The sequence below is a fragment of the Chelmon rostratus genome, chromosome 2 (genome assembly GCF_017976325.1).
Source record: "Chelmon rostratus isolate fCheRos1 chromosome 2, fCheRos1.pri, whole genome shotgun sequence".
Classification (NCBI taxonomy): Eukaryota; Metazoa; Chordata; class Actinopteri; order Chaetodontiformes; family Chaetodontidae; genus Chelmon; species Chelmon rostratus.
The window spans coordinates 24,495,020-24,629,995 of NC_055659.1; the positions used below are offsets into that span (position 1 = coordinate 24,495,020).

Consider the following 134,976-nt stretch of genomic DNA (forward strand, 5'->3'; position numbering starts at 1 on the left):
AAGGGAGGGACTGCTGCCAGTACAGCTCTGGGTAGAACAGAAGCTGCGTCACATGCACGGTATTATTAATGGGTACACTCCAACATCCTCAGCATATGATACCGAGGCCAGTATGTGTTGAAGTCATGTGACTTCAGTAAATAGTAGTGAGTAAATATTTTTTTTACACTGGTGCCATGTTTTTGAACAGCCTTTTGTAACTTGGGGCCATGTTGGAAATAAGTGTTTTCACTTCCCTTGGATTTTTGGTCTGCAATCCAAATCATTGCATCATATCACACCTTAACTTTATCCTCCATGTAAGATCAGAAAACCCAGTTATATTCCATTTTATTTTATTTTTAAATTAGGATTTTTTTGGCAACAGCGCTTTGTCACTGTTTTTGAAGACATTGACAAATTATGTCATCCTGCCAATAGGGGGCGTCAGTTCAGGAAATGCTTATCCTTGTATCTCCATTAATGGCAGAAGATGGACGTTTTAACTATTTATTCATTGGTTTGAGCTATCTGATTGATTTTGAAGGATATAGACAATCAAAAACAACAAACAATGTGTAGTAACACATTTTGTCCAGCAGCAGAAATGCAATGTAAAGTGTTGACTGTGCAGGGCAGCGATACCGCATAAATGTCCACTTTTGTACCTTAAAAATGTTCATTTATTCATTTCACTCTCTCCAGCTTGTCTTATCACAATGTCTTTTTGTCTAAAGAGGAAATAAAACTGATTTGCACAAGTCACTGTACATACAGTATTTTCAGCGCTGTGCGTCTCTCTTCGGTTTGTCGCCTCTATGCCGAACCACAGGCCCTCAGAGAGTTCAACTGCTTTCAATTCCTACAAAGCCTCCAGACAGGCTTTTGCTTTCCATTTTCTGTCTGTTCTCCCCAGCGCTCTCAGTTGCCCCGTCTTTCCGTGTGAGTAAATGAATTCCCCCCTGATTGTGGGAGATGTGATGTGAGAGCAGCGATCGGGGCACTTTAATCTCAGAGATCCATCCTGGAGGTTTGTGCCCCGCCTCGTCACTCTCTGTTCAAACACTGAACTTCCCTACCAAGACGACGAGGATTACAGCGCAGCCATTCGCTCTCTCTTTCTCCTCTCACTCCATTTCCCACCCTTTAATGTCTCGCACTTTCTATCTCTCTCCACCTCCTCCACATCGCTGCATTTTTAAAAAACACTGAAGCGTTAAACTTCTGTCTGTGACACGTTGTGACACAAAGGCCAATAATATAACAAATGTCCACATAGCCTGATCCGATGATGAACAATGCTGCTCACACACACGCACGCACACACACACTCATCACATCCAATCACGATGTGCACATTTCACCGAGTGTATAAAACAATACAAACAACTGGAGATCTGATTATTAGCACACCACACAAAACGCTGGTGTGATGTCATTTTGAAAAATGAAATCAGTGAGAACCATGACAAACGAGGAAACAGGAGTGCAGCACTCAAATAAAACCCCACGAGCTGTGAAATTATGTTTTCAGACATCTGCACCATCTAAATGAGACAGATAGAGAAAACCGTTTGTGAAGAAGATGCTACAATTCATGTAAAGCTCCTGTGTGCGTTGTTGAACTTTAGGCATGTGAAGTGTGAATATGAATATTCACAGATGACTTGGGATGTATACCCTGAGAGGTTGACAGGTGCAAATTGAAAGTCATGTCTGTGAACCCATGTAGAAACACTGTATAAGCAAGCACTTTCTCATGAATCCTGGTGAGCATGTTGCCGTTGGCTGTGTATTAGATTTCTCCTTTTCTCACCCAAACGAGCTCAGAGTGGAGGTTGAGCTGTGCAGCAGTTCTCCACCTGTCTCAGAGTGTAGTGTAATCTCAAACCATCTGATCAGATCTGATATCTGATTATAATGTCTGATTATAAAACTAAGCGGTTTCATATTTCTGTCCTGTTTTCGAAACAGCAATTTATAAAACAATCAGGCAGGAAAAAGTGCTGTGACATTTGAAATACAAAAATATGTGAAATTCACTAATAACCACAAGATGAATCAAATGAAATAAAAGCTGTTCCAGGCTGTTTTCTGCCCACAGCTGGAGTGAACAGCGCTGAGAGTGAACACAAACACATGGAATTACACCTTAAAGAACTCTTCAGGTGCTCAGGGTACTGGGAGTGGGTGGACTCTGTGATTAATGCTCAGGTAAGAGGGGACAGAAAGGGGAAGCTTCTATTTTCAAAACCATTTCAGCAACTCGTTGAAACCAGTCACGAGCTGTGCATCCTTCGGCTCACGCACACCTTCAGACCACTTTGTCCTCTCCTCGTCCTCCTCTGAGTTCACAGCGGCGTCCTCACTGTAGGACAGCGACACCTGATTAACGTGCAGCTGAAATTAACAGCTCTCTTAGTAAGAGAGCTAATAATAAAAATCATCACACCTACATCTGAAGTTATTATATTTTTGGCTTGGGGGAAAGTACGTTATTAACGCAGAACCCATCAGTATACTGGGTGTGTGTTGTGCTGCGAGATAACGGCTGACGCTTTCTGTTTCTGAGCACATGCAATTGTTTGTGTTGTGTTTATTTCATTCTTTTTACTACACAGTGTATTTACATAATCCCAAAATTTACATACAATTAGATAAATCAGCCATTATGAAACCAAGCGAGCAACATTTCAGCATCTTTCAGAGGGAGAGGGAGCAGCATTAATTAAGATACACTTAATTATGTTGGGCATAGCCTCACTTTAACTGCTGCCATGAGTAATGCAGACAGATAATGAATAAACCCCTCAAAGCACTCTACCTCTCAGAGCGCCTGTTATCAGGAAATGAGGCCCACATCTGTGCGAAGCAACCTGTTGACATGGTCTTGTTACAGCGCGAGATGGAGTCATTTGGTTTCACCCAGTATGCGCCATTAGAGGGTGAAACCTGTGTGAAATCAAACTGTGTGAAATGGAAGTAACAGCAGGAGTCAGACCTCCTTCCCATCAAAAGGCCCAGGATTAAACTGCACCGGGCAAACTTAGCTGCGTCTGACAAACCTGAGGAGCGAGGGCAGCGTCGGGGAAAGATGTGCGGATGTTAGAACATACAACCACTTGGCTGCAGAAGCATCTGCGGTAATCAGTGGAGGCTACAAGCAACAGTACAGTATAATGGGTCCCAATGCGAGATTTTTTTGTGGTCGGACATAAGATTGCAAACGAGCAGACGTGCGTTGGTTACAGGCCTCAGGCATGAGTTACCTGCAAGGAGATGCCGTGCCCTATTTTGTGCAGGAGACATGAGATGTTAGTTGTTTTCGTTGTTAAGCAGAATGAATCTCCCTTTCTCTTTCAGTTGAACCTTGTTTTTCTGTGTCAGCAGTGCAAATTTCACAATACACATATACACTTCACATTATCTGTTGGTTAGTTTAACAGCAACACTGATCTAATATTGCAGAAAGGCAGCTCACATTCAGCTGATGTTGCCAAAATATTCTCTTTCGGTACAGCAGTGGCTGTCTACTGCTCCTCAGGGTCGGGTTTAATGCCAAGAACAAAATTCACTCTGACAATAGAGCATCTTCTTCTATTATATAAACACTTTGGCCATTCAACCTTACAAAAATGTCACTACACTACGTTTTACAGCATCACTGTAAAGTGCTTATCAGAATGCGGGTCATAAACGTTAAAATTATTAGATGTTAATCATGACACTCACTCACTTTACCTCGTAGTATTTCACATAAACCTCAACCATCAAAGAGTTGTGTTAAGGCACGGATGCAAATAACTCAAACTGTAAACAGTCAGGGTGCCAGTTTGCCTCATCTTTTTAAAAAAGCGAGCTAGCATGTTACTAACCTGACCAAAAATGTGTTTTTTTTACACAAACTCAATTGAAAACGGCACAAAGGCAATATCTTTAATGTTTGACCTCATCAGCTTCATTGATAATTGTAAATATCTGCTTATTCTGAATTTGATGCAGCAACACGTTTCAAGTTGGGACAGCAGCAACAAAAGACTGGAAAAGTTGTGGAACGCTTCAAAAACACCTGTTTGGATCATTCCACAGGTAAACAGGTTGATTGGTAACAGGTGATAGCGTCATGATTGGGTATGAAAGGAGCATCCTGGAAGGATGGAGCGAGGTTCACCACTTTGTGAACACATGATTGCATAAAAGATGTTACTACATGGGCTCAGGAGCACTTTGTCGGTTTGTTTGCAACTGACTGTTCTATTTAGGTTTTACACAGCGTCCCAGCGTTTTTGGAATCAGTGTTGTGCAACTAACCTGTTTTACACAGGAAAACAAAGATACAAGAGATGTTAGCTCTGTTCATTCAGCAGGCTGTGAAAGAGGAAGGAAGCTCTTGAATAAGAGGCTAATAACTGATGTGAGACATGGAAATGGTGGAGAATCAGCCTGGAGGAAAGACATGGCTGTCCAGGGGTTTGACTGAGTTTCTTCATCTCATCATCAGAGCAGAGGATATCCCCTCGTTGTCCATCACATCATGATCACTGAGAAAGAGTGAATGAGAAATTGACAGAACGTGGTCCCCGATATAGAGCAAAATGGGCTCAACCTGATTAAACTGAGCATATAGATGCAAATTTTTCAGTGGATAAGGAGATAAGTGAAGCCTAAAGAGCCCCATTAGAGGGGATCTCAGTGTGAAATAGAACAGTAAAGTGTCTTATTATCCCAGTACATATGAAGTATTGAACATCTTTATCATTTGCACATTAGTTCCAAGTTAAATCCCACTCTACATGCAGGCTGGCTGAGTTACGTTATTGCAGTCATGATCGTTCTCCGCAGTGATCGCCTCACTCACAGCGTACTTAAAACTGAAATCCATTCTGTATCTTAATGACAAACATAATCTTAAGTAAATAGTTCCATATTTTGGGAAACATAATATTTATTTGCTGTCTGAGTTAAATAAGAAAATTGATACCACTCTCATGTCTGTACCCTACATCTAAGTCTCCAGGCAGCAGACAGTTATCTTAGCTTAGCATAGAGACTGGCTACAGCTAGCCTGGCTCTGTCCAAACACAACAAAATTCAGCACCCCTAAATCTAATTAATCAACATGTTACATCTTGTTTGTTTAATAAAAATGAAGTGTAAAATGGTGTCATGGCTCGTTACGTCAGACTACTTCTCGGCGCATAGGCAGATCTTATTGCCTTTGGACAGAGCCAGGCTAGTTGTTTCCCTCTGTTGTCAGTCTTTGTGCTAAGCTAAGCTAACTGGCTTCTGGCTGTAGCTTCACATCTACCGTACAGAGAGGAGACGGGTGTCAGTCTTTTCATCTAACTCTCAGCGAGGAAGCGAATAGCTGAATTTCCTGAAACGGCGACGTGTTCCTTTAAGACTGGCTCATTTACTGTGGCTGAACTTACTGTCTGTGGCTGTGTACTGCACATGAGTGTCATCACTCAGTGTAACAGCTTGCAGTTTTTCTGATTGACTGTGCCAGTAAAGTCTGTTTAGAACCGCAGTCATCCCCTAACAAGTCATGCATTTTCTACATTTTTTGTCGGCAAACTGCAGTTAGTGGATAAACATTTCAGCTTTTGCAATGGCTGGTTCAAACACATGGCAGGCTTTAAAAGCAAGCACTTGTCTGAGGCAGCAATGAAGCCAAACTGTCCAAAGGGTGAATGTCTCTTCAGAAGTCCTTTCACAATGGAGAAAAACAACACTAAAGAACAATTGAACATTATAACAGTACTGGATAATAATGATATAATGACCATTATATTGCAACGTACAGATATTCCTAATATATAGTCAGCAATAGGGAGGTTTTACCTATTCTTTTAAGTCTTTTATGATTTCTCTTTTTTTCAATAAACTGCGGCTTATTTATTAATGCTGGTCATTATGTGATTGGGGGGTTTGTTTCGCAGCTTGCCACGTAATTACTCGTGGCTTGAGTTTATGATCTTGTCATTTCTTTCATAAGCGCGGAGCTCTGCCTGGCTGTAATACTGCGGCAACAACTTTCATCCAAATTCTGAGGCAAAAGAAATATTCTTTACAAGCCTTCCACCAATTTGAGGCAGATGAAAAAAGGAATTTTTCTGTTTTTACAGAACGTCTCCTTACCCAAACTCAATTCTTCCCAATAATGACCAAGTTCATATTATCATGACAGCGGTGTGATATTCATCAAATGAACATCACTCATCCAGTTCATCGCCGCTGCTGAGTTGAACAGAGGAGGGGAGAAAAACAATAATGTTTCTGAGCTCTAAATTGTGTTTGCTGATAGCGCTACTGCTTGGCTGGCTGTTGATGGATATTACTTTCCATGCCATTCCCCAGGCCGCTGTGTGAAGCAGTGCCTTTTGAAATGAGCGATTGTGTGATGCTCCTCTTAAACTAGTTCAGCATGACATCATTCATCATCTGCGGCAGTGCCAGCGGGGAGCGGCAGCGTCCCCACGTCTGCCAGTCACAGTGGGGTTACAGGGAGAAGGGCTGTCTGCAACCTCGCAGCGCTGCGCTTTGCACTGGGCCGCTGAGGTAGCGCTACCTCCACTTTTCACAAACAGCTGAACCACAGTGGTAACTACTTTACAAGCTATTTTAAAGTACTGCCTCCCTGCATCTACCCTGTATTAACACCAAAAGATTTGCAGCAGACATTTCTCCTGAGGCCACAGAACAGTGCAAGAGCGATGCATCATCCAAGGAAAAACTGGAACATCTTTAAGAGCATCTTGCTGTTTTTGAGTATATTTACAGTTATTTCACAGTGGTATGAATATATAATGATGGCCGAGTCCATACAATCAAATTTCAGCTCGGCAAATTGGCACGTTAAAGGATTCTCCTCATTAACGCCTGCTGTTTACGGTTCCAGTCAGTTTGTTAGTGCTCCAGTTTCAGGCTGTGCTTACTTTGCAGCTCTCCTTTTCAGCAGCACTTCTAAAATTCGCACCTGTCAACTCTTCAGTCTGTGTTTCTGCGTGTGTGCGTGTGCTGGAGAGGAAACTGTTTGCATAGGGAGCAAACATACTGTTAGCAGTTAAGTTAAGGCTGACTTTGGATCTGCTGCTATTGGGAAGCTTTACCGACAGTGTAGAGGGCAAAGCTGACCTCAGCGTTTCTCTGGCACATCTGAATTCTGGTTTCCAAAAAACAGTTCCAAGTGCCTTTTCACCACATTATCATCTCTGAATTTAATGGACTCGGCTCAAAGTGCTTCTGAAGTGCAGCCGATGCACCCACCAGTTTCTGCTCGCTGTATCCGTGGAGCTACAGCTTTGTGGACAGACAGAGGGCCGTCGTTGAGAGACTGGCAAAAATCTAAAACTGGCTGCCCTTTGAATGTACCGCAGCCTGCAGAGTAGGCTATTTAAAAAGGAACATCCACGCTGTGTGTAATAGCACAAAATACTTGAGGCCTGGTCACACCAGCATTTAGATTTCATTTCAATGGAATCGCAGTGAGTAATAAAGTGTCTTCACTGTGCTGACCTTTGCAGGAACAGAGAGCCTGAGAGTCTGAACAGGACAAGCGTTCATGGCTTATTAAAGCTTCCGGACAGGAGTCGATGATACAAATCCCTAAACGTGTGAACATACTGTCTTGTTTACAGCTGACTTAGCTTACTGACTATGTACATACTACCCTGTGACTGACTAACAATAAGGTTAGGCTAGCTTGCACATTCATAGTTAGCTTCGCGCCTGCAAGTAGTCACCACACCACCAAGTTTCTTGAAGCTCGAACGTCACAGAGAGGCATTTCACTGCAACCATTTCCGGTGAGATCGAGCCTTTAAGCTGTTAATTATTTATTGTGTTGACAAAATAGGTTTAGTGTCCACTTTAAAATAGCCTGACTGGTATTTCATTTATAATGCATTTACTGGTTTTTCATTACCAGTGATAAATACACTTGTTTGAAAGTGAAACGGTTTGATCGCAGTTCGGTTTTATTCATGCAGCATAATGCTTTTGGTTTATTGTAAAAATGACAAATTGCTGGAGAGTCTTATCTGGCTTGATTACGGTACCTTCAGCTCAGCGTCTTCAGTCATTAAACACAGTAAATCATGACGCTGTAAGGTTTGTAAACGTGTAATTAATTTCTGACTCTTTGGGCTTTGTGAGGGATGAACCTCACAGGCGTAGACTCACTCACTGACTTTTAACACCATCTTGGACATGTTTTTTTCTCTTCTCTCTCTCTCTCTCTCTCTTTAAAAATATTATACTGACTTCTGAAGCTCAGTGTAACCAAGGAGCTAAGACTCATGTTGGTTTGCTGTTTTAACTTCAAGCTGAATAAAGTTAAAAAAAAAAAAAAAAGATAACTTGGAATTCCAAGTAAAACACTTGAAACTATTTCTGTAATACCATATATTATAATGCAAATGTACAGTTCAAAGACATTTATTATTTTCATATTGGTCTTTGGTTGTTAATTAAGAGCTTTATTGATAATAAATCACGCATTGTCATTCACGTTCATTCAGGGATAATAAAATGACTGGGGGCCTTGAGGCCATAGCCGGAGCAGATGTGGTGATTTGTGTTTGGAGGGGCCCCAGTGTAAGATGTTGCTTAGGGCCCCAAAATGTTCAGAAACGGCCCTGTCTCAATCACCCCCTCTGTAACTTGTTTTCCATAATGTGCACATACAGTACTGCACCAAGGTGCAGAAACTGACTTACAATTATATGCATATATTCAACACCAGGTGTAAATGTGTAAGATAGAAGCTAACAAGACTGCCTCTAAAGGTCTGCATTTAGCACAAAGCTCTGCCGCTGAATATTGTATTAGCACACACCTCTCTTCACCCTCAGCTGACACTGGTGAGCAGGAAGCATTTGATCAGAGGGCATAAGTGGTGTTCAGCATTTCTTCCCATTAAGCTCCAGAAGGAAACTGTCTCCTTTTATCAGATGTGCTGTAAAAACTGTATCTCTGAGATGAAAAAGCAGCCGGAGTGGAGCCACGCCATCAGAACCTGCCTGTAAAAACGGTTTAAAGCTCAGCCGAAATTTATGTGGCTGTCTAATGCTGAAATCATTTTTGGCTAAAACATAGAATACTGTGATTTTTTTTATTTTATTTTATTTTTTACCACATCTCAAAAAAATGTGCTCTGCATTTTAAATTTCAGTAGATGTGGTGTGAATGATGTGAAGACAGCCCAAAACAAGTGTTGCTGGCCATTTATTCTTGTGGGCAGATGCAGTATCATGTAGCTCCAACCCTCAAAGGCCATTTCCAGCCGGTCAGTGTAGTTTACCAGCTATTTTAGGTAATTGACATTGATGTTCTTTTCTCTTTTACTCTGAGTAAAAATGGCCCTTAAAAATACACACACAACACAAGTAATCAGGGGTTATATGTTTTAACATTCAGTGCAATTGACAAACAATCTCGCAGAGCCACAGATAAAACTTCTACAACATGTTTTTATGTCGTATTTCATTTAATTTCACTGCGGCTTTGAATGTGATTGCATCAAGTCTGAGGTTCAATTACTTATAAGGGCGACCATCTGATAGCTGTTCTGTAAAGAAAAGAAACACACACTCTGCATCCCCTTTAGTCACACAGCACTGAGCCTCTGAAAAGCAGATGTAAAGAAAAAGACTGAGGAAAGACTGGTCAAGTGTGATTGTAGGAGGAACAGACAGGTGACCAAAAACTCACTCACTCACTCACTCACTCGCTGCGAGGTAAAATGACCAGCTTTGCAAAGGAGAGTGAAATGACAGCTGTTTTCGGTTTTTGACAAACAGCTCTGTAGAGATCCTTTCTGCAATGTTGTCAGACCCTTGCAGAAAATCTGAGCCCGTCAACGGCAAAAACACTTTTAGTGGACGTACTTTGAGGTGTGCAGTTGGCCACAAGGATGATGTTGCGGCCACTGCAGCCCGTTTCGAGGGATGCACGAAAGCAGTTCCAAAACTTTTGGTACCTATTAGTTATTTAGATCAAAAATAGGGTTCAGGTTCAAAAATTTAAAACACTGCAATTATCCTTTCATGCAGTTACAGCATTGGTCCAACATCGGCCCAGACTGTGTGAGTCGCTGCACTAGCCAAGCAACATGCTAACACCGAGTTCAACAGACTGACCTGCAAAATAAACAGAAAAACATATTAAAACATGGCAAAGCTAACAGCGTGCAAGTTTGAGGTCACAGACAGTTATTTTGATCCATCCTTGAGTTTACCATGACCAGCTCACATTTACAGAGCAGCCTCTGAGTAAAATGCACACATTCCAACACATTAAGACACACAGGGGAAAACAAAATATTCAGTGAGTTCATGATTACCATGATTTAATGTGTGTTTTGCAAAATATGCAACCTTTAATCACTGTCAATGCAGTACGTCAGCAAAGGTCACTCATGTCGTACTTGTCATGAGCAGACATCACAAGTGTTTTGCTATTATTTGATGTGAAGTGCATATAAAGCAGCAGCAGATTAAAAAAAACCCAAACTATACATGAAAAAGCTAAAAACTGTGCAAAAGCCAGGCCAAACAGGTGAGATTTGAGCTCCTTTTTAGAAGTGTTTACAGTCCAGTGGGAGCGAGTTCCAAAGTCTGAGAGATATGACCTCAAAAGTAAGATATCCTTTGATCGTCTTAAAGACTGGAGTGTGAAACACAAAACAAGCCTGGTCAGGTGGCCTCTGTGGCCTGCTGACAAGGTACAGCACTTTAGTAAGTGAGAAATGTGAGAAGAGAGATGCGTACATTCTACAATGGGAGCCAGTGTAAGAATATTAAATGTGGGATCGCAAAGGTGTCTGCGATTCCCTGAACGGCAGCCATTTGCGAAGCGTTCACAATCTTTATTCAAGCGCCGCTTGCTTCTGTGAAACGAGCTCCTGGTACGAAACCTTGCAGTCGCCCGAACACTCGATCAAGATCAAGAGCTAAAGAGATGACCTGCGGAGTAAACAGAGCTGCAACAGTCCAAGCAGGGTGACAAATAAGCACAAGTGATCATCTTCTTCTCATCTGGAGGAATAATGAGCTTAGTGATATTCCTCAGGTGGTGGAAACACAATCAAATGTCCTGTGATTTCACCGCGCCGCCGGTAATAAACGAGGCAGTGTGAGCCGCTGTGTGGGACATGTGGCTGATAATAAGTAGAACAGTGACATCCGTATTCTGCTGGACTCCAACAGAGAGAGACCTCTGGCTCTCAGCTCTTTGTTTAATCACTTCTCCGAGGAATACACAGCTCCACTGAGCAGGTGAGCTGCAGGCGTGACACACACACACACACACACATCCACACACACACACTCCTGCCTCATAACATAAACTGGACCTAATATACCTGCAGTACCAAGAATTATTTCACATGTAGCTACAATTTATGATTTCTAAATCAGCCCTAACAGGTACACAGAACTCCATCTGAGCTCCTGAAAGAGGGCTCAGTTTCTAAAAGTCCACTTTCAGCCTACTCACAGGTTCACTGGCTGGTTTGAAGACTGTGCCATGAGCGAGCATCACATAACATTAGTGCCGTGGTAAGAGGAGATCTATAATTCTTCTCCACCAGGAGCGTCTCTTGGATCTCTCTTCTTTGGACTCTTGTTCCACTGTGAAAATGCCTCTCTGTCCGTCTCAGGTTGCTGTACGACGTGCCAGGCATCTCCTCGTGTTGCATTACTTATGTGTGATGCACGCAATGCGTTCCACATTTCTTTTGTGTCTGATTTGAAGCTGATTGCCTTGGCACTAAGGATGTAGCAGCAGTAAGCAGGATAGACTGCGACACAGGAGGGATGTGGTAAATTAAGCTGCATTCCCACCAGGCAGCCCTCTTCAGTTTGTTACACATTAGAATGGTTATTTCACATTTGGCATAAATGAATGGACGCTTGTTTCTTTCTGAGCTATATTTTGCTTGTAATTCAAGCCTGCAATAGCTGTTTTTTTTTTGTTGTTTTTTGTTTGTTTGTTTTTTGTCTTTTTTTTTTGCCTTTTCAGAGCAGTGGAAATAAGCTATGAACACAATACTGACATCTCAGCACCTTTTAATGTGATGTGGAGTATTTGTTTGCAAACGGTTGCTTATTTAAACATCAGGCAGACGGCAACAGCAACCAGCTGCCTGCTGCAGCCACAAACAATGGAGAGCGGAGAGGGTGGATGAAAACAGTAAAGGTGTGGGCTGGACTGCTAAACAATGAACCGATACCCACCTCCATAAGATTTGGATGATAATGCTCTGTGGATTTCCACCCCTGATACACCTGTGATTAAAGAAAAACACGCATGAACTAAATGAACTAAACTGGAGCTGTTTGCTATACACACCCCTCCATCATGGTCTTTTTGGGTGGGTAGCAATCTACAACAAAATTATATGCTTATTCTAAATAAACTTTGAAAACTATGAGTAAACTATAAAACAAACATTGCATTTAATGAATAATTTCTTCTTTTCTCTGGTATTTTTGTCACATACAGATATACAGTGATGGTTGCATGTTGACCTTGGGGAACACACACATTGTCTCAACAGTCCTCTGACCGTCTGCAACTAAACTGGAGAACACAGATAAAACTTCCAGCAGCCCAGTGCAGTCACTTAATATGTGCACATTTCCAACTTCACCTGATTGTCTGTGCAAAAATCAAACATCATAAGACACTTATGACACTTCCATGCTATCCTGTGACCTTTAAACTATACTTACAAGTTTAAATATTTTTAGAATGATGGGATTTTGGGACAAAATTGTGATTTTGTTACCTTTTATAGGTTCTTGAGCATTTATTGTTTAACAGGTGTCAAGTATTTCTGAGAAGAAACCAATAATCATTAATATTTATTCACGTCTGCCTATTTTGGTTTCATCTCTGTGACTCTGAAAACAAATCTGAGGCCTTGTTGCTGAGGATGTTTTGCGCTGTTTTATGCAGCACAGCAAATCAGATACCTGCAAAGAGAGCCGAGAAACAAAGAGACAAAACCAAGGTCTGCTTGCATTTCTTTAGTCACTTCTTTGTTGCTTCAAAGTGTAAAATGTTTTATCGCTTAATGACTTGCACCTGGTGAACAACTGGTGTGCTTGTGTTTTGAATAGCAATTATGTGCAGTATCAAAGGAGCTTTTATATAAGAGGGAATTTCTCATTACATTCAAGGTCTCTCTATTGTTTCCACGTGGCGCGTTAACACATTCGGGCAGTGACCCTCGCGCTCAACAACAAGACCCGATTCTTGCTCTAACTCTGACCTTCTCTTCCAGGTGACACAAGTGTTAAACTCAAATCCTATTATGCAAAACGTAAAATTAAAAAAAAATAACACAAAGTCAGCATCCTCAGACTTCATTACAAGAGCTCAACTTTTTTGCCTCGTGCGCTCGCTCATGTTCTTGTTAGAGAGAAAGCGAGTTAGAGGATCTCTGCAGGTGGCGAAGCAGTTTGGGGACGATGAGCGATGGTGTGTCTTAGGCCCATCTTTAATTCAGATGTCTCATGGTTCTGTGGTGGAGAGAAAACAAGAGACTTAAGATACAAGATTGATGCTCAAGTGGGAGGCGTGCACAGCCAGTGTGAGTCACACAGCTGAGGCATCATGCAACAAAACAAGCAGGAGATTTGCAGTTCATATGTCATGCCATATCTATCGACTGGGCTGTCTGGTTTTGTTGTTTTATTCATAAATCACATCAGATGTCGTCTCTCTGTGTGTTTTGTTGGACTGAATTATTGCTGATATATCAACAGAAAATGTGGCTGAACTGAATATGTGAGAACTTGTTATGTGAAGGACAATTTTGATATAAAATAAACATGGCTGGCCCCGGGGCAAAAATGAGCTGCGGGCCCCGGTTGGCCCCTCTTCCTTCTCTCACTCTCCGTGCACTGTGCCACCATCAAGGCCGCGTCAAGTAAACGACACTCAGCAGCTTGATTTTGAGCCCCAGAAACCAGCCCGCTCTGTGTCGGTTAGTGTGTGGTCATGCGATTGAAGAGAAGATAACTGAGGAAATATAAACCAAAGTAACAAACATCTCCAAAATATCATAATAATCCTAATCCTTTCAGTTACACTGTGTAATGTTAAAAAACAAGACTAAAGACCTAAAGCTCCACTATCAACCACTGAAGGCTGCAATGTCAGTCCCACCCTACTATATGAAAGTGTCTGACAAAATGAACAATATACTGACAGTTGTACAAAGCCTGGCTGGTCGTGGGAAGAAAAAAACGAATAATTGATGTTCTTGAATGAATAAATTAACCATTTGTGCTCTTGAATCACAGAATTCATGCCTTTGAATTAGTCATTTTTGCAGAAGAATTAACAGAACAGTACATTAAAACATATGATATAGGGATGTCGGAGATATCACGATGTTTCAGAAGGGCAAAATTCAAAGTAGATCTGTGCATCAGTGACCAAGATCAAAACCGAAGCAGCGAATGTGTAATAGACTGTCCACGGCCTGACAACCACGAAGTACTTTATGTTACATGCAGCTAGCTGATAGCACTCAAAGCTGTCGAAAGAAGCGTAATAACTGAATTAAAGAAGTGTGTCAAGGAGACAAAGACAAATGTAATGAATGCTATAACCTAGTGACATTAATATGATGAGGTGGAATCAGCATTTGTAGGCACCCTAATACTAAAGGAAAAGCCTGCCGCTAACAACCCATGCACCGACTAACCGAGTAGCCACAGCAACGTGCAACTTCTGTTCTTGCTTTTATATCAACTTCACAGTTATTTAAAAAGCACAAATTAATATTGCACACAAATAAAACGAACAGCACTCCTGATGCGTGCCTGGTTCTGTTCGATTAAATTCAGTGGCAATCTGCTCATTTGATTATGTGAGCTACAGGTGCCTGAACAGCAGCTCTCAGGTTCCCCCGGAGACGACACACCTCAGAGAATCAAAGGCAAAGGAAGCACATACAGTAAGAAGCACACATCACAATAAAAGGATATGTTTTATCACTCACCTACTAACCTGAGTGCTGTCAGCGTCAGATCCGGAATTCACTTATATTCACATCTTGGCAATCTCATTTAAATTCTTCTGTTTCTACTTAAAGATACTGCAAAAAAAAATGGACTGAAGTGATAACAAAAGCGATAGCGTACCTACTGTCATCCTCACACAGACGTCTGACAACACCATGATAGAAGGTAGAGCCATAATTGACATATTTTTCCATTTTAAAAATGAAAACTAACCCATAGTTATGTGCTATGGGCGAAGAAAGAGTGGGAGAGTTTGTGGAATCATGTCGAAACATTTATTTTAGTGCTCATTATATCACAAATGTTATAATTAGAAAAGTGTCGCCTGTACAACATAAAATACCTCATGGGAAGCACTTATATAGAGTATTTATATACGCTGTCTTCCTGCGTGAAAACAGCTGCAAGGAATAAAAACCTGCATCCACCTCAGTCGTTTACAGTAGTTAAACCGCTCAGTCCTCTGCATGCTCCCTTTTCACTTTCCATATGTTTGGATGGGCCGTGATGGACAACAATTGTTGCCCCGTATTTGGCTCTTGCCATCACAATCCAACTTCCGCTGCCAAACTAATTTACTCCCGCCGCCAGCACCCTTCATAGTTGCCTTGGAAACTAAAGTTGTGCTAGCTTTCCTGTTTAGTGAAAGTGAAGTAATTGATGCATTATATGCTAATCAGAAATAACAGTGTGGGTAGGATGATGTGGATGTTCACCCAGTTGGCATACCAAGCAGATGCAGATGAGTGTAAAGCTGTCTGTTTCCTGGGCAGACCTTTGATGATGAATGCCAGGCGCAGCTCTGCCGATGGAAACGTCTGCTTCCTGCTCAGCAGACCAGCAAAGACACGGTCAATGGAATATTAAAATCATTATATCTGTGAATGAAGAGAAAAAATAGAGCGTTGGAAGCGGGAAATGGTGGCGCGATAGATAGCGGTGATTGTTCATCTGGACTGGATTTCTCAGATGCAGCTGATCCTCACTGATCTCCTCAGAGCAGGTAAAATGTCTCTGTGCTTATGATGCACAATGAAATGTTCCATAGAAATAGATGATTGCTCTAATCGGTTGTGGGACTTAATGAGATATTAATAGAGGAACATATGCACACGCTGGAAAATCTAACACAGTAAAACGCCTCAGCTCTATGTCACCATGTGGACGATGATGACTTAAAAGCGGTTCCCTTTTTTAATGGTTTCTCTTTGTTGTTATCACTTATTCCCCAAAATCTCTGGCTAATGAGTGTTGCTCTATATGAAATAGAAATAAAGCAGTGCCTCATGATACAGTAGCAACGATTTGGGCTCCAGACAGTTGACAAGGGAGAAAAAAAGATAAAAATGGAATAAAACTGAAGTGCAGTATTGTGAATTATTTAGTGCAGGGGCCGCAGCAAAGATCTGACTACTTCCTCATTTAGGAAGATTAACAGATGTGGCAAATCACTCTGCTGTCAATCTTTTACAGTTCCGAGCTGAAGAACCATGAATAAATCGGGTTTCATATCTCCAATGGGGACTTTTCTTTATGAGGGTCCTCTTTTCCTCTCTTCCCTGCACAGCACATCTAAAAATAAAAAAGGATGCATTTGTTATCCAAGCTGACTGAAGGCCATTGTGTTGCATTTTTCTCTGTGGCCTTATCTCACTCATTCAAATTCAGCCCCGACAGCAACTTCTGAATCCGTCTTGCTTACAGAGGGAAACACGTTTGTGCAAGTTCGACGCAGAGCTGCACATAAAGAGGAAAATATGGCGCTGCTGGACAGTAGATAAGGGTGACCTGTACGTCACAGGGGGGTGTGTGCTGGCCATAGATTTTGTAGAATAGACAAATATCTTCATCCCACAATGACGTGTGTCTTCAAACTCTGCACCTATGTCGTTTTCCATAGCAGAAACTTTTGTGCTTTTTATAACTTTCATGATAAGCTTTTAACTTAGTCCCACTCACTTGACTCCTAACAGCTCGTCCTCCAACAGAGAAGCACTCAGACACAATGAAGACACTTTCGCACAGACATTAATCTGCCACTGGCCACAGCCTTGGTTCATGGCTGCGGATACACTGGCCACGCAGAATAAGAACTTGCCCACCTCCTCCTCCTTCTCCTCCTCTCTCTCTCTTGCTCCCATCTCTCACTCCATCTTCGAGCCACTGTTTAGACAGGAAGCCGTGTGCTCAGAGAGGCTGTTGTCTTGTTAAATGGTACAACTGCGGAGGAAATGGATAACAGCCAACCTTGATAATTTTACATCCTCTGCCTCAGACAGCAGACTGAATCACTGGCAATGATTTGCCTCAAAGGCTACTTCTCCTTCATGCTGCTTCATTAGTACTTTCATACCTTGCACACCTTTCACCTCAAGTCTGCAGGCCCACTGGTGGCTGCGTGAGGCTGTACTTGCAGTGCTGCTTTGAGCTAAATGCTAACATCAACATGCTCACAATGACAGTGCTAACATGCTGATGTTTAGCAGGTATCATGTTTACCATGTTCACCATCTTCGTTTGGTCTGATCCACAAATGTCAGCCTCAGAGCGGCGCTGGAAGGTGAGTCATGGATCAACAAAGTCAGCGGGTTTTTCCTTCTGGGGACAATGAACGTCAATCCAATAACTGTTTTGATATTTCAAAGTGTTGGACCGACCGACCAACTGACACTATCATCCCTGGAGTCGTGCGTCATGCAGCTGACTCACTCGGCAAACACACCAGTGAAAACACCTTGGCTTCTATTGTTTGACAGCGTCTTGTTTGACCAGGAAAAGTCAAACACTCGAGCTCTCTAATGTGGTTACTTGAAGGCTCAGGTCTACAAGCTTGGAGGTGATGTAGCATTAAGAGCAAACACAGAGAGTGGTATTATTCATTCTTCTTGATTACCAGTTCATGATTACTGTTATCAGGTTTGGATGTCATTATTGCAGAGGTGTAGGCCCGTTGATTCAAGCTCTCCTTTAAGACTTAATTTAAACTGCAATTAATCAAGCTGGGTGATCTCTTTGATACAAAATGTCAAAGAGACACAGTATGTCAAGCACAGTCTGATTGGGGAAGACAACCGCAGAGTGAAAACAGCCTTTTCAGACTGTTCAACACAAGCAGCAAATTGGCTGGAAATTAAAACTAATGAGCAATTACCCCACCAATGAACTTCTATTAATTTCTGTTTTCTCAATGCTCTCCAACTGAAACTAATTTCTACTCATTCAATCAGCCTGAATAAATATGACACTTTTTTTTAGTTCCTTAATCGTTCATTGTGTTCACTGCGAGCCACAGAGAATGTGCTTTTGCATTCTGATGCACGTCCAAGAGAATAACTCCTAATCTCCGAGCTCCTCCTGAAAGACTGTGAATACAGTGTACACAGACAAACATATTTCTCCATAATCAAAACATGGCAACCACTATTAGTTCAGTTTTATTTGTACACTCATAAATACTTGATTTGCATGCAGCTTCTATTATGAACCCCGAGCCTGTAGTTCTGCCATATTAAAGCTTTTTACCCTTCAGTAAAAAGAGAAAAAGAGAAGTAAAAAGAGAAGAGCTGCACTCTGCTTGAACCAAGGGCTCATTTCCAATCTAGCATCCCCTACCAATACAACTGCACATGAAAGACCCTTCAACAGGGGACAGTAATGACTTAACGGGGTGTGTTCACAAAGAGAAATATCTAACAATATAATCAATTATTCACCCGCTCTGTCAGCCTGGAACAACTATGATACAGCAGAGGATAAGGATGTGTGCATTGCTTTAATGATGAGATTCAACACTGTTATCAATGAACGATGAGATAAATTGAAGGTTATTGTGTTTTGTTTTTGTTTTCGTGATGAACTTAAGCATTGTTGTGTGAGTATTAACATTCTGAATTACAAGTGTATAGGTTTGCAGTCATTTTCTCTCCAACAAGAGCCGAGAGTGATGTTGAGCAACCTCAGCAGAGCTTATTGAGGAACCTGTGTGGAGATTCACCATGAAGAACAGCCCATCATACCAAAATGACAGGACTTCCCAAAGAAATGCATTTTCATAACGCTAATATGAGGGAGCACGTCTGAGTGTGCGCATGGAAACTGGACTCATGTGAAGTGTTCTACATTCAGAATGCAGGTGTTTTAAAAAGATCACTACCGCCACCTGCAGCGCACAGCCTGTAATAACACCCAACATATGAACAGAAAATTAGCTGTCTTCTCATCCTCTTAGGAATTTAAATGCCAAACTAAAATGGACTGAAATTCACTGAGCGACAGAGGAAGCTTGAAAGATGTTGAATGTGGCTGCCGCTCTTTTTCACAGTCATGCATGTGATGATATAACAGCAGAAAATCATCATACAAAAACTCTTTGTGTCAGAGAAAAGCTACTTATTCCACTTTTCCAATTCATTTTCTACAATCGCTTGCCTGTTCTGTGCCGTGGCATTAAATCTGTGGTCTGTGCAGATACTTCTCAATACTTTTATGCTCAGACAGTTGGAGCAGATATGAGGAGGCATCTGAGGCATCATAACAGAATAAAGTGAAGCACTCTCTGCAATATTAATGGGGTAATTATGCAAATTAGATCCCAGCTTTCATCACTCACAAAGCAGTGATCTTTATGCCTCACAGAAATGAAGCTCATTGTTCAGACCTCTCCTTTCTGCTGTTTCACAAATATCTGATTGATAACGCTGATAATGCTGGAAGCTGGTACACATCTGTACGCTTGACTGAGAAGCCTGTGTTCACTTATCAAACACCCGAGCACCTGTCCCCACGGAGGTAATCTGTGTCATAGTTCATGCTGTCAGATGGAAACAAATCCCTACTGTCATGCTTTAATTCCATATACAACGCTGATGGCACGCAGGAGTAAAGCTCTCCACAGACAAAGTGTTCAGACAACAGCGTTAACACACACACACACACACACACACACACACACACACACACACACACATACACACAGTATTTACATAAGTCATTCTTGAACTTCCATAAACTCAAAAATTAAACCTTACCATGCAAAGATTTCAGCAAACATGCCTTTTTCACAGATGTGACTTTTGCATAGAGCAATGCTTCCCCCTAGTGTAAGAAATGGGAACTAGGGGGAATTAAATGTCACTGATGGCTACCACTAGAGGCTCCTGCTAACAATAGGATGTAATGCAAAACTTAAGTAATCCTCAAGCTGACCCTCCACAGGGAGATCAGAGTAAATGTCAGCTACAGATTACTGAAATATTAACAGAAGGAGTATTTTTTTTTGTCATAATTTCAAATGAGGCCATCTTGGGTAGCTGGCAGTGGTCAACTTTTTCTGATTCAAAAACCATTAGAGAGACTCACTCACAGCTTCAGTGTCTTTTCTCAGTGGTGCTCATCAAAGCAGATGTTTGCACTGCATGAACATGGCCCCTGTGGTTAACAGACAGGCGTTAAACCGATGCTTCTTCTCACTGTATTACAAGCACAACATCAAATGTGAGCGTGGTCGATGATTGGACTGCTTCAGTAAAAACTGGCAGGTTTGGTGTAACTGAGCTCAAGAATTTGACGGCTGCTCTCAACACTACGTCACCCTGCTGATTTAAAGTAGAAACAGAAGAAGAAAAGATAAATATGAGGCTGCGGAAGAAGATGACAAGACAACCTGTTCAAATGTTACAGATTGGAGATGAAGCTATGAACAGCGTACTCCTCTTTATTTGCATGTTAAGGCTGAAGCAAACTGAGTTATGTGATTCTGAGCTGTATGAATGAAATTGACCTGATCTGAAATGTCTCGTGCCAGATTAAACATTAGGCTACCAGTGAAATCAGAGATTTAAAAGGTCACCGCAACAATTTAGTACTGCATTTCTATAAAGTTTGGGGACACACAAGAGACAGATTACACACCTGTCTTATAATAGTGACACAGTTCGAACGCTGATCAAGCTGCCGTATTTGATGAGTTGGGAGTGAGAACTGATGATGTAATCACCTGACGACTTCATGAGGGTTACTTTTTCAGATTTTAGCGAGCTCCCCCAAAGCCACAGAGGACATTATACAACTGTTTTCACAGGCTGAGTGGTACTCAAAAGCTGACTTTTGTGTGTAAAATCAGAGTGGCCTTTTAAGTAAAAACTTTTAGTAAATGCCTTATTTTCTACATTATACAAACAAAACATTTTTTATCTTCGATATTTAAAATGTGTAATTAAGGCACATTTGCCTCAGTATCTAATTGGAATAATATCTATGTGAGATTTAACCACGCATCTAAAAAGGCAATTAAACAGTCATTTGGACACATTTCTAATTTGCCAATTTTTAATGGAACTGCTCATCTTCTATTCTTTGTGGGGTATCACAGCTTTGACTGGATGAGACAATCACTGCACATTACACTGTAATGTAGTGTACGTGTCTGTCTCCGGTTTTCCACTGCACTAAGCACGAGGATGGAAACGTTACCTAGGGAACCAGCCAGAGCGGCAGAGTGTACATTCCTATTAGAAGACACCAATAACTACTGACTGGAAATGACTGAAGGTCGCAGGTGACAAACCGTGCAGACAGTCTGACACCTAAAATATGAATGCAGATAACCCCACCTTTCTCAGGTGCTGCATTTTCTGCTTGTCGATCACACATTTCCTGTAGAAACCTTTTCTATAACATACAGTTTATTGGCACAGTAATGGTGGAAGATATGTTTATGTGTGTGTGTGTGTGTATACTGTATGTAATGTATATATATACATCTTAGTCTTTTAGACATTTTTCTTCAGCAGTAATAATTAATGTAGAAAAATACATTACAAATTGTAAAGGATTTTTATGACATGCTACATTTCATCTGATAGCAAGTGATGCTACATTCATGACTAGGAAAGCACAGGACAATTTGTTCCACCAAGCAGAAACTCTAAGGGTTTTATCTTCTTCTGTGGTGTGTACAAACAGTCCCAAATAAAGGCCTCTTAGACGTAAGTCAAAGGTGAAGAGAAAGTTACAATGACTTCCTCCTGGTGTGAGGATTGTTCTTGCCCAGACAGAGAGCTACACTGCTGGGGGAGGCCTGTGAGGACACGGTGCAGGAGCTGCACGAGGCCCGGTCCACCCTGTAGGAGATGGAGTTGTAAAAGACGGGGTTGCTGTGGCCGCCCTCCTCGTCATGGTGAAGCGGAGAGGGGCTGCCGGAAATGTCCAGGCCACAGCACATGCAGGAGAACAAGGCCCTGAGTCTGCTGGGTTCAGGGAGATTAGCGTGCTCAGCTAAAACATGCCCGCGGTCCTCTACGGGAGAGTAGAGGAGATTCATACAGCTGGTGCCCCCCTCCATGGGAAGGGTCAGGTTGCACAGGCTGTTGTGTCCATCTTCGCCGTCATTCTGGGTAGCATCAGCACTTTCTGCTTCGGCCTCTGACACCTCCCTATCCCCCTGCGTGTCCTTAGGCTGCGTTCCCTGCTCCTCTCCCCCTGACTCAGGCCTCAAGTCAGGCTCCTCGGTGCTTACAGTGAGAAACCTCAGGACCACCAGGTTAAGAAAAGCCCCAATGACTGTCAGCCCAACCAAAATGTACATAAAGCTGAATGCCACATAGGGGGGTCGCTTCTGGAGAGCATCTTTCTTCTGCAGGGCCACAAAATCCCCAAATCCAATGGTGGTGAGCGTGATGAAGCAGTAGTAATAGGAATTGAAGAAAGTCCAGTCCTCAAAGTAGGAGAAGGCTGCAGCTCCGATACACAGGGTGCTCATGCACGACAGCAGACCCACCAGGACCATGTTCCCCATGGACACCTCTGTCTCGCGAAAGCCCAGGCCTTGCTTGGCTCTGCGCAGGAGGTAGCGAACAAAAGTGTTGATCCTCTCGCCCAGGCTCTGGAACATGACCAGGGTCAGAGGAATGCCCAAGACAGCGTAAAACATACAGAAGGTCTTGCCAGCATCAGTGCGTGGGGCAGCGTGGCCATAACCTACAAAGTCACAGTATATTGCAGGTCACATAAAGTACTACTGTTTCATGCCTATAAAGACACAGTACTCAGTTTCACTGCTGCATTACACACTGCAAGACCACAGTGCCCACTCACACAGGTGTTTTCACTTATCCTGGTTAATTACACCCCTACGCAGGTTGAACTTGAGCGGGACTGAAGTTACCAAACTACAAGAACCACTAAGAAGGACTGAAAGGTGTAACCTCTCCCACCCAAAGCGTTACACCAAATACAGTATTTACTCTGTCCCTGATTCACTTCATTTTAGGTCCTAACGAGGGATGAATTCAAGCTTTTCCTGTTTCAGTTCTCTCTCCAGCCGGCTTCAGCGGACTCACAGATGAACATCATGTCCTTTTGCATGTGGGACAATTTTGTTGAGTGGTTGCGAGACTATACAGGTACAACAAAACTAATAAGAGGGTCAGACAGATGTCAAGAGCAGTCAGTGCTCAACAAGTTCTAATCAGGCAAAATAAGTGAAAACCCCTGAGTGGGTGGACAATAGGCATGTGGACATGAACTTCTGGAGGACATAGCAGAAGCAGAGCAAAGGGAAACAAATAATGTTTCCTCTGAACTTTTCAACCCCACTTTGTTGTGGTTCATTAGCTGAGTGGTCTATCATATTCCTCTCGCTCACACGGAACAAGTTACCAATCTAAATATTACCAACAATGATGGACAACTGGCAAACCTAATTTGCACAAATGGACTGCACATTCATTCAGCAATTAGAACAAATAGTTTGACAAATTGCTCCACGTCATGTTTTATTCTGGTTCTGTAGTCAAGTGAAATTTTATTTACATAGACTAATATTACGAATAAGGGTCAGGGTTAGGGGTTAGGGTTTGGGGGTTAGGGTTGCCTCAAGGTGCTTCAAAAGTCTCACAGTCAGTGCACGGCTAAATAGTTTTTGGTTATTGCGTCAATGAATACATTCTTATAGTGTTTTCAGCCGCAAACACAGCGGTACATTAAGCAGCTAAAGAGTCAGGAGTTGGGAGAGACCAAAAACAGAGCTTTATGAGAATATTCCACTTAGATTGTCAGGGGGGCAGAAGCAATAATCACAATCAATGCTAATGTTACTAATGTTGCTTTGTAACTGCTGGATGCGTAAATAAGCGACTGTTTGATATCAGCTTAATTTCATTTGCATTATGCAAGACCTAGATAATAACATTTAAGGAGGTACTCCACCTGTGTCACCATCTGCAGAGCTCAAAGGCAGCTGCACAGAGGTAGCTGTACAAAGGTTGTGGTTTCATCCTCTACGAAGCACAAAGTCTGCGCTCAGCTTGAATTTAATGGATTCTAACAGTGACCAGTTTTCACAGCAGAAAGACAGTCCTGCCAAGTCCACAGAAATGTCTCCAAATTACTGCACTCCAACAGTATAGTGTACTTCTTGACAAAAATATCAAAATATGGCTAAACTGGCCTCCAGTAGAGAGGCCGACCATGTCAAGCCTCAGTCAGGACGCTGACATGTTTATACTGGAAAGTTCTACTGCAAAAAATACTGTCACACGTGTCTGCTCACGAGTACACTTGCACATTATTATGACAGGCCTTAGAGCAAATACAGACATGACATTGGACAATATTAACATATATATTAGCCAGCTATCATCATTGTATATCTGTATATGACAAAAATATCAAAGAGAATAAGAAATTCTGTATTTATTCATTGAATATGTTTATTCTTTATTTATGGTTTATTTTTATAGTTTATGTAAAATAAGCACATTGTTTTGTCATAGAGTGCTACTGACTATTTCACAATAGTTTTTTGCCTGTCTGCAGACACATTTATAGGATAGGATAGCATTACAACAAGTGACTCCACTCTCAGTATAGTTTGAGTTGTTTTTGCTTGAACACATGTTTTAAAGCGACAATCTGAATCATTTCCAAGAGTCAATTACATGCTGTTGTGTCTACGGTCTCTTTTCCCTAAGTTTCCACAGTGGCCCCTCCAGCTGGAGTCCCTGTGATAGAGCTTGTACTGTCAGGAGCGTCTAAGCGCACACACGCAGACATGGTTCAAGTGTTTTTTTTTTTTTCAGATGAGAAGCAGGTGTGGGGAAATCTCACGTACCAATCGTGGTGATGACAGTGATGGCGAAGTAAAAGGCGCCGGGGAACTTCCACTGCCTCCCGGCGCGGTGCGGCTCCGACTGGAGGACCACTCTCTCAATCTCCCTGTAGTCATCCTCGGTGAAGCCGTACTTCTTCTTCAGCTCGCTCAGCCTCTGCTCCAGCGCCTTCTTCTTTGAGCTCTCGCTGTCCGACTCCAGCGCGTCGAAGACGGCCGCTCCGATGAGCAGGTAGAAAACGATGGAGAGGATGAGACCGAGGGTCCTGATGTTCTGCGCCTTCATCCTCAGCTCCGGAGTGCGCGCGGAGCGGAGGGGGGGAGGGTGCCGCTGCTCACAGGGACAGACGCGCAGAGGACACGGGAGCGTCCCCCATGGACTCCATTCATCCTGATGTGTTGAGGCCCCTTTGGCCTGCTTGGGTTACAGTATATATGTTGTATATTGAAACTGTAGCCTGTTAGCGTGTCATCAGGTGAAACGGCTCTAAACCACACACAGGTTACCTGAGCCCAGCAGCTGGCGGCACCTTGACTTTCCACAGGATGTTAGTCCGACTTAAAGGAGCTCACAGTTTCAGATTCGGCCTCCCAGCGGTCTGCATGCCATCACGGCTGTCTCAGCCTCCTGTGGTTGTCCGTCTCTCTTCTGTGTGAGAATGCTGTGCTGCCTCCTCTGTGTCTGTGTGGTCTGTCCTACTTCCAGGTCTCCAGGTTTAAGAGGAGGTCCTGTGGCTCAGGTCTTGCCTACAGCATCTGGCAACACCTGAAGGGGCTCAACGTCCTCCTGCATCCATACTCTTCACTTATATTTCACAATCTACATTTATACGTATTTTTGTCACCGAAATTTCTAAATAGATCCATCCATGGATCCATCCTGAGAGAGGAATCCCTCCTCTGGTGCTCTTCCTGAGGTTTATTCCTTTTCCTTGCCATTAAATGGTTTCGGGGTCTGGGGGTCTGACAACGGAGGCTGTACATCTGATTTGTGATTCTGGGCTACATCAATAAAATCGACTCGACTTGGCCTCACTAACCTGACGAGTACCTTGTGTGTGTGTCGTCGTGTTTTTCACAGGTGCGCTCACTCTGTCTACAGAAGTCACTTCAGTCCCTCGCCACTCAAATGGTGTTTTGCTTATTGCTGCTCATTTGTGCAGTTTGATAGATTTGATTGGACTTTTTGTGTGCATGCATTAATGTGCAGCTGAAGGAACCTTGGCGTGTTTATATTATCAGCTATTCTTGGTATTCTGTCCTGTCCTTCACAACACAAGGATTGTCAGTATTTCTGGATTCATGGAGACTTTCGCAAAGTTAAATAAGGCAGAAAAATGTGACATGTGTCAGAAAGAAAAAATAAATCAGTGCAGGCTGGATATCGGAGCCTGGAGGGACTTTTACTGCAGCTTTACTCCAAACTGGATTGTTTTTTTCCTTTTCTGTAAGTTTAGACGGCTGCCACTGCAAAATAAAATGTGCTCAGTTATCATCACTGTCTTCCCATTTTAGCATTCATGCTGCAGACTTTTCTTCCACAGACTGTCCCTGCTGGTAGTCACTGACCCAGAGTTTGGAGAGGTCTGGGATGCACAAGTGTCAGAGTGTCTGTGTGTGTTGTGTCTGTGGCTGCCACAGGGAAGCACAGCAGAAACAGCAGGCCTTTCCAGACTCTACTCTTGTGATTATTTTGCCCTGTGAAGCGTTCATGTGCAGAGTATTCACAATACGCTTGGCTAAAGTATTACTCTGTGCGATGAAGCATTAGCTGGTGGCGGCGCTGACCTTTATCAAGCACACTCGGTCGCTGGGTGATCCAGCGAGCCTTCGTCATTAACTAGGTCCAACGCGCAGAGTGAGTGAGAGGGAGACAGTGGAGGTGATTTGCGGCCGGGTTCATGGAGCCTCACTGAGGTCCGCAGTGCTGGGTTTTTGCTCAGTGTCATGCTAACTGGGTTCCACAGCACAGCAGCCAGAAAATAAGCTGCCTGCCGCAGCTCCACGCTGCAAGTTATTTCAGTTTCATATCCTGCACGAAGTTCCCATCTATTTCAGGAGGGCATTCCAATTTGTGGGGCCTATTCATGCACTAAACCAGGCCATAAAGAGCCTGAGATCTGTCATTAAAATCCACATTTATTGCCTCTGTTCCATATAGAACATATGGCTATCTCTACACTATGTTTTTATCTTCCAGAGACAGCACAGGGCCTTATCCCGCTTTAGTAAGCACAAATGAATCTATTGCCAAGCAGATGTTAACAGTGTGGCGTGCAGACTCGTCTTGATTTTCTCCACTGGCAGTGAGAGCAATTATCTCCTTCTGAAAGGAGTCCCTGCAAGATAACAGCCCAGCCACTGAGTCCACTCAATGAGAGCACTCAGTGCTTACATCAGTATTATCCAGCGTCTGTTCCTTATGTAAGATTCACATCGTATGGAGGAAACAAAAACCTGTATTTTGAGCAATCACTGCAAGGGACAGGTGACCTTTTTAATAAGGATCCTGTAGTTTATCAACTCTGCTGCCATGAAGTAATGACGCTAGTATTATCTGCTGTACTCATCTCATATCTCTCTGTTCTACAGGACGGTCCGTGCATCCCTTTATCTTCCACAGGAAGACATTAAGAGCAGGATGTCCACTGAATGGAGTCGAGACGCTCATCTCTCCAAGTGCCAACCCCCGAAGAAAATGAGGAGGGGGAAATATACTGCAAACATGATGCTATCTTTACACTGATAGCAGCAGGTGGAGATAAATACGGTCGTTAAGATGATCATATAGCACAGAGACAAAGTGTGCGTCATAAAATTAAAAAATGCTTTATGTGAACTTGCGGGCTAATGTCTGTGGTGACCAGTTATCAGTGTCACGGAGGGAAACAGGCTTGAACTTTGCAGCTAACGTGAACAGTCCTTTGAGCCTTATTAGCCAAAAGGGCAGGGACATCATCTTTAATTCCTCGTCACCTTCAGGGAGCGGTGCCTCATTCCGGTTGAGGCACCTGGTGTGAGGATGACTGTGACACAACAGACGAAAAGTGATGTTTTCTATGATATGGATCACTGTTCTCAAATGACAGAAAATTGCAACCAACTGCAGTCTTTGTGTTTCGAAATTATAGTCATTGTGACGTTTTCTGGACAAGATCACAGAGTTAAAATAAAAATCTGTCTATGTTTTGGCACCAGGGTAATTTTCCTCCTGTGAATGTCCTGGTGAGTAGACTACTTCAGCTTTGATGCCCACATTTTAGACTACAAAAAAAAAAAATAAATAAGACAGACAGAAAATCAAATTGAATTTCTTTAGCAAAAACAAATCTTGTCACGGAAAACCAATTTATTGTTTTCATGTTGTTAATAATCTTGAACTGATGAGTTTCTGAATGGATGGATAATGTAACAGGACAGTTTCACACTTAAATATGAGACAGAGAGATTATTTGAATAACATGGCATGGACTCATGTGCATGATAATAAACTACAGAAGTGAAACAACAACCCTGTTTTTTAAATAATCCTTAATTTACCCTCCTTTTCTTCGTCCTTTGACCCTCATCCCAGTGTATCCTCCTTCATTACCTCTGCTCCCCTCCATCCATAATACGCATTAAACCACTAAAAATCAGTGTCTCTTTGTTAGTGAATCACATTTTGTATGTTAGCCACAGATTCCTTCAAGCCATCCATCAATCTGAAAATGTTTAAAGGAAACTTCTTTTAAGGGTGCACATTAATTTGAAATATTTGACAAATCAATTCATCATAATAAATAAAGGTGTTGTTGAGAGAGGGATGTTGCTCGGTTCTGAAATACGTTCAGTCTTCAGTTAATAGGCTTGTTCCATAATTGGGGTGATTGATGGATAAATTATGTAAAAAAATAAAATAAGACTAACATTCATCAATTAATATTCATTTGTACCTAAATATATCACTCAAATTGCAAATTCAGGAGTATATTTTCAATAGATTGTCTGCACAATCTAAAGGGTTAAAACTCCCTGAATCCCTGAAAAGTTAATTCAAGTTAAATATTGCAAATGGTTAACATATCCAATTGATTATTAAATCAAGTTTCATCCAGATACCTGGCCTACATTAAAGTTACATACTTGAATGGACTGAGAGAGGACTGAGGTCATGGCCGCTCATACTTCTCACTGCTTTTGCTGAACGTTGAGCTTTCTTTCTTTCTTTGAGTCTTGTGTTTGCAGATGTTGTCCCGCTGTGGTGAGCCAGCAGCTCCTGACGGTGTGTCACTGCAGACATCATGTTTCAGCTCAGGTCTTGAGCTTCACACAGGAACCAGCTGATCCAGCCCGTCTGAGGGCGTTGGTTGGAACTTCTTCTAAGTTTCTGTTCTCTGTAAAGTCTGTAACGACAACTTGAGGGAAAGTGAAAGTGAAACAGGCTTCGTGTACAGCACACTGACCTCAGATGCGCCCTGTGTCAGTCCTGTGTCGCCTCTGTAGACAGGTGGTGCTCCTGATGGCCTGGCTTGGATACAGCCGCCTGGCCCCTCTGGTCGACTGGTTATGGCGCAGACTCTGCCTCTTCTGGCGCGGTATTTCTGCCAGGCTTCGTCCGATAGTCGGGCCTGCGTTTGCAGGGATCGGCTGGCGAAAGGATCCAGGAAGACGCCGGCATGAGCCTGAAGGGAGCGGCGAGGGCAAACCCTGTGGAGTGGAGGTCGTGGGGTCTGACGGTGAGGGTCAACATGAGGAGAGGGCCGCACTGCCTTGTGATGAAGGTGGTGACGAGTTTGAAGGTGGGGGGTGTCGAGTTGAGCCAAGGTGTGAGGAAGAAGAAGAAGAAGAAGAAGAAGGAGGAGGAGGTGATGATGATAATGATGATGAGTTAGACAGCGAGGTGTATCGAGTGGAGACTTCAGATGAGTTGTACTGTGGCTATGACTCCACGTGGGAGACGGAGGAGAGGCAGGGGGGGCCGGTGAAGCGCACGTGGAGACCCGCAGCGTCCAGACGTGTGAGTGACCCACCCTGCACTGGAATAACGTCCTGTTTTTTACTTCCAGCTTTGCCCTTTGCTCCTCTCACAGTCACTTTATTATTTACCACACATGTGGGAGAATTACTTTCCTGCTATTTGAAGACAGCTGTTACATTTTGAAGTCAACAGGTTTTTTGGGGGGTGGCAGGGTGACAGAATTTACAACAATGTTTGCAATGTTGTTTTAACTACATGTGGTGGAAAATGTATTCACATTCTTTACTTCACTTTAAGTAAAAGCACTAATACCACGCTGTCTGCAGTCCTGCATCCAGAACCTTACACATTACTATAGTCAGACAGCTAGATATACTTTATTGATCCCGATAAGGGAAAGGTTAAGGGATAAGGTTATCCACGCAAAATCTAAGTATTATCAGCCAAATGTAAGTATTATCAGCCAAATGTACTAAAAGTATGAACAGTAAAAGTGCTCAGTGTGCAGTGAAGTGGTTCCTGTCAGTGTTTTATTATTATATCTGATGTTTCTGGATTAATATTCCTGCTGCATTAATGTGTGTGTTGCATTTTATTGCTGCAGATGTTTAAGGCTGAGCTTAGTTTAACTGCTTTATATACTGTTGGACAGTTTCATCTACAGCGATGCATCATTTTCTATGAGGTCATCATATGTTTGTAGCGTCGGCGTCCTGACAGAACCACATATCTCTAAACATTTCATGAGCTCAGAAAACAACCTGTTTTCAGCTTTGTGACGATACAGCTTCCAGCGAATCCAAGAGGGTTTTTAGATTGTTTCTTTAGTTTAAGGAGTTGCAGGATTATCTCAGCTCATAAAGGAACATTTCATCCTTCAGTTCATGAGAAATACTCACATTCAAAAACAACATGTTTGGAGATCAATGGTTTTTACTGGACAGGAAGGGAATGAAAAACTGTAATCTGAAAAGTAACTAGTAACTAAAGGTGTCAGACAAATGTAGTGGAGATAAAAGTGCAACATGTCTTTGAGGTGTGGTGGAGAAGGGGAGTTTAAACTGACCTGCACTTCTTTTCTGTGTAGCACTACAAGTTCAGCAGATTTGAAAATGCAGCAAGAGACATGCACAACTACAGGCATGACTACCCTGTAAGTTGCACACACACACACACACACACACACACACACACACTAGAGTTGCAGCTCTATACCAGCTTCACATTATACCGTGATGTGGAAATAAACGGTTATCATATCATTCACATTTGCTTATTTACACTGTTGAATTCTACCATATTAGTGTTATTAAATTATATGGAATTATAATAATGACTTTGTTCAATCAAAGGTAACCCTGCTGTTTTCATTCTTTTAAAGGTCATTGTAACTAATAATGATAATAATTATTGTGTAAAATCATACACCGTGAAACCGTGATATTTTCTGAGTCAGTTATCATACTATAAAAATCTCATAACACACATACACACACACACACGTGCATAATTCCCCAGTATACATGTTTAAATGTAAGCAAAACACACATTATTCTTTGATATCTCCCTACAGAACCAGCTCCGGCTGCAACACTGGAACAGGCCAGCATCTGTAAGTACACACATGATGTCATGGTGTGTTTATATGATTTGGATATTAATTAATATCAGAAAAACTGTTTGTCTAAGAGCATTTTTTTTTCCATTGTGCAGGATGACAAGCCTAATTTGATGTTCTACCTCGGACTGAGGCCCTCTCAACCCGACGGTAGGCCATTGTCCATGGACATAAATGAAACAAGCTCTCCATTGTGATTTAATGTGTCAAATCATAGGAACTTTAGTGTAAATCTGCATCAGAAAAAACACTTTTAACCAAGAATAAGGATTCATTCAGTGGTGTTGAACTTTTTTGGCCTGTGACCTCTCAAAACAAAGTGACATCTACACATCAGCATTCATCACAGGTTTGATGTTTGTGAGCAGCATGTCCAAAGAGTCATTTTCTTACTCACATTGTTTCATTTGAATCAATTTTACACCTGAATGAGTAAAACAGTTGAGTATTTGAGAATAGCAGCAACTATAGAAAAGTAAGAAAAAAATGATCAGCATTTTGTTCAGCGGCAACATCTGGCCAGCCACCAGGCAGGAAACCACTGGATTAATCTTAATGTGGGACTGTCCGGACATGCATTTACAAATGTCTTTACCTCCGGTGACTTGTTTCTGTTATCAGGTGTCTACATCCACAATTTCCACAATATGTGGTCTGGTGAGTATGACGCACTGGAGTATGTGCACACCTATATTCAATGGTAAGTTACTCTATAATCACAGACGTCATGTAAAATGTTCAAGTCCAGCTTATTCAGTTTGTTATGACATGTTCCTCTCAAAGGTTGTTCCCGCTGCAAGAACCGGGGGTGAACAATGAGGCCAGTCCACTGACAAAAGAAGAAATCAAGGTAAACTGCTAAAAGCTACAAAGTTAACATTTCAGACGAAAGTGCTTCATATAACAGAGGTTCTACCTTTGCTTCAGGGTTTCCTTGAGAACAGCACTGCAAAGGAAAATCTGCTGAAGTCCTACAAGCTCATGTTGGACTTCTATGGTATCGAGTTGTGTGACGAGAAAACAGGGGAAGTCCAGAGAGCGTCAAACTGGAGAGACAGATTCAACAACCTTAACACGTGAGCTCTGAATTTTAATCAAACATCTCCATCACTAAAAGTAACAGAACCCGCTGAATAATCTATTTGCCTCTTTGCTGTTTGACAGTCACACTCATAACAACCTGCGCATCACCCGCATCCTGAAGTGCCAGGGAACCCTGGGGTACCCTCAGTACCAGGCCCCGCTGGTCCGCTTCTTCCTGGAGGAGACTCTCGTCCACGGAGAACTCCCAAATGTCAAGGACAGCGTTCTCAACTACTTTGTGTTTGCTGTCCTTGATAAGAGGCAGCGCAGGCGTCTCATCAAGTTTGCCTATTTGAACTATGACCGTAAAGATGAGTTTGTGTGGTGCCCAAAGAAAATTCAGAGGATGTGGTCTGGGCTGCCTGATGATGCCTGATGCTGCCAATTACACTTCACAAATAGACATCGAAGTATTGTTCCCTAAAATGTGTTCCAGATCTTTTGGGGTTGATTCACTACCAACAACAATTTCTTTTTTTACCGCCATGTGTAGCTCCTACAGTTCCCCGGCTGCGGAGGAATAGTGTGCACCGCCACCACACTCAAAATCAACCATATTTAGTATGCATACTGTCTGATTTGAATATACTTTATGTTGTTACTTTTCTATTCTGAATACATACTAAAAGCTGCTCAGAATCAGTTTGTAGCAGGGAAGTGAGACACGCCGTGTGCCTTATATCTGGCTACAATGTTGCTTCCTCGACCCTGAAATCCTGCTGTGTGATGACTGCCGCCATAGAGCAGAGAGAACTGTTACAATAGATTTGCCTTCAGCAGCAGTTGGTGGAGGAGGTGATCACAAAGCGTAAACTGCTATAAAGAGCTCGGGTGATTCTGGCAAATTAATGCAGATATCAAGAACTGAAGAGAAGAGGCTCACAAGACAGAGAGGATGGGGCGGTGATGAAGAGGCAGATACACTCCACATACTGCACATGATCTTTGTCAGAGTTTACGTCCTGTTGCTTTATACTTAAATGCCTCACATGATCATAGATTTCTCACACTTGCATTCATTCCTATTAAAGTAAGAGTGTTATGCATATTAATCAGATTAGATTCACAGAGCATTTTTGTATATATTATTAATGTCAGTGCCCCCCCCATACACTACACTGGTAGTGTCACATTTAAGGCTTGATCATCACTGAAAAGAAGAGGGTACATTCAGTTTTGTGTTTGGCAGTTGTGTTGCAGGCAAACTACAGAAAAGAGACCTAATGATTGAATGATGAAAGGAGGAAGGAAGTACTGTTTTATTCTGAATTGTGTAGTAATCCTCATGATTGTGCATTATGAAAGGTTTTTAATGCAGGTTTTGATTCTTGAAAATTAAAAAGAATTTATTTGGTTTCCAAAAATATTTCTCCTTCCGTCTTTACCTCACATGCTTTCTCCACACTTTGTATTATCAGTCAGATGGAATGTTATGACCGATGATGCCAAAAAGCAGGTAAATGTTTTGAAGGCACTGCAACACTGGTCATGTGACTCTGTACCACCAAGAATCACTCATGTATTACTGAACCACAGTGTGAAAGCGAAGCAATCTCATATTACACAGGGACAAGGACTGAATTCAGACTTTCCACGCGCATGCACGCACACACAAATGTGTATTGACAACGGAGACAAACATGTCATCAAACAGGTTTAATTGGTTGAGCGGAAACAAAATCAAGACATTTTATTAACAACCATTGATGGGGTGTATACTAAAGACAGTTGCAGCCTTAAAGTTCAAACCTGCTGGACATATAGACACACGTTTGTGTGTAAACAGAGTTGCCTTTAACTTTCACATTATCAATCTCAGATATATGGCTTTTCATTTCTCTACTTAGAAAAGTATGATAAAAAAAAACATCAGTATATACACAAGTACATTCATATTTACATATTGCAAATGGTGTGTTTACCAGTTATGTTATTGTTTTCTTAAAAAATGCTTTGACAGGAGAAAGTTATGTGTAATAGGACTCAGTAGCCTACTTAATACATCTTGTACACAATCAACCTAGATGGCCTTTAGTTATTTGTTTTTCAAACGTGATAAAACAAACTTAGAAATCTTTAAGTGACAAAAGAATACAAACATTTTCAAACTTCTTTCTAGTAGGAACGTAACCGTGGAAATTTAACAAAATACTGTTCATCTACATTTACAGTGATGACTTCAACTGGTAAGAGATTTGAGTCTCTCAAAACCATAATGTAGTGTTCATAAAATAGACTAGGACATGCTACTGTTATTTTCTGCAGTTTTATCACTCTCCTTGGGTGTATCATGTTTACTGTCCTTTTTCTCCTCTCTCTTTTCTCTGCTCCTGCTCCTGTCCCGACGATCCCTGTCTTTGTCCCTGTCTCTCTCTCTCTCCCTATCCCTGTCTCTGTCTCTGTCTCTGTCCCTGCCCCTGTCCTTGTCCTTGTCCTTGTCCCTGTCCCTGTCCCTGTCCTTGTCCTTGTCCCTATCCCTGTCCCTGTCTTTCCCACGGTCTCTGTCCCTGTCCCGTTCCCTGCTTCGGGATCTGTCCCGTCTCCGCTCTCTCTCTCTCTCACGCTCTCGATCTCGATCTCGATCTCGGTCTCGGTCACGATCACGTTCTCGGTCACGGTTTCTCCCTCTGTCACGGTCGTGGTCTCTCCTGTCAGAATCCCTGGGTCTGTCTCTTTCCCTGTCTCTCTCCCGGTCTCTCCTCTTGTCCGTGTCTTGATCCCTGTGTCGCTCTCCCTCTGTCTCCCTGTGTCTGTCGCCCTCCCTCCCTCTGCTGCGGTCTCTTTCTCGACTACGCTCCTGATCGCGGTCCCTTTCTCTGCCTCTATCCCACTCTCTCTCTCTGCTCCACCGCTTGACCTGGCTCCTGTCCCATGATGGCCTGCCAGCGTGGGGGGCTTCCCGCTCTCTTTCCCTCCGCCGGTCCTCGGACAGCTCCCTTGGTCTCTCTTCGGAGGGTTGTGAGAGTCCAGGGGCAGGTTCCCTGTGGCCTCCTTCGAAGCGACTGAAGCGGTCTCCACTGTGGGGTTCTGAGTCCTCTCGGGTGGTGTTGCTGCTGCTTCTTCTCCTCATTTCAGGAGAGTGGCGGCGCCAGTGGTCATCCCTTTGCATTTCTGGACTGTGGGCTCCCATGCGGCTCGGAGGACCTAAGGGAGCCTCTGGAGGAGTTGGCAGTAGTGGCCCGCTGTGGCGAACAGGTCTAGCCTCATCAGAGTGCCTATCGAAGCGGTACCGCTCTGATCCTCCAAAACGCTGAGATGGATGGGGTCTATTCTCATGAGGGGGAGCACCTCTGTGCTCATCAAAAGATCCTCGATGTGGTGAGTGTGGTCTGGAGCTCCCATACTGGTTATGTGGACTGAAGTGCGGTCCACTCATCTCACAACTGGGAGGTGGGCCTCTTCTGTCCTCATATTGGTTAGGTGGAGGTCCCTGGTATGCTGGACCAGGTGGGGGACCCTGATTGTCTTTAAACATATGGAGAGGATTTGCATTCTGGTCCACATTTAGCTTAAAGTCTTTATTATACTGGTCTGCTGGGCCTCGAGGTTGGTCTGCCATCGAGGGTTGAGCCCCATGGTCACCATACTGAGATGGCGGGGGACCCCTGGGCCCTGGGAAGTGGGACGGAGGAGGGAGTCTGTTATCAAAGTGAGCAGGAGGTGGCCCTGTGAAAGGTGGAGGGGGACCTCTGTTGGCAGGGAAATTAAATGGTGGTGGAGGACCAGTGAATCTTGGTGGAGGTAAGGCGTTCTGTCCATCAAAAGAAGGAGGTGGGGGGAGGCCTGGAGGGGGTCCTTGCTGTCCAATGTGCTGAGGGGGAATGGAGGGATCAAACAATTGAGGAGCAGGGCCTCTCTGGGCCATTGGAGGGAATGGTAGTGGTGGTCCTCTGGGTGGCATGATATTCTGAGGAAGTGGTCCAGGGGGAGGCTGCTGTTGTGGTGGTGGCTGGGTGCCTGGCCACTGATTCTGATAGGGAGGGTATGCAGCTGGAGGTGGGCCAAATTGCTGACTGCTGTCACTCTGTAGGGGGGGAGGACCACATACTGGGGGAGGAACATGGATGGGTGGAGGGGGTCCCTGCAGAGGAGGGGGGCCTGACATTGGTGGAAGACCCTGTATGGGTGGCGGCATAGACATCGGCGGTGGCCTCATTATCAGGTTCTGTCCCTGCATCACATGGGGAGGGGGGAAGCTGGATGGTGGGGGAATGTCAGCTGGAGGTCTGTACTCGCTGTCAAAGCCTGACGCTGACATGTGATGAGGCACGTGATGGGACTGAGACTCAACCATTGCTGTGCTCTGCGTGAGCACTGGGATTGTTGAAGTTATTGTGGAGGTGTTTGCAGGCTCATTATAATAACTTGTGGTTGGTGTATCCTGGCTGTTCTCCTCATACTCTGAGTCCTCACCGGTTTTTAAAATACTGGCAGCATTTGGCCAAATACTGTACTTGTCCATCTCTGTTTCCACCTTGATTGGCTCAGCTTCCTCAGTTTTCACCTCTTTCTCATCCAGGTAGTTGACCTCCATATCAGGTTCCACCTCCTCTCCCAATAACGGAATTGACACCTCTGCCTTTTCCGTCTCCATAAAGGGTAGCATCTCGCTTTTCACTCCCTCTGAAGGTAGCAATGTCACTGGGCCTTGCAAAGAGTCGTTAGACAGCTGAGGCTCTTGAACCAAAGGTTGTGAAGGAGTAGAATCCAGCAACAGAGCAGATGTCTCCTCTTTCTCCTCAGGTTCATCAGTCCGTTTCCTGCCAGCAACAGCCTGGCGAGGATCCCTGCTCTGTCGGGGGTCTCTCCTCTGGTTGATCAAGGGAGCAACCGATGAAGACTTAACTAATTCCTCAACCTTCTTGCCAAGCTGCAGTAGCTGAGTATCGGCCAAAAGGGATTTGGTAGGTTGAGTTAAGAGTGTGTCTGGGAGTGTCAACGAGGCACCAGGTGTCCCTGTGGATGACATTTGGTGTTCTCCCTGTTTCTGGAATGTTTGTTCCCCAATCTGTTTAAGGCTCTCCAAGATCTTTTGTGGATCGGTTATAGATTCAGATGCAGCCTTAGCAAGACCCGGCGCTAAAGTTTTGACATCTTCAAAAATGGAGTCATCCTCTGGGTCATATGCCACATCATCACCTTCATTCGCAATCACCTCAGGCTGCTTAGAGATTTCAGGTTTGCTTACTACTTCAACAGGCTTCTTAGGCACATTGTAGCCCCTACTGGGGTCATACTCTTCTTCTGGATCATACGGTCGATCATCTTCATCCTCCTCCACCTGGTTCTCTTTAGAAATCTGTGCAAACTGCTGCACAATGGGGTCTAGCATTGTAGCAGGCGGGACGGAGAGTTCCCCACCCTGATCAGACGGAGAGTGGGAAGCCTCGGAGTCATGCTTTTTCTTCCCAAAAAGAGTTTTGAGGATGGTCTGAAGAGGAGTGGCAGATGCTGCAGAAGAAGCAACAGAGCTGGATGAAGATGGGGAGTCCTTGCCAGTGACAGTGGATGTGGCAGGAGTTTTTACAGAGGACAAGGAAAGGACTGAGGAGGTGGTCACAGTGCTGCTTGATGTCTCAGAGGAGCTGGATGGAGGTGACCCTGGAGGAGTCGTGCTGAAGGGGATTTCGAGACTCTGCCGTGTGCTTCTTTCTGCTCTTATTGAAGATGGCGGCTTTGGAAGGCCAGTGTCATCTGCGTCTTTGGTTTGAGTCTTGGATCGTTTTTCTTCAGTTTCCAACGGAGCCCCAGCTCGCTTTCTGTCCTTCTGGCAGATCAGCAGCCCCAAGAGGAGGTTGGGACGAGCTGGTTCAAGCCCTGAAAGATGGACAAAGCAAGAATCTTAGAAAACATCTACACGTGTACAGACAATTTGACAAAATAGACTGCCCTTCTTTCTATAAAACCGCTAAAAGATTTGCTTGAGCATTTCTGACTTATGTAAAGAAACAACAAACAAGTGACATGATACACAAAGAACCAGTACGACAAAAGGCTTTATCAGATATGAAATCAAAGTTCTCTCAAGCCCAAAGTATATCCTTTTATATGGAAAATGAAACAGTAGTAATATGACTATGCAAGTTTCCTTGTCTACAGTTCAGCAAAAAGTCAGCAGTTATTAAATGTAATCGTGAATTAAAAAAGAAAAGCTAAAAACATGCTGACATTAGTTAAAGCCTGCCAGCTGCAGAGAAACATTTGTCATCAGTAGGCTTGTTTTGGTGATTTGTTTTGAAGTGATTTGTGGATGTACCGCCAGATAAAACTGGGGGACATCTAAAAAAATTAAAATCACTCTAAATTATTCACTGGCATCATTACACTGCACCCAAATTGCCAAAGACAACTGCAAGGATTGCAACAGGTAGTAAACTGTGCATAAGTTAGTTCCTGTTGAAATTTGATTTGAGATCACGACCAGCCCAGATACAGAAACATCACGTACATTCAAGATGTGTAATTTCTTTTTTCTGATGATACTCAGGTACTGAAAACCTCATGTATATGATATTCTCTTTCTGAGGTACAACATTCAGGAGTAGATCAACTGATGTTTGAGACCCTCTGAGATGGACAACCTATGGACATATTACAGCTGCAATAGCCTGAGTACAGTGTTGGTTACAAGTTAATCACTGGTTGAAAAGTTTAGATAAAGTACTGACTCTTCATTTAGGGGCACATGTTAAGAACATGCTTGATTTCTTCCAGTGGTGCAGCATGTTACCATATGAACACCAGCATGGTATAAAATGACTGACCTCACAATTACCTCACAGCAATTTATTGATTATACAGTAGTTCAATTATGTTTACATACATGCCAAGTCTTAAGAAACAACAGGCTGAGACTGGACTCAAATGGCACAACCTGCGATGCAAACTTCCTTTATTAGAAATGTGTGATACAAAGTCAGATACACAGCAGAGAACACAGCAGCTGTCACGTGCACAGTGGTGTTTTCCAGCAGAGACTCAACAAGGAGTGTGAGTGCCCCCTACAGTACAAACCCTTGAATCAAACAACCTGGGTCCAAATGCAAAGATTACACTAAATATACTCACCACATGTACAAACACAGAAAACAACACTTTTGACAGCAAAAACATCAAAATAAACACAATTATATTCATGTCACCAAAAGGTATATGTGTGTATCCCTTTAAATGCTTACCTGGCCCATCAAACGGTAAGAGTTTGGAGGGTAATGGATCCTTTGAGCCCAGCGGGATGAGATAGAGGTCTTTGATGCGACGGTTGTTGTTTGCCACCACACCAAATCTCCCCCTGCTGCTAAAGTAAGAAAACAGAGAGACATATGCCACCTCCTCTTCCTCTGTGGCTGGGTGGAAACGGATCAGACACAGTTCCTGCAAACACAGAGAGAGGAAAAAATAGACTGTACGTGATTCAAGGCCTTTAAATGAAGATGCTAGCACTTTCATAGAAATTCATTTTTCTCCAAACAAACCTTGGAGAGCGAGGTTTTCAGTTTCCCAACGTAGTCCCACACTGTGTTCGGAGATATGCGTCCTCCAACATGAATGGTGTCTGGCAAATCCTGCACAACATAGACAATACTAAGCATGATGCTTTCGCTTACGTACGCCCATTGCATTCAATGACGATTACATTTCAAATGAAGTATGAGCCTAATAACCAGGCAAAATTACGAACCTCTTTCAGATGTTCAAAGGATCCTGACACCAGATAAGCCTTGGTCACAAACTTAGCCACCGACTGCATGTTGATGAATCCTTTCCAAATTCTCTCTTGACCATGGAGGAAGATTGCTGTCTCACCCTCAGGAGGAGGCTCAGATGAACTGCAAAACCAAAACAGTCTATCACAAACTGTTTATCTCGTGCAGGGTTTTCTTAAAAACAATGACACCGCTACTGTACCCATTCTTGTGCAATTTTAGCACAATACACAAAATATATATAACAAATAACTAACACGACAAAACCCAGCAATGCCAGGAAGAGCAAATCTAGAAAACAGTGATGAGATTGAGCACCTTGTTTTCGCTGGTTTGGACACGGCTACTGAAGGTGGCGGAGCTGGGGGCATTGGCAGTGGTGCCTTGGGTCCGATCTCTGCAGGAGCAATGACGGGAGCCGCGAGCGGTTCTGCTGAGTTGCTGATGGGTTTTTCCGGAGCAGTGTAGGTGACGGTCACTCCGGAGCTGTGCCTGGCCATGCGTGGGTCTCTGCGGGTGATGCTGACAGAGGACACAGCAGGGGTGACGGGTGCGGGGGCCGGGGCTGGAGGTGCAAGCATGTTGAGGTCCTCCTGATAAAGCTGCGGCTGTGATTCTGGGACAGCTGGCTCCATGTTAGACTGGTAGGATGGGGGGATCTGGTGTTGGTAGACTAAGGGTTCTTGGTGCTGGTCAGCTGTGGGGAGCTTTGTTTGGACAGAACTGACATCCCCTGACCTGGACAAGTGCAGGTCTTGTCTAGGCAGCTTAGTTTCAGGCTTCTTGGTCAGTTTGGCTTTCTTAGCTGCAGGCTCATCTTCCATCTTCTGACCTATAGGGCAAAATTTAAAAAAAACACCCGTTGTATAACCAATCACAATTAATCCACTGGATGAACAATACCCCGACACTTGATATCAGCCCCTCATTTACCTGTGCATATTTTACAGTTGAGGTCAAACAGATGAGTCCTGTGCTCAGCGGTGGTGTCTTTGAGCATGGTACTGAAAATGTCTGGCATGCTGCCGCCACTGTTCCCCTCCCCAGCTGAGGGCTGAGCCGAGGCTGAAGGAGTGGCGCTAGAATCATCTTGGTCCTGTGGACACAGAAAAGAAGGATCTCCGTCAAATCTCTGGTGATCTGATTATCATTCACATAACACCCATAAGTATGGATTATTAGGATGCACAAGTGTAGGGCAGATGCATGTAGGTCACTGTCCAACAGTGATGAATAAAGACAAGGTTTGTGAAAGAAAGAATCTGAATTGAAGAACAGGACAGTTAGCGAGACAACTAACCTGTGATATCTCCACCACTGTCTTTACCTTGTGAAACAGTTAGTGGACCGAGGAGCCCGTGCCAAGGTGGAAAGAAAAGTGTGAAAGCTTAAGAAAGGCAGCATGCCACCACTTACTGCAGCAGAGGCCATGCGAGAAGATGAAGTGGTGGTAGAGATACATACATCTGCATCAGATGTAGGTGGAGCGTCGTCCATATCCATGCTATGTGAGCCAGAGTCATGCCTGTTGCCCAGTTTGGAATGCCCCGAATGTGCCCTTGCACCGGGAGACTGGGCCTGCAATATACACAACAATATAGACAATATATAACAATATACACTGTAGAAATGTTATGCATCCAATAGATGCGTTTGTTTAAGGAAAACTCCCATCAGGGAGCTCTTTGAACCTCTAGCTGACTGGTGCTTGGCATTTAGTTAAAGGGAAGTAACAGGTACCTCAGGAGCATCTGGCTTCCTCCACTCTGATATCTCCTTGGAAAGCAACTCTTCGGCGCTTAGCCTCACCAGTCTGAAGGGACTAACCTCACCACCCACCACTCTGTAGAACAAGCCCTGAGAGCAACAAATTACAGAGTATTTTAACATCTCAATATGAATGACATTAAACTAAGAAAACAAAGGCTTTTCAGGTTGTAAGCATTGCCTTTACGTACACACGAGAATCATACTTGATTAAAAATACAAGTGCATGTTTTGTGCTGACTCACTTTGTTTTTAGGGTCTTTGAGGTTGAACATGAGGGACCTGTATTTGTTCTTGTACTTGCTGTCAGTGCTCAGGCAGAGGTTGAACATTTCCTTTTCAATGGCAACTGCCAGCCTTCCCACCTCACTCTCAGTCATTTTCAGATCATCACTGTCGCTCACCCTGGCGGTCAGGAACACAACAAATATTGGTGCATCTTGTTTACAAGTGTTACATCAAAGATTAACTCTAAGCATTTTAGAAAACAGGGTATTCTGAACCAGGTTTTGTGGGGCTCTTACCTCTTGTAGAGGATGTCTGTCAATGAGCGGCGGATATTCTGTCTCATCTGGTTGTTGGGTGGTGGCGGCAAGGGGGGCGCTGAAGCAGCTGGATGTTGAGATCTGGGGGAAGAGGAGTGGCTGGATGGAGCTGAAGATGACGAGACCCTGGAGGATGAGGAGGAGTGACTATGCGATGGAACATCCTTTTGTTGAGGCTGCTTCTTAGGGATAGTAAAGTTGGACTTGGTGACTCTCAGTGCTCCTGTGACGTGGATTGGACCAAGAGGGATCGGAGAAGGGGTATGGGCAGCCGACAGGCCTGGTTTCTTAGACTTTGCTGCAGTTCTACTAGGGAGTGTTGCAGGTTTCTTTGACATTTTTGAACTCGTAGTCTGAAGTGAAGGCTTCTTGCCCTTCGGGGAAACCTTGGCCGCTTTAGTGGTTGGGGTCTTCTTGTTTCCTTTGACTGGCATTACGGACGCTGGGGAAAGTTTCTCAGGAGCCGAGGCTGGCTCCATCTCTTTCTGCTCCTTCTCACTCTGCTTCTCTTCTTTAGGGGGGGCTGGAAACCAAGAACAAGATCAAATATTTTAAAACATACGGTAATTTACCACATAAGCAGATGCAACAGGTAATGTGACAGTATACACTTGACCACAGCATGATTTGGGATCTGTAATTCAGAGATGTAAGGTTTAACAGGAAAAAGCTCCACATTGTTTTAAGATGCCCAGAAACAGAAAAAGTGAAACAATAAAACTTATAATTGAGCCAAAATTAAATGTCATTCACATAATTACTTGTGCACATACACACTGAACACTGCAATAAACATTCTGAAATAAACACAAAGTTGACAAATGGGCAGTTAAAAGGCCCCTCTTTATTTTTGGCAGCAAATACATTGTGCTGTTAATGCAAGTCCATTTGAGAACGAAGCATTTCCTTCCCAAACATTATTTAGCAGCAATGATCTTTGGGAGGGGTGTGCAGGGACAGCTCAGTGCCCACAGATCCAAACAGGAGACCAGGAACTGACTTGAGTCTTGTACAAACTCTTAACATATCAGCACTTACTGGGGGGGGGGGGGCACAACAACTACCAGGTTTCTCATTTGAATGAGAGAGGCAAGCAGCATCAACCAGTTCTTCACTGGCTAAAATACTGTTGTGGCCACAGGTTTCCCTGTGTACTAACACATAAAAGCTCCATTACACTGCATGTGAGGGACATATGGGTCAGAATAAATGGGAATAAGTGAGAATGATAAACCTACTCACTCTTAAAGTGTAAATTTAAACATTCATATCATGAACAAACTTTAACTATCACCGGCTCATGAGGCAAAAACTAGACCAAAGCCTCATTGATGGTTCTGTCATTAGAATATATCATGCAGGTACATGAGTTTCTTCAAAACTTTTCACTTCAAAATATATTAAGTGTACCAACCAATTTGCACCAAGACTTGTATGACAATAAACACTCAAACCTCTCTTCAAACTGGTATCTGCAGATGCCTGAGAATCATCCCTTATGTCCAAGTTGCATGTTAAACCTGCATTAGTATAATCACAAACGCCAGTTAGACACACTGACTACACACCTACTCAAATGTATAAACCCCAATAGTATTGTGCAAAGAGCAACAGTGTGGGGACTAAATGCAAGCAAAGTCAACTATCTCCTGAAGATAGGTTGTCACACCAATCACAGCATCACTCAGCAAAATAAGGACTATGAAAGCACAAATCAATGAGCCATGAATGTCCACCTCCTGCTAATCACACAATCATTGCTCACACTGATCTCCTGACCTAAAAAGATGCATTTGCTTAAGATTACTCGCTATTTAATAATGATAGTTCTGGTGCCTTCAATAACCTCTTGTAAGGAAACTGAAATGTCCACATTTCATTGCAACAAATGCTCCCCTCAATATATAGTCAGGTGCAAAATGTGTGTGAAAAACTTTGAGCGTGGTGGGTCCCCCTCTTCTGAACCAGGTCTTCAGCTTCCATCTTCTGCTGGGGTCACTCTGAATTTCACTGTGGTATCTCAGGTGGTCTGGTCTCCGTGGCAGAGCTTCTTTCTTCCCTGGCTGTTCACCATCCAGGGGCTTCTTGAGTGTCACATCCCACATCAGTGTGTGTAGACTTAGCAGATGTATATGCTTTTCTGATCTGAAGGGGTCAGGATATCCTACAGCAAGCCAACACTGCTCACATAATCAATCGAGGCATCCTAAAATCTGTTATATCACCTTTTATTTTAAAGCCAGTTTTCCACTGAGTAGTTAGGCATCATATTCAATATGAATCAAAAAACGTTGAAAGAAGTCAGCCTGTTGCCTATGAAATTAATGGTTGAAAAAAAGAAAAAAACACAAGGTCATGCTTTACAGCTGATATTATCAGCTCAATATAAGCTTCATTGGTCCACGTTAATATGGGGGAATTCTGAGACACCTACCTGCTGGAGAAAAGGAGGGGAATGACCTTTTTTATGGGTCCAACAGCTGAGGTGGTGAACCCAGGAAGTGGAGAGATTTGAGGTCACTTGAATCACACACATACACACAAGCACCAGTCCATTCATCACATCCACACATCTCACTGTAAAGCATCAGATTACTGTCTCCTGTTATATCTACCACACGTTCCCCTATAGGTTTTCGTCAGCCCTACAGTTTAACTGAGGTATTCAAAAGGGGGACTCCAGTGATTTAGCATCCCACTTCCAAAAAGTTGAGGAACTGAAGAGTCATATTAAAAAAAAATAAATAGTCGATACAGTTGGAACAGAGACCAGGGCTTCCTGACTTTCAGTCCACAGTAGGTCAAGATCCAAAAAAACTCCACTGGATTCTACATTCCCCATAATACATAAGTATCTTTTGTTCGACCCTCGGCCCCCGTCCAGTAAATGCCTTCATCTTTCAAAGTCCTGCCTTTAGTTTTCAACATTCAGCACTCAGATGTCTCCCAAGCTGAAATACCCCTGGTGACTTCGCAAAGCTCTTCCAGAGCCACAGAGAGACATTATACAACTGTCCCCCCCAGCCACTAATCAAATGATCCTAAATTCAATCTGTGGAGTGCCCCTTTCGAAATAAATAAATTCAGGATTCTTAAATACTTACCCAATGCCACCAATAACTTACCTTTTCCACAGCTGCCAACATTTCATTGAGTAACAGAACCTTTATATTATCAAAACCACAACACTTTGCAGATCATTTTGAAGTCTAGCATACAGCTGAGTTCATCCCCAGAGCTCTCATGTTCTTCCCCAAATGTACGGATCATTTCTAAATTATGTTAGCATGACAGGAACCACACTTATAATGGAAAAACAACAATGCGGTTTCAACAACCCAAGACCTTCAAAGAGATACATACACTTTTTGTTTAACACTGTGGGTGATATGGGTGTAGTCTTTTCTGGTGTTACTGCAATGTAATTATGGTCGCTGGACCAGGATGCAGTGGCCGGCGGGGGTGGGTGTTCCTCAGCATGCTCATCTTCGTCGTCCTCATCTGGATCAGGACTGAGATCTTCCTCGCTGTCCGACTCCTCCATGGTCTTCTTCTGTGTCTTCTTCCCACCAGCACCGCCCCTCTGGGTGGACGGGAAGAAACACACATTCAGGAGTTTTAGTGACAGCACTCGGAGCATTGTTTCAATAACATTACAGTCAAAATACAGACCTGTTTATCTAGAGCTATGTGGCCTTTAAAAAAAAGAGGGTCCCTCTGTGCAGTACTGTCAAATGGCAGGAAAATCTGCCCTTGGTTAACAAAATTATTAAGTCTTACAGTCTTTGGTCTCCCTGCTTTACACTTTTGTCCTCTCTAACCACTGTTCACATAGTGTGCATGGTATTTAATGGTGATAATTCAGAGTAAATCAGCAGCAGTCCTGTGTACACCAGGTTTCAGCTGGCAGCCTTTTACACTGCTTTGCATGTAGCACCCAAGCCTCGGTGAAAAATGTACACTGTGGACTAAATTATTCTTGGCAGGTTCATTTTACTGGTCTGGGCTAATAAGCCAAAAAGTTCTTCAAAAGTGCACTCTGTATCACAAAGGAACAGTCCCAACAGTCGGGCTTTCTTCCAACTAGTAGTTCTTCAAGTTTAACCCTAATGAAGATTAGTTTCCTGCATATACAGAAGACTTGAAATGATGGATGACCCCAATGCATGCAGGGTAAGATATGCCAGTTTAGTGTGCATCCTTGTTTGTTCCCTTCACCAGCCCTTAGAGGTTCAATCTCATAGAAGTCCATTAGAGTAAAGGATTACCACAGGATTTTTTTTAATCCAATGAATGAATGCAAATCAAATAGGCAGGTTTTGCCAGTCACTTCTAACAGAGCACCACATAAGAAGGGGAGTGTTTAACACTAGAGTAGGACTGTTGACTCCTGTGGGGATGTTTTGTTGTTGCAGTCTAAGTTAGGTTAATATTAGGCTAATGCAAGCTAATAAAAGATTCAGAATGTAAGCAATATACAACTATATAAAATGGTAATAACAGTAAAAGCAAGAATAATGTCCAGACTGTAACATAAATATGAGTGGAAAAAGACCTTTGAAAAGACAGGATGACTGCATGAAAACATTTGAAATGCAACTAAATAAACTAAACAAAATGCTGTGTGGATTAACTATCAAGAGCCACATTCATTTAGATATTCCTTTGTTAAATAACAGGCTTATCACCTGACATTGTTATGGTGCACTGGGAAAATGGTCCCCTAATGTGACCCATTCCATATCAAAATGTCCCTTCACTCTAGTGCTGGGGAACATTAGTAGACGCATTTAGCCACAACATACTATTTTATCACTGACATAATAACTTAGCTTGTAAAACAAAGTTATTCAGGGTGTCTAACCCTTGAAAAACTTGTTGATTTAATCTGCATGTAGGGCATTTGTGCATTTAATGATCCAGCGGGAATGATGACTCCATTGTCCGCACGAGCTGACTGGACAGTAGACAGGCCACTTGCGGATTTTGTTCTGATCCATTGAACATAACCTGTTCCAGTGCAGGTTACCATCACGATCTGACCCTATTTGATGTGAGCCCGTTTCATATGACAACTGTGTTAAGAACAAATTTAGGTTCTAACCCTCTAAATTTGCTTCTTCTAATGTAAACATTAAGGCATTCTGGCATGAGAAAGTAAATAAAATTCACAGGGTGTAGCCACAGCAAGCAGACTTGACACAGCCAAGACAATTCTCAAAATTAGTTTTATCATTCCTGCATCCCAGAGACTATATGACTATACTAACACCTGAGAGTGTTAACATTAGGTAATGATCGTTGCACACGCATGACCATGGGTTCGCTGTAGTGCTAATCATTTAAACAAAATTTTCATTCAAGTCACCCCAATGCAGCTACTCATGTACATATATATATGAAACCGTGGAAACTATCATGCTATGATTAAAGCACAAGGTCAGAGAGGGGACAGAAAAGTACTTGTCTTCAATAGTCACACCAGAATCCAAGGATTCATTACCCAACAATGCTAACACTACGCCAAACGTTCGGCAACGAACACAACACACATTATCTATATTACTATGACCATGACACACATTGTTTGACACTCATACAAAACTTCTAAGACAGGGCTTTCCACTACTATTGCTGATATTATAACCTACAAATATGTTGTATCTGACACCCTGCACAGGCTCTGATGAGGCAAAAGGCCTCAACATTTTTGCTTTAAGGACATCAAGGCATCATTTCAAGTGGTCCGAGTTACCTTTGGTGCAGACTTGGTTTTCTGAACCTTGGCCTTATCCTTGTCCTTGTCCTTCTGCTTGGGCTCTTTGACATCAGTGATGGACTTCATTGCAGCAGCGGCATGTCTCAGGATACAGTCGTTGCCACAATACACAGAGTCTGGCTGGGCGTTATTCTCACAACCAGGCCCAATACATTTGGGAAGAGAAGACTCCTCCTCAGCTTTCTGCCCGGCCTTCTCTGGCACCTCTGCTGTTGGCGTGGTTTTCACCTCTACGTTTGATGCCACCTTCTGCTCTGCATCTGATGGTGCTTTCTGCTCTGCTGTTGGTGCGGCCTTCTTCTCCACGGTGGGTGCAGATTTCTGCTCCGCTTTTGGTTCAGCTGGCTGCTGTATAGCCTGCTTCAAGTCAGTACACAATAAAATTAACTGCTAATGATGAGCAATGCCATAATGTATAGTGTTTTCACAATTCCAGTTTTAGCAATTTACTACTCATTTTTTAAACGTGAGCTATGTTTTGCAGAACTGTTTTCAGTTTCAAGTTGTGGTAGGCTACTAGATGCCATGCCTTTAACCATTTGGTTTGTGCTCATAAGAGGCCTCTCCTTTTTGGGTCCTAATATAAAAATAGGAACACCACTGATGCAGACTCAAAAGACATTACCAGCTGGAGTCATTGGGCACTGCACTCCAATCACAGATTCAGTGATGAGTAATTACAATTTACATTTCACCCACACATTTAAACCCTTTGACAGTGACCGTTGTGAACTGTGAACTGTGAACTGGAATTCAATTTGCATGAACTGTTTACAGCGCTAAATAAATCATGGCATCATAGTTACTGAAATTTAGATTAGCGGGACAACACTTGGCATGCACTATGAAGTAATGAATGACAGAACAACAATGCAGACAATGATTTAATAGCTGTACTCATAATAACACAGTAATTCAAAGCCTGTAAGCTGAGATAAGTTGTAACCTACCGGCTGAAAGATCTTGATCTTCTTTTTTCCAGTTGGATTAATAGCTTTCTCTATCCTGCCTTTGATGCCCAGGTCCTCCGATCCCTTCTCCTCAGTTCCAGCAGCTGTGGAGGACAGAGGTACCACCACAGCCTGGACAGCTGACTGACTGGAGTCTACTCCACTGGTGGCAGCAGCAGTTGCAGCAGAGACAGCGAGCGCAGAAGTCAGAGGAGCAGTGTCAGGTTTGATCCTGCTGATCTCTGTACTTGTACAGAGGTTAGATGTGGCGGGTCTGACCACCTGGTTTTTCTTAGTAGTGCAATTGGGGCATATGTAGTCTTCCCCATTTCTCTCCATCAGGCGCCCGCGGGCCTCAGTGATGCCCACGCAGTCTCCATGGAACCACTCCTCGCAGCGGTCACAGCATATCATGAACCTAGTGACACAGAACATTTACAGTCGCACCTCTCTTCAAAGTAATGCTCAACAAGAACTCTGTCTGGCTTTCCTCAACCTTTTGAGCAAAGTATGAAAGACCAATGACAAAATGTCAAAATGAAGTATGTACAACGTACGTCATTATAAAAACGTTAAAAGCATTAAGTAGACCTTGTATTCATTGTAATTACGGTAATAACAAAGGATAAAAACAACAGATAACAAAATACCTTTTGTTGTGTTTCTGGCGACAGATGCAGTAAAGTGCATTGGGGTCATATCCGCCATCGTCAGACTCAACGGATGATGAAGACGAAGATGTCGAAGAGTCATTCTCCTCGTCGTCGTCATCATCATCATCATTCTCATCATCGTTGTCTTGTGACTGCGGCCTGCGAGTCTTTCCAGAAGCTTGGGTAGCTTTTGGCTTGGTCTCCCTCTTGACAGGAGTGCTCTTGTTGGCAGAAGCAGTAGCTTTAACAGGGGTAGTGTTCTTATTGGCTGCCTTCTTTTTATTGATGTATGTTCTTATTGGTCCACGTTTTACCAACACTGCCGTAGACTTGTCTCCCCTGTCCTCGTCAGTCTCTTTATCCAACTCCTCCTCCGTTTCCGCTTTGTCGTTTTTATCTCCATGTTCGTTGTTCTCCTCGACATCTCTCGTCTTCTCAGAGCCCGGCTCTGGCTGAGGCTGTACTGTATCAGTGCTACCTACATCTTCAGAACTCTTTTCATCTTTTTTGTCCGGTAACTGATCCTTACTGGCAGCATCTCTGCTGTCCTCCTCATTCTCAGAGCTACCCTCATCTTTGACTGTCAGTCCACCGCCCCCTCGGGTCTGTCGGCCACCACTGGTTTTCCGTTGCGTCTGCCTCCTACTGCCACTTCTCGTCCTCCTCTCTGGGGACTCTACCTTGTCCTCTACAGCCTTGGTGTCAGCGTTACCGTCAAAGCTGGCTTCTGAGGCAGTCTCTGCATCTGTCGGGGTTTGGGAAGGAGGATCTCCACTTTCCAGACTGGGAGGGGCGCTCTTTCTTGACCCTCTTTTGGCAGTCAAGAGGAATTCCTCCAGTTTGTCAGTGCGCTTAGACTGCCTGCCACTGCGACGTACAGGACAGCGGTTTTCAGGGATGTCAGTTGCTGCCTCCACTGGCATCTCTCTCTTTGCTACAGTGGACCGTCGGAAACCCCAAGTCTTCTTTACTTCACTGTCAGCCTTGAAAGATGTATCCGGCTCGTCTAGTGTCTCTTTGGCCACATTCTCGCCTTCAGTGAGAAACTGTTGCCTCTGCTTGTTATCCCCTTCTCCAAAACCTGTTAACAGATGATAAAAGATGGCTGTGGGCAAATAATTAAATCAACAGAGTCCAACATGCCAATACAGCCAAGCAACTACTGATTGTTTCAAGCATAGGCGTGAATCAAATGAATTTGAAAATGGCTGACTTGGATATGACCCATACTTACCCTACATCTTCACCAAAATTTAGAATCATTCAAAGATCACAGAACTTGACACCACAATTGGTATTACTACAATGTCCCCCACCCCTTTATTATAAGGGAAAAGAAGCTCATCCAAGGTACCTTGAGAGCAGCTATCCATAAGGTCCTGGCTCTGCTCTGGCTCAGGAGCTAGAGAGAGCTCAGGGCTCGCATTCTTCTCCATAGATGATGGAGTCAATCACTACATTCAAACTGAACGTCTACAGAGGAGCACAAGAGACCAGCTATGAGTCATTCTATTCAGTTCATAATATGACAAACACTGAGGGCTGCCAGGTGTTTATTCATTAGGCAGTGCTGGGATTATTCCATGTCTTAAAAAATTTAAATATCTTCGTTTCTGTTACATTATTGCTCTAAAATACTGTTACAAATATAACACTTAGGTTTATTAGCATTATACAGGATTAATTCAACAAATGTTTTCTCAGTTGCAGCTCTATTGAGAGTATGCAATTACGTCACTTTTTCCCAATACTGCCATCACAGAGTAACTAAACAACCTCATTATAGCTGTTATGAATGGGGAGAGATGCGATACTGAGAGAAACAAACACTTAGCTTGAAAACATAGAGGCCGTTAGTATCAATGTTGACACATACAATATCCTTGACAGTCAGTGTTCTGTGGACTAGAACTAGCTGATATATAGTGTATATGTCAGAAATTGCAGTACAGAAATTCCAAACGATGGTACAAGAACGCTTCATTTAGACACAGTGTCTCCATTACGTAGCTTGTCTACCAGACATCAATAACAAGTTCACTTTTCAGCTGTAAAATGTCCTGCCAAGTAGGGACCTTGGTCATAATTCTTTAACACTTTCTTCCTTCTACGCATTTGTCAGCCTCGTCAAAATCATTTTGAAGGATATTCTGGCTGCCTGCAGTCATCTTTGGAAAAATTGTTTTTCATGATGTTTAACCTTCTGCAGTCTATATAAAATGTGTGCCTGTTTTTTTATCCTTGCATTTGACTGCTTTGAACAGCTTTAACTCAGACCACTTGATTGAACAGCTTTTGATATTTATAACAGTATTTTCAACATGAATGCATGACAGTTGATGCTGAGTGAAGCATGTTTGCTACTTAGGGCGAAGACTGTGGCAACTTCTGTGTATAGTCACATCACATGCATACCCTTTATAGTTTAATGTTGAATGTAAGGTTGTGTAATATTGGAAAAAAACACTTTTGTACCATTCTACGATTCAAATCTTTCATTTTCTAATATAATGCAATGTATATCTAAAGTAAATAGCCAATGTCTGTACCTGCAGTTCAACAATGTTGAGTAACAGAGTGCTTCTTCAAACAAAACAAAGGCTCCACAGCAGTAATCATCTGGCTTGGTATAAGGACAAAGGATCTGCCAGAGACAGGAAAACACAAGTTAGGGTCAAAGTACTCTGCGCTTCACAGAACAGCTAAGATGCAACATCGAACATGGAGGACTTATTTAAATATTAAATACAACAACATATGTTCATTTTCTGGAAATTTAAGATGTTGACTAACAGATGTTTGTCAATTGCTGAGCAGCTCAACTGAATTTTGCACTTACATGATCAATACAAATCAGTATCAATACATATGAAATATACACTAAACAAATGTCAATTTTGATTTTTTGATTTAATATGCAAGGGAGTGGTCTGCAATTTGTTGACAATTCACAGAAGTATTAAGAAACCATAGTGAATAGCTTAAATAATTTAACAGTTGAATGCATTTGTTTAAAAATCCTATGTTTGTTTGTTTTTTTAATAATTACATCTGTTGTTAAACGGAGGTATCGATGGGCCACTACAAAAAGGCTAAAAGTGATTAAACAGGATTCCTCCAATAGTGTGCCTGTGGTCACGATACCGTGCCACGTGAACTGGGAGAAAACTGTTGCCATGAAAGGTGGGAGGGGCCCCGGACGACGATCAAATTTAACGCGAGCGTATAATTCAGACAAAGCGATTATATCAAATTTCTCACATGCATGATGCACAACTAATTCAGCGGTATGATGTGTTTACTGTGAAGCCATGTCGGTATGTAACAGACGTACTAGGGTCCGGTAATGCTGCTCGACACCGAGGGAGGCAACCTGCAAGGGCCTTTGAGCGCATGATATATTAACCCTTGACGCTAAATCACAATCACAACCATGCATCGTTGTCACAAGTATATTGTAAAATGTGACCTGTAACGTACATATGTATCCTTATGAGACAAGTCGGAACATATTAGAGAAATCAGAAAATAAACTACAAGCTAAGGTACCTCCTGCACACCCGACATCAATGACGGCCGCGAAGCCAACATTCTACCAAACCACTAAACAATCTACCGTTAGCTAACGTAAACCATGGGCACAATTGCACGAATACTGTTGAGTTACTGGGCGCAAAACACTTGGTAATCCATTGTGTAACGATAAGCGCGCACTTGCATGTCTTCTTTCTCGCCGATTATAGTTTCGCTTTACAACGAGGAACTGAGCGTAACAAAACGTGCACTCGTAGCTAGCAACCCTGGCTAAAGCTACTAGCCACCACCAGCACGGGCAAGCTAACGCGAAAAACTCAACCTGTTGCCATTAGGCGTATATAAAACGCAGCTCCTACAAGAAACATAACACGACAGACGTTCATTAGGTAGGTATAACCATGTTTAACAAATCAATGTGAATTACCAGAGTCAAATATAACAGCGCAGTTTCAGCTGTACACAAGTTAACGTTACCGCTAACGTCAGGCGCATCATATTCAACATTGCCTCGAATACCTGGAGCAGAACAAATCCCTGCATGAAGACAAAGCTAAGGCACGGGTCCACTGCACAAAAAATAACACTACTCTAACGTTACTGAAACACTGAATTGTTACATTCTACCCACCTACACGCTAGAGATACCGACGATATGCCCTCGATCTTCGGTCAGTCCTCCATTTTCCATTCCCGCTTGAGCTAACTGACTGCGGCAGATGGCTGACGGTTTACAGAATACACTAAATGTGTCTACAGCGCCCCCAGTGGTCAGGAGGAAAACTGAGCATGCCGAAATAACGCTGTTAGAGTTGTTGGCGTAACGTCACCCATTAAGAGTTTAAGATGTTTTTAGTTTAATCTCAAGATCAAGCTGGTCACACTTTGAATACCCTAAAATAGCAAGTATAAAGATTTGCTTTTTTTCTTTTTCCGGACACAGCCTCGAGCTAAACAGTAATTTCTCCTACCTTTACCAGACAATATACTGAATATTTGTCGCAGTTGACTCCTAAGTTCCCTGACCTCTGATGGACAGAGTCCTGAATTATTAAAAAGTGCCACATCTGTTAAACAGTCAGTGTGGAGCTGACAAAACATAGTCTTAAAAAATGTACATACACCAAAACCATTCCAACACATGAACAAGTTCCTCTGAAACAACTCTGAGACACAACTTTAGATGGCAGTTTGTGACCAACAGTTTGTATTGTACTGAGCTTGAGTTTCAGATATCAAGTTCTCTACTTTAAACCTATGTACCTCTCCTACCACTGATGCTATGCTAATTGCATCATAGCTAATTAGACCACAGTGTAACCATAGAAACAGCTTGTTTAAAACGTTTGTATTTGTTATTTCCTTTGCAGTATACAGCAGGCAACATTAGAATAACAAATAAATTAACATAGAATACAAAATAAGTAATTTACAGACATTTTTGTCAACAGTCCTCTAACCTAAAGCTGGGGTGGTCCATTAACATGGGTTACATTTTTGCAGTGTTCAACTGTTGTCCTTTACACTATGTGCATGTTTTTTGACACTCAGGCATGCTCTTAAGATCTTTATACTGACAGCTCTCTATAGACTGCAAAGGAGTGCATGAATATGTTGTATACATTGTTTAAACTGCCCCCTCTAGTGGTTACTATATGCTGTCAGTCTTGTTTCCACATTTAAAATGTTTGAATGACCCCTGTGCACTGGGGGGCAGTATGTGTGCCATGAAAGGCAAACAAAAAATCTCTGAATAAAAAGAATTTAGATTGTTCCCTTAACAGCTGCTCGAACAGAACAATTTACATAGACATATACTCGTAGTGAAAAAAACAAAACATCTATACAATTACATTTTCAAGTATGGTAAGCTCGGTTAGGACAAAGTGACAGCCACATTGTCAGCGCTCTTCTCCATGTCACAGTCTTTGTCTGATGGTGCAGAGGCCGGCGTGTCTCTAAGAGAATTCGGGCCACTGCTAGTCTGCCCTAAACCTTTGTTTGGAAGTTCTGCTGTCGACTCAGCTTCAGGTTCTTGCTGTGGTGCTGTGGCTACAAATAGAACACAAGTGAGAAAATACGTTACATCTTTGAAAATGTCAGTAGTAATGTGGCTGGCGATTATGCAGGCAAGGAAAGGGCTGGTGATGGTTAACAGCTGCTATGAGGAAAGAAAACAAAAAAAAACCCAAAACAATAGTCCCTGTTTGTGTGAACATCTCCTACAGCATGCTTGAAAGTTGTTCTCTTTCCACCGTTTGTGCTGCTAGAACTGTAAATTTCTCTTTGGAGATTAATGGAGTATCTATCTATCTATCTATCTATCTATCTGTCTGTCTGTCTGTCTGTCTGTCTGTCTGTCTGTCTATCTATCTATCTATCTATCTATCTATCTATCTATCTACCTACCTACCTACCTATCTATCTATCTATCTATCTATCCATGTGATCCTGGCGTGTGCCGTTACCTGACTGAGTGCAGGACTTCATGTGCTCTGGCCAGTGGGCTTGCTGACAGGGGTAATCGCAGTAGCTGGTGTTCCAGCAGCAGTAGAAGATGGCCTCTTTCCTGCAGTTAGCACACCACTGTTTCTTCTTTGTCTCGTCCACTGCTTGCTGCTTCTCCAGCTCCATCTGCTTCTTCACCTCAGTCACCAACCTCTCTCTCTCCTGTTCCAGACTTTGCCTCATCTCTGCCATTGTGAGCTCTATATTGAAGTATATGAACATAATCAAACACAGGTGAGTCTCCTTAAACGGCTTTGGAAATAGAAGACTGCATGCATAGTATGCCACTGATCGATTAAGCTCTCACCAAGATTGTGCTTCATTTCGGACAACTCTTGTTGATGTAGCCACTGTAATTTTTCTATTTCGATTCTCAGTCGTCTGATCTGAATTAGAAACGAATGAGCATGTTAGGGCAAGTAAAGGGTCACATGCGACGCCACTGTTATGATCTGAATATCATTCATTAGCTAAAGGGCAAAGAGCAAACACTGACCTCTGCTATTGTATTCCCTGAAGTACTCTTAGAGAGGTCATTGTAGATTTCAGTCATTGTACCTTTGATTGCATCCATTATCTGAAAAAAGAAGGACCATAATATTCAGATGTCTCCTTCAAGGAAAACATATTTCATGGGCTGATCAGACTTTTGTTTTCGTTTTGAGGAGGAAAATTGGAGGTACAGGTATCTGAATATCAATCTTTGCTCCCATTTACACATGAATCCATGCAGGACATGCTCCAGGACATTTTAGGGATAGACTGCATGCGTGAAAGGGGCTTTTCATCTCGGTTATTTAGCCAGAAACTAATGAGTCAGCGCAGAATTCCAGCAGATTTGGCGCCTTACAAAGCAAACGGAAACGGAAAAATTTCTACTAACTTTGTTCGTGTACTTGGCAATGTCTGCAGCCACATCCGCTGAGGCAGTGGGAATATACAGGTCTGTTGCCACTGGTGAAGATGTAGCAGCTGTGCCCAAACTTGATGCTGCCATTATGGCAACAGAGGCGGGACTACTGGATACCAGTGTGACAGCTGACGTGGATGTGCTGAGTGGAGTGTCTTTTTGTTGAATAGCTAGAATTAAGACACTATTAATCAGAAACACCATTATGGAAAAAACTGATGCTGAAATGTTTAGCATGCACGTGTGACTGCAGAGGGTAAATTGTAATATTTCAATATACAATTCTACTTAATATACAGAACAATGGATATTGAACATTTGTACACTACATTTTCTAACCATGAGTACAAGGAAATGTTGATGTATACTGGCCCGCACACTGTGTGAAGTCATACTTAAACACTGTCATGTTGTCTACCTTTAACAGCCTGTCTGGTCTGATAGCGTGTGCTTTGTGAAGACTGCTGTGCTGAAGATGAGGATACCGCTGTCGAGCCGTTCCCAGTGGCCTGTGTCTGGGTCAGCGCCTGAGCCTGGCCTTGCCGGGGAGACGACGCCTGCATCTGTGTGGTCGCCACAGGTTGCTGGTTCTGTTGCTGACGCTGCACCTTCTGCATGTGCCACTTCTGAGAGGACGTCTGAAACTTGGCGGTGGGATTCCACACCACGGCTCTCTGTACCACTGGCACTGTCTCCCTGGGAAGCAGAGGGCGCTGTTTCTTCAACGTCGGCGTGGTGGAAGCTGCTGAGGAGGAGGAGGAGGAGGAGGAAGAGGGAGGTGTTGTGGTGGCACTGGACATGGTTGTAAGGCTTATGGTTGCAGGAGAGGGAGTAGTGAAGGAGACCATGGTGACAGGTATGGCCATAGGGGACTGCGTGGATACACTGGAGGGTGTGGAAGGCGCTGTACTGTTTTGAGATGGGAGTGTCGAGGGGGTCAGGGCTTTACCTAAAAGGGAACACATCTACATTATTTACCAGTTCCTCCTGTACAAGACTGATGTTCCCATCAATGGCATTACTTTCAGTAATGTGTGTTTTGAGTGTGATTATTTCTTATGGGATCAGCAGAGAAAAGTACAACTCTCACCTTCAGGTTTACTAGCAGATGACTCCTTCACAGCGTTGTCTTTCCTGCTCCTCTTCCTGTCCTTGCCTCCCTGTTCCTCTCCGAGGTCAATAACCAGCTCTCGCTCGGAGTCAGAGTCCTCCACTGGCACAGACTGCTTTGCCTCCTCTTTCACTTGAGCTTTCTCTCTGGGACCAGGTGATGCTGGAGGTGCTTTGGCCTTTTCTGGGCTGTCTTTTTCCGAGTCTTTGCTTATTTTCTCTTTAGTTGGAGCATCTGAAGCTGTTACAGTGGCGTCGCCTGCTGCAGTGGCGTCACCTGCTGCAGACTCAGATGCCACCAGCGTATCAGCTTTACCCTCTTTATCTTGGCTTGGGGAAGGTGGGTCTTTAACCTTACTTTTGGTAGGCTCCCTCTGGGCTTCATCATTGGGTGCTGCCTCCTGACCATCCTTGGTCTTCTGCTCCTCATCACTGGCATATTCACTGTCACTGGAGTCAGATTTATCAGAGTCTTCTGAGTCACTGTGTTCCACACCTTTATACACATCAACAGAGATCTCATCTATACCTGCAAAACAAAAGAGTAGGCGGGATAGCACATATGAGTTCAGCTAGAGGAGCAAGCACAAGTAAGCAAGTAACTGGATCAAAATGATTCAATACCACACCACAACACACGGTGTTACGGTAAACATACTGGCCACGAACCATTCAGTGCAAGACATTCAGTATATGACTTCTTCAGTTCAGTATTATCGGTGTGTTGCTGCTATTACAGTTTGCTGGTTACAGATTAGCGTCAGACTGCATGCCGGTGTTGTTCAAGTGAAGTCAAGTTTGTCTGTGGAAACACTTCGAATAAGTCATTTACGACACCATTTCCCAAACGTGTAGCTTAGCGGAACGAGACAAAAACAGACTGGAAGGCGAGTGCTTCTCCCCGAAGAATTCTGGCAGCCTCTCGCTGCAGATTCGGACCAAAGCAATAACTAATGCTTTAGGAGTGTTAGGAGCGTGTGGTCAAAGTGCTTGAGTTCTGCTACAATGTGCCTTCATGTGTGCAGTCAGTCTGTATAAACAAGCACAAGTTGTTCAGGAATTATCAACTGTGGGATGGAGCCGTTCTGACATTTATGTTATAACATTGCTGTCATCCCCAAAGTGTGTTGCTTTAAGCAACTTTTCCATTCAGGCAGTGATTCTGCTGGCTGTCAACAACAGGAGAGAAAAACTCCACTGACCCAGCTGTGCCTTGCAACTCTCAATGGTTTTATCCAAGTTCAGCTGGAAGCGGCTCTTGATCTGTCTTTTTGGAGAAGTGAGCACTGGTGTGGCTCCTTGTTTCTGCTGAACTGTTTCACTAAGCTCCTTCAGGTCCATTTCTGCTTTACTCCGATCTGGAACAATACAACGTAACATAATTACAAACAGCAATATCTGCACAAGAGAAAGACTTTATTTCTAGCAGAATCATGGTGACCTGTATTTGACCACAGAGAATCAACATATTGTCAAACACCTTCAGGTATAATTGGCATGACAGATTCACCTAGGTTGAGGTTCAGAATGCTTCCTGTCGGTGGCGTCTTCTCCGGCTTGGGGATGCCAGGAGCTTGAGAGTGGAATGGTTTAGGGCTGTCCAAAGAAGTGCCTGCAGGACCAGGTCGAGGATGGGCAGGTGATGCTGTTCAGACATATTTATTGTTAAATGAAGTCTCCTCCCATCAGACACAAAACACTTGTCGCTACACTAAAATGCACCTGGTGAAATACCTGTACAGTCCACGGACTCTTCTCCCGGATTGTACTGGTTGTTCTGAGCTTTAGTCTGGGACTTGTCCGCTGTCTCTTGTTCCCCATCCGAACCAGTGTGGGCAGAAGAATTGGTGCTCATGGGGGAGCGAGGCATGTCACTGAGAGGAAGCCGCCGGCCTGCTGTCCCCCCTCCCATCCCAGCCCCAGACATCATGGTCCTGGCCAGAGGGATCTTGGGTGATGCTGTCATGTCAAAGCTCAGCTTGATCTTCTCCTGTTTCTCAGATTTGATGGGGGCAGATGAAGGGTTGGAGGGATCCAGCAGCATCTGGAAGTTGTTGTCAGGAGTGTAAGGTGTACGAAAGGGGGCATAGTTAAAGACTCCAAACTTCTTCCTCATGTTCTCCACATAGACCTCCATCTCTTGCATGGCACTGTTGAAGATGCTTTTGGTCTTCTTCACAGAGAATGGAATCTCCTTTGACATGAGGTAGCAGTTGTTTAAAGGAACCCAAGCCCTGAAGGATAAAGATTCACATCATAAACAAACACTGAAACGTACCTCATAGTCCAAGTAAGTGAAGCACAAAGGGCTGACCTGTCATGCTGGCCAAAAAAGCGAGCATCCACTTGTCCATCTTTGTCCCGCAGAGCTTTAGCAGGCCAGAATGGAAATCCTTTCAGTTTGGCCCACACTAGAGGGTGCGGGTTACTCTGCAGACATACAGTAAAACACTGGAACTAAGTGGTGATATTCCAGTGATCTCTGATTGAATGAGTACACAACCTGCTGGAATCAGCAACAGAAACTTCCAAGTTACTCAACTAGCTTACACAAGGCTCACAGAACCAGTTGTCTCTCTTTTGGCAAGCAGACAGATAACACTCTGGACAAACTTCAATCTCGTTCATCTGCAATTAAAGAATCAAAGGACATATGAAATTAAGTTCCAGTTGTCACGTCTAGTGTTTTAAATCATCAAAAAAATCAAACATACAAAGTGTTTCTAACCCAAACCACATACCCACCTCATGCTCACAGATTTTCACGATCACTTTAGCAGTTGCTGTAAGTTTGTGATTGCCTGAAAGAAGGACATCTGCGTTAATTTAAAAACACACTGGACAGGGTGATTCGGTATAGTTGTTAATGGTCTTTTAGTGGAATTGCTCTGTCATGATGACAGCATGTTACTGTAATTTCTAAGTAGCAAAATAGGTTGCTGACATCTGACCATCAACAGTGTAACATTGCATTGAACATCAGTTAAACTATTTCATGACATCGTATATTCTAATTTAGCATGATAATGATTTAATCCTTGTTACCCAGCTGTGCTTAACAAATCATACCTCCATTGTATATAATACAGTTGTGCAAAATCCATTTTGCATCTGCCAAGAAGGCCTCCGTGCAGCCATACATTTTCTTTTTAATATTCTGTGGTGCAAAAAAAAAAACTGAACATTTCAAGCCTTTTGAACATTTCTACATTCATATTATCGCAACAAAATATGTGACAGCTTGTGGTTTACCTTCTCAAGTGTGCAAAGATCCATGGGGTGAAAAATGTACTCTGCATAATCTGGATGCTGTTCAAGAGAGACAGGTTTCTGGAAGGGTTCAGTCTATAAATTGAGAAGACAGAAAAAAAAATGAAGGTCGAAAGACTCTCAGGACAGGAGACGTACTGCACAGCCTTCCCCTCTACCGCACAAGAACATGCTACCACCATGCTACTACTAAAAATCTAAAAGCCGCTTCAAACAAAAGGAGGAAAACCAGTGGAGGAAGAAATCATGACGGGGTCTTGTTAGTGGTGTAATTGATTACCCAATTAAAAGTCTTTCTCTGCGTGGAAGCTGCATGGGGGGAGCGAGATGACAAGCGGGGATGATCCTGAAAGAGAGTGAGAGGGGCAGCTGTATCCTCACCACCAGCTAGCATGTTTACCTTCATGGTTTCCAGCCATGACAGGCCCATTATTGTACAATGACTATGATTGTTAGTTCTGTTATTAGAAATCATTTGCACATGCAAATCAATAATATATCATGCTGGACTGATGTGTGGACAAGTAGTACTTCAGGGTGCAGATCTTAACATCTGGCATGACTGGTTGGGAATACGATGACCAGAAAAAAGCGTGTCTTTTCGTTGCATAAGCAATCTGAAAATTAAGACTGGCCAGAAAAGAATGCATGCCAATATCCAGGTGAAATTAAAATGGAAACAGACAGAGTACCGCATCTGGAATCAGACTGGCTGCCTCAAATAATATCATCAGTTTGGTAGCATGAAGAGGGACTCTAGAGAGACAGAGGGACCAGAATACTTACACCTGGCTGTTTCATCTTCTGAAGGGCAAACTTTAGTAGGTAAGACAGCTGGTCTATAGTTAGCATCATCATGGCTTTGCTCTGAGTCTCTATACACTCAGCAACTGTTATTTTCTGGAAGACATCAAGGGGAAAATAGTGTAATACTGTTTAGTCATCCCAGAATTGCACAGAAGGTATGTAGGCTCTACATGTATTTATCACTTACGTCCTCCGTAATAAAAAACGATTTCTACTTGTTTTGACTACACCCTTTGAAATATGGCTTACAACACCCATACACTACACACATTCCTGGGTGAGTACCTCACACTCCGGACAGAACCAGTCGCCCTCGGGCTCTGCTGGTAGTTTGAGGCACTTGGCGTGGTACACCCTGGGGCAGAGCTCACAGCAGAGCACCTGGCCCTCGCGGTGGCACAGCCAGCAGTAGAAGTCATTCCTGCCGTCCTGTGGTACAACATCAACAGGGTCTGTGGTGAGTGCTGGCTGCTTCACATAGTAAAAGGGACCATGTCTTAGTTCTGACTGGAATGCAGGCAAAAGAAACACAAAGTTGGGGGAGGTCAAAATCAGGCCAGAGATCAGAGAAGCCAAACAGACATGCACAGCATGAACAAAACTCACACAAGTCAAAAACACAGGCTCCTGTGAGTGTCTGGATATTCATTTGAAGTCACATGACTTGCTCAGCTCTCTGATTTGAGAGCTCATCACCAGTGTGACAAAGGTAAACAATGTGGACAGCCTTGGTTGGCTACTATCATTTTCAAAGGTCAACCTAATGTGCCATGTGTAAGGCTATAGCAATCATGTACCGACTCTGCATTTGTGAACTGCTTTAAACACAAAGGCAAAGCATGCACACAAAAAAATTAACTGGCCACAAATAATCATATCACTTTCTCAGATTACACAGAGTTTTATTCAAATTAGGGGTGCACGGACAGCATTTTATCAGAACTCAGTACTCAAGCAGAGTATAAAGCAATTGAAGACTTGAGCACTTCTTAAAATTGTTGTTATCAGTAGCGTCCCACGAGACCGAACAACTACATATGTTAAGTGTAAAAAAATGATGTTTATTCATATGGCAATGTCAACAATCGTAAAGATCACAGAACACTGTAAAACACAGTGACATAATACCCTAATATTCTATAGTCTGATCCTGAAAGACTTTAAATCATCATCACCCAATCCTATAACAGATATAACAGGCACACAAAAACATGTGCCATTACTCAAATGTCAATCTTCCAAAAGTCTGAACTACCAAAAAATGCAACAGGTCAGAGCTGTTTTAGCCTTAAGGTAAAACACATACTGTCACTGTCCCAACCCCAGAGCAAACTGAACTAGTACTGGTGAACGGTAAGGGCTAAAGGGACTTATTTATGATCTCCATCCACAACATCTCTCTTTTTTTCAATAAATTAAGATATATAATAATAAGAACTCCTCCCCTATCTGCTCCAGTGGAGCTGCTAAGTGGCCAAAAGTTCAGATTGTGGTTCTACTGGACAGCTTCCAGGTGTGGATTCATTTAACTGTGATTAATGTCTGTTGCTGTGGAGCAAAAGAGTGAAAATACCCTGAATAAACATAGACCTTAAAATATGGACAGAATATGAATTACTGATCACAACCAACCACTTCTTCCCCATAGAAAAAAGACTGCCCTGGTGTTGGAAACAGACACCGAACATGAGCTCTATATGCACCTACAGCCATGCTACAGATCATATCAGTGCACTTCATTTACTGAGTGAGGGGCTGAATGTGGCAGCTTTTGATAGCTTGCTGAGTATTGCAGTTATATGAATAACAACATTAAAGCAGATTGATTTTTTCTGCTGATTTTTAACAGGATTTTGTATCCCCATGTTTCCAAAATGTCCCTGCTTCACACACGACAGTGTCGACTATAGCTTACAGTCAACAAAGTCCTTATCTGGAGACTAGAGATCAGAACACCCCCGATAGAAGAAAAGGAGGACGAGTTCAAATAAAATGAAAACTAGCCGCAGATCATGCACTAATGTCCTTCAAATTAAGCTAAAATACACACATTCATTTATGTTATTACATACATGTGTTGGGATTTCTACAAATACCAAGCAACAGTAATTAGCATGAATTCAGTTGTAATGATTGAAAATAACATTTAAGGCCTCATCAACATTTTATCAAACAATATAAATATCTAATTTTTAATATTTTGGATGCTTTGAGACAGTTCCACGTATAAGGGTGGCAGACATCTCAGGCTTTCTGCAGCTAAAACTACTATTAACCACACTGCTACATACATCTGTTCAGCTATTTGGGTTGACTAACACTTAAAGTTTAAGTTTCACACACAGAATAAATGGAGGTGCGTCTCTTTCAGCCTCCTTCTCGCATGCTCGCTCTCTAAATTCAAACTACCAATATTTTATGTGAGCTAAAAACAAATATCTGCATCAGTGTTGTATATGGAAGCCAGCATATTGTACAGATTGGGTTTAGGCCTATGATCCGAATGCAATATGAGGCAGACTACCTCCAGATGTGGTCAGGCAGATCCAATCATATTCCAATCACATCGCATTTACACACATTTATGAACATGCATCATTTCTTCTCCATAAGAAATAACATGTCCAGATACAGACTGCATTTTAATACCAGGTGTGAATGGGGTCGTTGGGAGAGCGGGTTTAGATGCTGTTTTTTGTTCATTAGTACCTGGTCTTTGCTGCTGCTAAGAGCACCTGGTTTCTTCTTCTTTTTCATTGGGCAGGGGGAAGTTTCAGCAGACGAGTGACCATTGGATGAGTGAGAGGGACTCGGCATCTTTCGTTTTTGGGTCATCCGCTCTGCTGAGCCTGTGTCTGAAACTGCAGACAAAGGTCAAAGATTACACAAACCAGGAGGAGCGCACTGACGGCTTTCTTAAAGCAGTCTTAAAGCACAGGTTTCCTGCACTCACACAGTCAGTTGAAGACAGTAAACACAGTAAAATATATAATATATCTAATACACAGTATTAAAGCAAAATCACTGTACACATTGCTGTATAGTAGAAGTATAGAAATAGATACAGAAATAGAGCCCTCTTATCTGGAAAAAGAGTTGCACAGTATGTTGTTACCTTTGGACCGTGTTGAGATCTCCATGTCTTCTGCTGTAATCTCAGTTTTTCCCTCGTCGTCGGTCACACTGATGAAGACAAGAGCAATGTCAAAGGTTTTCCAGTCAAACGTAACCTGCAGCTGAACACTTCTCACATCTATTATTTATTCTACGTTAAAATATATATATTTGAAAATGTTCTTTAGAGGCACACCTGACTGGGTCGGAAGTGACAACATAATCCAACATTTTTGGTTATTAGTGACTGTTGGTTGTGTGGTTCATAAGTGGAAATGTAAATAATCAAATGTTCAGTGTTGAGACTGTAATACATTCCTGCAGAAGTTTGTTATCAAAGACAAGTCTCACCAACCCCTTAACACTTTGCCCTTGTGCTACTACAGTGGGATTTATGCTCGATAACAAAGGTCAATTTTGCCTCTCTTGACATGAACATGATTCTGGTTAGATGTGAGGTGCTCAGTTGGGAAAGGAAGCGTCGTAACTCTTCTTTAAAAATTTATATTAAAATACTTCTGGTAAAACACAAGTTTCAAACGCTTCGAGAGATATGAATGATTACATCTGTAAATGAAGTTACCAGCAGTGACATGTTGCTAAATCTGTTTTACATCAAGCATTCATTCAGTTCTTTTGTCTGACTGAAAAATGATTTTAATTAATTGATTCTGATTCTACCAGCACTCTGTAAAGTTGACAAAAACATCTGTTTTCTACTCTGCTTAAGGTTATGTGATTTCAATAAACACATCATAATCCAATGTAGCATGAAAACAAACGGGCCACTGGAAATAGTCTGCTAAATCTCTAATGGCAGACATATTGTCTATGATACAGGGACTATATAAACTTAATAAAAATGGACTACAACTTGCAACGCACATCATTACTGAAAATACTGATAATACAGTGATTATCACTCAAACCATACATCAACAACTTCAAGACACGTGCAGAAAATAATGCTGAACTCTAAGATAGTTCTGGACCACAACCTGATGACACAAAATCTTAAAAATACCTGAAACATAATGAAAGCAAACGTTAACCAATAATGGAGCAAAAGCAGCTGTGTGTGGCCATTCTACTCTATTATAAATAGTGAGCACCTTTCTCCACTGACCACAGGTCTATAAATAGTAAACATGAAAACACAGAACAGTAGAATTTGCAGTGTCTGAGCCCTCTGACATCCAACAAGTGAAAAGCTGGTAAAGACTTCCCTGCCGTTTTAAATCCACCACATGACATTCATTGATCAAGTGACCCGATAACAGACAGCACATCATAATGATTGCATAATCACAGACCCCGTTCTGTTGAGAAACAATCCCTTGAAATGTGAGCCACGATTTGCTGTGAACCACCTCCTTTTCAAATCTAGCCAACAGGTTTTTCTCAGTATCAGTCCAAGATGATTCACCTTGGCTTGCAGGTGCCCTGTTGTCGATCCTATTATTGTTGCCATTTTCTCTGACGCCACAGTAGATGCATCGGCCTCACTGTTCAGATGGCTTCAATTTTGCCAGTTTTTGTTGCGCTCACTCCGGAGGAGAGCACCATTTGAATGTTTTGTGTGAAAAAAATAGACAGGCATCCACTGTACACAAAAACACTGCTTTCATTTCAACAATCTTGCCCACCAAACCTCCTTCCCTCCTCCTCCTCCTCCATCACTAAATAAGGATGAAATGACAGACAGGAGCACAGCACATCTGCAGAGGCAGACAGGAGTGCAGTGAAATGGCTTTACTGGCCTCCTCATCTAACCTGTCTGGACACCCTCAGACAATCAATCCCAGCAACATGCTGTCCTGTCCAGGGCAGGAAATACAGCAACAACAGACAAAGAGAAAGACGTGGACAGGCACAAGGAGGAAAATCAATGCTGCCCATCCTGACAAAAACATTTTTAAAGCTAAGACCACAGATCACACGATACAACCTATTGTAACCTACTGATACAACCCTTTCCACACCCACCACTGCCATAACATCCATGCTTCAATGTAGGAAATCAACAGCATACCTTTTTCCTTTCTCATATACAGATTCTTCAGCCTATTCTTTAATCTTTTTCAATTATTGAGGGCGTTGGGGGATGAGGGAAAAGATGGGTCCAGGTTTCCCAGAAGGCCTTCTCTCCCTGCTGCTCTCTCCTGCAATTGTCAATCTTTAACCTCGGCTGCAGGCTGCCGATTGGCTTGAGCACCACACGGAGGTGCCTGATTGGGTGCTCAGCTCGGTGTGCCACACAGGCTCTCTTCTCCCCGCTCTCCTCAGCCACAGTGCTGCAATGCAGAGAGGACTGCTCCTCACTGTTGCTGAAAACCTCCTGAAAACCAAGTCCCTCTCTCCCTTTAAACCCCACACAGACACACACTGGCCGTGTGCCTTTTATCAGACATGTAAGATGCAGCTCTACAGGCTTGACGGGGAGAGGATCAGATTTCCTCTCTCGCTGTGCTCTCAGACAGTGTATATGTATGGCATCCATTTTGAACACTCTCTCTCTCTCTCTCTCTCCCCCTCTCTTGCTCTCTCTCTCTGACAGCGCACCGCACACACAGCATGTACACAAGGCACCAGTCAAATCTGCTGTGAGGGACCACATGCGGCTCATTATCTGCCCCAGCATGTTGAGATGCAGCATGGGCCCTAATACTGGACACAAAGACAGGACTGTAAATGTCACGGGCCTCTCAGACGGCAGAGAAAGCCGACCCCCTCCCTCCTACGTTTCCTCAGCATATACTGTCTCATAATCAATATGTGCCTGGCGACTTGAGTGTAAGTAACAGCGCGCTGGAAAAAACATCAACTGAGAGCAAGGCTGTACATTTTTCCATCTTTCTGTGGATGGCATTTCCAAATATATGCATTTAATTTAATCAAGTCTGGAAGTTCAAACCATGAATACAGACGACGCACACATTTAAAACACGCAGGTAAATATAGAGTGCAACACAACCAGAAACCACCCTTCAGAGGAGAAACACATCCAGGCCAAAATGTCAAGGCCAGCTACATCGACTGCACAGCTCCAAGAAGGTCACCTGGTGGATATTTTAAAGACGAACTCCAACCTCAACAGGCTGTGTGCGTCGGTGTAATGCAGATCTAAGTGTGCCTCCACCAATCCTCCCAGCATAGTGGACTGAAGGGATTAGACGAATTACCAAGTATCATTCACAAAACACTGGGGAGGGCTGGTTGCTTGACCCTGGTCGAGCAACATTATGTGTGCCATTATATCCAGGCCATAGTTCCCCTGGTTATATCTGAAACAGAGCCTGTATCAGACATCATCCACTAATAACGACAAAACAGCTCACACATTCCACCTGGAATACATTTAATGTTCAAGACTAAAATAATACTATTGATAAACTGGCAGCGATAGATACAATCGATGAATGATTCTCTTTAAATCTGATTCATGCATACAGAACACCAACACCAACAACATTATGCATAAGCAGAATTCAGTCTAACCTGGTCGACTTCAAAAACAGGTTTTCAAGCCTGTGTGGATGAGGTGAGGTTTCTGTGCAGAGCCTTTTCAGAGGAAGTCCTTCCCTTCTCCTTTCCTTCTCTCTTACATACAAATACACAGTGTGCTTGGAGCAGAGGGACAGAAAGGGGAAGCTCTCTAAAATGGCTGACACTCGGCAGCAGAGAACAACACTGGGAGGCAGTGCTCACCATTAGGCTCAGGCAGTTCCTCCAACCCTGTGATAAATAAGCTGCTACGGCATATTTAGTCCGTAGATAATTGGTATTTTAGAAAACTGGTGAGCGGCTTACAGGATTAGGCCTGTGAAAAGCATGTTTTATATTCACCAAGTAAAAATGGGAATAATGGTGAGGTGAACAGCAGAAAAATCAGAAGTGAAGTGTAGAAAAATCAGGCAACTAGACAATTTGCAGTCTGTTCTTCATTGCCATGTTACCCTGGCAAACAATTAACAACAGCGCCCTGCTGCCTTACTCTCGTGCCAGTTTGAGGCCTAAATTAAACTTGCTGTGCTGTCAGTTTACCATCTGTTAATTCCTCTGAGGACTCCCCTCTGCAGTGCTCCCTGTCTCTCCCATCCTGCCTGGATCCCTCGCCAGGCCTGCGATCCTGACAGCATAGGCCAGGGGCAGCCACAAAAACTCAATCCTCATTTGATCTTGATAAAAGCAGGCTTTCTCAGTCAGTGCACCATAAATATACAATGACCTTACACTTGACCCGTGGCCCCCTATTGTAAGTGTCCAGACAGCCACCCAGTTAGCAGAGGCAGCCTGTTGTAATGTACCATGCTATGCTCTCCTTCCATGCTCCACTCCTATGCTATGGGGTGACAAACACTCTTCCCCCTCCCCCAGTCTGTCAGACAAACCTGTATTATTACTCAGGCACGGATCACACACAGTGGCTGGTGCCTTATCAGTAGAGCAGTATATGTGGAAAAAATGAAAATAAGGCTTACCTCTGTGGATGCATGGCTAAAAACTCTGTGTGATATGTCAATGCTTATTAAAACATGGAGGACAGCCCTGTCAGCCCTCACCCTGCTCAGAGCACAGGCACGGCTCTCCAAGCTGTCCGACTCACTGCTCTGATATAAGGCACGCCGAGACTGGCCGCGCACGCTGGCATAATGTAAGGCAGCTGCTGATTGGCCGGTGCATTTCCTGGCTGCTTGTCTTTTGTTGAGCACAGGCAAGCTGAAACGCAGTACTTGGAGCGCGAGGAGCTAGGCCCAGATCAAAATAACCAGCCACTGCACAGCTTTGGGCTGAAAAGAAGACTGCACACAGCTGTTGCATAAACTTACTAGAAAGTAGGCCTTCGGTGTAGCTGTGAAGGGTAGTCAGCAGATGTGCAAATAAAGAAAAGGCTTGTGGCTGTATTCTTAAGGAAGTACTTGTCTCACCAGATCCCACCCTCAAGATAAACCATCCATCATGGGAAAGACATATAAATAAAAGCAGAGGGTAAACAAGCACTAATTGCGTCTTTGACCTATAAGGTTTAACAATAGTGTAAAAATGCAGACTGAATTACAGTGATGTGCAGCTTGACTCACACTGGAATGTGACCTGGTGTGATTACATGTTAATAACGTGGTTACAGATAGATAACACCATTACAGAAACAATGTCTTTCAGTTTCTGGTTATCTTTCAGTCTTAGTTTCCATCGTTCCACCACAGAGCATGATTCAACAAGATACTCAATGACTCACAGGTAAATCTATCTGACTTCACTATACATTCTAAGAACTGTTCTCCAACATTTATCGTAATTTTGCCATTTTAGGAGGTTGTTCTCTTCATTTTGCCTAAATAATAACTTAGCAGACATGTGAGCTTATATTAACTATATTAGAAACATTTTAGGAGAGCTTAGAGCTTTACTCATAAATCGAGGAGGGAAGTGCAATGTTCTCACCTATTCTGATTTTTATTTTCACTTGCACCCCTTTTTTTAATGGCTACTGACAATATTGAAAAATCCTGTGTCATTGTTTCTTACGTATTTCAGTGTTCTAAAAAATATTGTAACATAGTTGTACACTTATGCGCATATGTGTGTGCAGCTCCCACACACATACCGCATGAACCAGGGGGCTATGAGCAGGGACAGCCTGCAGGAGGGAGGGACGGTGTGAGGCTAAAAAGACAAACACTTAATCATAAGCATAATCTGCTTATCTCTGTCAGACTTTCAAAAAATGTCTGACAGAGATAAGCAGATTATTCAAACTTCATAACCAACTTTGTCATTCACAATGAATGACTGCCTCTCTGTACGTTAAACATTACATGCTAGACTTCTTTGTATGTTTCAGTCGGTGGTTGCTGGTGATGATGCTAATTGTGCTCTGCTTTTTGTAATATATAAGATTTGAGGAGCACCTGCTTGCACTGTCCAGTGTTCTACATGGGGAAAGACAACAGCGACCTCTTGTGGGGGAAATCTATAACCGCACACTACGCACCAGCAGAGAGTTTCTTTGGCAGAGAGGTGAAATAATATTTCCAACACTTTGAATTGGTGGGAATGGCCGGGCCAAGAGTCAGTGCAGGTGTGTCAGCAAAGCAGGGATAATAAAGTAGACAGTCGGCATAAGCACAATGTCTCCACGTTAACAGATAAATAGTTTAGATAACGTTAGTCTCACTTTGTTTAGCTAATCTCAATAGATGATACTGCTGGTTCACTAAATTCCAGTTATAACCTACTGACGTGGGTCAAAAACTGGCAATAACGTTGGTTTCCTACTTTCAACTAACGTCAACACTTAATGTTAAGTTAAGCAATAGGGAAGTCAATTTACAAAGCTCGCGCCAATTATGCACACTCGTTACTTCGTAGTAATTAGCTAGCGACTCACCGTTAGCTCATATTAAGGTTAACTAATTAGGCATGAACTTCTGCCCAAGACACACTGAGCAGGAATAACACGGCTGACCCCCACTTGGCCGGTCAAGCTGCCGATAACACATTATTAGTCACGCACACATAAAAATTAGCTGCGTGTTATATAACTAACCACACACATTATGTCACCTCTGTCGGCCGCGTGTCCAGGCTGCAGACGATGACCCGCGAGCGTTACATGTGGCCGGCTGGTAACGAGCCCTGCAGTCCCCAAGATGGCGCCCGAGTCAGATTTTCACTGCTGGGGCCTGTCCCTGAGCAGCCTTCAAGCCTTCACTGGATTCAAGGTCTTGAATATAACACGTGCAACTGTCGTTTTAGGAGACTTCTTTTCCAATTTATTATTTTTTGTCTCAGTGTATGCATGTCTAAACATCCCTAAGTATTTGCTGTGCAGTGTTCTGGTGCATTAGCAGGCCTATTATTATGTAGGTTATCTGAACTGCCACTGAAGAAGATGCAGAAAGTTATGGAAGGAAATTGCTTCCTTATCCGCTGCTTGGGACTAAAATTAGAATAAGTAATAATTAGACATTGGCCTGTGCGTTACTGACCTGTCATTTCTGGGGTAATAATCCATAAAGGTTAAAAACAGATTCTCTTCCAACGGAGCGATTTAGGTAATTTTAAAAGACTAACGTCAAATGTTTTATATTATAACAATATAATTATATGCAGTGGTTCAGATTCAAATTGATTACTTAACAGAACCCCCCATAAAAAAACAAATACAAATTTTACTGACGACTGATAAGACAATCAATATGTTTTACTGAACTTTAACCTTGTAAAAGAAAAATAACTAGAACCACAATATCATGGAATGTGCACTCTGCCAGCGGTTCAATGTCTATTGGATTTTATAAGTGGAGATGGTTTTTGTGTCTTATTGCATCTGCATAGTATTGAGAATTTGGGGGATGGGAAGGGGCTCGGAGCTAAGAAAGGCATTCTGTTGGCTGTTTGCAGGTAAACCAGTCTGAATACATCAATGATTATGGGGCTATCTCCTGTCCTTTCAAACTGTTATCTCCTGTCCTTTCAAAGTAGAGAGGCTGTGTAGGGAGGGGGGATGGGATAAAGTGTCTCACACTCACTGAGGGGGGAGGTCAGTTTGCCATGTTTTGTGGGGGAGGGGGCACAAACAGAGGGCCACTGGGCCCCTCTTTTGGTTTCCATGGAATGTAATTGAGGCTCTGTCACTCACAAACAGACCAAAAACACAAACAACAAGTTGTTTTTTTTTACTTTAGAGGATTTCATCATGTTATGAGCCAGTAAAAATCATCATAACATAAGCAAAACTGCATAGATCTGAACTGATGTATATGTAATCATGCTGTACATCACTATTGTGAATAATTGTATGACTTTTCCATAGTCACTAGTTGTGTAACACTTTAGGGAATACTCAATGTCTTGCCAACAATAGCCAAGTCTGAAAACATTTTGTGAATTGGTAGCATAACATAAAATGCTGCGACAGCAATGACCTTCACTGCTTTCTCAGCATCTATGTATAAACCAAATAAACTGTATGGGTATTTCTGTCCTGCATGCACACCCTTTATTTTTTTCCACCTCAAAGTTTAGTGTTGATTGTAAGAGAGAATTATGTTCAGTAGAAACATAATGCTCTCCCCCCATCTTTGGCCCTCACTCCCTCATCAGTGGTAAAAATTCAAAACTAATGTGCCTGAGAGATCACCATGGAGACAGATTCCTCCATCCCCTGTGGGCATTCAGGGGCCATGGTTGTTCCAAACTCAGTCCTATTGATATGACTGACACTGGACCCAGAATCTGTGAGGTATCAGGCTGCACATGCTGCCACCTACTTGAGTCACTTTATAGCTGACATAATTGCAAGGTACTAGAAGGCAAAATGTGACTCAGTGGACGTAGTGTTCTGTTCAACAATATAGAGATCATACATTATGACTGCAAATTAAGTCAATCTATTTATTCCTCCTTTAGATATTACATATCATACTCAGTCATGTTACATTGCCTGGACATTTGTAAAATCCTATAGAAACAGTACTGGAAAAACATGCAGCTTTTTACACTGGTCTTCACCCTGATATAATGTGCATGTTTCGTTTAGAGACATTTCAAATGCCCTCTTGTGTTCTATGTATAATATCAATTCTTTACATTTTGTGAAAAAATATTTTTTTTATTTCATTTATAGTGAACAATATAATAGTGTAATACTCTATGGGTATGATTATGCATTTGCATAAAGCTGCTTTCCTGCCAGCCTATAAATACATTTTTAAATCTCTCCCCTAATAATATCAGTGTCTGCTGCTCATATCACCTATGGGTATTGGTGTACGTGTAGTTCATTTGCAGAACGTGTCAAACCGGTTGATGCGGCTTGAAAAGGAAAGCAACTACATTACCCAGAAGCCCTTTCGCGCTGTTACAAGCTGGCTCCCTCCGCTCTGGGAGTGTTTCGCATTTAAACAAACACGGTCCTGCCGAAGATGGCGGAGAGTTTGTAGAGGCGTAAAAGAAACTGCTCTACTCAATGAAAGCGTCGACGCCGGTGAGTTTTCTGCAATTGTTTCATGATTCGTTCAAACCCAAGTTCTGAACTCATGCTAGTGTGCGTTTGAATGCGCAAATTTGTCACAGAGGCAGTTGGTGTTGCTCCGCTTCCGAGCAGGCTGTGGTTTTTAAGCTACCGTGATACAATGAACCACCTCACCACTGTCTGTTTGTTATGGAATGTTTTGTTTTGATATTATTGGCTGAAAAACTATAAATAGGACGACAATTTACGTTAAGCCTGACCTGATAATGTGCCATTCTTATCGGTTGCGCTGTTTGTTGGTGGTTCCGTGAACGTTATCCGCTAGCTACAAAGTTTACGAGATACAGGCTCTCTGATTCGCTGGTGTGCGGTAGCCTAGCCGTTGATAGTCAGCACTGCTCGTGAGTGAACTCGTTTGTGTTAGAGAACGTTAATGTTAACTTGGCAGCGACACAAGGCTGTGTTCATTGTCCACAACACAGCTGGATGGCTTTGGGCACTAAATATTCACCTACCAGACCGTCTGACTTGCTTTACAGTTTCGGCATGAGCGGGGGCTGCAGAAACCGTCTGTGTTCACAGCTAGCGTTAGTTGCACCGCAGTAGTTGTCGCTTGGCTCACAAAAACTAAAATGTGTGTTATTGCTCGTTTGTTGCTGCTTTCAGCCTCCACCGTGAGTGTTAACTCACTTAAACGTAGTGTAACCTTGCCTGCATTTTGTTCGTGGAATAGTTTTCTTGCCTTTAATTTGACACACGATATGCAACACCATCTAACAAATAGGAACAAACTGATTTAGCTGACGGCAAGTCATATGTAATTAGACAAAAACATAAATTGCTCACTGCCTTATTCCTTCTCTGTGGTTGTTAAGTGTATGACGTTAACCAGCTGCAGGTCTCGATCAACCAGCTTGTGTTTACCAGTACCCACCGCTGACAACCCCACTTGAAGTGACGAGCTCAGTGTGGCTGCTCTGGAGAATCTACAGCATCTGTTATGTATTTGCATGGTTGTAGTGAGATTACGTACTCGTGATTATAATGGTTGGTATAATGGCTCATCACACAATAAAAAATGTTGGCTTTCACTGCTGATAAATCATATTTAGATAGACGGAGTGGCAGGGGGTGGTCAATGTGTTTCAGTGTCAGGGAGGACGAACACTCTTAGGGTTTAGGTAAAGTCCAGGTTTGCTTTCCCTATGCTGGACAAGGTGTATGCTGAGCACTCAGTGTTTTGAGGTGGTGAGAGGACATTCTTGGAGAGAGTGCTCATGTGTAGGCAGACAATGAAGAGGCAAGTTAGTCATTCCACTGAAACGGCTGAGGTCTAGGTGTGCTGTCGCTCTCTTCGCCTGGGGCCATCCCTGCCAATACTTGCAGGTATTTACAGCTCAATGCTTATTCCCATTTGAGAACCTCTGCATTCATCTGGGTTTTGTCTTGTCCTATTGCTATTAGGCCTAGCTACTAGGTTGTTGCAGGAATTGTTCATTTTTCATGCAGACGAGTCATCAAATAGTCTGCGATATCTAAATAATGTGAGCTTTTGGACGCCGTGCAGCTGGGAATGAAAAAGTGAGAAGGCTGACAGTCTTCGGCCATCAGATGAGCTAACTTGTCTTTATTTTGAGTCTGATTGAATGCCATTACTCAAGCCCACATATGTGGTATTTTTGTAAGTGGCAGAATGACCACTGTGGGAACCTGTCCAATGAACTGCTTCTGCTCATATTCTTGGCAAATGGAGCCCCCTGTCCCCCATTCTCTGTCCCTTTATCTACCACTTTCTTTCTCCCTCACACAGGGTGTCAGGCTGCGTTAACAATGAATCAATCTTTGGGGGGATTCTTTGACTGCAGATGGGGTGAAGAAGTGACTGGGATACATGGCTTTCGCTCTTTGTCTGCTGGCCCCTGTGCTCTCAATAATTCATTAACTTATCACTTTTTCTCATGGGACTGGGAGAAGCCTCTCTGTCGTGGCAGATTCTGTGGTTACATCAGATCGCCTGATTGATAATCCAGTGATCATACATTTAGTGCCATTGCTGATATTTAGTCAATGCTCATTGAGGTTACTTTTGATGGTGTATATTTTAGCGTCCTGTCAACTATACCATAAAAGCGTAAAATATATTTTCCTTGAGATAGTTACTGAGCAGACTTGGTAAACTAAGCTGTGGAGCAGGTGTTGCAACTAATACATCTGTGTAGAAATGGGTTAGATTTGGCTGTGGCCTCTCAGTAAGGTTGGGCAATGTTTGAATTTTGTCAATTCTGGTTTTGTGTATTGATTCCAGTTCTTCTTGTATCTCCACTGTATTGTCAACACTATATATATATATATATATATATATATATATATAAGTTAATAGGAATTATGATCTACATTTAAAATGTAGTGTTTTGAATATGTAAAAAAATGAAAGACAAAAGTTTTAAAGCATTTTATACTACTTTAATTTTGTTCCATGAGCTCCCTACTATTCTGTAAATATACCTGCTGTTGACTTTTGAATGCTGGCTGGTGTCAGAGAAATGGAGGGAAAAATAAGTGGAGAGCTTGCCACTTTTGTGTGGTGGAGCCACTTTTTGATAACTGTCTCTTATCTCTCTTTGTCAAGCTGCATTTTTGCATCGCGGATGTCTGAATAGATGGCATTCTTTTAGTGTTTCATCAGCCTCTGTGCCTTAAGAGAGAAGGAGATGATAATACGTTTCGTTTCAAGTAACTGCCAATTGGTCATGTGGTATGTGTTCAATTTAAGATTAATAGCTGTGTGGGTGAGCAGTGGCTCTTAGAGGACTCTTGATAACACACAGCTCTGTGTGAAAGGAAAGCCTGATTGTTTCCCCTAATTGAAATATGACTCCTTGGTCTTTGTACCTCTTTGTTAGGCAGTACTACAGGTAGTGTAGGGTTAGTCAAGGAAAAAAGTTGCCACTGACTGATAACTCTTAACTAGCACTTTTAATTCAGAGAAAAGAGCACATCTTGAAATGTGTTATTCTAAATTCATGGGATTTACCCTGGCCTGTTTCTAGGTCAAGTTAAGAATATTCAACAGTTGTTCAGGAATCTCTGAAGAGATTTAGACTTGACTCTGACTTGTCATTAGAGGCTGTTTTTACAGCCAAAGTTTAAGAACACAAAAGCTTCCTGTGGTCAGCTCAATCCGTGTAAAACATCCTGTTTAGTCCTAACTTCTCAAGGTCACTCATGCAGTGACAGTGATCCACATTTGTGTTTGCTTTGGTGCACATACCACACACTGGTGTACTAGTACTCAACAGGTAGGTTTGCTTTTTCTGCCTACCTCTGGTGAGCTAAATATAGAAAACTCTGCTCAACAAGACAGTCGTGTTTCCGCTGCTAAAATATTTACAGCTACTTCCCCCAAACAAGTGAGAGTGAGAATGTGAGACGAGAGCTGCTGAACCCAGATTTTTATTCACCATTCAAAGGAAGCCAGACAGCTGAGTCCCATGTCAAGCGGTACAGTTTGCACTCTAACTCTATTTGAAGTCACATCTCATTCATCCCCCCAGTCCCCTCTTCCTCAACTCTGAGGTAATACCCAAGTGTTAGGCTAGCTGCGCCATATGTGAGCCATGCGCACTTCTACAAGCCAAACGGGCAGCCTGAAGCAATCATTGCACCCAATTCCAGTTTATAACCAGCAAGGATTTGGAACAGTTCACTCTCTGTAGTCCTTGTTGATTGGACGGAGGCAAGGGTTTATTAGGGAAGGGGGTGCCAAGCTTTGTCCCCCCCTCCCTTCCTTGCCCTTCCTCTTTAACTTCAACTCCCCCTTTAACTTTCGCTCCCCCAGCTGAAGAATGCTCATAAAATGAGTTCACCTGAACAAGCCAGTGGGAGGGTAGCTCCCTGGCCTAGTTTTGTTACCATTGTAAAATGTTAGCAAGACCTTGTTTGTGTTTTGTTTAGAGCTCCCTTTTATAAAAAAAATGCTTTGGGGGAGTGACAGGGAGGGTGAAAAAAAAGTTTGGTTTGTGAGATAACTGCTACCAGATGCTCTCTCTGTCTGTTATTCAGTGTAAAGAGATGGAGAAAGAGAGGCTGGTAAAGGAAAGAGAAAAGACACACGGCCACTTCTGGATGAACTTCTCAACTGCTACATGGACTCCCTCCATCCTCTCCTTCTTCTCCAGTTTTCTTTTCCTCCTGTATACATCAGATACACATGAAGTGAAAAAAGTGTGCTTGCAATGGCAAAATAGTCAGTTTGTAACCAAAACAACAAGGGGTTTGGCCCCAACCACTGCTCTGTCCCATTTTCACAAAGCTTACCTTTTTTGCCCTCAACACTCCAGCCCCTATAATTCAACAGTGTCAAATGGTTGGTTGTGTTCATTTCCTTTGTTTATATTGTGTTCCTCTTACGCTCTGTGCACCTCCAAGATGAAACGGTTTGATGTTGGACTTATGTGGCAGTGGGGTGGGGTTCCTGGGTCTGCCTGGATTGAGAGGCAGCTGTGGCAGGCATGGTGCTGTAGTTGCAAGTTGTAAGATGATACATGCACGTATGTGACCATGCAAGCAGGGACTGTTAAGGGCGCTGAATGTCTCCTGTCTTATAGTTCACCTGCAATTTAAAAGCCCCTTTAATTAGACGAAATAACAACAAGTTGCAGTGAGTATGCAGACATTTGCTCAGAGCACTGTGTCAGACAGCTTTTTGGTTTTCCACAAGTGCGATTTCTACTTTATTGCAGCCTTGAGTTCAAAGAAAAGTCAAGTTGTGAATGACAGACTTCCACGCCATCGTTAAAGGCTCCAGACTTACTACAGCATGTCAACACTGGCAAGGCATGTGTCAGATAATTTATTATTATCCTCTTTTTCAGCAACACTCTTTTTTCCCCTCCTTTCTGCATAAAGTGGAAAATGTTTCTTTCACCATTACTGCTTTTCACTCCGCCTGGTGACATCACCCCTGTGTATGTGGCTTGTCGTTAAGGCAACACTCCAATCAAAAGGTTGCTGCTGCTTACCACTGTCCCCAGAATAGCCGAGGCCAACACTTGCCTCCTGACATTGCCACATCACATCAGGCTTTGAACCGATGCGATTATTCATATACCACACAACACTTACAAAATTTGGCCAAATAGCCCTATCCAGTATTTTGTGTGGAAATGACTATGTATGGCAAGTGATTGTCATGTTTTCGTTCTGCTTGTTCTTGTGGTGCTCATATATGCTCATCTGATTGCCATCGCTGTCCAGGAACAAGTGATTCTATATGACTGCTGTATGACTAAAAAAGGTGAATTAAAGGTCCCCATTCAATCAGCACCAACCTTACAGTCTGCTACCCTGCTACTATCTTGTTTCTCGCGTCCAACTGTATTTAAATGAAATTATGAGTTTGGTTTAAAGTAGAGATGGCAGAGTTTTGACAGTTGTTGGGGGCAAAAATACAGCGGGGCTGATCAGAATGAGTGTGAATTGGCCCAGTGTGGATGAAGTCAACCCACATGGTTTTCTGAGCTTAAATACATTTCCTTCCACAAGCATATATATATTATAAAGTAATGGTAATCTCAAGTAGTGTAACAAGACAGGGGTGGTGTAGAGGATACAAGTACTTGTTTTAAACAAAAAACGACTTAGAGATTTCTTACTCATTCTTCAGTAGGCATGAAATGTGACAAGACAAACAGTTGTCTTTATGCTTTGTCATTTCTCCTTAGTCTTGAAAATGTGAAATTCATCAGTCTAATAATTGAATCTCCTAATTATTTTTCTGCAATCAGGCCCCTATCCTAATGAAACTTAACTGAAGAAAAAATGGTTTCACTGCCACTCCAAATGCATTTCATATTGCAAGTAGATTTATGGTGTTGTTGTTAGTACTAGTTGAGCAGCCCAGCCTACATATATATGTGCCTCACACGCAAGCAGGATGTAGCTTCATGCCATTTCACTCATTTTTAATATAATTAAAAAGATTATACACTCCACCACACTCATCAATGCTCTAGTATGTTTTGCAGAGTCTGTCCTGGCCTTCCCTGATTAGAATTCCACTGGTCATCACCATGGTCATCATCTCAATTCTGCAAAACTAATTGGTATCCATTATTTTATTGTTCAACCCTATTTTCTTCATCAAAACACCAGTCACATACCATGAGCTGCCATAAAGTTGTACAGTAGTTCAGTATCACTCAAAGACTCTGAAGGCTTTAAGGGAAAAAAGCTTAGCAATATAATGTTTGTTTGTTTTTACATTAAATACATGTCTGCAAGTTGTTTAGTTGCTCTAAGACAAACTTAAATAACAGCATAGAAGAGCCCATTGTTACTAGGATTTTAACAACAGTAGATGCAAAACATTGAAAAGGCTCCACACTGTGTTTTGCAACTACGTGGGGTCCCAACACCTGTGTTATAAAACTCTGACTCTTAACTACCGCCAAACTCTTGGTCTGTGGACAACTGTACTGGAATTTGTGATTTGACAAAAGGTGAGTTCAGTCCAACGTACATCATTTAGGCACCAAAAAAAATGAACCGACTGCAGTATATTTTCTTTTGTTCATACTGATACAGTTCGAAAGCCTTTCTGAACCCATTAAATTTGATTTCACTTGGCGAAGTGTGTGGATCTGCAGGAACACTGAAACTCTGAATGTTTTTCTTTTTTCCTTCCCTCTTTCTCCCTCTCCCTCTCTCTTTTTTGTTGGTGAAAACTAAGAAGCCAGTTTAAAGCAGAAACCCGTGTGTGTCAGCTTGATCAGCGCGTGTTGTCCTATTCCTGCTCCCTTACAGTGTGAGGGACTTGATTAGCGGTGCAGGCTTAATCACTCAGCAGTGACACCAAGACAAAAACAAACCCACGTTTGGATTATGGCTCAGCATGTGTATACATGTGTCTAGTCAGACCGACAAACTCTGATTTGATTTCTTAACAGATTCCCGAGATGTGATACAAGCCCAGCAGAGCTTTTCGTCCTACCCCCCCATTTGCCTTTTCTGTCTGTCTTTCTACACTTGGTCCTTGTGACCTCTGTATCCCGCCTGTCCTCATAAGTCATTTAAACACACTTTTAATAGTGTTAACCTGGGCAGCATGTGGTGGGCAGAATGTGCAGCAGACTCTGTAAAGCATCGTAGATGAAGGAACGTGAAGAAGGAAAACCCAAGGGTAGAATTGTAGGCCTTATCAAATGCACAAGGATTTGGTTTATGTTCTGCCTTTTTATAATTCATGATTCTGTGGATTTTATTGCACTGGGATTGCAATAATGCAAACTAAAATGGTCTCTACTTATGTGTCAGACTGTACAAAGTTACTTGCGATTCTCCAATTCTTAGGTATTTTTAGGTGCGTCATTTAGCTTTTTATTTTGCTATGGTTAGCTGTTCATCACCTGGGAGATAAAAGAAAGCAGTTGTTGATAGTTTTCTAATAAAGCATGGCTGTGAGCATTAAAAACCCCAGTTCTGCTCCAGCTCTCTGTTTCCCCTCGTACCTCATTTCTGGAATCTTTTTCACCTAGGCTCTGTCAACACATGAAACTGGCCAGTTGAAAGAAAGGAAAAGGAGTAGTAAGGCGAAAAATGGGAGATGGGAGGGGTGCAGTTGTGAAACTGGCGTCAGACCATCTTTTGAGTGGAATTCTTTGCAGGGGTCAGGGTTCAGGCGCGGCAGTGTGGCGCTGTGATTGGCTGAGGAAAGGTGAAATGAAAACCACAGTAAACTTTTGACCTCGGCGCAGGAGCTCTGCAGGAACGCCCAGCCCCAGCTCTGGCGTGGTGGAACAGAGCCCGCTCTCTTCCTGTGTTTACTCCACCAATCCAACAGGGACGGTGGGGAGAGGAGGAGGAGGAAGAAGAGGGGGGAGCGAGTACAGAGAGGGAGGAGAGAAAGACAGAAGAGCAAGAGGGAGGGAGGGAGGAAGGGAAGAGAGAAAATCGTCAGAGCTGCGCTGCGGTCTGAAAATGAATATCTTTTTTTTTTTTAACTGAGTGGCACACTTGAAACGTGTACACAAATGCTGCTTATAAAAAGCAAACTTAAAACTGAGCACAGCCTTTCCATATCAACTTGAGGTCATTTTAAAGATATTGCCAACAGTTATTACAATGGTTGACATATCTTCACTCTGAATTATCTCAGGATACATGAGATTTGCATTGCTAGTGAAGATGTGTGTGTTATCAGACTAGGCAGCATGGCAGCTGATCAGGCCCTGGCGCTCTGGCTCCCCCAGATAAAAGCCTGTTTAGCCATTGATTAATGAACTAATTTCCATAATATTAGCTTTGTGTGATCACAGCCCCCTGCATTTTGTTTGGTCACCGTGGCCTCCTCTGAACTATGTTGTGTCCGCATTCTTATCACCTCGCCATAAACACCAACATGCTAAGTTTATGTAAAATGAAGGGGTTGTCTCAGATGCGTCACAACAGTGGTGCTATGCGATCAGTTAGCTGGTCGAATCTGTTCCCACGTGGGTCCTTTCCTGTTCCTTTCTGTTCTTTGTCTGTATTAATGATGGATAGTAGGAGATGCATGTGTGACACACACACACACACACACACACACACACACACACACACACACACACACACACACACACACACACACAGTGGAATCTGCCATCTCTTTGTTTCCACCTTCATTTATTTTCTCTGGTTTTTCTACACGTTGCAGTTTGTGTGAGAAAAATAGGGAGATGCACACACAGTCTGTCTGAGTTCTGTGTGTGTTGTGTGCATGAGTGCGGGTGGGGGATGTTTTCTCTATGAAAACAAGCAATCCTGTGAAGGCAGTTCTGCTTTGAACTGCCTTCTCTCCTTTACAACATTTGTTTATGGGCATCATGTATAGAGTTGGAGGAAAAAGCCACCAGGACAAATAGCTGTTTTGTATTTTAATACTTTTGATGTGCCCTTGTAAAAAATTTTTAATATAATATACGTCAACAGTATGTTGTTTTTTAGTCAGGGTAAACGAATTACAGATGGGCTAAGCAGTGTTTGATTTATTGGTAATACACCCCATATTTAAGGGGTGTCACGATTCGATTTGACTTTCGAGTCTCAGGTCAGTTAGACTATTGACTCTTGATTTCCATCAATCTTTAAATTATTTCACCAGTCAATTGAGGAGCAAGCTGTGACACAAAAACAGGAAACAAGGAAAGTCAGTAGATGGCAGAAGGGTACTTTACAACAACAGCTTCTAACCCGCATCAGCCTTTTAAAGAAGGTACCTTTTGGGTAACCTGAACCCTAATATGTGACGTAGACCAGCAGTTTTCTTGTGGGTGCGAGTCTCGACCAGTGCCAAGTTACTTTAGTCAGCCGCAACAGGCTAGATAAGTGTAATGGTAATTGAAAGAACTTGTATTGTGTCCTAGAGGGTGAATACTGGACCGGAGCCCATCAGTACCTGATAGGTCGGGCTGGGTTTGGACAAAAATTTAGAAATAACATTAAATTAATAACATTAAATTAATAACATAAGTGTCTCACAGTTTTTATTTAGAGTAAATCTCACTGTAAATCTTTAGAAGTGTAAGACATTCAATTGCTTTCAAAATGCGAACATGTAAACATGGACATTTTAAACGTGAACTGTAAACTGTCTAAAAGTCACATCAAAGCTTTAGTGCATATTGGTTAACCAATATTGGTTAATTATGGCTATCGTAGACAGGGGGCGTGGCCGAAGTAACAGCGGTAAAAGTGTAAAGGGCGTTCCACTGTCTGCGTGCCATCATCCTTTTACTGACGCGTGCAGTCAGCTGTCAACCTAAATAATAAAATGACTGTTTCACTGAACAATGAAAAAATATGAATATGTGCTAAATTATAGCCAATTAAAATATTAATCAAACGTGGTTAATGTGATTTCTGCTCCTGAACCTCAGCGCACAGGGTCTGCACATCAGCGCTGTGCGCCGTCACCTGCATCTTTACGCAGGATAAGCTGTCATCTGTGAGCGCGCACGGTGTTTGTTTCAAAACGAACAAAGTAAAATAAAATACATTTTAAATAAATGCTCATTAATTATTTTCAGGAGCTGCATCAGAGGGATGAAAGAGCCGCATGTGGCTCCGGAGCCGTGGGTTGCTGACCCCTGATCTAGTGCATGCATAACGCAACCCCAGACACCACAGTAAGGTAGTTTCTTTCTATGCGCCTTATAATGCGGTGCGCCCTATATATGGAAAAAGTTTTAAAATAGGCCATTCATTGAAGGTGCGCGTTATAATCCGGTGCGCCTTATAGTGCGGAAAATACGTATATAAATGTATAAAAAATCTATCTTTGGACACGAGAATCGATTTTTTTTTAAAAAAAATAAAATGAGAATCGATTTAAAATCGGCGGATCGATTTTTTTCAACCCAGCTTACATTAAGTGCGTTAGGCTTGGGTGGGGTCAGGTTCTGACACATAAACTAGAATGCACGTTGTGTTCGGGTCCAGCTCCATTTCTACCCTCTCGGACTTAGGTCGCGTTTGAACAGAAATAAGTGGCCTAAGCCACCACACTCGATAGTGTAGGTTGTCACAGAAGAGACTGTTCATTCAATCTTACTATGGCATGCGCCTTCATTCTTCACAACAGCGTTATGTGACATGCTACTTGCCACGAATGAATGTTACCGGCAGAAACGGTGAGCTAGCTGCTAGGTAACTGCAGCAACAGTGGACAGCGAGGATCAGAGAGAATTGGATACATTGCCAACTTCGGCAGTGACAAGTGTAGCTGTAGACTACAAGCGATGTAGTGTTGTCTTTGTGTTTTTTTTACCGTTTGGACACACGCTGGGCATGCGCAAGTAGGCAAGAGTGGAAAGAAATACAAACAATGGGACAATCACCAATCCTGCTTTTAAATTTAGATTTAGAATGAAAATCTTTGCAAAGGTAATATCTGACAGATTGGTCAATCAAATTGAACTTTTGAGGTTGGATTCCTTGAGGCTTCTTACTCGTGCTTTTCTGAAATGCTTCACACACTCCAGTAAGCTTCTGTGAGGGTGTGTTTCTGTCTGCTTTCCCTGCTCCACCTCCCTGTCTTCTTCTCTCATGTTTGCGTCACTACAGCGGTTTTGAAAGGTGTGCTTTATGCTGCTCTGAACTGCTCCTTGTATGACTTTAATATAAACTCTAAATCAGTGACACTTGTTGGGGCTTTCCATTTGAAAGACTGATCTATGTGAATGAATTTGGTAAAACAGAAATGAAACAAATTGGGATTTGTGTTTTTGCCAACATCGATTCATAACTCAGACATGGTTTGAATGGACCTTCACATTGACAGTACCCAGAGGAATTAAGAGACAGAAACATCTTGCTCTACTGCCAGCCACACTACAGACAAATGCAGGAATATATCCTGTGTTTTCAGTCTGGTTTTTAAGCCTTTGTGGAATTTCACAACTGCCTTGGCACATAAATGGAGGCTTTCTCTGAACAATTTATAGCTTCGCTTTTCAAAATCTGCACTTGTACACACATGCTTGACATATGTCCTCCTCATTCCCATCCCTGAATCTCATTGTGTGGCAGCACTCTTCATCTTACCATCAAACCCCCTGCCTTCAGTTTAGTCCCACAAGCACATGTTTCATGAAGATCATGTGTAATGTTGGCAGAAAAACTGCTAATAAGCAATATTTACCAACAGCAAGGGTGCACTTGAGACTATGAAAGGTTTGTTTCTGGAAGTTATATTCCCTCAAAATTAAGGGGGGAAATTATTGGTTCCAGCATGATGTTCGCAAGTTAGAAGTTGTGCTATGGCAAGGATCCAACCAAGTCCAACTTTTGAATCGAAACGTGAAGTTACTTTTTGAATCAGATTTTATTGTCTGTTCATCTACAATACAGCATTAATGAACTGTTTTACATTTAAAAAAAAAAAATTATTTCATGCTTTTCTTCACTAAAATGGATAGAGGTTTGTTATGGCAGCACCTCCTCTGTATCGGTTGTAATGGCCGTTCCATTTCAACTGAAGTTGAGTCTGTGTCCTTTTTGCCATGCTGGCCCCCAGCCAAGAGTACTTTTTGGTTACATGCTTTCTGTCACATATATCATCATTAGGGAGCTCACTCAAGTTAAGACACAAAGAAAGACAATTTGCTAATGACATAACTTTTGCTAAACCCCTCCCCTGAACTTGATTTTCCAATCATAGCTTTTTCATGGCTGTCTGAAAACACAAGCACAACGGTTCATGGGCCAAATTTTTACAGTGTGTTTGCCGGCTCTAAATTCAGCTGTTAATGTTAACATGCAAAGATAGCTAGCTTGTGATTATTTGCCTTTTCAGTACAACCATGTTCATTTTCATCTCTTTGTCATTGCCCTGGACCTGGCTTGTGACAACTTGCTACCTACAGTGCTAACCCACTTCCAAGGCCAAACAGGATCGTAACCCTTACACATTACACAGTATGCTGCAGACTCGTGAATCCGTTGCGAAAAGGTTGTGGTTTATTTAGTTGCACAGGATTAATTTGGGTCAGTGTCATTAACAAGCTCCACAAGCTGCTCCTCATAAACTACTCATTACAGATGGCCATTTCAAGCAAAAATAAGGTTCGATATTCACTGGGAACTATTCAACCTCCCCAACACACACACGCATGCACACGCACACACACACACACACACAGTGTTCTTGAATAAAGACATGGAGAGTGGGGTTGGTGTGTGCACCAGTTGCACTTAACCTAGTATATAGCTGGTTGAATGTTCTGCAGGAGAGGAGGTGGAGAAGTTCTTTGAAGAAACACAGGAAGTCATTTTGTCCTTTTGTTTCCTTTTTGCTCTTGATGTCCCAAACTCAAGTAGGCACCTTTTGTTTCTTTATTTGTGTGTCTGTGTGTCTGTGGGTCTGTGGGTCTGTGTCTTCTGGTACATGTCTGCCATGATTTTTGGAGTTTCCAGTATATTTTCAGTATTTTCCTCAAACTGAACTGTTTCTCGCTCACACCATACAATACAGACAGTTTGGGCACATGTGTGTTTCTGGGGGTCTAGGATATTGTGTATGTGTGCCCCAGTTTGTCTGATCTTTGTTTTGGGTAGGCCAGTGTTTATTGTTGGCCCTGCCACTCATTGTCTCAGGGAGCTCAGATTGCAGGCTTTATTTCAGGCTGAGCAGGAATGTCCTCCTCACTATTCTGGTCCTGACTGACTGACTGAAGCTGCTGCCATTCTGGCCTTTTGCCAAATGACTGTGTATCGAAATTTTGTGTTTGGTTTTTTTTTTTTTCGTGATACTGACTGAAGCTTTGATGCTGCAGAGAGCAGACAAATGCAGCATCGTTCAGTTACCAACTTCACTTATGTAAGCTTATCAGCATCACATTTGTAAGAGAACACGTATTTTATGTTTAGAGATGCCATGGTTTCCCTCAGAAAAATTGTAAGTCATCAGAAATTAAGTTCTAAAAGCTAACTGGAGTCTTGAATATATGATTACTTAATTTGTTGTTAGACATGTCATTCAACACCCACTTTAAAAAATCTTTGACTATGACTATGGCAGAGTCTTACAAATAATCTAACAATATACCTTCTTGGAATGCTGCAGAAATTAAATAATATCAAAATTATGTCACTACATAAATGATAATCATGGTGACATTTAAATGCTTGTTCTGTAACACGTGATTAGTATGGGAGTTGTTGCAGTGTTGACTAGTAGTTTTGATGAAGATATGAGGAAGCGAAACTCCTCAAACTCAAAGTTTATTGTATAGAGGATTGTGTCCACCCTTTCACTGCCCACTGTGACTTCTGACCTGCTGAACAAGTAAATCCACTGTCAAAGCTCAAGCAGTGCCCATTTCAAATAAAGGAAATAAATATTTTCCTGCTTTCACATTTCACTGTTGAACTACGAATTCAGTTTATTAGGGCTGCCATAATTGGCCAAAAATGATGTTAAAAAATTCCCGCTAAAAAAACATGTAGGTTCAAACCATTAAGATATCTGTTATTGCACATTATGTCCATTACAGGGCAATCCAATGCAACAACATACAACATACGGCTTGTACATTATTTCAACATAAATATGTCTTTTTAAAGATGTACATACCTACACATTACAAAGTAAACACATAAAATAGCTGCTAACTGTGTTGTTGAATTACTCACTCATTTCAGCTGACCTACGTTTAATTTTCAATCAATCAAAGTGACTTTGTGAGTTTCCAACTGGTGCCAGTCCACATGTCCTGGAAGATTTCAATGTCCCAGACCAATGGGAGGAATTCCAGTCACTTATTATCTAATTATGGACCCTATTTTCCCATGTTTTTGTGTCCAAGTGACTAATGGAGACCAAAATTTTTTATGTTTTTCCAGCATTCGTAGAGAGTCCTGCAGCCGACAGCCACAAAACGGGCTGCAATGTAATCTCAATGTACATCCACTAAAAGTGGTTAGATTGTTAGTGTCTGACAACATTATGTAAAGAATCCCTTCAGAGATACCTTTTTGTTAAAGAGTAAACTCAATTTTATTTGGCCAGAGACAGCAGCAACATCATTCTCGCCAGAGCCACCAGACTCCCACTCCCATGAACACAATTTTATCACCGTAAGATACAAAATATAACTATAACTTCTTAGTTCATCTTGTACTGTTCCAACAACCACCAACAACTGGTTTGATTGAAATAAACTCACCTCACTAAAAATCACCAAAGTCAGGAGAGGATGTACATCATAGCCCCCCCCCCCCCTTTCAAAACGGACATGAAAGCAACAACTCATAACTTCTGTTATTACAATTGCTCTACTCAACAGCAATCAGCATTAGAAACATGCAACATTCTGTTTTTGGCAACAATTTCACTGTAGCTTTTGATACTTTGTTGCCTTGGAAGCTGACTTGTGTGTTTTTATTGGTGCTGCATTGAGAACTTTGCATTTTGATTTCAAAAAGTACATTTTTAAAAGCAGTGTTTGATAGACTTTCTGTTTCAAAACAAGTCGCTAACAGACTTAGTCTAGGAACTGTTTCAAAATGAAATGTTCAGTGTCGCCACCAGTATGATACATAACACTATTTGTCTCAGTACAGTCTCCTTACTTCTCCCCTCCCCCTCCCTGTTCACCCTTGTCCTCCCTGTTCACCCTCCTACTCCCCCACTCTTGATTCTACTCATCTGCCTAGACTCCTCCTCCTTCTGAGATCCATATTCATATGAGTGATTATATCTCCTAGCTTGAATTACCATTTCACCTTCGGAAGTGACTTGTGCATGCGTGATGTGTGTTTGTACCTGTGTCAGTAAGTAAGAATAGAAAACACAGTGGTTTACAAAATTTCACTGACTATCGGACACGAGTGAGGGTTGAGGAAACATCAAAATTGAAACGTCAGAAAAGATGGTAAAAAATATTCACACATTGCTTTCTAACTCTAGTTTCTGTGAATAGTTGATTTGTTTTGGTGATAGCGAGAGTCGACTCAGAATTATTAAACCATGTTTGGACAGTTGACAGAAAGGGAACGCTTTTCTCTCTTTCTCAGTGTTAAATTATTCAGCTGCAGCATTAGCTCAGTAGCAGCCCAGCGTTTAGAACTGATGTGATCAGTGGTCTGTGTTGGAGGATCACACACACACACACACACACACACACACACACACACACACACACACACACACACACACACTGTGTGCAGACTAGGTTGCATGCTTGTAACCACTGCTTTGTGAGTTAGACCTTTGAATATAAGACTAAACATGAATAGAGACATCATAACTGGTTTTTTTAGAGTTTAAACAATTTATTTTATAATGGCAAATTGTATTTGTAATTTTTGCTTAGCATGTGCATAGAGAACAGCAGTTGTTCAAGGGTTTTTTTTTCCATGAAAGTAAGAACATCTGACAGGCTTATCTTTGGCAGTAGGATGATGGTGCTAAAGGTCAGCAGGTCTTTGGGAGCAATTTGTGCCCAAACACTGTAGACCGGGCCCTCCCAGTTTTTATGTAAGCACCCAATGACAGGTCCCCTTGATATGAAAATGTAGCTAGAAGAATCCCAAGTAATCAAAAAATTATTATATCTGAGTATAATGTTGCAACAGTTTCGCAATGCAAGAACTGTACACAGATGTCGGTGACCAGCTCAAGATTCATTTCTGTTGCTTTGATGAAAGCTTATTCAGTTGCTCTGAGGAGAAAACACAAAACCCCAGAGGGCCTTCTTTGCTGTGATTATGAATAGCATTGCAATGTACTGAAGGTTATGGAAGCTTTGACAGAAGGGTTACTAGCACATATATATAGTGTCTGACAAATTGTTCTCAAAGTAGTATAAGCGATATAAATTATCAAAGGCAAGAAAGGTTACATGCTCAGGAGCTTCTCTGTTACCATAAAAATTGGTAACAAATTTATCACTATTTGCTTAGTTATGTTCATGGTTACAAAAGGTCTTGTTGAGTTGAAATTAATTGTTAGCAACGATTTGATTAATTTTTGCAGTAATTTCTGAGGAGGTAATTTCTGTGAGGATGGGGTCATTTGAACATTGTCTTGTTCTCTGAATGCTCAGTCAGCTAAGCTTTAGAAAGCCTCTGATGGCCAGCAGCAATCGTACAAGGTGTGAGTAGGAGCCAGGGTGACAGGGACCCAGCTTGATAAATTGAATATGTAAATAGGGTGGATGAGTGGCCACATTTCCAGGAAAGAGAAGTGATGACGCAGTGGAACGGGCTGAGGGGAGGACGCAAACAGGATGCTATCTGCTGTGGCTTCCTGTGCAATTTTAGAAATCAGATTTTCCCATGAATTTCTGTGAAAGCAAAACACAACAAGAGCTCATGCTATTTTCATAGGATGCAGAGCAGTGGCCTTATTAAGTCGTACTGAGAAATCTAGACATTCAGATAGCACCACAGTTCGTGACCTATTTATCATCTCTTTCTGTTTTCAGAAGATGTTGAGACACTGAAGCGACACTAGACCCTGGATGGAGCTTGGCCACCCGGGCTTGTACTGGTCAAGGTGAGCATGTGGTAACTGTAGAGATAAACACACACACTCCAGGTGGATAATCCATTAGAGATTCAGACCATTTCATTTTTAACTGTGAGAAGTTGTATTTCTCATGTTGGCAGCTGCTGTCTTTTGTACCTGATGGTTTGTGCAACATATTATGTCCCTGAGCAAGTTTCACATTGTCAGATGAAGCTGACTCAGGTCAGTGACATACTGCCAGTCCTGTTGAGCCTCATTTGTGGTTTTGGTGGGCTCCTGCTCACAATCTCTCACTCTGCTCTTTATGTGTTGTCTACTTGGGTCATCAGTTTTCAGATTTCAGGTTCAAGTTTTATAAAGTGCAAAGGGTAATTGTGAGTGAACTAATTAAACACACTGAACACAAAATTGTAAGTAAATTGTGCCATACAGTCTACATCCTTTGAGAACATAGTTTTGAGAGTTATTTTGTTTGTTTTATTTAACACACAGTTTTCTGCATTGCTTCCCCATGACCAGAGTTGAAACTACTGCACATTGCTATGCATTCCCTGTTTTCAATAAGACCCCCAGCAGCCCCCAGCTCTGTTGTTTGTCCGTTTCAGGATATGAGGCTGACTGAGGGCTGATGTCATCTTTCCCCACTGCTGCAGAGGTGAGCCTTAGGACAGAAACCAGGAAGGAAGGAAGAAGGAGAGAAGGGAGGGCAGTGAGAGTCACAGCCGGAGCTGGAGCAGGACAGGCAGATTTAGAGAGGGGTGGTGATAGGTAGACAGACAAGAAGCATGCGATGCAGATTTATGGCACAGAGTGCATGTCTGAGACTTGGTGCTCTTCTAGTAGTAGTAGTAGTAGTGGTGGTGGTGGTGGGTGACTGGGCTACATGTCCTAGCCTGCCATTGCAGAGCAGGAGTTGCGTAATGGCTCCCCTCCATTCTACACTTATCCACTCTGGAATGAGCCCACTCTGTGTTTAAGAGTGCTTGTGTGTGCACATAGACACGTACTGTCCATGATAAGGTTGTAGAAGAACAATCTGGTTGTACAGCTGCACACTTGAGATTTGTGTGTGACTCTGGGTGGAAATTGGAAAGAGCAATGACCTTAGAGGCAGGTATGGAGCTTTCCTCTAATGTGAACTCTGAGGGGGTCAGTCACAGGGCAATGCCATAGCAAGAAAACAAGGGCAGGGTCCCGGCCCAATACTGCTACACCCAGGGAGAGTGGGAGGGAGAAAACAGAGGGGTTGTCTTAGGATGCTTTGGGGGGAAGCAGTTAAAACCTATTGGAAGAAAGAACGGATATAGCCTACTATGGAGAATGCAGCGTAAAGAGAATGCGGAAGAGGGATAATTCTCACCAGTCCTTGAAATGTGCTGTGGAGCCTCGCCTGGATTGTTTCTAGGCTTCACAAGCTAAAGTAGTGTGTATTTTTTTCTCATGCAGTCCCAGGCAGTTAGACAAAGGACAAAGGGCAGGCTGGTGAATATGTGCCTTGCTGGGACAGTAGCTACTAGCGCTTGTCTCGCTTGCAGACTGTGCTGCAACATGCCTGAACATGTTAGTGTACTGAAAACGGTTTGTATATGCAGTCTGTACGTGTGTTGCCGCTGCTAGCAGAGTGGTATCATTCTAGCGGGCAGGCTGGCTGAACGCAGGATGACCCATCTCCCCCGAGGCTCCAAATCACTACATCATCATCAGTCGCTCCTTGCAGTGGAACAGATGAGATTTCACTCCCATCAAGCACTAAGCAGGAACCAAGGCTGCTTTTCTAACTGGATAGTGTACCCTCATAAATCTGTAGGAATCTACAATCTACTCTTCCCTTGGAAGTCACTTCATTTATAACCTCAGTAGCTTGCGGCTGTTTTTTTCCAAAACCTGACACTAAGTTTTCACGGTTGGCCTGAATTTGCCGAAGTTTCTGAGTGGACAGCTGGGGGCACTTTCCAATTCACACTCATCTTTTGATTAGATTGTCCCACACACATATGAGTGAATAAAACCACACTCTCAGTTCATTCCTTCCGATCATGTTGCACTGACAATATATATATCTGTGTGTGTGTACATATACTGTATATATGATGCGTGTGTTCTCAGGTGCTGATATGCGCTGAAGATGAGTGGCGTAGGAGACAACTCGTTGGAGCCGCTGTGCTCTGACCGCAAACGTAAACTGTCCACCTGTGACACACCGGGCTTAGGGTGAGTGCTGTAACTTCTGTTAGGTGTCAATCACATACCAATCCACTTTGTCTGCTGCTGTTTTTTGTTTGAATATCAACAAATGCATGAGGTCACTTCCTTCCTTCTGGCCTCATGTAAACACCCCTACACCATCCATGCTGTGTATGCTGCTAGTAAAAATATCTGAAACATCTGAGCCCTGGCCGTATGCAGGCCATACGGCTGGGGCATGGGGAGGTGAGGTTGTCATGGTAACACGTCTAATCCCTTTGGCGCCCCAGCAGGTGTGACAAGCGTCGGAGAGAACAGGAGAGCAAGTACATTGAAGAGCTGGCTGAGCTCATCTCTGCCAACCTCTCCAACATTGACAGCTTCAACGTCAAACCTGACAAATGTGCCATCCTCAAGGAGACTGTGAGACAGATCAGACAAATCAAAGAGCAAGGTACCACCACTGTGCAATTTACACCTGTACACTTCTGGTCATAAACAAAGTCGCATACAAAACATACCATTTGTGTTTTTCAGTATTTGCTTTGGGAAATTAACAGTGAATAAAGTTAGGCTGAACCTTGTCCCTGCTGCAGGACAGATGATGCCAATGATGAAGTGGTGTATTTGGTTCATGGCCAGGCTGCTTCAGACTGACAGCCAGGCTGTTTGTATTGCTGGGGGTAAATGAACACCAGTAATTGAGACCAATCCTTGTTGGTCATGGCTCAAGGCTGTCAGTGGCAATGTGTATCTGTTAGTGCCAAACCCTGCTTCTCTCTGGGAGACTGGCTAGAGACACTGGTGATTCAGAAATCAGTCCTTATAGAGATTCACTCCTATCCCTTTTTCCAGTCATTTTGCATTTGCATTTGACTGATTGAAAACACAAAGGAGGATATTTTCTTCCCCTGTTTAAGCTCAGTTGGTATTAGGTATGTGAGGTTGAGTGGGTAAAGAAGGGAGAGAGCAATCGCTTTGGAATCTACCCAGAGGGTCACAGCTGTCTACTGCTGGCCGGGTGTTAGGCAGCCATGTTGCCATAGTGACAGGATGGGAATGATGGAGGGCCTCTCTTTTTCTACTCTTTTCTGTCTGTTGTCCATTTAACCCACCTTTTCTCTCCCCCTGTTTACACATGTTTGCATCATTCTCTCAGGTGTTTTTTTTTCTTTCTTTCTTTCTCAGCTCTTTTGGCTTGTGCTTCTAGTTTGGTCAGAAATTACATTTAATCTATTGTCAGTATTATTTGCCATCTTGCTTAGCTCCACAGATGACCCCTCTATATAGAGTGTTATCTAACAAAGCCTCAGACACATGCTGATTTTAAAAATAGAAAGGCATGCTAAGGATGCAGCCATGGCTCATGGTGCCACCTGCTGGCCAGAAAAAAGTACTAAATGGCAATGTTATAGGGAAGCAGCCTCCACAGCCAACTGGAAATTGAAGAACAGCTGCCATAAAATTATGACACACAGTATGATCATGCAAAGTGCTAAAAAATAAAATATCATCTATTATACTGTGGCTGAAAACGCCATAATATGCGGCTTGGCTGTTGTAAAATCACAGTTATCTTCATTCGTTGTGTGATGTGCTTCATATGTCCTCAGGAAAGAGCTCTTGCAGTGATGACGATGTCCAAAAGGCGGACGTGTCCTCCACTGGTCAAGGGGTCATTGACAAGGACCATCTGGGGCCGCTGCTTCTACAGGTCAGCTGTCACTGGGGGGGCAAAAGACCAACAGCAATTAGCTTCTGTTCCATATGATGGCTAATACTTTGCTGTCACTGCTCATTTGAAGTTGATAGAAATGTCTCAGATGTCGGTGCTTAGGGGGGCAAAGTACTAATCAAACAAGGTGTATTTTCTGTTTTTATTTGCACTGATAAGTCTTCTTTCATTCAACTCTCCATTTTCATGTCCCTCCTGTTCTCAGGCCTTGGATGGCTTTCTGTTTGTGGTAAACCGAGAGGGCAGCATTGTGTTTGTGTCCGACAACGTGACCCAGTACCTACAGTACAAGCAGGAGGAGCTGATCAACACCAGTGTATACAACATCATCCATGATGAGGACAGGGAGGAGTTTCACAAGAATCTCCCCAAGTCTAATGGTGAGACATGGGTTTATACATGTGTGGATGCGAACACATTCAAGATCATACATACCAAAATGTACACTCAAGTGTGGTCCCGTATTCATACACGTGTGCATAAATGATTGAAAAATCTGAATGCTCGTACACACACACACACACACTCACCTGTGCCTTTTTCTCCTCGTAGCTCCAAATGGGGCATCGTGGGGTGGAGAGGCACCCCGGCAGAAGAGCCACACCTTCAACTGTCGTATGCTGGTGAACTTTGTTCATGGTCAAAGTCATGGGTTGTCAGAAGAGAGGCCTGGGGGCCAACGCTATGAGACGATGCAGTGTTTTGCGCTCACTCAGCCCCGGGCCATGATGGAGGAGGGAGACGGTAAAATCATTAGAGCTTTGAATGTTTGTTTTGAGTTTTGTTTTGCTTTTTTCATTAAAACATGAGGAAGTACAATAGCGAAACATGCGTCAGTATCATGGCTAAACTGACTTAACATTGTATTGTCTCTCTACTTAGATTTGCAGTCATGTATGATCTGTGTGGCGCGACGCATCATTGCAGTAGAGAGGACAGAGAGATTTAGCACTCGCCATGAACTGTCTGGTAAGTTTCCACTTTTATTGATGCAAGTACTGATCCCAAGTGAATTAATTTTGTATGTGACATGACCTTTGGAAATGTTTTTGTTAAGCACACCTTAAATTAAAACACCCTCATTACTTGTTCTGATTCTACGATGTGTCATTCTAGATCTTTAGAGATGTATAGATTCCTACTACGCTAAGTTATTGCTTCTTTTTTTTTACCACTTGCCATTATTGTTTGTGTCATCTCATTGGTGCATCTTTTATTGCAGGTAAACTGATTGAAATTGAACAGCAGAGCTCTCTTCACACCACTATGCGTCCAGGCTGGGAGGACCTGGTTAGGCGCTGCATGCAGATGTTCCTCCATCGAAGTGAGGGACAACCGTGGTCCTACAAACGCCACTATCAAGATGGTATGTAGTTCTGCGCCTCCCTATCATCTAACCTCCATTGTCACTGTCCGTCAGTCACTACCAAAAAATATTAGCATGAAATTAACATTACAAACTACATTACAGCTACACAGTAGCGGGTGTTTACACTAGTAACTTCATTTCCACACTTGTTTTGTGAATGGATTACCTAGAATTAGAGCATTGTCACAGACTTTGATAAAGGCGTGATCTGCTATTAGGGCATGAGGACAGGTTTAGGCAACTGTCAAGAAAGAAGCAAACACAAAAATAAGCAAGGAATGTAAGAAAACGCCAGTCACTGAATTCAATGATTTGCTATGTGCGACACAGCTGTTGCTAGAATAAGAACAGGCTCAAACCATTAATGTGTAACAGGAGACATGACCAGATTTGCAACTCAATGAATAACTAGAAAGAAAATGCAATTTCTGAAAATATCTGTGTTCAACTTCAGTACTATTGTAACTGCTGGGCAAGAGTCTCTGTGGTTTGGAGTTTTATTCCACTTCTTTTTGTTTTTAATCATTAAACAAACAGCAGCCTCTGATCCTCTGATCTGGCCATCTTTGCCAAAATATCACAAATTGTAAATGGGTGCTAATTCAGTCAGCTTCACATTAAACCCTTGTAGACTAGCTCATTCCAGAGCTGCTGCGTGGCAGGCGTATTTGTTATCAGCATTAGCATTAGTTTAACTCTTTGCTTAATTAAAAATCAGTGCATTTATGGAAGTTCAGCAGTTTTAAAAAAGGGGGATCAAAAACAAGTTTCTAAAATGAAAAGTATACAAATAGTTGCATGTGAGACATGCTTATTGTAGTTATAATTTCCAACATGCCCCAGTGTTTAGTGGAAAAAGCATCTGTGCTCTGTCTGCAGCACAGGCTATATGGAAATTCAGCTTAAGATCCCACCACAACCAGCTGTTTTGTTAGTGTTTGCTTTCTATGTTGTTGTATGCATGCTTTGTCCCATTGTCTGCTATGTTTGTGGAGATTTAATTCTCCTTTTTCCTGCTCCAGCTTTCCACAATGGCCATGCAGAGACCCCACTCTACCGCTTCTCACTGTCTGATGGCACTCCAGTCACAGCCCAGACCAGGAGTGACCTCTGCAGGAATCCCAACACCAATGAGCCCCACTCTTTTCTCTCCACACACTTGCTACAAAGGTGTGAATACTGTAACAATTAAAACTAGTACAAATAATTACACCTAAATTGGATGATTGTGTCACTGTGCTGTACATGCTTTGATGTTGTCAGTTTTACATTTTTCTTATTTAATGAATTCCTTTGTAGGGAGCAGAATGGTTATCGTGGAAACCAGGGTGGAGGCATGAGGCCTCAAAACATGGGTGTGAACAATCCCAACCAACAGATGAACATGGGTCCAGGAGGGGGCATGGGGATGAACAGGGGCTACAACATGGCTGAACAGGGCAACATATCACAAAGAGGAGTGCCTCCGTACACAGGGGGCAACCGCATGAATCCCATGAACCAGATGAATCAAATGAATCCTATGAATCAGATGAATCCCATGCATCAGATGAATCAAATGAATTCCATGCATCAGATGAACAACATGGGTCAGATGAATCAAATGAATTCCATGCATCCAATGAACTCCCCCATGAACTCAATGAACCAGATGGGGCCCATGAATCCGATGGGCCACCATGGCATCCATCAGCAGCAGCACCAACATCAGCAGATGAGTCAGTTCCATGGTGGTGGAGGTGGACCTGGACCTGGGGGTGGAGGGTATGGGATGGGAATGACCAGTCCGCCCCAGGCCAGTCCAGGGATTAACGCCCCCCCACACAATGTTATGGGCTCACCCAGAGTCCGAGGAAGCCCCAAGATGGGTGCCAGCCCCTTCTCTCCTGGAGGTATGAACCAAACTTTACTCAAACTCTCGAACTATCAGAAACTTTTAATGCACAAGTTAATTGGATGAACAATCACAACTTCTGAAGTCACACTTGTGTTGTTGTGATGACATGTTTCTGGCTGTTTCCTTTGTAGGTATGAATTCACCCATGAGCTCCAGTCACCCTGGTAACTCTGGAGGAGGAGGAGGAGGTACTACCTTCTCCAGCAGCTCCTTGAATGCCCTCCAAGCCATTAGTGAGGGAGTGGGCAATCCAATGCCCTCCCCCCTCACCTCTCCTCCCCCTCACAAGCCTGACAGCTCCCCGAGCATCAATTCCACCATCCAGGCAGCAGGGGGACTCTGTAAACCTCCAGCCTACTCCGACTCCAAGAGCCCAGGCAGCTCACTGGGGGTTGGAGGAGAGCAGCAGTCTCAGCAGCACCCACACACCCCCACCAGTGAGGGTCCTCCTGACAAGCCAGACAGCCAGGCCAGCAGAGAGGTGGGTCTGGCCGGGGGAGAATCCAACCGACGGGTCCCTGACAACAAGTGCCACAAGAAGCTTCTGCAGCTCCTCACCTCCCCCACAGATGAGCTGGTGCCACCTAATCACACACCAAGCTCTGGGCCCAGCTCCATGCAAGAGGCTAAAGATGGAACAGCCGTCACCAGCCCCTCGTCCTCAACAGGAGTGTCCTCCTCTACAGGGGGGAATCATGGCGCTGTGTCCTCCTCTGGCAACACGGGACATTTAACAAGTCAGTCACTGCAGGAGAAGCACAAGATCCTCCACAAGCTCTTACAGAATGGGAACACTCCCGACGATGTGGCTCGCATCACAGCCGAGGCTACTGGGAAGAGCAGCCTGGATTCAGGGGCACCGGAGCCTGGGCCTGCAGCCACTGGAGGGGCTAGGGGGTCAGAATCAAAGCAGGAGCAGCACAGCCCTAAGAAGGAGAAGCCCCATGCCCTTCTTCACTACCTCCTTAATAAGGATGACTCGAAAGAAGGTGGTGATATCAAGCCAAAGCTGGAGGAGCTGGAGGGGAGAGGAGCTCAGGGTGCAGGGGTCACCAGCTCTGACCCCCACTGCATGGATGGGAAGGTCAAGTTGGAGCCATCTGATGAGGTAAGACTTTGCGCCAAAAGATAGTTGTTTGATGTAGTTTAAAATGTCCTGTAGAACGGTATTTTCTGATCATTCTTTTGTGTCAATGGTTCAGGCGGAGACTCTAGAGACCATTCTGGGTGTCCCAAGGAACAGCTCTGGCTTCTACCCTGAACCAGACTCCAGAGCAGGGAAGGAAGTGGGAAACAAACCAGGAAATATGCCTGACAGTTTACATGGTAAGTCACACAGTCTAGCGGAGAGTGTCATGTGATCAAAAGGCTCGTTTCCACTGCATGGTATGGCTTGCCTCAACTCAATTCAGTTTGCCACATGAAACTGCTTTGGCATCATCTTCAACACGACGCAAACATGAGAACAACAGAGGATATGGATGAGAACCATCCCTCATTGATTTTTGGTATTTGTCACAGCAAGAAGACAAGCTTTATTTTAGAAGAGGCTGAAGTCAGCAAGACAAAAAACTGCTGACAATAGCAGGAGAGTTTGGGAAATCCTACATCAGAGTGCAGACGATGAGACGACTCTGGTTGATCTTTCTCAGACAGGCGGTGATTCTAGTAACAATACCCTTTGGCCAATCAGTGGTCTGCAGAGTTTTCATTCCACCTTTAGTATCGGCTCACCTCACTTGAAACCTCAACCGAGGTGAAAGTATCCACAACAGTAGTCAATGGAAAGCCAAAAAAGGACTGTTCCAAGCGAGTCGAGTCGAGTCGAGCCATGCCTTACAATGCAGTGGACATTATGCAAAAATCCAATCATCTATCATCAAGTTTAATGTTAAAAAAAAACACTGTAGACAAAGCCACATCAGCCTTGGCATATGGCATGTCAAATGCTTTTTAATAGTCTTCATATTAGTACTGAAATTAGAGCTGAAATGTGTGAAGGTCTGTTATCTAATTTCTGGATTGTGTGTCTTTCAGAGGTGGAGAGAGGCCCCCTGCCTCCTGGCCAGCGTGGTGCCTATCAAAGAGCCTTGTCCATGGATGCCAAGCCCATGGGTGGAGAGGGAGCAGTAGGAGGCGGGTTGGCTATGAGAAGGAATGTCCCCTGTCCCACATTGGTCAAACAGGAGAACATGGATGCTCCGATCCGAACCGGTCCCATTCCTAATGGCTATCCAGGAGGCATGGGTGTTTGTCCACCACGGGGCAATCCAACAAGTAACTTGAACACTTTTTTTTTCTTTACATACCCATACCCATTACATACACCTGGCTTTCTATGACCTGGGTCCCTCAGAGTAAACATCATGGGCATATTTGTTTTCTCAACAATACATTCTCTTACATGTGTAGTTAAAGCCAAAGTACAGATGCTTTGGTTCTAGTATTCACTGTGTTAAGTTTACTCATGAAACACTCAATGCTTATGGTCTTTGTGTTATTCAGGAGTTATGGGCAGAGGAATGGGAATACCCCAGCGCCCACCTGTTTCAGGGCCAGGAGACTGGGGGATGCCAAGATCCAGCGGTAGCCCCGTGGCTGGGCCAGGACACCCTAGCATGGGTCGTTCTGGTCCAATGGCAGGACCTATGATCAACCGTTCCAACAGTGTACCCGGAAACACAAGGTCTATGCTGCAGCAGCAACTCATGGATATGGGTATGTCACGTGTGTCTGTAGTGTGTGAAGCTTTAACTAGTGGGTGTAATGTAAATATCTGAATGGGAATCGTGTTCTGGGAACTGACTAGTGGATAGTTTCACTACTTGTTTCCACTCTGTATTGATCATACACTACCCATTATCACGGCTGCAGGTACCAATGAAAGCAATATTGGTATGAGTCGGTTTGGTGGACATGGACCTCCACCTCAGTCCCCCTCCTGGCCAGACTCTGCTATGGGCATGGATAGACCACAGAGGAACACAAACAGGTAAACCTTCTGCACCCGTCCCAACCCAACCCTGGATTTTTTCTAATCGAGGAGACCTCAAGCTGAATTCAGAAGCTGACGTTAATAATGACTGCAGTCTCATTTGCTGAAGTAACTATGTCATTTCTTGCGGTAGGGAACAGTTTGGGCACCCCCTGGAAGAGCTGCTGGGGCCCCTGGCCAATAGCGAGGGCCCAAGTGATGAACGGGCACTTCTTGACCAGCTGGACTCTCTCCTCAATACCGCTGATGTCATTGCTCTGCAGGAGATAGACAGAGCCCTAGGAATCCCTGAAATAGTAGGCCAGGTATGGGGCACACTACGGTATACTAGATTATGTATTGCATACTCCCTTGTTGTTAACAGGAAATGGCAACACATTGGCAGTGTTGGCCCAGAGTAATTTCAGTTCTTCTAAATATATTTCTGTTATGAATTCATAATTGAATAAAGTGGAACATGGTCATTGTAATAGAAAATAACTATTTATCAGTGCAATACAAATTTAAAAAACAATATGCCCATTAAATACATTGTTGCCCATTAGATATTGTGGTATAAAACGGACAGCTTGTTGCTCACTCATATTAAGTTGCACGTAAACATAGTGGCCCAAAATCACTGCATATATTTATATGACCCTTTCTGCTGTACTCTCTTATCAGATAATTGCATGATGTGATTTGAATGTGTGGTCTCAATCCTCAACGTTAATGTCAACTTGCACCAAATGTTGTAAGCCTGATTGTATACTTGAGGTTCTCATGCAGTTGTTTTATGTGTATATGTGTTTTATGTCTGTGGTATGGCAGTAGTTCGATTTTGCCTTAAGTTGATAGTACAATGAAGTTGTCTTTGTCCAAACTAGCATGACATGCAACTTCTCTTAACCCCAGACCCAGGGACCTGAAGGCCACCAGCAGGATCAAGGCCAGGGACAGTGCCCGCCATCAGAGCCTTTCCCAGGGCCCGACTCCTTAGGCATGGACCAAAAACCCATGTATAACCAAGGCTACCCTGGGCCCCCAGGTCCCCCGTCTGCGGGCATGCAGCCTGGTTATGGTGGCAACACGATGCAAGGCCAGTCTCCTGGAGGCTTCAACCCCATGATGAATCAAATGGGCCAGACAGGGGCCTTCCCTGGCATGGCAAACATGGGCAACCCCCGTGCAAACATGATGCGACCTCGCATGATGACTGCCACCAAGCCTCTCCGACTACAGCTGCAGCAGAGACTGCAAGGACAGCAGGTGATCACACAGACAAACACACACACATAATATTGAACCTAAAAGGGACCTTCCATATTGTTATATTAATGAATACAGCAAGGCAGCTTGTGTCCTCTGTTAATAGTGAACATTAAAAAAGAAAAACTGGTATATTGAACTGGCTTTATCTTGTCTCTTCTGGCAGTTTATGAATCAGACCCGGCAAGGCATGAAGATGGACCATGCCCCTGGGGGAAACCCTGCCATTCATCCAGGCATGCAGCCTGGCATGCAGCCTACAGGCATGGGTGGCCAGGTATGTAAGAAGCACTTCCTCACATCTAATGTAGTGTGCATTCACTTGCCATGTTCAATAACATCAGTCAAGTCACCATTTGTAGAGTTAAGGTCAAAGTATCGGTGTTTGTCTTCAGCCTGGTTTCCTGAACGTCCAGATGATGGCCCAGCGCAGCAGGGAGATGATGACCATCTCCCAGATGAGGAGGCAGCGGATGATGATGTTGATGCAGCAGCAGCAACAGCAGCAGCAGCAGCAGCAGCAGGGGCAGGGGGCTGCAGGAGGCTTCAGCCCTCCACCAAATGTCACCGCACCGGGAGGCATGGACAGCCCCATGGGAGGCCCCCCCATGAACCAGGCAGGACAGCAGGGCTTCAACTATGGAGGTAATTATGGTGAGTTGACTGTCATGGAGCGCTGTATCATTTCCTCCTGAATCTTCAACTTACACACTCATGACTGTTCACTCATTGTTGTTATTGTTGTTGTACTTGCAGGGATGAACCAGCAGGGGGACCCATCATTCATGGCTCCAGGTAGCAGCCCACCGGGAAACATGATGCAAGCACGAATGGGATGTCCTCCTCAGAACACCATGATGCCAGGGATGCAGGGCAATCCACAAGGAGGGCCCATGTACCCATCTGGAGACATGAAAGGCTGGCCACAGGGCGGCATGCCACGAAACAAGTATGTAGTGTCCGTCTTCCTTGGGCATCAACAGTTATTCAGTTTGTGGGTTAAAGATCACTATTTTAGCACCATACTCGAAGACATGTATCAAAACATCCTGTATTTTTCTGGTTTTCCAGCTCATACCCCCAGCAACAGTTCCCTCAGCAGGGCAACCAGGGCCAGTTCGGAACCATGATGATGAACAACTCCATGGGTGGACCTGGGCCAGTCAGTGCGGCCAGTGCGGGACAGATGGGTCAAATGCCAGGACAGAGGCATGGCCAGATGCAGGGCCAGATGCAGGGCCAGATGCAGGGCCAGATGCAGGGCCAGATGCAGGGCCAAATGGGCATGAACCCCATGGGAATGGGCAGAATGCCAATGGGACCTGATCAGGTAGGTAATCATTTGACAGAACAAAGTGATTTTACATGAAGCTCAGCTGATGTTTTAATACACTGCTGAGAGAGAACATCGGCATGTAAAGGAAAATTACTTTTTTTATTTGTTTTGTTTTTCAACCCCAAGGAGGGTTTACACATGTCACCGTGTTTCTGTCTTTGCAGAAGTATTGCTGAAGACCTGTGACTGACAGCAGAATCTGGAGCCTTTGGGCTGTAGCAGAACGGTCTGAGCCCCAAGAAGAGCTGGACCCACACACACACACACACACACACACACACACACACACACACACACGAGAGTTCTCCAGCCTGAAACATGACGCAGGAGACTCGGCACAACACACTGCTCATCCTAGAGGAAGTGGGCTTCAAGGACAAACTTGTGCTGGGCTTCATCCCCAACTGAAGCCTCACATACCGGTGATGCACCAACACAAAATATCAGTTTGTGTGTGATCATGTGAGTGACCTGGAGCTGTCGGGCAGTATTCAGTGTCACGGCCAGGCTGCAGAACGGGACTATGGTACAACTGGCTGTGGTGGCACTTTACCTGGAGGCTTCTGTGTGGAATAAAGATTGATGCAATAGTTCTTCATCATTACAGCCTTACTAGAGATTCAATGCCTTCACAACAATGGGTTTCTGTTTTCTTTCTTATCCTTTGGATGCGCCTCATTCTTGAAGTCATTGGAAGCTATAAGCACACAGTTTACTATGTTATGCAGATTGGAGCAATAACTCTTGCCTCTCTACTTTAGACTGTAACTGAGCATCATAACCCCTGTTATAAGCAAACAAATGGTACTGCAGTATTAGATGTCTCAAATGTCCTCTGTGAATATGAATTGTAAATATTCTACAAAATATATCAAACATGCTTTTTAAAGGCCCATTATTGCACAAAGTATGAGACCTGGTTGTATTTTTGTGTCCCATAGGTCAATACTGATTTGGTTGATTTGCTTTTTTTATGCCTTTGCAAATGTTGCAGGCGTGTTTGGGTTTTCCTTCCCTTGTTTGTCATTTTCTGAATGCTGTAGTTTATAATTTTTCCCAAAAAAAGTCATGTATTTCATGTTTTAGCGAGGCACTTTTACTTGTGATGAGTATCTGATGAGTTGAAGGCTTGAGCTTTCAAACAGTCAGAGGTTTTCTGGGAAGGCAGTGGAGATGAACTGTGTCAGGGCAGTCGAAGACATAAAATGATATGATTTTGTTGGGTTCTGTGTGAGCTGAGCTGTAATGAGTTTTGTCTGCAGTACAGTGAAGACAAGAACACACACTCAGTTTACCAACAAGCCTGCTCCATGCAGTGTGCCCCCCCCCACCAGCTCTGTCTGTCAAGTGGTTTTTGTTTTTGTTTTTGTTTTTATTCACACAATCTTCTTTTGACTGTTATTCTCAACTCGCTGAATCTACCTTCTCAACATGCGCAATCCAAAGATATTTTTCCACATCTCTGTATATTTTCTGAGGTTTCTGGTGTACATTTTTTATATGAGTTATATTAGTCTGATGGTAAATGGGTACATATCATGGATCTGTAAAAGCATATGATGGTTATGTACTGTAAGCATAAAGGGCATGAGGCTCAGTTGTTCGCAGCAGGAAGAGTTGGTGCAGTGTGAAGAGGGCTGGAAACTCACAACCCCACAGCAGAACATTTTTACATCCAGAAAAAAAACAAAGCATGTTTTGCTGTGAAAGAGAAATAACAATGGAATGAAATCCACTTTAAGACATATCAATATCTCTTCTATTTTTCAGGAAACAACTTCGTTTTGTTACTTCAGGAAAAAGGAACTTTGTAGAGTTTGAATGAAGTGCAAAAAGAGGCAAGAGATCTTTTTTTTTGTTGTTTTTCTTTGTCTGGACGTAAGATAAGCTGTCATTTTACAGGATGTATATTACAGATTTTTTCTGTTGATGTTGATATTGATGTAAATACAAATTTCTATTTAAACAGGTTCTCTGACTATCTTCTGACTCTGATCATCAGCAGTGATTCATCCGTGCCATTTACTCAGTGTGCCATATCAGCTGTATACCGCATTGACAAAATAATCACTAGATCAAACAAAACTGATAAAAGTTACTGCTTTCAGGAGATTTAAAGAAACTAATGAAGGACAAATTCATTCCAATTTTAAATCTAACTTTCTTCTGTCAGAGGAAAAGTTGCTTTGCTCTGATTGTCAATATTACACCTTGCTTAGTATTGTAATGTGGAAAACTTCAATAAAATTGCCTATTATAGACGAGCATATAGGATTTAGGGGCATCTAGCGGTGAGGTTCCAGACTGCAACCAACTGAATACTCCTCACCTCACTCCTCTCCTTCCAGTCATGGAAGAGAACCTACAATGGCCACAAAACCGACTAAAAGCCTGAGAGGTGCTCTTTAGAGCCAGTGTTTGATTTGTCCGTTTTGGGCTACTGTAAAAACGTGGCGGTGCAACATGGCAGACTCCAAGAGGAAGAGGAGCTGCTCTCGCTGTAGGTATAAAGAACTGATTCTATGGTAACGAAAACACAACAGCTCTTATTTTTAGGTGATAACATACTAATACAAATAAAGTTGTGAACATCATAGTTCATTTCTGCCAACAGATCCCCCTAAATCTTGCGTATTGGTCTTTAAGTAAAAATGGTGATAGAATTGTATATACAGTAAATGCTTCAGATGTGATACACTGATGCACAATGGTGAAAGAAGTACTCATAACTTTTACTTTAGTGAAATTAGGAATACTCTGGAAAATTCCTGTATTCTAAATTCTACCCAAGTAAAAAGCATCATTGGCAAATATGCTTCAAAAATGTTCAGTAAAATTATGCAATATGCAGAAAAGTGTCCCCTGTGAGTGATGTATAGAAACACATTATTAGATTGTGAATACTAATCATCAATAGCATTTTGCCGTTGTAGCTTTTAACTACTTTGTATACAGCTTTTTTCACAGGCGAGAAAGGGTGGGTACCCCAGATTTAATCTTAAACAGTGTGTTCTTTTAAAGTCTTAACAAATGTTTTATGCCTTAAATTCTAATCAGCAAGTAATTAGTGATTGCAGCTGTCAGATAAATGTAGGGGAGTACAGGTATAAATTTGGTGGAGTAGAAGTATAAGGTAGTATCAAAGGGAAATACTCCAAGTACCTCAAAATTGTACTTAAGAACACAACTTGAGTAAATGTACTTTCTTTCATTACTTTCCACCAGTGCAGAGGCAGATTGAGTGGGATACATTCCCAAAGATGAAAAATAGAGTACAGATCTCTTATAACTGTGCTGTTGGGTAGTTTGATAACAATGCATCATATTTTTAGATGATCACATGTTTTCAGTGTGAAGATAATATCGCTGTCAAATAAACACAGTGGAGCAGAGGGTGAAATATTTCTCTCTGAAATGTAGTGGTGGAAAAACACGAAGGTTAAAACCAAATTGTACTTAAATGTAGTAACAATAAAAACTGATTAAAAGATTAACAAACATTTTACGTCAGCAGGAAAAGCAATGACGGTTGTCATATGACCTGTTTTTCTTTACGCCATTTTACCAGAGGGGGGCGCTGTTGTCTACCAACGTCTTCTCCAACCCATCAATCACCGTACACGGCAGCTGACGCGGGCTGCGCACCCTGCAAAACGCTGCAATCCATTTCAAGCTCGCAAGAGGGCGCAAACTACAAGAGAGTTGAGGGAAGAGGTTTGATTCCTGTTTATAGACTCGGATTAAAATAATACCAATGATTAAAAATTAAGCAAATCTAAAGTCCCAGATACAGGCCTAATTGGATTTAATAGTAACAAAATATCAAGCACAGACTTATTATGGAGACCACAATATCCTGGTCTTCATTTTCGTCACAGCACATTACATAAGAGGGATTTCTATAGGTTATTATAAGTGATTAGAAATTCAGAGGAAATGCGATGGATGATTTTTCACTATAAAGGAAAACATTAAGGAATTGTATATGTTAAACTAATCTGCTCAGCCACTAGTGGACGCTTCTCTAACAGCTCGAGCACAGCAGTGTGTAAAGTGTATATATTAATAGCAAATGTATAACACACGAGTGTACTGTGGGAATCTCTACCCGACAGCAGTTCTCTCTCTCCCTCTCTCTCGGAGTGTTGGCGTGGTTCCCGGCCCATCTGCGGCCTGGCCCGTGGATTACTGTTTGTTAATGTTTCAATCAGCTGTGTGTTGAGGAATGTGGAGCTATTTAACCTGAACTTCCCCAGGTGTGCCGAGGCGCCGCTCAGTCTGGGCCCCGCCGCCCTCCCCTGCCCTTGGCACAAAGCTATCACACAAACACAATCACACACTGGCCACGCCGGGGCTGCAGCTGTGCGCATCGCACCGCAGGGAAATGGGAAAAACATTGCACCAGGGAGACAGAATAAATCTTATAACGAATCGCCTCGCCAAAGCCAGTTTAACCCCTGCAGCGCCGGGAGAGACTAACACTGCTGATTTACACGGTAACATATTGAAACACCACATTTAAATGGATTTTTATTTTTTTATGGAGTGAAACAAGCTTTTTTCTTACTTATTTCAGTTTCCTCTCCTAATAAACCATCTCACGTCGCTCTATTGTTGTCAGCAATTTGTTTGATTAATTTGTTTTTTAAATCCTCCTTTAAAAAATACATTTATACTTCCTGGGATGATTTCATGTCAATTTAAACTCTTTCTAAAAATCTGTCTTCGTTTGTCAAGATCTTCAGACTTGACGATTTAAAAGTGAGACTTCCTCTTGTAATGTGATACGGTAATGACCCAGAGAGAGGCAAATTACCAATTTAACTGGCTATGAGCCATTATGATGACCACCAGCTTTGGTTTTATGTTACTTGAATGACTTAACAGCTTCTTCGAGGTGTAGCACTTTTTAGTGACAGCCACTCTGCACTCCCCCAGCACTCCAGTCAGCAACGAGATAAGCTATTCAGATGGAAATGAGCGGGCCTGCCATTTCTCCCAGTGATAATTAGGCTATAACAGCCAATAATAACCACCAAAATGTCATGTTTCACCACTGCGGTTCTAATTAATGTAAAGGGATCAACACTAAAACTCCCCGGATGATCCAGCACTATATATATATATATTCTCCCTCCTCACACACACACACACACAAACACAATGACACAGAAGAATTCATGGTCAAAAATAATTGTCTTGTTTTAATAAAAACACCAATAAGGTACATTGTAAGAAAACAATATCTTCACATAATGTGGCATTGTAATATACAATACAGTTTGTCGCTCAGGAATCTGAGAAATTTACTTTTTTTTTCTTAAACAAAATGTTGAATTATCTATATGGTTTACACAAGATACAAAGAGCGTAACAGAAACATCAGTTTTCTCGAGAAACTCTACAAGCAACAAGCGACGCCAGTTGCACAGAACTCGTCTTGGTCCCCCGGCTAACCCAGTCTCTATCTGGACCCCGCCGACCTTCTTCTCCCAGGGCCCTCTGATGAATCGAGAGCCCTGAGTGACAGAGATCCTCTCCGACGGAGGGTGTCCACACAACGGTGTTTTTCTAGCATTTGGGAGTTTGAAACGTCCCTACACAGTTCAAGGTTTTTTTAATTGATGTGGTCGCCACATCAGGTAGCCTTGTTCGTTCTTCGCGGTGCTCGCTGTGGGGTGATGGTGCGATGCTCCACGGGCTCTTAACGGCACATAATCCTGTCATCTGAGCATCCATTCTGGAGAGGGAAGAAGAGAAGGCTGGTTAGTACATCTGCGTTACACGGATAGAGAGCAATCAGAAGCAAAGCGGGGCGCAAAGACAACTTTTACGCACGGGACTGGCAACTTTACGCACGAGTACTGACATTCAAACACACATGTAACAATGCTGCATTCAGTTCTGAGAACATTGAGCAGCTCTCTGGTATATTCTGCAGCAAATATGAGGAGATATTTACCTCCACTGCGATGCTGGCGAGCTCTGCGTTCAGGGTGGTCAGCGGCGTGCGGGGGACGCTGCTGACGGAGAGCTGGCGGCTCTTCTCCGGCTCGTCCAGCTCGACCTGCAGGTCCCAGATGTAGTCGATAACGTGCTGCAGGATTTCCACCTTGCTGGCCTTCTTGTTGGTGGGCAGGGTAGGCACGAGCTCCTTCAGCTTGCTGTAGCAGCTGTTCATGTCCTGGAGGAATACGCTCATCTGCTCGTCCAGCAGCGGGATCTTGCACTTGGAGATGGTCAGGCTCTGGTCGGACAGGCAGCGCACCATGTCCTCGCCGCCGACCTTGCTCTTCAGGGCGCAGGTAGATCCGACAACCTTCATGTTGATTAGTGTAGTTTCCAAAGATGACGAGGGAAAAGGATTAGTTGAGCAACGAGGCTTCTCCTCCTCTTAGAGATGTAAAAGAGGCAATGTTGACAGTTCGCAACATCCACATGGGCAAGCCGCCTCGGCTTTATAGCGGAGCGGGAGCAGGGGGCGTGCCAGAGTCGTCCTGTTTGAAGCCAGCAAGCCAATGAGAGGGCTGCGCTTGGATTGATGGGTCGGTCCACAACAGCACTTTTAACCAATGAATGCGCTCGCCTGGTTATCGGGATTTACAATCTGTTTGAGGGATGGCGTTACAAATGGAAACAAATGTGTGTCTTTTATGGGTAATATGTGGGAATCCAGCTGTCCATGGCTTGGGGACTCTGCAGGTGTAGATTGCCTGGGGACAGTCAAGGGGTGGTGAATGCCTCGGTATGTACTGTGAGAATGTGTGTGGGATGGGACAGGATGAATAGGATGAATGGCAAATGATAATTAGGCTGCCACAGTGCCCTAGATTTGCCGCTCACAATTGTCGATGGCGCCGCACATGTGGATGACAATAGTACAGTAAAGTAAGACGACTGACCGAACAATTGTGGGAACAGATTCACTTTTTGTTCACTTCAATTAGTTCAGGATGATGAAGTTTGTTTTGAATGGTTTTTTTGTAAACTGTGTGGAATGCAGTCACTAAACAGATTAGCGGTTTATCCAGTTTATCAGATCATTAGTAACATTTTAAACGTTGCTATTTGAGGACAGATCGTCGCTTGTTTTAGAACATCTGCTGCGCGGTCATTCCCACACCACTCGCCCCTGGACAAAAATCCGTGCTTGGTGAAGTCAAAGCTGTCTTTATGCGTCTCTTTTTGCTGCCTCTATGTGCTGAAGGACGCTTCACGGATTCCTTCACATGTTGCTGCAGTGTGTGCTCAGCCTTGTGTGCACACTCAGATCGCATCGCTCTGTTCTGAATCTTCCCCCCAGATTGTCCAAACAAGCCCGAGCAGACTGGCAGGCGCCAGCGCGGTGACGTCACCCATTCATCCGAGCCTTGACGCCTGTCAGCCTGGCGCCGCTCGGGCGGTCTCCATGGAGACGTCAAACAAGAGAGCTCGCGCTACGCAGTCCTCCATTCACCTGCGTGGCGCGCGGAGCCCTGAGAACAAACCGGCTCCGGAGCTTTGTCGTTCATTTATCACCTTTAAGCAGCGGGGTGAGATTAAAGCCGAGCGCACCTGCAGAGGCGCCGCTGTCGACCGCTTAGCGGCGGAGGGACGGAGGAGGAGGACGGCTGGCGTTATGCGGTTACCGCATTTTCACACTAAATAGGGGTTGCATTCCTCCACACGGCCCGCTGTGACTACTGTATGTCCCTGTGGCCACTAAAGAGTCACAGTGGAGGAGCAAGTACTCAGATCTTGAAAAAAGTTGCAATACCACATTATAAAAACACTCCGTTATTAGTAAAAGTTTTGCATTTAAACTCTAACTGAAGCAACTATTAGCATCAAAATATACCTCAAGCACTAAGAGAAAGTAATCATTATGCAGGATGGCTAATTTTAAAATCAAAAGTATTATACTACCAGATTATAATTATTGCTGCACGAATGTGTGCATGTGCTGGTACACGTGCAGCTAAGAGCTAATTTTAACTACTTTACATACTGCTGGGTAGCTTAATCTTTAAGAATATATCATAATGTATTATGATTTTTGTTTTGCATTGGTTATCTGCAAAGTAACTGCAGCTGTGAAATGAAAAAAAAATGCAATATTTGTCTCCAAAATGTAGTGAAGTGGAAGTATAATGTAGCAGGAAAGAGAAGAACTCAAGTAAAGTAGTAGTAGGACCTTAAAATTGAACTTGAGTACATTTTCTTGAGCCACTTACATTCCACCACTGAAAACTTGATTTCATGCATTTGCAGGAATTAGAGTTTAACAGTGTAGAATAGATCATGCATTTAGCTAATTAAGGTAATATAAAAAATATTATTTAAGAAATAACAAAAAAAGAGTCAATTCATTTCCATTAAACTTATTTTACTTAATTTCCTGACTTACTGCTTCATTTTTTAAACCATTTTCCACTAGACCATTACAAGTTGCCTAAGAATCTGATATCCAAAGGCTTACTTAAGTAAAAGTACTTATTATCAGCAACACATACTTAAGAATCAAAAAAGTACCCACTAAAGTACCCATTAAGCAAGAGAATGGCCTCTGTCAGTGTTATATTATTGTATATTATCGTATTGGATTATCATTACTGATCTAAGATATGTTAACATATATTTTAATATTGTAGTTGGCCAATGTGTATATATTTGTCCTGTATTCTATACTGATGGGTACTTTTGTCTGTAACAATGTAGCATGTTTTATGTGGTAAATCAGACCATGTGAAGTAATTAGAAGCTGTGATATAATTTTAAAGGAGTAAAATGTACAGTTTTTGCCCTCTGAAATGTACTTAGTTCCATTCCAACACTGTATAACACCGTATGTACTGCTATTGAATTCATCTCTTTTATTTGACTAGAATCTGCAACATGTAATTGTTGATAAATGCATGTTTTTGCAAACACAAGATTTTGTTCAGAACCTTATTAACATCCTGGTAATTGCACAGACTGATGCAATGCACAGTTTTTCATAAAGTCTGTCATTAATTTGCCTTCTCTTTAAGCAATTACAAACAGCTTTTTCTCTCCAGATTTGACTGTTAATGCTATTTAAAGAGCCGCTGCTTATATCTGCACAGATGTTATACCAGACCAAAGATAGTGTCTGCATTGCTTTGCTGTTAACTACCACCGGGACTGTTTCTTCTAGCAGTTGCAGTAGCCTGTAAAAACTTTTTCAAAAACTTTCTTTTTTTTTCCTTTTCTTTTTTTTGCCCTCTGTCCTAGGTCGCAGCTGACAGGGCGGAGGGAGGGCCGGGTGGGCAGAACAATGGGAGTGCGGTGCAGGGATTGTGGGAGAGAATCTAGGCTGGAGCCACAGTGTCTGGAGCGCCCCTCCACTCCCCTCATCCAGCTTTTGTTCAGCTGCAAAAGCTATCAGCACTTCCTACTGACACCAACAATAACTCCACACAGCTGGGCCCTTTTTAGCCTGTTTACAGCACATCAAGGCGAGGGGAGAGAGAGAAGACAGAGGGAAGAGGCAGAGGAGGGGAAAGAAAAGTGAAACATATTAGCTCCTGATTTTAACTGACAGAATGGCAGTGCCCTCTCCCAGCTCCCCTTCCCTCCTTCAGCGCTGACACAGAATTCATTTCCCAGAAGACTCTTCACATGTGAGCCGATTATCACTTGGTGTTTTATTTCTACGACAGGCTACTGTTTGTGTCAGTGCTGTTGCAACACCCTGCATCCATCAAACAGCAGAAAGGCAACTCTTGTCTTGTTTTTTTTTAGAACATTGTGTATCTTGGCTATATTTGTACCAGCACACAAACCATTTCCCAGTAGCGTTTTTCAGGATAAAGTGTTCCATTTGGTGGAGGGGAAACATATTAGCTAATACGCCCTCTTTATCGCTACAGCAAATAGACCTACAAAAGCACACTACAGGAAGCCACAAGGGGAAAAGTTGGTATGGGAATTCATTCAGAGGAAATAGGACATTCCAGCAATGCTTTCACACTTTTGCTGCTGTTATTATTGCTGTGTGGACAATAAGTCGTGCGTGTACTACTTCCTGAAACATGAAAGTGACCAAACCACAATAATGGAAGAGGAGAAGAAATGGTTTCTTAGACAGACGATTTTACTCCAGTGCGATTATTGAGATACACCGTTGAAAAGAAATGTGCAGGAATTTGATTATGAGAGGAGAGCACCGCATGCAAGTTTTCAACAATTTTTACTCACACACACACACACACACACACACACACATTGGCCATCTCCTCGCAGCTGTGGGATTAGTTTCCAGTTCCCAGTCTCGCTCTTCCTGTTTGCTTGATAATGATCACACCTGTGTGCAGGTGTGTGGAGAGGCTCATATGGGACTGGGAGGGGTGAGTGTGGTGTCAGATACAAAAACTTTTAACACACCGCAACGTCACATCTTTCCTTGGCTGAGCGATGATTGAGTGGTGGCACTCAGGACTCATCGCCACAGGTACGAGAGGAGCAAGTTTGTGCTGATTGTAAGAGTTTGTAATGTAATGTCTGTGGGTGTGTGTTATGCAAGCTTCTGCCTGGATTCCTGGTGTGTCCCGGCCTGGCCTGGCACCTCCCTGGGCTGCCCAACCTCTGTAATGACTGAGGACCAGTGGTTGGGAGTCACTTCCTGTGGGAGTCCTGGTTCAGAGATGTGTCATCAGCAGCGCAGACCGACTGGAGCCTCGCCGCCTGTTGGGTGTTTTTCCTGTGTGCAGGCAGCAGACTGGGTGGGTGGATGGATGCCCTTCCCTGAGAGCCAGGGGCAGGTTACGGGAACACTATCTGCTATACACTATCTATAGTTGGTGTGTGGAGAAGCCTCACAGAGATCCTTGAAGCCCCACAGGTGTCCTCTGCTCTGCGTCCTTGGCCCCGGAGGACTCGCAGGGACAGCTTGGTCTCTCTCTATCTCCCTCTCTTTCTCGCATACATGTGTATGTGTGTGCATTCACCAGACCCAAAGCTCACCCCTCCTCAACACCCCTGTGGCCATCTCCCTCCGCCTGGTTCCCACACACACTATCAAAGCCCTTTAATGGCTTCTAATTAGCTCCCCATCTGCTGGTGACAGCGCACTGGTGGCATGCTAAAGCACCCATTGAGAGCATAGGCATTGTGCTCTGGAATACTTTCCACTCCAGTGGCAATTGCCTGGAGAGAGAGCTTTAGTTGGGGGTGTGGGGGGTGCTGGGTGAGGAGTGGGTGAGGAGGAGGGGATGCAGGGTAGTGTTCTCTACAGTCAGGGGCTTGGGGGAGGGCAGGGGTGGAGGGATACACAATGGGAGACAGTGTTACGGCTTGTTGCAAATCTAATAACGCCGGAGTCCCTTTTCCGTCTGCTGGTTATCACCCCCACCAGCAGCAGCAGCTATATCACAACCCCACCTCACCCCTTCCTCCACTTCTTTCACTTTAGCGAGAGTTTGGCTCTGACATCTCACAGCGGACGGTCGGGTGAGTTCAATCTGACTTTGCTCTGCGGCCACGGTGAAACTGGCAACACAACTTGATGAGGTGCTCCATTGTCCCGAGGAGCCCCGTGGCTATTGCTCCCCTCTTGGACCGAACAATAGATGCACCTCTATAGAAACTGTAATTGTAGCCTAATGAGGCCTCTTCATTAGCAGAACCTGTCTATGTGAGAATGTGTCCTGTTTGTCAGATCCTATGATGCCTTCTCCTCTCCTGGACTTCCAGCAGGGCCCAGGTCCACTGGTAACAGAAGGGGGGACCAGCTGTTCCCAGCTGGTAGCCAGAAGATGCCTATGGGGGACAGGCCTGATTGCTGCTGGCCAGCTGCCCCCTGCTGTAGGAGGGAGATGGAGAACAAACAAGTAACTGCCTCTGTGAAACCATCAGATCAGCTCCAGTATCATCCTCATTCTATGTCCAGCCATTGTCTCCAGACAATCAGCATAATCAGCATTGTATACAGGATAGGGGGGGTTATGGATAAACATATATACATATATTTTTATTTAAAACATCAACCTCAAATCCGAGCTCATCATCATCACCAAATCGAGAAAAAGGTGAAACATCAAAGATTGGCCTGAGAATATTCCTGTGATTCTGTCTAATCGATAAAAGTATTGAAATGAAGAGCCATGAAGGAGGGAGGGGTTATTTTATATATTTCAAAATACATATTTTAATAAGAAGAGCATGTTTGCACAAAGAAGTGAACTAACATATTAACTTAAGCACAACCAATTAAAGGAGCTCATTCTGGTGTTTTTAAGATTCCATGGCAACCGAATTCACCACTTTGAAATGACAAGCAAGGCCCTGTGTAAAGCCACATATTTGTGTGTGTCTGTGTGTTTGTACGAGACGAATGGTCTGTCACCTAGCCTCTCGCTCCATCCCACACACACACACACACACACAAAGCTGCACATCCCCACAGCTGCACAGAGGCGTCCACTCAGCACGGCCAGGGGACATGGGAGCCAAAGCCCAAAGATGGAGCATGGACAGTGGCAGCTGGGGAGCTGACAAAGCCCCATTCAGAGGGCCCAGTCCTGGGGACAATGGCTGGGCCAGGCTGAGCCCTCTCCTCCACTCTTCCACCCAAAGATTAATACTTCAGATGGGCTTCCCGGTGGCAGGCAGGGCTAAAAGGAGAGCCCTCCTGTTTGTCACTGGGCATTGTGCGAGTCGCCTGAGAACCAACCTCTTGGATGAGCTTGACAAATGAGAACCGCCATTGACAGTGAACAGATTGGGCCTGCCACTTTTGTTTTGATTGTGGAGCGGGTATAATCAAGTTATTTGGGCCTCGGGGTGTTTTTGTTTCTCTCTCCTGATGCTCTTGACACCGAAGTCCCACCTTAACAGTCTCTGCTGGCTCAGCTGTGATCTGAGCCTGGTCAAGTTTCCCCTCCTGTTTGTTGTTTCTATTTACCAAAGCTGTATAGAGGGCACGACAGCAAGAGGAAGTTAATTTACTTGGGTGTGGGAATCTGGCCATCTATTCATGTGCCCTACAGAAGGCAGTGCAGGTGCAACAGGTGTAGGTGTGTGTATTCTTGTCATAGTCAATAGGGCTACAGTAGAGTTATTGTTATGTTTTCTATGCAGATGTCAGCTGTACACCTGACCTGAGTAATGTTAAAAGAATAGCTAAGCCAAGGGACTGCAGTAACCAGAGACCCTGTTCGGTAAGGGTTGGGGGTAAACACAAGCAGCTCGGGTGTACTCCCCCCACCCTCCCTAACCTTTTCTCTGCAATGCTGTGAGGTGAGTGCAGCGCAGGTGTTTAGCCCCCAGCTAGGCAGCATTTCAGGTTAAACTGTAGGAACGCTGCCCCGCCTTTGCACCGGGAAACTCGAAGTGGCCGCAGAGTACACAGCGTCACACCTGCACACCTGTGCACCCGCCGTGTGTTTTGCTGCTGTGATCATATCACATGATTCCACAACAGGAAATATTCTTCCACTGAAACTTGTCAGAGAAGACAGCACTCATTCAGTCAGTGTTCTAGATGCAAATAAGGCCCAGAGCTAAGTTGAGCTGACTGAAATGAATTTTCCCTCACCGCTCGGCCTTTGACTGTTCCATGAAACGACAAGCAAGGACTGAGCATTTGTTTTCATGCGCTGTGGCTACAATAAGGGAGGCCTGGGCCATCTGCCCTTTCTGTCCCGGTGTTATTGCTGTGCATCGACCAGCCATTCTCACGATAAAGGAATGTGCCCTTCTTGTAAACATACATCGACCCCCTTCAAGTGCCACAAGCGCCGTTCCCTTTCCCCGTTCCCTCCCATCCCTCCTCTCACGCCCGGGTGTCCCCTCGTCCACCCCATTCCCCATCGGCCTCTCATCCAGCTCCTCGGGTCCTTCCACTGCCAGTCCCCTCAGATGCCCAGGGAAGATCCTCCCCCGGTTCCCACGTAGAACTGCGAGACGCAGCTAAGACAAGCGTCCTGCTTTTCACCCAGGGCCCACTTCCAGGAATCTGCCTGTGTGAAACTTCGATGCAGCAGAAGGTGCCCTACTTTTAAACTTCATTCTTCTCCCTGGGATTGTTTCAGGGGTTTAACAAAAGGGGAAAGAGCCTGTGTGCGGGTCAGCAGGGGTGTGTGCGTATGTGCATCTAGGTTATACTGGGATGCATGTGTTTGCGTGCACGACTGTGTTTATGCAACAGTGTGTATGTGTGTGTGCACGTGAGGGGAGGGCTGGAGGATTATAAAGAGGAAGTGAATGGGAAGTACACACTCAGTGACAAAATAAGAGGGAGACATTCCTTTGCTGCCCCTCCCCTCCTCCTCCCTGCTCCCTCTTTCTCTCCTCTCCCTCCACTGTGGCAGGGCCCTGGGAAAATCAAACAGGTGGTTTGGGCCTGGCAGGAAAGCTGGCTGGGCCCGGGGTGGGCAGGCCTACAGGCTGCTGGGGGCTATCAAAAGCTCTTAGGCCCAGCTTTAGGCCAGCACTCTGAATGGCCCCAGGCTTCATTATCATGTGAATTCTGGGAACTGCCCCGGGCCCCCAGTAACACCAGTGAGCAGCCCATATGGCGTTCGCTTGGCAACTAGGGAGACCCAGCACCCCCCCCCCCCCCTCCTTTCCAGTGCTACTCCTCCATTCCAGCACTCCTGATATCAAAGGAGGACAAGGAGTAGAGGGAGGCAGAGGCCCAGAGCCCCCCAGCCCCAGCTCTCTCCTGGGGGGGGGGCTGGACCACACAGAGCAGCACTGGACAGTCCTTAGGGACCCCGGATAACACTGCTGCCCTACAGGGCACTACAGCTAGCCTTGCTCTGGGTGGATTTAGCCATTGAATTAGCATTAAAGACACATTCTAAAGCTGTCAATTTAGCATCCGAGCCAAAGCCCTGACAGATAAAGATGTCGGCAGCCTCTCCACTTGAATCAGGGTGCTCCTAATCAGCTGCCCTCCTTCCATCAGACCATTCCTCACTGAGGACTTTAGAGGGTAACGATCAGGATCAAGGTCCAGTCACACTAGAAAGTGGCACAGAAAAATTCATCCTTGCATATGTGAAATATGTAGTTCTAGTTCTTTGGTAGTGACTCCTCGCAGGGCTTTGGTCAGCGCTGGAAGTCCATCACAACAGCGCTTCAAGCTTCTGTCTGTCTAACCGTTTATCCAGTGCAATGCCCTTTACTCACTCCCTGGCATTTTGTGCAATAAAGGCTACTAAAGGGGGATAAAAGCTTCATCACTAATAGGACAATAAGTTTGATTCAAAAGTTCGATTCGTACCATTGACTCCTGCCCCATAACTGTCTGTCATCCACTCCTTTATTATGGAGCAGGTTACACTCCAACAGAGGTGAAGTAAAAGTTAAAGGTGCACCATAGCTAATACGCTATGATAGCTTCCTCCATTCCCTCATCAGCATTGTTAGGCCTACTCGTCAGAGGCTACAGATGAATAGTCCTGAATTTCAAAAAATAAATAATATGAAATTTGGCCACATGTCCCACCACGTTTTATCAATTGGTGAAAAGCAGTGAACTCATAACGATTTGTCAGATTCCCTAGCCTTTAATACAGCAGTAGATTATACTCTCTCTAATTCTGGTGTGACCAGGTGTTTAGAATATCCTTTTAGTGCTATCAATGATACATCTCCAGCAATATGCTGTAGGTGTCCTGGCCCCAAGCAGCCCCCCATAAGAATTACAGATTCATTAGTGGTGACATAAAAATCCCACTGAGGTCCATCTGAGGTAAACAAGCTTGTGAGTCATCTGATTTTCCTGGATGAGGATGAGGACACTTCTACTGAGGAGATGTCACTTAACAACAGAGCAGGAATGCTGCTCCAGCTGCTGCAGTCAGCCACCTGCATTATAGTGCAGCGGGGGCAGGAGGAGGGGGAGGAGGAAGTGTGTGAGCGAAGCGTGTTATATGTGCCACATGATCTCATGCTGATGAAGAGACTTCGGATGGCTCCAGCATTGTTCATTGTGATTGCTGAGGTGTGCGTCTCCGTGTGTGTGTGTGTGTGTGCGTGCACACGTGTGAGACTGGGGTGTGATCATATATAGCATATGTGGATAATCTAGTCAGCTTACTTCACTGCTTGCACCTGTGATAAAGAAGGCGAGGTATGGAAAACAGAAGAGAGAAGAACGGGGAGGGAGGGAGTGTGTGAGTGGGAGAGAGACACAGGGAAGGAATTAGAGACAGAAAGAGGGAGAGAGCTGAAAGTGTGATATGACTTCTGAGGAACTCTGCTGGTGATTCATGCTGTTACACATGGAGCGATTCACTCCCTCTGCAGCTGTGCGGACCACATGCGCAATATGATTTCACAACATCTTCCCTGTCCTTGGAAATTCCTTTTTTTCATGCAGCCCTCTCTCTCGCCTCCCTCCTGTCAGTGTGCTGGCGGTGTTACCCTGAGAGAAAGGCAGGTGCACGACTTAGTCATTCTTCTCTTCCCCGAATGGGTCTGTGCTTCACTGAGGCTTTAGTCAGCTACAGGGGCTTGACCAAAAAGCCCTGTCAGAGTCATGTGTTTATCAGACAGTAGTCTTCACACAGCGCTGCTGGTGATGGTGTTGTTGTTATCACTCAGCTCATCCCCTCTCCCTTCGTTGTCAGCAGCCAGATGGGAGCGTAGCAGTCCCTGAAACTTGAGTGACTCAGCAGTTCTAGGTTTCGGTTCCTGATATTTGCCCTACAGTGCGTGCTTGTTTGTCTTTACAGTATTGCTCTCTCTCCGTCTAGGATTCGATACACTCCACGTCCAGTTGTGCCCCAGGGGTGGGATCACACCCAGGATGACGTGTGTTTGTGTCGGGGCCGTGATTCATCCCACAGCTGCCCCCGTGACCTCCTCCAGCTCTGCAGCATCCAGGGTTCAAACTGTTTACAACAAACCCAGATTCATAGCAGCGAAAACTAAAACCGCTTTCACACTTGGTGCTCACAGTTATGGCAGTTGTCCAGGTAACATCACTCTTCAGGATGGATTAGGTTGCCGGCACACCTTGGCATCTGAAAGGCGTGATTTTGTCAAAGCTTTGTAGTCATACCATGGTAGTGTGCTTCAATGTGGAAACGAAGTACTGACATAGACATTGGATAAACATTGCTGCTTTTGGCTTTTTACAAACACCTTTAACAGAGAATCAACTGTGATTCCTGGCAGAAACACTGAAAACTGCCATATGTAAGGTGGAGCTGTACATACATGTGGGAGCACAGTTAAAGCTTAAAATCATCACCTGTCAAACAGTTGCACTGATGTCCAGATGAGTTACAGACCGCAATTTTATCACATTTGAAAATCAAGTCTAAAGAAACAGAGGATTAATTGGGGTGGCCTTTTCTCGTGTTTCATAAGGCTAAACATGCACATCCCATGTCTTCCTATACTGAGGAGTTTGCCTTATTGAAGCAGCTCGAGGAAATGTCGGTTGATGCATCGTAGAATCACAAAAAACACCTTGTAACCTGACAGAGACACCACTGTTAGTGAATGGATACACTTTGAGCCCACAGGTAAAGGCTTGGCAGCATTCTCTGAGGATGATTTGGTCCAAGTAGTTAATACAAGCAATCCAGATTGTTACTCCAGCATTAACAAGTTGGCTAAATTGTCTCTTACTCTGCCTTTGAGCGGTGCAGCATGTGAGAGGGGATACGCCCACCTCAACATAATAAAACCCCAAATCCAGATCTCGTCTGTCACATACTCGTCTCTCAGCCCTGATGCACATTCACCTGTCAAAGACGACCACAGAGACGTTTGACCCAAAGCCAGCTGTTGACCTGTGGATGCAGACAGCTAATCTGAGGCTCAGCCAGGGGCTGCGAGGTGCAGCTTCATCATCTACCATGCAGGAAGCAGAAGCAGAGGACAGTCCAGGAGACTATGACGCTAACTCTAACCCTTTATTAAGACCACGCAATGTATGTGGTGAGTGCCAAACACCATCTCCAATTAAAAAAAGACAGAATAAGTCGTGTGCACCCCTGGGTATAGTCTTGGTGTCTGTATCAAAACTTAAGCACAGATTTTCACTAAGATTGAAATAATGTCCAGTCCTAATCATCTGATTACCATTCAGGTGATGATGAACAAGGATTATTTGCCGTAAACTTTATGTAATGTCTTCAGGTCCCATTCTTTTGGTTACATCAATTAGGTGAATGGTGTCTTTGATAATAGACACTTGTCTTTAATGGATATAACCTCTTTGATATCGATACAGAGTGTCTGCTAAGAGCTATATTTATTGTTTCATGAAGCATTCTGGTTCCTAGCCCCCCTCTGCACCCAGCCACCCACCCACATATTCACCTCTTATCCCTCTTCGCGCCAAAAGAGCCAGCAGGAGCAACTGAAAGAAAAGAGAATGGGCCTTCGAATGGGGAGGAATGAGAGTTGAGTTGAGGAACAAGTGAGTGAGTTAGAGAATGAGAAAATGAGAGGGAGAGACAGCATGGATTCTTTTCTTTGGGGCCTTAAAGACATGTTTCCCTCAGATGTTGGCTCTTCTTCAGATGCTAATGGTTCACTCTTATTCCCAAGCTGGGCCTTAGCATAACAATGCAGTGGAAGTGAAAGAGCTAAACCTCTGCTTTCTTTAAGAAGCCAAAGCTGGGCTTTTCTTGTGGACTAATGCCCCTCTCTCTCTTTGTGCTCCCAGTGAAAGGCCTGTGGAACGCAAAGGCAAGGTGATCACAGAGTTTACTGAAAATGAGACTGAAACAACACACGGGCCCGAGCTGAAATTGCGTTGGTGAAGTCATTGTAGGCCAGGAGAAATGACCAAATATAGAGCAGTGAGTTGGCTGGCCCTGAGCCAGGGTACTCAATCTCTTGAGTATGATGACAGCAGTCATTTTGAATATTATCAGCTTTTGCTTTTAAAGCTGTGCTGAATTATGTCTGTTGGAAGACTCCAATCCAAATGTTATGACTGTGTGTCCCGTGCTGACTCTGAGACGCCAGAGTCCCATCTGAAGAGCAGTTGCGAGCCTGAAGGGTTTTTGGATGAACTGCGGCCTGACCTTGACGGGTCCCTAGTAGATACTGTGGTAAGGCCCTGATAGCCTCTGATAGCAAAAGGAGAACATATGGCTCTCTGCTTTCATGAAGAGAATGAAAGGTAAAGGACGAGCAGGAGGACACAGAGATACTGTACGGGTCACTCACATCCAGACATGATGACTTCAACTTGTTTGTGGGAAGTCAAACTGTTCCTTCTCATTACATGTCATTAAATTTTCTGCCTTTCTGTGAAAGTGGTTCTGAGAAATTTGGAGAGGTCTCATAGGGCACATTTTGAGATGTGGTTTCAAGGCTGGCTGGCATTTTACGACTGCATGTTTATGACGTGGACGGACATAAAAATATTGTATGCTTGAAATATGCGTAGATGGTAGGGAATTCACGCTTTTGAAGGAGCAATCTGCATCTTTTTAAACAAGTAATACTATGATGGAAATGAAGTTCAGCTGAAAATCAGCTGAACTTTATTGATTCCATGCAGGAAAATGAACGTGTCACGACAGCAAATGGAAACTCAAATACAGATGCCTAGTTTAGATAAAGAGAAGAAACCTAAAAGACCAAAATACCATATGCAATGTGAAGCACAAACGAGAACACTTCTATATACATACATAGATAACATAGTGTAGTTAACGAAACAACACAAGACAGATTTTGGATGAGGGCCAAAAATACTGGAGTAAATGTCCTGAGGAAGGTAACTGATATAAGTTAAAAGGCATCACCACTTAAATTGACGTGTGAACTCTAAAGTCTCTTTCATGATTGATGATTGATGATTCTAATGATTGTCCCCACTCACACATGCAGCTACATTCAGGAACATTTCCGCTTTGCGCCTTTTCACACATTCTGGGACAGATGGAGCACAGGACAGTCCAGCAGGTGGCGCTGATGCAACACTCAGGGTTGCCAACACCCATAAATAGCGGTAGAAGAAGAGGATGGAGCAAGGCCGGAAATGTGTGCAGCGGCCGAAGACGTTTCCTATTATTTTCTGCATCACAGCGTTTTTGAAAAATTGTTGAAAAGTTTGTGGAACAAGCAATATTTTGCCATGACCAGTGAGGTCATCAGTTAAGTCTTGTGATTGGTTCACTCGCTCCACCTGAGAGCATTTTGCGCGGAAATGTTACTGCCTTTATTCACAGCAAAGCATTTTCCCTGAAATGTTGCTCGGTTTAGATGTGAGAAATTGGCGGTACAGATTTCCCGGAAGAACGACCCCTGCTCCCATTCACACGTGACTCCGTGCAGGAAATGCTCCTGAACATTTCAGGGATAGACTGCGTGTGTGAAAGGGCCTTAAGAAATCCAAATGAGGTTTCATCTGTTGTCCCTCAGGCCTCACGATGACAATAGTCAACTAAGTACCCCCCAATTACCAGGTTTTAACCCATTAACACCTCTGATGCGCTCCCTCTTTCTCTCTCTGTCCTTGCCCCCCCCCCTTTATGCAGATGAGCACTGAGCCCAGGTGCAACACAGAGGAAGTTAGCACCTCCTCAGCACAGCGACACACTCTATTTACATGCAAAAATGCAGGGCTCAGTCAGGAAATGTGTGAACACAGGTGTGTGTGAGTGGGACGTGGTGGGGATGCTGTCACCGGAGCCACTAATCTGTTTGTCCTGACGTACTCTGTGTTTGCTCTGATATTGCTGAATCGCAGTAGTGTAATTAGATGCTTTGTGGAAACACATTTCAGTTTCCCATTGTAGGAAATTGCAGAAGAAGGACTGAAGACGCTGAAAATATGCCTCTCACAAACACAAGCCTGCATTTACTTGTGCTGAATTGAGCTTTTTGTGCTCTTTCATTTGTGTGCGTATATGTGTGTGTGTGTGTAGGTTGAGAGGAAGTCGGTGGTGGCACCCAATGTCATTTGAAGCGGAGCGCCTGGCGCCACAGCATCAGGCACATCACTCCCTGGTGCCAGGCTCATTTTTATAAGCGCTCACTAAATGACACACAGCTGGCTGCATGGAGACAGCTGTCACTGCCGTCACTACGCCCTAATCTGTCTCTCCCCGTGTCTTTTCCTCCTCTCTCACACTCTGGTGTTCAGCTGGGCTGCCTCCCTTCCTCCTCCCCCTCCCTCCCTCCCTTCAGGGTCCAGACTTCGTGGAGCCGAAGCTGCAAAAAGTCACTTCCTGGAGCTGGTGTTCACTTCCTTTTCTTTTTGTGGGACTTCCTGTGCTGCCTCTGTGATCAGGCCGGTCAGAGCTGACTCTCTGGGAGAGACTTCCTGATGCACAGACAGCTGGGGAGATAATTCTCTCTTTCTGCTTTTGTCAGGAATTTTTTTTCTATCTCTCTGTCTCTGTCTCCAGAAGGCTTCTTTTCCCTCTGCGCTGTTTTTCCATTTACTCTGCTAAGCTGCAGGTTTATTTTAATACAAAGCGAAGCGAATCTCATCCCCCAGAGATCGATCATCTTCTAAAAAGGCAGACCTTTGAAGGGCAGCACAGGAAAATGAGCCTAACAGATACCGTACAGCCTAATGATATCAGACTGAAGCACACAGGGCTTCATTCCTGCAATATTGCACCAGGCTGTCCCATCCATTAGGACTGATGTTCACCTCACCCAGCACCTCGCCCATCCCTCTGGCTGCGAGTGGAGGAATGTAGTGGGTGTGTGGGCCCTGGTAGCGAGCAGAGACTGGCTCTAGTTGATATACCAAGCCCGAGAACAGACTCTTGTGATATTTCAAACAGGACAGAGCACAGGAAGCCTGCAAGGAGGAGGCCTCGGCGGGTGAGCAAGCACAGGCCTACAGAGGGAAAGAGGGAGTGATATAGAGGAAAGAAGCTGAAGGAGGCGTAAGAGAGAATGCAGTTTGATTTTAGACGCCTTTCTGTCTGAGCTCTTGGTTTATCCCATCCTGCAACACATCACCCATCATCCCTTAATGTTATTTTATCTCTGCAGCATTTTTATCTCTCATATCGTGTGTTGCCAAAATAGATACAAGTAAACGTCCTGCCAAAGCATCCTCCTCTTTTTTCTGCAGCATATGTTCACCTTATGCTGCTTCCTCTCTACGTGTCCATCTGGCCACCTGGGCCGCTGGTGACAGCAGGGTGGCAGGTCCAGGGTCAGGCCAGAGGAAAGAGAGCAGCAGGGACCAGCGCTAGCCCGGGGACAGAGGGTAAGATCCCGAGGTGCCGACCAACCTAACCTGAAGAGAGAGAGGCTACGGGCTGCTGAAAGCCAGTGTGCCACCTCAGCATCCCCCCGCACAGAGGCCGAACTGTGAGAGCCTCCTTTGAGGGATGTGGCTCACACATGGACTCCTCACAGACAGAACATGTTGTGTGTCAGCAGGCTCTATGCTTTGTGCAACGGACAAATGGGTTTAGTGTGTTGCTCCTCTGTTTGCACGGCTGCTTTCATATGTTTGAGGTTCTCTGAGGGGAATGACCTGGTAGGGGCAATAAATAGTTGGACTGGATAACTAGTGTTGTTTCACCTGAACACTCAATCTGTAGTCAAACAAGCCCAAGGGACAGCTATTGAGGGTTTATATTGCTTCAGTTAACATCTATACAGATAGTATCAAGGTGTCTAGAATCTGAACTATGTAAACAGAGCTAAAAACAGACAAGTATTACTGCACCAGTGAAGGTGCCTTGGAGAGATAGCAGTGTTTTGTAGCAACCTCTGGCAGAATCACTTTCCTTACACAACAAAAATAACAGCCAGGGTGATACAATCTCATTCTCAATCTGTCATAATTAAGGCGATGTCGTTTTTGGGACTCATCCTCAGGGATGAAGGTTCGGGGGGGAGGGCTGAGCAGTGGCTCCTGCCTAGGACGAGGCCTGCGCTCTGTGCATGATCCCCCAGCTCTGCCGTACCCTGGCCCTGGTCCGCCTGGCTCGGCCTGGCTGGCTGTTCCCTCGAGTGCGGAGTGACAGGGGAACGCGGCGGCCTCTCTGCACGTCCTGCGCTTCCTGAGCTGCTGCTGGGCTCGGCAACGCTCGGGAGCTCCACATGGCAGCAGGCTAAGTACACACACAGGAAGAGGTGACATCTGAAACAGCAAATGCTGCAACAGTTTGTTTGTTGTCTCTTTAAACTGGTGAAAGTTTTGAGTGTGTGCATTGTCTCCCTGGGCCATCTCATCACACTGGAGCATCTGCCGAAAAAACATATGCAACATTCAAATTCAACACAAATTAAACATTTTATTCTATTTCATAAATCTGCAGCAAAACATTTGCAAATTCCATTTGTTCACAATTTCTTTGACACTGCATAAGAAAATTTATTGTCGTCTTTGACAAATTATTTAAATTATTATTTATTTAAAGAATATCAAGCATTACCAGTTGGCCTAATTATCTTAAAAGGAAAAGAGAAAGGAATCTGAGTGTACATGTAAGTCACACTTTCAGCTGTGAAAACAAATGTGTCAACAAATGGGCTAATGCCACGGTACATTTATCACAACAAGAGCTACAAGTTGATTATCGTCAATGCAAGACTTTTATTTTTTACTTTAAATCATAGCAACTTGCTTGATAATTCCATAAAAAATCTCATAATGGCTTCAAACATTTCCAAGGTATTAACCAGCTTAGCCCAGAATGTTTTTTCATATAAAAGGAGATGCTTTAGGAGAGCTCAGGGATGAATGTGTAATGAGCTCGAAATAACCTAAAGCCCTTTTTTCTCCCTTTTTCTCTTCTCTGTGTCCTCCCTCCCTCCTCCCCTCTCTGGCTTTTTTTCTCCTCTTTTGGGAAACATGCCTTTCCCAGCTGCACAGCCCCCACAGCGCGAGGCCAGGCCAGGAGCACAGCTGGCCAGACTTGGTGGAGCCAGTCGACAGGCGCATGGAGCGCAGCCCGCCCAGGCCCTGCTTCCTCCGCAAACATGCCCAGGTGTGGGGCCTCCGAGCTGGGCTTCTGATCTCTACCAAACAGTACTCTGTGTGTGTGTGTGTGTGTGTGTGTAGGGAGGGACGGTGGGATGAGGGATCAAGAAGGCAAAAAAGGGGGAGGGGGGGGGGGGGGGGGGGTCATGGTGTAGAGGGGGGGTGTCCCTGCTGAAGCTGTGTCAACATTGTGTGTTAATGTGTGTGAGTATGTGCATCTGTATCTGCATGTGTTTGTGTTTCGGGAAGTGAGGGGTCACCCCTGGGGGAGACAGTGGGCAACAACAATTACTGCAGCATTGTAGCTAAATTGTGTCTGAATTGTTCGTCCCTGCCCACAGCCAGCCGGTGCCAGGAGAGAAAAGCTTAGAGTGGCTACGTAATTACTGTGCAGTGGCTCATTTGAAAGATGCAACACTGCTTATTAGCATATAATGGAAAATAAATGATCACCTGCAGAACGAGTACACGCTCGTGCAAAGCTCAGAGGGCTGTTTGAAGAATGTAAGTCTGTACAGATTGCTGATTACCTTCCACATACAACAATAACTGTCTACTTTCTGTTGACTCTAGGTTTCTCTAAGTTCTGTTGTGCTGGTTGAGCTCCAGTCTTAATGTCCTTAAACAAAAACACACCCCTGAACATATCCAGCTCAGGCCACAGAGCTCGCCTGAGTAACTTCCCCATAAATCACTTCATAAATCACTGCACGTAACTACACTTAAATGATTTCAGATTGTGTCGTAACAGCGACATTACCTGTGGCTGATTTGATATGCAGCCCCCCCAATTTTTTTGTTACTGTGTTACAACTGACAGTGACCTCACACTGGCCTGGTCGACATCCAGTCCAAGCATTTAACATTATTACCAGATTCCAACACACACAAACACACACTGGCCTTTGAATGCATGCAAGCGCACACACAGGAACCAATTCCACAATCTGCACCAGATGAAACATATTGTAACAGGAGGCGTATGAGCTGGGGTCAGATCAGATAAGGCGAGGCCAGACAGCCTCAGATAAGCTCTTTGAACGACTATCTGCAGCGTCAGGGAGACGTTCTCCCCTCCAGCCGTTTCACATGATGACTGCTGGCCAGGCGGCTGCTGCTGGCCTGTTTGTGGCCTAGCCCTGCTACTAATTAACTGGGAGAGCCCAGGGCCCTTTGACTGACTGCCTTGTCTCCTGCAGTCCCCCCCACTCAGGATTGCTCATGCATGCATGCTAACAGACACTCACGCAAATACACACATAGGCACATAGACTCCTATCAGTTGCGGACCCCAGGAGGATCGTAGATGGTGTAGGTGGCCCTCTTGTGGTACAAAATGGAGGCTTTTGAGGATAGCATGTGAGCCTTGTCCATCCTGTCAGCTGCTGGATCTTTCTATCTCTCTCAAAAAGTTTCCTTATACCAGCACCAGTAAATAGCAAAAATTATGTTTATGCTCAATCATGGGTAGTGCTAGATGTAGCACTGTTTACTGTCGTTATCTATTAATCTGTCAGCTGTCTTTAGGATAAGCATTTAATCATCCAGTCCAGTGATTCCCACATGTATGCTAGCACACCAGGGGTTCCCACGGTGTATGGAATGAATTTGGAGTAGGTCAACCATTATGAATATACAGAAACTGAGATTTCCTTAAAAAAAATACATCCACATACAGCATACAACTCCAAAACACTATGTGTTACAGTTGAGAAACCTGCTAGCAAGCAAGCATCTAAACTGCTGGAGGTAAGTGGACAAATGCTTGATATAAATACTATACATAACAAATAAACAGTTTTAATTGCAAGGTAAAGGTAAAAGTATTATATAAAAAAGCTAATAGAAAATGTTTGACATAGCTAAAAGTTAAATGGATCAAGGTAGTGGATCAATGGTGGGTGAAACATTCAGCTACTCAAATGCAAACTGAAAAAAAAATACAGTAGCAAATACATTTTATGTGATCAGTAGTGTTAAATTATATCCACTCTCAAATTATGAGGGGTGGTTCAGTTCATCTGACTGGGCTGTGGGGGCACATCAGACAAAAAGGGTTTAGTCCATCATCATTTCCCGAAGTCTAACATGATGTCGTCAGATTGCTTCTTTTGTCTGACTAACAGCCTGTTATTCAGTTATATAAACAGGGGAAAGTGGCATCCACATATTAGAGAAGCTGCAATCAGTGAACGTTTGACATTTTTCTTGATAAATTTCTAAAAAGACAGATATGTTTCCTGCCAATTAATCAACCGATCACTTCAGCACTCACAGTAACTCATAAACACCCTCCTCTTCTTATCTCCGTCTGTTTCATCACGTCGAGGCGTACTGGAGGTTTAAACTAAACAACGCTGACTATAAATCTCACAGTACTCAAATTGTTCAGTCTTGTGCACTTCATTGTCTAATGTAAGCTTCTGATGACAGTCCAGTCGGAGGTCCTTGCTGTGTTTTAGTGGTGCTCCCCTCCCACGGTGCAGAGGTTAAAGCCCAGTTAACCTCATATGTCAAAATGCTGTCAGCTGTTTTTTCCTGCAGCGTCCCATGCAGCGTCGGGGCCTTGATGCTGTGAAGCCTCCCCCTGAATCCCCAACACAAGGAACAACACGATCGGGGTATTTGAACAACCACAAAGTGCGCGCACACACTCGGACGCTGTGTGTGTGTGTGTGTGTGTGTGTGTGTGTGTGTGTGTGTGTGTGTGTGTGTGTGTGTGTGTGTGAGTGTTGCCACTGTCTCACCATGAGCAGGTGTAGGTATGCTTGCGAGGATCAGCTGGGATTTGTGTGCGTGTGAGTGTGTGAATAGGTGCATTTGTGTGTTTCAGTTACTGTGTTTATGTCTACTGGTTGAACTAAAAACGGTGGCCTGCTCACCTGTTCACACACAGCGGACAGAAGGGGAAGCAGCCTCTTTTCACAGGGCCACAGTCACGGCTGAGTGTACACACACGCGCACACACACACCTACTCACACACAAACACACTGGCCTCCACATTTTTTTCCCCCTGCGCTCACCTGTTTGTTAAGAGGATGTCTGCAGCCTGATCAACTTAAACACAGCTCCAGTGTTTCCACGCTACCTGTTTGAACAGCTGAGCGAAGCGTTGACTTTAGCACTTTGCACAATAGCACGGGATTGGTTTGGAAACACACGCGGGCCTCCGCCTCCCGCGCTTCTTCTGCTCGCGTGGACTCGGATGTGTTAAGCGCTGCCCGGTGACCCACTGAAAAGACTCCCCTCCCCCCCTTTAAAATAGCTCACTCTGGTCTGATGGAGTACAATAAGAAATCTGGTTTTAAGTGCATGTTTGTGGTCTGCATTGCTTACTATATATGGGCCGGGCCTCCCAGTCCAACATCTAATTATGTGTTGAGCGCTGATGGGAAAGGATTACACACACACACACATGCACACTGACATCCAGCAGGAATCTGTAATTGTGTGAATGTGCTCTGTGGATGTTGGAGTGGATGTGAAGTATGGGAAGCAGTGTGCTATTGAAGGAATGCCCTGGTGCCAGTGAGACTAGGAGCAGAGCAGCAGACAAGCTGTGGTGTAGCTAAATGAGGAGAGACGGCAGCATTTATGACACCGAGCTGCATTCCTCTCTGATCTATAGGCAGCTGTACCCTGATGGGCATCATCTGCATTTAGAGGAACACCTACACATGCAAGCACACAGTTAAAAAAAAAGAAGTAAAGGCAGAAAAGGTGCACACGGAAAAGGGTGGTAACTTTTAAAACTTGGAGCCAATTCTATCTCATATAGGCAGTGAGGGAGACTATTACAGGCTTAACGCGGCACAGTGGGCTCGTCGGCGTCCGTCTGTCGCTGGCCGGTCTGTTTTGGGGGTCCGGGCGGAGGGGTTTTGTGGCTGCGGTGCTGCCTGAGGCCTGGCTGGGCTGATTTACAGGCGGCGTGGGGACATGTGCCGGGGATACTCCCAGAGCAGCCTGGTGGGGGCCAAAACAGCCACACTGCTGCTGCCTGCACATCTGGAGTCTAGACTGAGTGGCTCTGCCGAGCGCCTCGCTCCCTCCCTTCTTCCCTCTCCACATCCACATCCATCCATCCATCCCTCTGCCTCAGCTGCTGTGCCCCCCCCCCCCCCCCCCCCCCCCCGCCGCCGCCGCCGCCGCCGCCGCCTCCATCCACTGTTTGTGTAGCTGCCGGGGCTCAATTGAAATTTAAGATCAGCTTCACTTTTTCCTCTCTCCCACTCACTTTCCTTCACCCTTGTCTCTTTCTTTCTCTTCTCTCCCTCTTCTTGCCCAACCTCCAACACATCTGATGAAGGACAAAATAGTCAGAAAAAAAATGAGTAAGCGTCATGGAGCGCATGTGGAAGACATCATAGAGGGGATTGTTATTCCTCTCCCTCTGAACGCCAAAGCCTAAGTGTTCACAGGGGGACCCTCCAGTGTTCTCTCAAGGAATTGAGGATCAGGCTCCTGAGCCAAGGAGCGGTCATATAAACATATTGGCTCTGACATACATAATAAACAGCAGTGCGATAAACATGATACCTCACATACTCACTCTGTCACACAGAGCCCTGCGTTAATGGTGCTCGTGTTAGTTGCTGTCAGGACAAATGTTCCTTGTTCTGCTGAGGACCTTGTAAAGATTAAGACTTCTATCCGATCTGACAGTCCTGCTCTGTATACTCCCTTCCTTTACATCCAACCACACACAAATCTTCTCTTATCATTCATTTTTGCCATTTATCTCTTAGCTGTGTCACATATATTTCACATAAGAGAGCACTCAGAGTTGCACGAGCTTTGTAAGAGCGCCCATAAAGTGTAAACAGAGACATGCATATGTGTTATCTCTCATTACACCGACATGATGGATGACGCAGTCAGCTTCATAAGATGAATATGTTTTGGTAGGTCGGGTGGTCCTGGGAGGCAGTTAGGAACTTCTACTTTCTAGCTGAGACATGAATTGTTATGCAAATTATCTATCGTGCCTGACAGTGGCTGTTTTAGATTTTATAACTGCTCCTCCAGTAAAACGTATGCATCAGGGTTTCCCCTTGCACATGAGCACAATCACAATAGTGTCTCCCCTTTAAATGGTGGAAAATGTTGCAGAAACAACTTGTGTCTGTGGATCCAGAGGGGCAGGCGTCAGTGTAATTTAATGCAGACAAACAGGGACCTCTCTTTTTTCCATGTTGCCTGATTTCCTCTCACAGAAATGAACATGAGCATTTTTTTTTTTTTTTTTTTTTTTTACTGCCATGTTCACCCTATCGCATTCACACTGTGTCATACACGGCGGGATAAATGGCTGTGTTCAACTCTCTGGTGTTAAACAGGTCGTAAAAGGCAGCTACATGATACTCTTCCAACAAGGCCTGAACCTGTAAGGCTGCTCGCCTGACTGTCGCCCGCCTGCCTCCCCCTCGCCTCAAATGGAACAAATTATCCAGCTACTTGGGTGAAACAAGGTAATATTCATTTTAGAAAGAAGTCAAGAAAGAAAGACGTTAAGACAGAAAGAAAACATCTGGTTAGCACTGGTTGCTGTTTGCCTTCTCTGGAAGCAATTAGAACAAACAGTGTTCCTGGTGTATCTGAATGGTCCCCGCTCACTCTCACGTTTCACTCTGGTTGAACTTCGCACATCCTCTCACCACCTGTAGCGGCTCTGGTTCCCAGCCTTGTCTTCTGTCACAGGACAGATATTGAGGGTGAGAGGAGGGAGAAAGACACCAGATACAACAGGGGGGGTGAGTTTTTGTGAAAGTCAAAGAGAACAAGTAGTCCCAAGTGATAGAGATGACCTCAGCTCTTCAGATTACAGGTGTGAACCGTCAGCACGGCTCTCACCTGCGCTGAGGCCTGAGTATCGCTCGTGACAAAGGTCGCGGCCGCTGGTTTTCTCCAATGTGATGCTCTGCGAAGGCCGTGCAGCTCAAAAGTTTTCCTCAAGCACCTGCTCAAGTGTTCTGCTATGATTTGAGAACAAAAAGTGTGCTCCACTGACATCCTAAAATACCTCCTTTTGGTCACTGACCAGAGATGAAACACTTCATTCGGTGGAGACTAAAAGACATTTGACCGTTCCAAACAATAACAAATGGTCAAAAAGCTGCTGACCTAACTATTTTTTCCCCACTGACAGCTACAAATAGACCTTAATGTCAGGTGATTTACTGTAAACCAGACTGAGCGGCAGCTGAATGGATTTTGTTGTACTAAGTTCTGAATCATACTGTCCTACTGAGACCTGTATATTGCACAATGAATGTGTGCGCATCCAAGATAGAGAGCGTTCCTACTCATGAGTGTGCAGAGCTAAAGAAAGTTTTTAGCGTCCTGTCGTTGCACAATAAGCCACTGATTGGCTGGCTGCCTGGTGAGGTGTGTGCATCCTTGGTGTGTGTTGAGACCCGCATATTGGCACAACATTGTGTTTGAATCATCAGGCTTACTGTGGCAACACTACTGTCAACACAGGCCTGCCCAACGCCCCACTGGGAGAGGCTCAGCGGCAGCGGTGGTGCACACGGACTGGTATTAGCTGTGTTTGTGCTCAGAGAGTGAGGCAAACACAGGCTTAACGCGGCATCCAGAGGCTTAGGATAGATTCTGCCCGGTGATGAAGTCAGGTATGAAGAAAAGCAATCAGACTGCTGCAGTAGGTGAGAAGTGTTGTGTATGTGATCTGGCCGCTGATAAAGAGGTGATAAAGTTATAAGGAGAGGTGTGAGGAGAAGCAGTTCCACAGGGGTAGAGGGTGAGAATTGCTGTGTGCATCATCTGCCGGGTTTGATAAAAGTCAAATAAACAATCCTAATATTTCCCCTGAAAGCTCCCCTTAAAGGGAGACTGCATAACATTTGGAAATCATGTAATGATATAAAGAAAATGCAT

General features: G+C 43.7%; 6 protein-coding genes across 20 annotated transcripts; 2 read left to right on the forward strand and 4 right to left on the reverse strand.

Moving 5' to 3' along the window:
- Positions 1 to 21,955: 21,955 nt before the first annotated feature.
- LOC121623125 (potassium channel subfamily K member 15-like) lies at positions 21,956 to 25,414 on the reverse strand. The gene is made up of 3 exons (XM_041960301.1): positions 25,132 to 25,414; positions 22,428 to 22,997; positions 21,956 to 22,295 (listed from the first exon to the last, which is right to left on the reverse strand). The coding sequence occupies exons 1-3, from the start codon at positions 25,412 to 25,414 to the stop codon at positions 22,030 to 22,032; spliced, it is 1,119 nt and encodes a 372-aa protein (XP_041816235.1). The 3' UTR covers positions 21,956 to 22,029.
- Positions 25,415 to 29,526: 4,112 nt separating this feature from the next.
- Positions 29,527 to 34,147, forward strand: LOC121614567 (opioid growth factor receptor-like). The gene is made up of 8 exons (XM_041948507.1): positions 29,527 to 30,127; positions 31,176 to 31,241; positions 31,662 to 31,700; positions 31,802 to 31,856; positions 32,328 to 32,406; positions 32,490 to 32,556; positions 32,634 to 32,782; positions 32,871 to 34,147. Exons 1-8 carry the CDS (start codon positions 29,579 to 29,581, stop codon positions 33,163 to 33,165), a joined length of 1,299 nt encoding a protein of 432 aa, XP_041804441.1. The 5' UTR covers positions 29,527 to 29,578; the 3' UTR covers positions 33,166 to 34,147.
- Positions 34,148 to 34,430: 283 nt separating this feature from the next.
- On the reverse strand, positions 34,431 to 54,453 carry LOC121614481 (death-inducer obliterator 1-like). Of its 8 annotated transcripts, none has more exons than XM_041948376.1 (17): positions 54,355 to 54,453; positions 52,739 to 52,833; positions 51,544 to 51,662; positions 50,187 to 51,270; positions 49,537 to 49,954; positions 48,563 to 48,943; positions 46,171 to 46,390; positions 42,787 to 43,330; positions 42,508 to 42,667; positions 42,236 to 42,352; positions 41,912 to 42,073; positions 41,429 to 41,591; positions 40,814 to 41,327; positions 40,471 to 40,618; positions 40,265 to 40,354; positions 39,968 to 40,163; positions 34,431 to 38,606 (listed from the first exon to the last, which is right to left on the reverse strand). In XM_041948376.1, exons 3-17 carry the CDS (start codon positions 51,623 to 51,625, stop codon positions 35,026 to 35,028), a joined length of 7,860 nt encoding a protein of 2,619 aa, XP_041804310.1. In that variant the 5' UTR covers positions 51,626 to 51,662; positions 52,739 to 52,833; positions 54,355 to 54,453; the 3' UTR covers positions 34,431 to 35,025. The 8 variants fall into 8 exon arrangements, with proteins under 8 accessions (XP_041804310.1, XP_041804317.1, XP_041804288.1 ...); XM_041948383.1 differs by having other exon boundaries at positions 41,960 to 42,073; positions 48,563 to 48,946; XM_041948354.1 differs by having other exon boundaries at positions 48,563 to 48,946.
- A 609-nt stretch (positions 54,454 to 55,062) lies between these two features.
- On the reverse strand, positions 55,063 to 74,713 carry zmynd8 (zinc finger, MYND-type containing 8). 5 transcript variants are annotated; one of them, XM_041948473.1, is made up of 21 exons: positions 74,683 to 74,713; positions 65,444 to 65,511; positions 65,038 to 65,189; positions 62,614 to 62,835; positions 62,308 to 62,421; positions 61,802 to 61,867; positions 61,504 to 61,596; positions 61,321 to 61,408; positions 60,997 to 61,052; positions 60,802 to 60,879; positions 60,566 to 60,681; positions 59,986 to 60,485; positions 59,762 to 59,896; positions 59,454 to 59,609; positions 58,232 to 58,780; positions 57,560 to 58,090; positions 57,115 to 57,311; positions 56,728 to 56,808; positions 56,539 to 56,617; positions 56,192 to 56,431; positions 55,063 to 55,775 (listed from the first exon to the last, which is right to left on the reverse strand). In XM_041948473.1, the coding sequence occupies exons 2-21, from the start codon at positions 65,466 to 65,468 to the stop codon at positions 55,600 to 55,602; spliced, it is 3,654 nt and encodes a 1,217-aa protein (XP_041804407.1). In that variant the 5' UTR covers positions 65,469 to 65,511; positions 74,683 to 74,713; the 3' UTR covers positions 55,063 to 55,599. The 5 variants fall into 5 exon arrangements, with proteins under 5 accessions (XP_041804407.1, XP_041804423.1, XP_041804398.1 ...); XM_041948489.1 differs by lacking the exon at positions 74,683 to 74,713 and adding an exon at positions 69,924 to 70,024 and having other exon boundaries at positions 62,614 to 62,757; XM_041948464.1 differs by lacking the exon at positions 74,683 to 74,713 and adding an exon at positions 69,924 to 70,024.
- Positions 74,343 to 106,164, forward strand: LOC121614517 (nuclear receptor coactivator 3-like). 4 transcript variants are annotated; one of them, XM_041948433.1, is made up of 24 exons: positions 74,343 to 74,434; positions 91,387 to 91,457; positions 92,036 to 92,085; positions 93,537 to 93,641; positions 93,908 to 94,068; positions 95,228 to 95,328; positions 95,555 to 95,729; positions 95,902 to 96,093; positions 96,232 to 96,318; positions 96,572 to 96,715; positions 97,741 to 97,888; positions 98,018 to 98,610; positions 98,747 to 99,723; positions 99,818 to 99,941; positions 100,653 to 100,892; positions 101,121 to 101,333; positions 101,490 to 101,607; positions 101,744 to 101,915; positions 102,505 to 102,858; positions 103,025 to 103,135; positions 103,254 to 103,512; positions 103,615 to 103,807; positions 103,930 to 104,188; positions 104,359 to 106,164. In XM_041948433.1, the coding sequence occupies exons 4-24, from the start codon at positions 93,556 to 93,558 to the stop codon at positions 104,368 to 104,370; spliced, it is 4,719 nt and encodes a 1,572-aa protein (XP_041804367.1). In that variant the 5' UTR covers positions 74,343 to 74,434; positions 91,387 to 91,457; positions 92,036 to 92,085; positions 93,537 to 93,555; the 3' UTR covers positions 104,371 to 106,164. The 4 variants fall into 4 exon arrangements, with proteins under 4 accessions (XP_041804367.1, XP_041804359.1, XP_041804376.1 ...); XM_041948425.1 differs by lacking the exon at positions 92,036 to 92,085; XM_041948442.1 differs by lacking the exon at positions 92,036 to 92,085 and having other exon boundaries at positions 103,254 to 103,503.
- Positions 106,165 to 109,378: 3,214 nt separating this feature from the next.
- id1 (inhibitor of DNA binding 1, HLH protein) lies at positions 109,379 to 110,621 on the reverse strand. Its single transcript, XM_041956307.1, has 2 exons — positions 110,157 to 110,621; positions 109,379 to 109,934 (listed from the first exon to the last, which is right to left on the reverse strand). The coding sequence occupies exons 1-2, from the start codon at positions 110,517 to 110,519 to the stop codon at positions 109,899 to 109,901; spliced, it is 399 nt and encodes a 132-aa protein (XP_041812241.1). The 5' UTR covers positions 110,520 to 110,621; the 3' UTR covers positions 109,379 to 109,898.
- Between the last annotated feature and the right edge of the window lie 24,355 nt (positions 110,622 to 134,976).

Coding starts and splice junctions, on each gene's coding strand:
- id1 (XM_041956307.1), bottom strand. CDS start 110,519: ATGAAGGTTGTCGGATCTACCTGCGCCCTGAAGAGCAAGGTCGGCGGC. Junction 109,935..110,156: donor TCGCCAGCATCGCAGTGGAG/GTAAATATCTCC, acceptor TTCCCTCTCCAG/AATGGATGCTCAGATGACAG.
- LOC121614517 (XM_041948433.1), top strand. CDS start 93,556: ATGAGTGGCGTAGGAGACAACTCGTTGGAGCCGCTGTGCTCTGACCGC. Junction 99,724..99,817: donor AGTTGGAGCCATCTGATGAG/GTAAGACTTTGC, acceptor TCAATGGTTCAG/GCGGAGACTCTAGAGACCAT. Junction 103,513..103,614: donor CAACTATGGAGGTAATTATG/GTGAGTTGACTG, acceptor TTGTACTTGCAG/GGATGAACCAGCAGGGGGAC.
- LOC121623125 (XM_041960301.1), bottom strand. CDS start 25,414: ATGAAGGCGCAGAACATCAGGACCCTCGGTCTCATCCTCTCCATCGTT. Junction 22,998..25,131: donor CACTGTCATCACCACGATTG/GTACGTGAGATT, acceptor GTGACTTTGTAG/GTTATGGCCACGCTGCCCCA. Junction 22,296..22,427: donor GTCAGAGGCCGAAGCAGAAA/GTGCTGATGCTA, acceptor GGCATGTTTTAG/CTGAGCACGCTAATCTCCCT.
- LOC121614567 (XM_041948507.1), top strand. CDS start 29,579: ATGCGCCCTGTGTCAGTCCTGTGTCGCCTCTGTAGACAGGTGGTGCTC. Junction 31,701..31,801: donor ACTGGAACAGGCCAGCATCT/GTAAGTACACAC, acceptor TCCATTGTGCAG/GATGACAAGCCTAATTTGAT. Junction 32,783..32,870: donor AGATTCAACAACCTTAACAC/GTGAGCTCTGAA, acceptor GCTGTTTGACAG/TCACACTCATAACAACCTGC.
- LOC121614481 (XM_041948354.1), bottom strand. CDS start 51,625: ATGGAGAAGAATGCGAGCCCTGAGCTCTCTCTAGCTCCTGAGCCAGAG. Junction 48,947..49,536: donor AGATCAAGATCTTTCAGCCG/GTAGGTTACAAC, acceptor ACTGACTTGAAG/CAGGCTATACAGCAGCCAGC. Junction 42,668..42,786: donor ACAGACATCCTCTACAAGAG/GTAAGAGCCCCA, acceptor CCTGACCGCCAG/GGTGAGCGACAGTGATGATC.
- zmynd8 (XM_041948464.1), bottom strand. Junction 60,486..60,565: donor TTTTTTGGCCAGCATGACAG/GTCAGCCCTTTG, acceptor TTTATCCTTCAG/GGCTTGGGTTCCTTTAAACA. Junction 57,312..57,559: donor GACCAGACAGGCTGTTAAAG/GTAGACAACATG, acceptor TCTTAATTCTAG/CTATTCAACAAAAAGACACT.